This window comes from Erithacus rubecula, assembly GCF_903797595.1.
Source record: "Erithacus rubecula genome assembly, chromosome: 3".
Classification (NCBI taxonomy): domain Eukaryota; kingdom Metazoa; phylum Chordata; class Aves; order Passeriformes; family Muscicapidae; genus Erithacus; species Erithacus rubecula.
The window spans coordinates 54,121,337-54,253,052 of NC_136689.1; the positions used below are offsets into that span (position 1 = coordinate 54,121,337).

A 131,716-nucleotide genomic window follows, 5' to 3' on the forward strand; every position below is an offset into this window, starting at 1 on the left:
AAATGGTTTGGGACCTTTTAGGGATGTTGTGCCTGTGTAGTAACCACCTTGAACAGCTTTTCTCCCAGTAAGCACAAGCTGATTTCATATGCCTACAGACCATTCTGCAAATGAGCCTCTGTAGTGACCAGGGAACCTAAAATTGAAGCCATATGGAAACTTACTGTGCATATTAAATTGCATGCAGCAGTGTTAACAACATTTTGATTTGTGGCTGCAAGTAATAAATGAATTACATTAATTTTGTAGCTGCAAGCTAATTTATCCAGAATTACTTTTTAATAACCAGCATCATGTTCACTGGTAAGATTTAAATACATTTAGGAAAAAGTCTGAAAATCTTTTCTTAAAAAAATAAAAGCTGGATTTTAGTTTAAGACTGAGTTTATTTTATAATTCTCTAGATATTTGAAAGTAAATTGTCACAGAGCAATGAAGTGAACTGGAGACCAGATTATCTTTACATGATGCAGGAACTGGGGTAAATCACAGATGAAATGGACAAACCATGCAAAGAGTCTGTCTACTACTGCCTTCACACAAACTGACCAGCACAAGAGTAATGGCAGGTGTAACAGTGATTTAGGATATCTGAGCAGAGATATCCCTCCTTGTGTGCACTCCTTCCTTGCCAATAAATTATCCTTTCTGGAGAAGCAGTTTCTTCCCAGACAACTTGCTGGTGACTTTAAGAAGGCAGAAGATGTTTGTGAGTGTATGCTTGTAGTCTGGGACTGCCAGAAATGTGTGTGGCCCCATACAGAATATCTTCTCTTATACCTTAGTTGGTTAATAACATAATTAAATTATTAAAACTAATTCTCTAGTGTTATTTTTGCCCAGGAGAATGCTAAATTTGAAGGAAGGATGCATCCCAACACATGGATAGCAAAAAGAGTTAAGGACTTATGACCACAATATCAGTGAGATACTGCATGCAAGCAGTATGTGCTGTTAATCACTCATGGAGGCCACTAGGCATATCTTAAATGAAGAGCTTTTCCATAAGGCTGTGCCTGTGGTGGAGACCATTACTCATGGCAGAGTCACCATTCTGCAGAACGTGCTGACATCTGTGTGAGTACCTGAGGGTACAGGGAGCCTGTGACTGGGTATGATGTGGATGTATGGTACAGCAGCACAATCTCCTCTAGGGCATCTTTTGCAGGCTCAGCTGTTTGAAGGGGCTGTGAATCCAGCACAAAGGCTGAGGTTACTGTTATGGGGTAGGTGACCTGCTGTGTGAAGCAATCAGCTAATTCAAAATGGGGATGGACAGAGCTTATTTGGGACATACTGTCCAGGCAAAACAGACTGGCACCCCAGCCCACGTGTAATGTACCTGTCTCTGAGGAGGTAATCAGCTGAACATGATGTGACCACAAAGTTGCTTTTTCCTCACAGAATTTTCCTTCCCTGTGTTTCTGCTGAGTGTTGCAGTGCACCTTGTATTGAATTATTGTTCTATCCACTAGGAAAGATGTTGTCATACTTCTGGTGGTGTCTATTCACATCCTGCATCACTCCTTATGTTAGGGCTGTGTTTCTGTGGCTGCAATATTTGTCATTCTGATTTCTGGGCTTAGCTGTTTTAAGATTCTCCTTTAGTGAGAGTGTGAGATGAGGCACAGGGACAGGTATATCCTTTTAGCCAAGCTTCTATTATTAATTGAATAAAGGGAAACTGTTAGTGTAGTAAGAATAAGAATATATAAAATTTAGGAGTAGTGGGAACATGATGATTATGGCTAATTTGAATCCATAGGCTGAATATTTGTGTATCTGAACACCTGACAACTTGTGGCTGTATGTATTGAATGGCTGTTCACTCACCGTCTTACCACGTTAATAAATTTCCTGGCATTTTGGCATCAAAATAATTATAACTACATGCATTCAAATTATTTTCCCCACTTTCTGGTGGAAACCTGCAAAATCTGTCCCAATGGGTGTAGGTGTGCCTCTGTATATAAACTGATGGGTGTGAACTAAAACGATGATTATATCTATTGTGGGGAAAATATTTACTTTTCTGAAGTAATGCCTGTACCAAGATAAAGATGCTAAGCCCAAGAACAGCTCTCCTTGTAAATCCAGACGGAAAAGGCTTTCATCATGGCTGACATTAACTCTCCTTTAGAATTCAGGAATGTAATCTCAATTGCTTAACTATTGAAATTAGCAGGACTCCTGCTTCTGGTGCTCTCCCTGTCCAGACAATGCTTTTCTCTTCTACAGGCACTTCTCCTCATGAGGGGCAAATATTGACTAACATTCCTGTGGGTCTCTCCCTGGATTCTGAGGAGGATCCTGTCAGAGTCTCTTTGTTTGCAAGCTGTCTGCCCAACAGAAATGTCATTCCAGTTGCATCTAAGCATTATGCATCTGCTCATGTGTCTGTAAATAAATAACATCATGGATAAGGCTATGCTTATCTTCCCATGTGATTTAGACTCCAATCTGGTATCTACTGAATTCCAGCAGAACTAGAGTGGACCCAAGTCCTAATGTTCCTGATTTCAAGAGTACAAAATGCATTATATAATCTGTGATTTAACCTGAATTCTCTATCTGTACAAGGACCTCCAATTCAGCTCCAATTAGATTTTGCATTTGCAAACAGAATATCCAAGCACTTCAGAATTCATGACATTTTACATGTGGGCATACTTACAGAACAGGAAATGTAATCAGTTTCAAAAATACTATTCAAATACTAATCAGTTACAATTAAAATACTAAGGGGGGGAAAACCCTCAGACCTGCTTAGCACTGTTCTACAGAAATGCAAAAATCCTCCAGAGTATCAGAAAGTACAATGTTTACAAGACTGGGGAGAGATGAGAATATACTGAATATCCTATAGAAATGAACAATCATAAACATCATTTTTTTCCAGCAAATATTTTTTTAACCTCCTTAAGTAGTGCAGATTTTCAACTACAACCAGATACGTTCTACATATGTGGTGTAGAATTAAGCCATGCAAGAATAGAATTAAATAATGCAAGTAATGCAGTTACAGGGATAAATGTGTAAGTGTAAGGAGCAAGTGACAAGGAAACAGTCAAAAGAAAATGGTGTTTTGGGGAAGTAGGGGGAGGAAATCTCTTTACCATTCTGTAACAACCTTTGTGGCCGTTGCCGATTCAAAGCCAGCCGTGAGTCATAGGGACTCCATACTATAGGCATTTAAAAAAAAAAAAAAAAAAAAAAAAAAAAAAAAAAAAAAAAAAAAAAAAAGGAAAAAGAAAATAAATGAATCTTCTTCCCCCCTCAGAGCTCATTTGCTTGCAAATTTGCCTTTCCCTCTTCCATTCTTGCACATCCTCTAGGATGAGGGGGAAAGCTCTGCAGGAAAACATGGCATCCTTTTGGCATAGCACAGAAGATTTTTGTGAGATGACTTGCTCTGGTCTAATTGTGTGGTGGAGAAGGCTTGAGAGTGTGATTCTGCATGGCAGCCCTGTGTACTGTAGTTAGATTTGTATCAGTGAGATACGACAGGTCTGCCCTTGAGATTCTGCAGTGGCACAGTGCCAGCTGTTCACCATGCTGATCTGTGTCTCTCCAGAGCAAAATCAAAACCTGCTGCCATGGTTCAGCTCTGGGTCAGACCCACAGCCAGATTACTGAGGATTGGCTTTTTTGTTTGTGTCTTCTTAATTAAAAAATTGCAGGAATTTTGTAAGGGAGGCTGCTTTGCTGACAGTTCAGCTTAAAGCAGCACTGTTCCTGCTACTTATACATCAAAGGCTGAAGGATTTTGGAACTAGGATTAAACCTGCTTTGACCTTGTGACCACAAAATATAACCACAGTTAAGACAGATTCACAATCTGATAAGCAAAACCATGTAAAGACTTTTCAGTTTTGATTTTGCAAGGCATTTCACTTAATTGCTGCCATTTGAGAGCCCTATAGGCAGTGCAGAGAAAGAAGAATAAAAGTAGGGATAAAAATGGGAGAGGGAATTGCTAGTATGGAAAAAAAAATCCCATCGTGTTTGTGCTCGTGCAATCTTCATACATTTTAAAAAGCTTCCTAGAAATAGCTATGAAATGAAAAAATACAGACAGTCCCAAAGGGACCATAGTCAGGATGTGTCCTAAAACAAGGTTATGCCTACTGTAATTCAGAAAATGTTTGAGATCTCCACTAAGGTCTGGCAAAGCAGTGTCTGCCCCTCCCTCTCTCTTTGTGGTTTCACTGAGATTTGTAGGAGTGAGGCTTGGCCCACTGGTTTTAAATTGTACTCTGGAGTATGTTTTTCTTGGTATGGGCTTCAGAGGTACTGCCTAGTTCTGCCCATTGTGTCCTACTCAGTGATTACTGATGAGTCCAGTGCTGCAGAGGAGAGGTTGCTAACATCACAGTACTCTGTTATGCCTCCTGGCCCTTTTTCCAATTCAGGCACATCTCTGTCTTCAATGAGACAGGAATATTATGTTGAGTTTATTTTCCAGTACTTTATTAATGCAAAAAAAAAAATTATTTTCCTTGCCCTCTTCTGACACATTTGGAAAACTTTTTTATTCTCTCATATTAAAAATGGATATTAGATCAGATGGATGATTAATCTGAGCCAGTACAGCCATTCTTAAATAATTATTGTATTTCCAATACCATAAAAAAACACATTGCTTTTTTAAAAATCACACTAAAATGTTACTCTGGGAAATAATAAATGGCAAAGCATTCCACTGTGTAACAAAACCACATATGAAATAGCTCTTCTTCTGCCAGCTTTGGGGTTCTCATCTAAAACTGACAGAAGGTTTCAATATTTTTATGCTAAAGGACATGGAACAATAGAAATTTCTCACCTAATTTTTCTGAAGCAGTTGCTCTTTTACATAATTCTATCCTCAAGAAATTGAAGGCAGTGAAGGGGAGAACAAGACACACAGAACTGAACAGTTTTGTTTTGCTGTATGAAAGGGATTGAAAGGAGACAAACCTCAAAAAGTGAAGATAATGAGTAAGAAACCCATTGGTTTCTATTCCTGTGATTTTAAAGAACCAGACCTTTATTAGTACTCAAATCTTCTCCCTAAAATAGGGCACGTTCCAAGGCTTTTAAAAATCATGTCAGAACTTGGAGCATCTTTTTATTCTGTGACTGGTCAGCAAAGGAGCATAGAAATGTTTGTTGTGTGCATGAAAGAAGGTATGCAAGAGAGCCTGCTCTCAAGGGAGTTTCCTACCTCTATATCTCTAAATAATCCATACCCTCCTAGAAGGAGAATGTTGGAGGGTTTTTATGCCATCTCAATATTTTCCTATTACTTGTTCCATTATTTATTGTGGAGTGACTTTCCAACTTGCAATGCCCTGAGCAAGCGTGGTTCTCGCCTTGAGCTACCAGAGGGGGAATCTGGCTGCAAACTGCCTCCCCATCTGTCGTGGAGTGAAAGAGAAAGATCTGAACTGGCAGGGATTTTTTTCCCCCCTTTCCCTTTGTCTCTGCTGCCAGAAGGGGAAGTGGGAACTGGCCCATGAGTTATTAAGTTAATATAGGGCCACAGAGTTGGAGACCCCCAGATCTCAGAGCCTGAAGACTGAACACCCCTTGGATTCCTGCTGGATGTATTGTGGTGGGCATTTCTTTTCCTTGGTGCAGGACTTTACAGCTGCCTCCTCCTCACACCACTCTCAACTCATGCAAAGACCCTCCCTCCATGCAGTGAGGCAGATCTGAAGTATTGGTGAAGTTTCAGCCTCCTAGAAGAGGTTTCTCTTAGTAAAAGTAGTTAGCTAAGTTTGCTGTCAATGCTCAGTGGGGGGAGGGGTGGGGGTGTTTGTCCCCCCTCAAATGATCTGGTTTCTGGGCCTTCTTGTCTACAGCTTCTTGTTATATATTATTATTTCTAGTGTGCATGAATCTGTGCCCAAGCTTGTGTGCTTTCACCTCATTGACTGGTTTCTCCCCTCTTCTCTCTCCCGTCACCTTTCCATGCCTTGCCAAATATCAGCTAATGCTAACAGCAAATGCAATCTGTCTTAGAATCTTCTTCTCTCCCAAATTCCTCCTATATTCAGTGCAGAACACCTGGGGATGCTTTTGTGTTGACAGTCATCACCATCACCTTTCATCCAAGGTGGAAAACGACTGCCTGTACTCTCCATGCCTGACCTTGAGGAGATAGGGGATGATCCTGAGCCAAACTCCTGAAATTTGGCCCAAGACTCTGCTCCAAAAGACTCAATTTTGGTCAATATTTGTGCCTAGAGAGGATATTGGTAGAAAAAAGCCCCATACTTGCCCCTCTACCTCTGCAAACCTGAAAGCATTTAGACCCTGATACAAACTTTGGGACTTGTTACCCCTTTCCTTTGAGGGCAGCCTAGTCTTACTTAGAAGAGATAAACGTCAGGCTGTGGTTGTCCTGAGGGAGCTGCAATGCTTGGCAGGGCAGATTGTTTACAACAAGTATTACTTGTGGCATTAGGCAAATTATCAGGAGAAACTGGCCCATTCCCTCTTTTTCCAGCTGTGTACTCAAGTGAGGCTCTGAGACTGATGTGTCATTAACAAACTGTGACCCAGACTGTGATTCAGCCAGGAACTTCCAACTTGCATGTGAAATTTGCACTTTTTATGCAGCTTTTAAAAAAGTATTCCCTCCTCATTCAGAGCAGAGTACTTTTGCTTGTCAGACAGCTGCTGTTTATCCATCAAAATAAAGAGGTCTTGCTCATTCAGAGGTTTAAAGACTGCTGGCTTTTAGATCAGCAGTTCATTCATTTTATCACTCATGAGCTTATCATAAATAGCTCTAGCTGGTTAGAAAGCAACTGGGGTTCAGCTAAGCTCAACTCTTTTAAGGTGTGCAGGGCTGTGCAGACCTCTGCAGCTGATGAACTAGTGGGGATTGCACACACACGAAGTGTGTAGTTTACTGGTGCACTTTTTCAGCCAACACTAGGTTTAGCAATGTCCAGGAATTCTTTTTCTCTGAAGTTCTTATCATTCTCATGCTCCTTCCACTCCCACACTAGCCAGAGCTGGAGGAGCAGCTAGTGTCTTGTGTGTTAGCTCAGGGCCCTTCCCTATATGAAATTTGGCATTTTGTTGAGATATAAAGTTACTTTCTTCCCATAACCTGTGTTTCATTTAGCACACAGCTGTTTTGAATCTGCTGCATCACTAATACATCCTTCTGAAAAATAGCACGAGATTCATCCTGATAATTCTTGACTTCCAACCCCAGACTTGAGCATTATGATTTCCTGGGAAGAAAGGTGTGTAGGCAAGACCAAAGGGAGCTGTATACTGTGAAATAATAAGTATCAGACAAAATACAGTATCACAGCTAATAGATGTATTTTAAAAGTGGAAACATCTATCTTTAATTGCATTTTAAGTACGTAGTGAGAAACCACAGTTATACATTTTTATAACAAACCTTTACATCTGAAGCCATAATAATACAAATAAAAAGTGCTGATAATATATGGTCAAAATAACTGAGGCAAAATTTTGACAACATCTTCTAAATATGTTCATATGGCCCCTGTCAGCAACACTCTAAAGTCAGGCTGAATAATGTCAATGACAATTGCTGTTTTTCTTTAGTTTACCGAAAACCAACAACCCAAAACCAATTTTGTTTTATTGTTTGCCTTTTTTTTTTTTTTTTTTTTTTTTTTTTTGCATAGCTTTCAATATTGCTGCCCTCTCACCTCTGCATATTGCCAGCCCATCTCAGTTCTGGATAATTACTTTAAAGTTCTTAATATTTTAAATCCAGTTCTCCTTGAATACATAATATATATTTTCTACCAATTATAAATACATAATTTTTATTAATCTGATTTCAATAACATGCATTTGTATAATTACTATACAATCAAAATAGACATTGACTTTACACAGTGTGTACTCTTTTATTTCAGTAATATTGTTCAGACACACTGCTCAACAAATCAAACAAATAGGGAAATAAAAAGTTAAAAAGGAGGGAGAAAACCTCTGGGAGGAAACATATTCTCACAGTGATTACAGACAAAAAAAATACTTATAATAAAAAGGGTTTATTAATACATAGAAAATCCTCACAATAGTTGAAACACGCTTTAGGAACTAGTAAACATTTTAAATAGAATTGTGCCAATTACGCAGTGCCCAAGCATCTGCTTGCTCTTAATTAGATGGGGAGGTGAATGACCACTGTTTATTTTCATTTTCCTCATTAATTATGAAAAACTGCATTCAATTCATCTTGCATGGTGAGAGACTGGCTGCGCAGATGTAAGTCGTAAGGGAAGTGGCTCTCTGTAGGCAACCTGAACATCGAGCTCTGCCCAAGGGGACCCCTGGGTGGCACTGCACAGTAATGCATGCCGTAATTGTAATTTTTGCCATAGTCCAAGCTTTCCTCTTGCTTCAGGGAAAATATCCCATTATAGTTAATTGGGGGAGGACTTAAGGGACCTTCAAACTGTGGGCTGGCGCACTCGGGGGAAGTGCTTTCATAGAAGGACTCGTAAGCGCTGCAGTAATTGTATGGTTTCATGGACTTGGAGTTGTCAAGAGTCCCATGCCCTGGGGGGGTGCCAAGCTCAGGGCTGTGGTAGGGAGGATAGAAGGTGGAGTAGGGTGTGCGGGTATGATGGGCACCTTCAGCCGCCTGGCCCATTAGGAAACTTCTGGCATTCAGCTGCAGGCATCCTGCCACCAAGTTTGTAGTCGGCTGGGACAGACCCTTGCACAAGTTTTGGACAAAGGTGAGCAGGTCAGGTCTCTTCCCAATTCGCAGGATTTCAGAAAGAGCCCAAATATAGTTCTTGGCTAGTCTTAAAGTTTCTATTTTGGACAGTTTTTGTGTTTTAGAATAACAAGGGACGACTTTCCTTAAATTGTCCAGAGCATCGTTAAGGCCGTGCATACGGTTCCTCTCTCTAGCATTGGCTTCTTGACGCCTGAATTTAATCCTTTCCATCCTTATCTTGCTCGTCTTTTTTTTCCTAAGGCCCCTTCTCCTTGGCAAGCCATTTTCATCCTCCTCTTCTCTCTCTTCCTCCTCCTCTTCTTTTTCGGTGTCTTCTCCAGGAGATCTTTTAATATTCTTTCCTCGGAGGATGATCTGCTTTGAAAAGCTTTCTGGGTTCTTCATTTGCTTTTGGTCATCACTTTCTCTGGGAAACTTTCTACACATCTGGGATTCTGGCATTACAACAGACTCATCAAATGGTAGTGTTAACATGGTTCTATAATCTTAAGTTACCTGAAAGAATGCCAGCACAATGTTTAAATATTTCCATTTTTAAAGTTTTCCGACTCACACAGACAGCCTCATGCACCTTATTTGTGTCTGTGTGTAAGCTCTCTGTATGAGAGTGTGTGTGTGTGCATAAATGCTCAATCTATATTTTTTAATAAAATGGCAGTTATAAATGCCCACTTTTTAAAAAATAATAGCTGGTGAGAATTCTAAAACCACTTGAAACATTTGATTCTGCAACTAAAAAGCCACATTTCTCACATATAAATATGAGGTAAATTTTAATTTACAATTAAGTCCCTGTTCATTTATTTTATTTTTAAACAAAACCCTCAAGCTCTCTCCATCATTGAATTCAAAGAAATGCAAAACGTGACAAAGCAATACAGAAATTTCATTAATCCAAAATCCCCTGGGTGGAAAAATGGGGAGAGGGAGCGCAGTTTTAAAATTGAAAAAGTGCCATATCTCTGTTACCTGATGGTAAATATTTTAAAAACACTTTTTGACTTATGCTTCAAAATTGTGGGTTTTTCTCCTCCACATTTCTTCATTTACGTATCAAGATATTAAACTTTAGGAAGTTACAGTGGCTGAGAAGAAAAAAAAATGGAATATACCCCCCAAATCACTCAGCTAGTAAGATGATTCAAAACAAAGCATTTTTCCTACTTATTTGTATTAAAATCACATAAAACTTATTTCATATTAAGACAAAAATCAGAACTATTTAACCCTAAACGTATTCAGATTAGAGTTAGGAAATAAAATCCCCCTACCTTTATTTCCCCCCCCCCCTTTTCAAGCAAAAATTCTATTTGATATTATCTGCTTAGTTAGAATCAACTTATTTGCTTTTTTCCTTGTTCTTTTCTCCTTTTTTTTTTCTTTCCCATCAATGGGGAGGGGGGAGGGAGGTGAAAAATTCCCTGCACGCTATAGCAGTGTTTATGTTCTGCGAGGCTCAGATGTCTTCCTCCAGCTCTTAGCTGACAGGAGCGGTCTGTAGATTCTGACTGTAATCCTGCACGTGTGCTCAGAATCCAGCCTGGAAAGGAAAAATAATTTCCTTTTCCCAATTACTTTGCTTTTGTTTGCAGTTTGGGAGCAGCAAAAGCTTGTATCCCATGGACTTCTAAGAGACAAGCAAAGTAAATGCAGGGACTTTTAAACACAACAAAATTAAACAAAAACCCCATTTAAAGACTAACTCTATCAGTATTGTCTACACAGTGCAGTATTACATAAAAGCAATGAAAGTTTGTAATTGCATCAGAAGAATAAAATCTTAGGAGTTATTAGACAGCAAATAGCATACACAAAATACAAGACAATGATACTGTATCTTTAAACACTTGCATGCACACCCAACACCAATTGAAATATATCTTTATTTGTATTACCTTAGCTTTTTATTTCATTCAACAATCAGTTTTCATTTTTTGCCTTCCAAATCTTTTCAGTCTGAATGTCGCATCGTCTGCTGGAGTCTAGATCTCTGTATATCTGCACTATCTCATTGATCTCTAAAAAGTGACATTGATGCCAACTGCCAGAGCTGGTACCCATGCCATCTGCTAGTGACGTCACGGGGCAGAGAAAACCACGTGAGCCTTTCTCCTGGGACCTTCATTCTGCACTGATCATCTGGCATCCCTCTAAGTGGGTACCAGCATTCATGTATCAACACAGAAGGTTAGACCGATAGAGAAAAAAAAAAAAACAGAAAAGAAAAAAATTCTGCACCAGCATTTCATAGACAGTAGGTGCATTTCCACTGTAGTTGCTTCTTTTTAGCAGTCTAGCTGCATGGATAGACATGCCAGCATTTGGTGCTATCCCTGCCTACAGGTACAGCTGCCCTCTGGTTGTTAATATGGCATTGTTTATATGAGAAATGCTGTCTTGTGTTGATCTGAGTCCCTCCACTGCACCTGGTACCCAGGGACAAAAAAGAAAAGGCAAGGAAAGGAAGGCAGTAATGGGGAAGTAATGCTGCAATGCATAGCACGGACACAAAAAGTAGTTTTTGTGTGGTGCTGCTGGGTGTGATTTTTGGGGTGTGGGGGTTTTTTGAGCGCAGCTTCTTGCCCCAGAGCACAGAATAATAGGAGCAAACCTCATGCCATCTGTAAGAAATCCTTCCTTTGCATCCCTTCGTGGTTTTTGATGTGGCAAAATAAAAGAGGCATTTATAGAAAACTGGGCATACAGCATGAAGGTTTAACAAATGATGCCTTTTTTCCTGAAGCACGTGGGGAGGCTCGCTGACCTGCTCTGGCATGCTCCTATGTGACTGGAGTGCACCTGCTCAAAAGTGCAACTTACGATTCTCAAAGGGTTTGGCCCCTGACATATTTCCCTAGCCTGTCTGACCTTTTAGTGAATGTTTCCCCAATATCTCTTTAAAAACTGAGTTTTCCCTTTGGAAACCTCCTAAAAATCACCCCCTGCTCTTCTGTTTTCATACCTAGCTTCTCCTTTCCTCGTGCCCTTGTTTCTCCTGTCAGCTGCCTCTCCTGTGCTCCCTGCTCTTCCTCCTTTAACCCTTTTGTCTCTTTCTGCTGGCAAAACACTGTTAAATGAAGCTGACAAAGACTCTTAGCTCAGCCTTGCCATGGAGCTTATGACAAACTCCACCTTCATGTGTTTGGGGTTTGTGTTTTTTTTAATTTAAGGAGTGGCATGTCATGGATAGACGATATTAAGAGAGTTACAGGGGGAATGATGTGTCACCTCAGAAACACTCTTTTTTAAAATTTGGTTTCATTATTATTGTGTATCACTGATTTTTTGTAACTAAATAATCTCTATATTAAAATAATGAGTGACTGAGTATGCTTTTAGTATTAAAATAATCCCTGGCAGAGCTGCTATTGTTACGGGTCTGTGTCAGCGTTTCCATTATAAATCCTGGTTTTGAAGGAGTTATAATTCATCTGCTTTAATTCACATTGGTCCAAACCTTGGCATTAATGTTCTCAGCCCTCATCCAATTATTTTTTCTTTCACAAAGTTTCATTTAAATATGCTGGGGCATTTTTTTGGATTAGAGACAGGAACAAAAAATACAACTGCAGTACAGAACAACATGTGTGTGGGAAGATCATGTTTTATACATCTATATGTATGTGCTCAATGATTTTACAGCCCTTCATTAAAAAAACCTCACCCCAAACCTTGATGTTTCTTTTGGTTTTTGTTTTGTTTTAAAGAAGTAAGGCATACAGGTCACTCATTCTTGATAAAATGCAGGCATTTCTTTTAGTTTTTGTTTATTAAGGAAAATTTATCTGAAGTGATAAAGATGTTAAAACTTAAGCAGAAACTGTTCAAAAAGAGCAAGCGCTGTACTATTCATAGCATTCGGTTCATTTTTACTGCAAATATTGCAATCTGTGTAACAAAGGAGAGGCTAGAATCCCATTATCCTCAATAGCAATTTATGTATTAAGATTTATATTGTTAAAGGTTCTAGGGGTTGTCAACCTTTTCAAGGATTTTGTATTTTCAAAGTATTAAAAAATGCGTATTTATCTAAAAATGAAAAGTTCGAGAGTAACCAACACTGTTTCAATACATACTAAAAATACCATGAGATACTGAAGGAAAGGTTAACATTGTAATAGTTCTGCGTTTAGGGAAGGACCAACAAAAATTTCAGTTATATCTCACAGTTCCCAAAATACATGAAAATATTTTCTCCATAATTTTTATTATTGAAGTAGGTGGTTATTTTTTTTTTTTAATAACTCAAATGCATTTTTGAACGGCTTTTATACTGCTACCAAAACCAAAAGTGAATTTGATTGTGTTGAGTGATTCCCTCTATAGGAGTAATATTACAGTTTCACACATTCCTAATCCATCATCTGACCTTTTTAATATTTTCAAATAAATCGTGAAGAAACAAAATAGCTGAGATATCAAGGTTTAAAAAGCCTCTACTGTGCATGCATAATAACTTTTCATAAGGATTTTACTACGCATTTTGTATTATGGATCCATGATATGCAAATAGGTACTGCTGTTAATATGCATTCACAGCATACCCGATAACTGCTGCTTTGCTGTCTACTGTGAATGCATGTTAGGAATAATACACAAAATACAGTTAAATGCACTCTATAGAATGGTTGCACAGCACCAAATATGTTACAGAACATATTTCGCAATTTTTTTTTCCTGTACCTGGACTGTCTAGTCTTAAATTAAAAGTGAGTTTATTTCAAATGTAATACTATGATAATACATTAATATGTATAAATAATAACACAAAAACATTTATAGATGCATTTATATAATAATGAGTCATTAATAAATTAACTGAAGTAATACCTAGTTCCAAGGACTGAAGAACCTCCAGGGTACATGAGGGGGACTGACCCAAACTGTACTGCATTCGATGCGAGCCCTTCAAGTTTGTTCCGTATGCTAGCATTGGAGCCCTGGGGAATGGGAAATTACTCTTTTTATTTTTCTCTCTCTCCTTTTCATTTTTTTTTTAATTTTTTAATCATCCTCTCCAACCCTCTCCTAACTGGCCCATACATCCCCATTCTGATGAAACAGAAAAACCACATAAAATTGAGGAACTCAGAAACATTTTGAAGTGTGGTAGCCTTGGTCATTCACTGGGAACAGTGGGACCTTGTGGGCAGCAGGAAACTGTTCAGAAGGGGGAGATAACCAAATCTTTTACTTTTATTTGTCTCCTCATCTTTCTAATGTACACATAGACATCATTGCACCACAGACACGGTGACAATCATGTGATGCCAAACTCCCTTTCCCACACTCATGACCTGAGGTGAGCTCACCTTCCTGCCACAGCACCCACATGCCCAGCCCAAACACCAGAGTGATTGCTGCCTTGGGAGTGAGACTGGGGAAAGTGCATGTCTAGTGCATCCTAAATTGCAAAGTCAGGATTCAAGGGAGAAAGACATGGATAAGAGTGTAGAAAACAATGGCTCTGGTCTCCTGCTGGGTTCAATGCTAAGGAGGAGGTGGGAGCACCTGTTCAGCAGGAGTTTCATGTGTGTTTTTGGGGTTTTTGTTGGTTGTTTTGGGGTTTGTTTGCTCGTTTTCAGGTTTGGGTTTATTTACTTATTTTTTATTTAAATTATAGTGTTCTACAAAAATATTCAAAAGAGGATAGTATCTTGGGCAGGGACCTGGTCTGCCAGCCTTGGTGAGTTTCAGACTAGGCAGAAAATGACTTTCAGAATACTCAGATTTGGGGCTTTCTTGGTGAAGGTTGGACTGCGTCTCTGCAAAATGAGTTGCTGGGGAAAGAACCAGAGCAATGTGCCACATGCATGTTGCATGCCTGCTGCCTGTCCTGTATGCAGCTGACACACCATGGGACCAAAGTGTCTCTCTGCCTGTGAAGATCTGTCCCTCTTCTGCCTCTCCATGTCCCCATTGTGCTGCTGTAGGGTGTGGATTTTTTATGAGGGGAACTTGCCATTCCCATCAAGTTGACTGAGCTCCCTTCTGCCAGTGCTAAAACAATACATCCAATACAATACATTCAATACAATACAATCCCAGGAGAGATTAGAAGATACCAAGAAGGACCCCTGGCTTCAGAGAAATAAACTACATTAGCTCAAGAAGATTTGGTTCAGTCTGAAAATGCAATTTTTAACCTGTCTTCCAATGTAGCAAAATGTGTGTTTTGTATTAAGCCTCCTTTAATAAGGATTTACTTCTAGCTCTAATCAGACATCCTTAGTTTCATGTTTAGAATAGGCTGTTAAACACAAATAGGAAAGAGCTGTAAAGGGGTTAGTTACTCTATTTTAATGGGAGTTATTTGAGTAAAACACAAATGAAAATGAAAATGGTTGCTAACTATGGTTAACCAAAAATTAGTCTATGACCAGAAATTACTCTAAGATTCCTGAAACACATGGCTAAAATAGGTCTTATACATTAGGGATAATGTTACTAATTTTGAGTTATGCCTGGTTTACACAAATATAAAGGAGTGAGTTGAGGGGTGGTGGAACTAAATATTTTAAAAATGGAAAATGCTTTTGTTTTTTTTTAAATCACCTAGAAAAGTAGAGGCACGATATGGTCTGAAAATTTTAGTACTCTCTGCTTCCATCAATCCATGTTTTTTCATGGACTTTGCAACTAGTTCCTTTTAGTAGACATAGTGTTGCCTAAAATCAAATAAAACAAAAGTTGCAAGAGTGCTAAAACAGTGGGCTAAAAAGCAGTTATTTATTGAAATCTTCCAGGCACCCCCATTGTCATAGGCACATCCAGCACTGGATTTCTACAATTTTTATAAGTTTAACAAATCAGCTTATTTAAAAAATATTGCTCAATTAGAAGAGCAGTTGGTTAGGTAGTTTCCTCTGGGTTCTACCTCACTGGAATTATTCCAGGGTCCTCTTTGCCCCTTGTCTTTTTACGTCTTCTAAGTTCTAGTGGAAAACAAAATGCTAAGCTTCTTCCTCTTCTTCTTAATACAGAATTCCAAGTATGCATTAGATGGGCAAGCTTATTATTCTAAGATCTGAGAGAAAGGGTAGGAAAAATACCAGGAGCTATAAAGCTGTGTATTAACAGTCTGCAAAGTTGCAAATATATGAAAAATGTATAAAAAGCTAAAATCAATAGTGTGGGTGTGTGTGACCTCAGAAGGGACCTGAACTGCTTCCCCTTCCCCAAGGAGACCCCAGAGGTATGATGTGTGATTTTCCTCTACAGATTTGCTTGCTAATGGGCTGCTTTCTTCTCCCCACTGCAACTCTCCCTCAGCAAGAGGTGCCTGATGAGATATTCTCCCTAGATCACCTGCACAGATGTTCCCAAAACTTTTTTCTCCCTTTCTGCAGTCTTCCCCCTGTGACAGGGTTATCCATCCCACACAGAGTGTGGATGTGCTGCACTCTACATGGAGTAGTCAGGATGGGGAAAAGCCTGTCCAGGAATTGGTAGGAGCTCTGAGCACAAGGCTACAGCACTGGCACAGAAGAGCAGAGTGGTTTTACAGAAGGCACGTGCCATAAGAAGTACATTTTGCTCAGGACCTAAGGTCATGTATATGTGTGTGTATATGTGTATGTGTATGTATATGTATATGCATTTTTCATATGTGCATTCGATAAATTAAATGCAATATGCAATGTAAGAGACTTAAAGATCACAATTGCCTTAAACACTGTTAAGATCACCAAAGGGCTTTGCCCACTCCAGCAAACAGTATAAAAAAGCAACTGCTCATCTGCAACCACCCAAGCCCACCCCTCACCTGTCCTCCCAACCCATCTGCCCTACCTGTCCCCTCTACCTTTCCCACCTACCCCCAGTATGCCTCCTGGATCCCTGGAATTTGGACTGTGAGTTAAGCCACCTGATGGAAATTTCAGATAAGTTGTTACTATAGTCTAATTATCTCAGGTCTAAGGAGATGTGAACAAGGCTGTGGGAGAAGAAGGTATCCCCAAGGAAAGCCAAACCCAGCAGCTGCCCTGAAAATCAGCTCTGCCTGGCTGCAGCCATAGCCCACACTCATTTCTGAGGCTTTCCATCAGGGGACTGCACATGTATTGCAACAGATCCTCAAAGCTGAAAAAAAAAACCCAGTGTAAAACTCTCCCCTTCACATGTATTTGACTGTATATTAACCCACTGGACTTCTTTCGTAGCAGCCCCTTCACTGAGAAGACCAGAAGAAGGGCAATGGGACATGGTCTGGATCCACAATTTGGTGGCTACCCCTCTCACTCTCTTTCTCCCCTCCAACCCCTCTCCCTCTTTCCTATTTCTTTCTCTCTCTCTCTCTCATTTACTGTTAAATAAAATCCATACTATTGACATTGACATATGGTGTCATTTGCGCATTAATTCGGGTAGGGGCATCTCTCTAGAAATTGGATCTTAAAATGCAAGGAAATTATGAAGCTGAATTAACAATGACTTGACAGAAGTGTAAAATAGAACTTAAGTATAACATTATCTTCTGTTGGACAGCTCCCTCCCAGGAAATTATAGGGGCAACTTTGTCAATGTTCCTTGCAAACTTTATAAAAAAGTCTGACACTTCTATTATTTACAGCAGAAACTCAGAAGGGAAAAATTCCTCAGACTACAGAAGTGACTTCCTTAGCCCCATGAAACTTCACTAAGTCCAGGTGAGCTGTAAGCTCATAGGTAGGAATCATCATTTCCTTCTTCTTATAAGCATGAACACCTCAGAAAAATAAACAAATGAAAGTAAAAACTCCCAAATTTTAAGCCTATTTTGAATGTACACTATTAAGGGTGAGAAGGCAAGTAGATGACAAGTAAATGCCAGAGCTACAATTGCCTATGAAACCTGCTTTCTCTCTACACACAAGTATACAGGTAGTTTTCATAACAGCTCAGCAGACGTGCTTGTTTATAGGAAATAGTATTGTTTAGCAGGATGACTCAGGCTTACTGTAGTGGAAATATATGCTCCTTTTGGCTTGCCCTTTATTATCTGAATTTATAACCCTTTTAGGACAGACCTTTTCCTGAGATCAGTAGATCCTGATTAAGATTAGGGAATTTTTATTCAAAAAGCAGAAAAGCTGTGCAATCAGGCATCCCAAGCTCTTAATGACCCATTAGGTTTCTCAAATCTGTATTATACTTTTGACTGGTCCTAGCATCCATGATTGCCAAACAGCATTGCAACCTGTGATAATGCATGCACTTAAAAACCTTATTAGACATCTTTCCTTATTGAAAAGTAATTTTGGATTAAAAAAACAAAAAGCAAAATAAGCAAACCCAAGCTAGTGCCAGAATAAAATGTTTATAGGAATGAAGCAGGGAAATGCTACTTTCTAGGAGGAAAAGGGAGGCATAAGGATCATACAGCATTGGTCCTGAACTTTTTCCACTGATTTAAAATGCTTGATGCCAGTGCTAGGAGTAATGAAGAATCCAATGTCTATTTGATAGATTTGCCAGAAATTATTTTTCCAGAGAATTAAGTGATGTATACAGTTACTGAATCATCTAGCCTTCCTGCATTTTCTTGTTACACAGAACTATATGCATCTTTCACTGATTTGGAAGCAGTGGAAGGTAGACAGCTACATACTTTGAAGGAACTTGACTATCTCATTTTACCTTGAGACAAGCTGGAACGTTGAGGTCTTTTACACAAATCAATTTTCCCCCGAGAGTCCTGGAGATTTGGTGGTGGAATTCCACTGCAAATAGAACAGGAATTTATAAAACTGTTTTCTGGATTCTATCCTCAAGCTTCTGTGAAAGCGAAAGGCACAGCTAATTTCATCTAAGCTGTAAAATGGTGCTGAATTCAGAAAGGGCTCTAACGATATATTCCCAAAATAGTTTTGGAAAACCTGATGTTTAAAGAGCAATTTTTCCAGTGATGAATGAACAATATTTCTAGCTGCAGATCTACTTTCAGCGTAACTGATGTTTCTTACCTTTATAACAATCCATAGTAATTGTGTTTTTCACCAAGCATGCTGAACAAGCAGACACACTGGTGTTGTAAGATGTAAATTTCTTAGATTCTTAACCTAACAAATTCAATTTCCATGTATTCAATTATACAATTAGAGAAGTAGAGTCAAGAGGGGATTTTACTTACAGCTGCATAGAGGTTTTTTATAAAATACATGGACACCCTCTGAGAAACAGCATTGTCTAAATAGTCAATCAAGTTTTCCAAAATCAACATGACTTTGTGATCTGCTGTAGAAAGAAGTGGGGTTATCATGCACTTAAGTGCAAGATGAAGTAACCAATATTTTCTGTTATTAACATCCCTTATATCTGAGCGATCTCTAAGGAGTTGAGTAAATCCTACAGCTTGCCAGCTTCCTTGTCCACTTCCTTGTCAAGTCATCATGAAAATCAGTGTTTCATGCCACAGTTTGAGTACACAGTGTTGGTTTTGAAGGTAAGCACTCTGTCAAGTGATCTCACCTAACAGGATGCACAAAGGAAATTGCATATCTTTTGGCAGCTTGAAGTTTTCATTTCAGTCCTTTGGCTGGCTGAGAAGTTTGAATCTCCAAATAGTTAAAAAAAGACACGGTCAAAAGGCACCTGGAAGACTGGCAAAATCCCTCTTCTATTAAAGGAATGTGGCTTGCTGAGCCTGTGTTTGCTTGTGTTCCCCCTCAGTTGTGCTAGTTGCCATATTAGCTTTCTACCTGGCTCACGTGGCCTTACTATGAGCCTGCCTCTTTAAGCTGGGAAGTGCTTAAAGTGCTGGGAAAGTTAATACAAAGCACAGTTTGCAAGATGCTGAAACAGTCAGGGGTCAGCAAAAACAGTACTGAAGATGCACATATTTTTGCAAGTTAGAAATCCTTTTTTTCTTCCCATGGTATTGTTCCCAGTGTTAGCATGTATCTCATGTATCTACCTTTATTTTAGTTTCTTTCTGATCATCTTTAATTCAGTTGCTATATTTTGAGAAATATGTATAGCAGTTCAAGTCTTATTACTGCAGTGTGTCCAGGAGAGAAAAAAAATTGCACTTAACAAATTGTTCAAAGGCATGCATTCTGAAGAGTGTACCGTGGTATGATCAGAGTTTCATTCTTGTATTCAGGAATTTTATGTGTGACTTGGGTTGAAGTGCACTTTCTTCCTGGAGGGGCATGCTGGAGTCTGCTTTCTGCATTTGGACCTGGAAGACATCTTGCTATGTAAAGCCATATAGGTAAGATTTGTCTCAAAAGGGTGATGAATTTTGAAGACAGCTGATGTTAACAGATGGTGACTAGAATAGCCATCCCTCCCAGTATCTCAAAATCCTTAAACAGTGTGAATACAGGCAGTGCAGTAATGATTTGGTGAGGCAACATAGGAAAGATACTTGGCATTATGGTATGAGGCCAAATCCTGAGAGATTCATGGTTCCTGCACTGTGTCTTGAAAGCTGGATGCTGAAAGAATGGAATCTGTGATGCTCAGGTTGGTGGGGTTTGGAGTAAGTATTGTTTTCCAATCAATCAGTTATTAATTTGGTTCTTGTGGCACAAATTAACAATAAGATTTTTTTGCAGAGACTCTGTACAAATGCTCTTACTCCCCTAGAAACAGAAATCTTGATTATGAAGAAGATACTTGCAGTTTGACCTTGTAAAAAAAAAAAAAAATTTTCTTTCAGAAGAATGTGTTTATTTTTGGCAAAAATTTTGTATTTTAAGTGCACTGTAATGAAATTTCATTCTGAGAATAAGGTATTTAGGAATAGTAAAACCTTTAAATCACTTCAAAGGGACTTGAAAGGATGCTTGTTTTAAAAATTGCATATAATGCATAAAATCAAACCCAGAGAAATTATTTGAAAAAATTATTAATTTGAAAAAAAAATATTCACTGGAATTTTCTCATTGCAGAACATACTTTTTTCCTTTGCTTTTGTTTCATATCTGAAGGAAAGAAAATGTTTAAAAGGGATATTTGTTCAAACAAAGGAATGTCTCAGTTTGCCTAAGGTACTAAAATCCCTATGACACCTGGCTTAAATCATTATTTCATCAATGTATTTTGGATTTTCAGTTTTCACTTCTTAAATAAATTTCTTTATCCTTTACAATATTCTACAATTCAGACAGCCTATGCTTCCTGTTTAACTACCATATCTAAATGTTTCTACGTGCTCCCCAAATATTTTTTTTCCTTTAATCATCAGCAATTCTTGTAAGCAGAGGTTCAAGCTTCCTTATACCCTCAATTCCATTTTGCCAAACCCCACCAAAAAAAAAAAAAAAAAAAAAAAAAAAAAGATAGCCTTTGTTTAAAAGTTTAATGTTCTTAATTAGTAGAATTGTCAGGCTAATTGGAATACCAATTAGAATTGGCAGGGCTATCGTTATTTAGAAGTGCTGTGCTCTAGTGTTAGCTGCTATTAAACCTTATAGTTTGTGAAAGAGAAGGAGTAAGGAGATGTATTGCACACTCACAATCTCTGCTCTCTTCCATTTTAAATGACAGGGGTCAATAATAATCCGTGCTGTCAATATGGACTTAGAGACTGTTTAATCCATGAAGACACTGATGAAAAGTTAATGACTGTTTATGCATAAAAGTAGAACTATGAAATAAAAACTTATTAAAATGGCTAAATTACATCTGCGTCTGGAAAAAGTACTCAAAGCACCATGGATTTTCATTTGAGCTGTGCAAGAGAAATCTACTTTCTTTTACTTTCCATACTTGTGAAAGCTACCTTGAGCTTCTTACACCACATGGCAAATGGAGACCTTACAGCACTGTATGAACTGAAATTTAGCTTCGGTGCCTGCTGGTTCAGGGGGTGAGTCAAACGAACAATAGAAATACACTGAGAGCTCAGCAAATTTCACTCTGCACGTGCCCTTCCCATTGACCTAATTTTAAATTCTGAGATGATCATGGAAGGAAACAATTTTCTTCGGCCTCCAAGGAAAATACAAAGTCTGTGTTCTGACTATGTACTTAAAGCATATGTTCCTGACTGAAACCATAAGGGATTGCTTCCCAGAGGTGAATGATGTGAATATTGCTGCAAATTCCATGCACATTGCTACCACATGCATGTAATACAGTTTATATCTGCAAATGATTATATCAAGAAGTAATTAGGGAAAAAGGGTGCTCAGCCAGCTACAGAACCACTTCAGAGCCTGGTGTGTCCAAGCCCCAAGTATAAATGTAATACTTCCATTTTCTAAGCACAAATATATTTTCCATTTTAATGTTTTCTCCAGTTGGGCTGATTGCCTTCTCAAATATCTTACTAGTGATAGATTAAGGCAAGAGTGATCGTATTGATTATAATTTATTTGGGGCAATGGTAGTGTGAGCTAGAAGAGGTTAGACAGAGGGCAGAATAGAAAAATAAAAGGTCTGTAACACTGCTGCCTATGGAACACATGGAGGCAATGCAGCACGGCATAAACATTTTTCTGTTCCTCTCCAGCCCAATGTAGTTCAAGTATTTCTCAATTTATGCCACAGCCAGTTCACAGTCTGATAAAATAAATCTAAATCTAACTGCACTTCTTTTTCTATTCCAGAGAAATGGAATAGATCATTTTCATGTAAGTCAGATGTTTAAAATGTACATGTATGGTAAAAAACACTGTGCCTTGATCCAATCTTGTGCGCCAATGCTTTATTTAACCTTTGTTTATGTAAAGCTAGAGTAAAATATGATAAATGTGTCTTTTCTCTTACAGAAGAAAAGGTGTGAATTTACATGATTTATATAGGAAAAGTGATTTAAGAATCAGCTACAAACTGATAATCTTCATTGTTCCTATTGTGTTATTGCACAAAGATAAATTCGATTCTGGATGAGTAAAATGCTGAAAAAGAGAAATAATTAAGATACTTTAAGAGAAATTAACTGATGAATATATCTTTATTTAGACATTGTTTTCTTTCAGCTTTCCACTAAATAGGTATTTCTCTATGTGTCTGGCAATGATCTGTTCCTCTCTGTACATCAAAGCAGGAAAGGGTTAACTTCTGAAATTTAAACTCAGTTTTTCTGTTGAAAATACTGTGAGGGAGTATAGAAACAAAATATTTCAACATTTCCTCATGGCTGGGATTGAAAACAAACAGGGAACTTTTGTGATAACTCAGTGGAAGAATTCTCTAATTTCATTTTCCCTCACTATTTCAAGGTACTTTGCAGCCTCAACTTCATTTTAACCTGTTACATCACAGGTTTATTGTTTCTGCCTCAGTGTGGTAGAGTGAGGTATTGCCCAGCAAGTTGAGCAAATGACTTTGAAATACAATAAAAAAGAGGAAGCCAGACCTTTTTCTCTCCACTAGGGATGTGGTGGTGGTTTAGTTTCACTTTTCTGACCACACTAGTGACCTGCACACGTGTCTCTGAAGCATTGAATTGCTTCACACCTTGATTTGTGTTAGAGATGCTTCTTGTTGCTACCCTGGGCAGCTGTAAACCCCAGTGTCCCAGCCCTGGGCTACCCCTCTGCTTTATATCTTAATATGGCCCAGGTGTGGTTCCTTGTACAGATCCTTTGAACTGTGGTGATGCTCTTGCATCAATGTGGGAGCAGAGAGGAAAGCAGCACTCTAATCCTGTAAGAGAGGTGAACAGCAGTCTCAGTTTGCTTCTCTGGATATCTTACTGCTTGGGTGAAAAGGCATTCTTGTGTTTGGAGTCCCTGGAGGCAAAGAACTGAGGACATGGAGCTTCAGTATAGAAAAATTATTTTCCTGTTTTACTGTTATTTCCCCAATCATTATTTTTATTTTTTGCTTAGGTGGTTTGCATTTACCATACTTATTAATTCTATTGTTTGCCTTCAGGGCTTCTCTGTGCTTTTTCTCCACCATTAGTCTGTGCATTATTTTTTTCCCCCAATGATTTTATATGTGATCTTTATGTAAATTTAGCTGGATAGCTGTCCTCCTGTCCATTGTGGATGAAATTGTTTCTAAAGAGATAAACAATATTAATTAATTTGTTGGGTACAAAAGACCATATGTTTTATGTTATTTCTATTGCTTGATCACTGGAGTGATCAAGTTTTCTTCAACTTTTTTCATTCCTTTTGCATTCTAGCCTTATAAGGAATTAGACTAAATAAATTTCCAAGAGACATTCACTCCCGTAAGACAAAGTACCATGTAGACATAGAGTCCACAACTCAGAACATAGTCATTTTTGGTGTTTGTTTAGGCCTGTGATCACTTATCTCATATATAATTCTAGCATTAGTCTTCAATGAAGAGAGACCCCTAAAGTCTGAACATGAAGGTTAAAAAGAGATTACTCCTATTAAATCTCAACCTGTTCTCTAACAGTTGCAGAATTCTGAGAGCCCTGAAGCATGACCCAAAAAACATTGCTATAATTAATTATGCTAACTCTAATATGCATATCAATTCCTTTTTCCAAACATACATTTTTGAAATCCACTTTTTATGGTAGAGTGTTGTCTAGCCTAAGTACCTATTGAGCACAGTCCATTTAGGACACTTAATTTTGGGTTTTTTTTTTTTGTTTAAACCCCTGGTGTGTATGAGCAAAGCAGTCACATCCCGGGTTTAGAAAAACAGAGATGTTTTAGCCGTCCTTTTGCCTCCTCTTCTATCACTGAGTCTTTTATTCCTCAATTTAGAATGAACAGACTTGTTCAAAACCCATCAAAATCCTTGATGAATTTCTGGCAACCGTTGCTGTATTGCCATAAGGCTTCCTAGTTCTGTGCCCTTCCTGCAGACATTACTGAGTCAGTACACAACCAAGAAAAAGACTGCAAATAAGCTCAGAGGCATGGTACATATTCTGTGGTACTGAGGCCACCCCTCCTTCCCTCAGCAAGGGAGGGAGGGGGATCTTTACACTTAAAGAAAAATATATTGGAAACGAGTGCTCCAGCACTGTGCTTATGGAAATCATCCCTTGGAAGCAGCAGAGTGACTTTAGGCAGGTGAGGTCCTCCTTCAGAGCAGGGCAAAGGAGAGGAGCATCACATAGTTCTTGTGCATGCTTTGCTCACATTAAATTATTTTTGGATACAATACTAATAAATAATAAAAAGTATATAGCAAAATACAGCTATCAGAACTCAGTAGCATGCTGCTTTACTTGCCAACAAAAAACAAAAGTGAAAATGTTAACATGTGAATGATGCTCTCTGTATGAAGAGGTGCCATGTTCCAAGCATAAGTGCAAACTAAACCCACATTTGTGTGAATCGCTAATTACAAGGGTGAAAACACTGTCAATCTTAACACTCAACTGGGTTTCATCTTGGATACCAAATGGGTCTTGCTGTTCTATATGTTAAAAGTCTTGATTTCACAGTCCTGACAAGGGAATGAATATCAGCCAGAAGTAAGTGAAAGGGCATAAACATATCATGATAGAATTTTATTAGCAGCACTTTTCTTGGACTATATAGAAGTATTCTGAATACAATCAGAAAAAATAAAAAATAAAGAGAAAGAGAAGAAGAAAATGAAAAAGAAAAAAGAAAACGAAAAAGAAAAAAGAAAAAGAAAAAGAAAAAGAAAAAGAAAAAGAAAAAGAAAAAGAAAAAGAAAAAGAAAAAAGAAAAGAAAAAGAAAAAGAAAAAGAAAAAGAAAAAGAAAAAGAAAAAGAAAAAGAAAAAGAAAAAGAAAAAGAAAAAGAAAAAGGAAAAGAAGAATAAAAAGAAAAAGACCTACTGTAATTTGCAAAATATACATGTCCTGTTGCAACTTTCTAATAAAAGCAAACCCATCAAAAGATAGGTTTTATCAAATGTCTTAAGATAAATCTCATGTCCTAGTACAATTACACTTTAAATGTAACTCTTTAAAGCACACTACAGACAGTCAGAACACTATCACGTTGTTTCTATTCATTATTTAAGAGGCACCTATTGAGTTTTGTAAAATCTTTACATATTAATCTCTGAAGCTTTGTAGATTTTAAAAAGAGGCAGCTGCAAAACTCTCAGTAGGTGGGGATGCCTGCACTCTATAATAATTTGGATCCCATGTGATTCCAGGAACCTGCAAATCTAGAAAGAGCAAAGGTGGTTTGCTTTTAAATAAATATTCTAATTTCCATGATGTTGAATGGCATAGCCATTAGTGTATATTAGTATTTCAAACAAAACTGACAACTGTTTCAAAAATAAATTTTATCTTTGGCTGTTCCATAAACTCTTTCAATTTGAGCCATTTTAAGGCATTTTTAATTTTCCTTTGTTTCCTAGAGCCTAAATTACAAGACTTAAGGTTATCAGTTTAACAGTATTTTATTCCAGGGTTTGGATAGGAAAGTAAAATAAATAAAAAAGAAGCTATCCTAGGGTTTCAAACTACATGAAAAGTATGCAGCTCCACTTCTGGTTGAATATAGAATGACAAAGACCCTTGGAATTTAATTACCTGTAAATCTCATTTACATTTCAATTTAAAATATAAAGCAAAACATTTGCTAATGCTTTAGATTATTTTTATTTTATTTTTTTAATAATGGAATACTATGATATGTGAGTTGTCTGAATTTCTGGTAATAGAAAACCTGTGATGACTTTTACAAGATCTTTGACTATTTTCCAACCTACATCTATAAGGCAGGTTAATTTAAGATTAATTCAAACTTTCAAGAAAATGCTCTGTAGATATTTCACATTAATGGAAACAATAATACACAACTGTGGGAAAAAAAAAGTAAGCAAGTGGAAGATGAAAAAACCTGGGAACTGTGGAAGATTTCCAACTAGCCTGAACTTGTGTGTAAAAAGAGGGTTCACTTTGCTTAATGCCTTTCTAAACCTCTTAGGAGGGTCTTTGGCTCCAAGAACACCTATAATGAACGGTGCATTGCTGGTGGTTGGTGTAGCTTTGTTGGGTGAGAGGATTCTTTTTTCACAGCAAGGTGGTGTTGGGTTGGTTATACTATGAGGATGGGTTTTTTTCCCTGTCCTGAAAAAAGTAAAACATAGAACAAGCCCCACCTTCCACACTGACCTTCACACCTTGGCAGGCTTTGGTACCTAAGGTTCTATGAGCATGATGCCCTGTGTGCCATTGCTGGGGCATTGAATCAGTGTGGGGAACTCACTGCACCTTCCAGATATTGGTGTGGGGAAGGAAGACTACAGATGACCTCAGGCTGAGCAAAACACCTGTGGAGGGGCAGTGGAATGGCCCTCCCTATTCCCAGGGTGTAATGCAAGGTAAGGATTGCAAGGGAGAGGTGATGCCAGATGGGGAATTGATAGTTCCCCATTGAAATGGATCAGAGACAAAGCAAAATCCAAGACCAGTGAGGGGCTTGAAGAGCCTGTTCATTTTCCTTGAACAGGCCATTCAAACGTGATCTAATGAGGCTGCAGAAATAAAGAGTATATATAGCAGACCCAGGTTCCTGGGATTTAAGTGCAAGCCTTAACAGAACATTCAGGTAGAGCAAAGAGAGTTTTTCCCTTCAGAATATCTTTCATGGATGTATAAACAGCATTTGCTGCAAAATGTGTCAACTATGGAGCTCAGAGTCACAGCCTGCAGCACAGCAAACTGGCTTTTCCTGGAGCTCATAATGTGATAATTAAATTGCTAACAGGCACCTTAGTGGTGGCATTTGCTAGGGATGTGCAAGACTTCTTACAATCATACCTTTCTGTAGGGAACCTATCAGCAGAGTCAGATTCAGGGTTTTTTTAATATATTTTCTTCAATTAGTACATTAAATTTTTATGTGGAGTGAAATGGGACAGGACGTGTTTCCCTTCCACTGCACAATGATTTATTACCCCAAAAAGACTGCAGAACTAATTAGCAGAGTAATTAATTAATATAAATTTGCATATTTGCATTTGCAATTAGCGCAGTCGACTGATTAGTCTGAAAATGGGAAGTTTGTCTCATTAGATGTTAGTGTCTGCTGGACCGGAAAGCGGCTGCCAGATGAGGCGAAAAAGCATGGAATAAGCAAGAGTGTGTGTGTGCACACACCCAAGCTCATAATTGTCTTTTGTTAGAGGAATGGAGTGCAAATATGTGGTGTAAGATACCAGGACTGCTGGGGGGTTTTAATACTCTTTTTTTGCTTTTCATTCTTAATCACTTTTTCTGCCTGGTTTTCCCATTCATTTACTTCCTGCGGTGAGTCACTGCAACCATGAAACTCATTGATGGTTCTGTACAGTCAGATCTTTAAGGCAGGGCAGCTGCTGCAGATCTCCTGATTTTGGTGCTGAAGGGAACCTGTAAGAAGCCTTCTTTCCATGTGATGAATGGGCCAGGTCTATTTCCCATCTTACTAGTTACATCGTATTATTGATTCCTAATGCTGGGAAGTCAAACTCAGTGATGTCAAAAAAGCCCAAGATAAGCGAATAGCTTTCTATGTTGCTGTGCTGTTCTCTTTTCTTTGGACACACTTGAGGGTATGCCTCTTTGTCTACATCTAAACAGTCCTTCTGCTCTGTGTGCCTGAACTTGGTATGACTGGACAGCTATTGTCCCAGTTATTCTTTCAATAAAGTATAATTCTGTATTGTTCCAGGAACAAGCTTGAGCTAATGTACACTTTACAGATACAAAGTCTGTCCCCTCTAGTATGCCATCATTATTTTCTAAAATCTGAGTGCAAGCTGGGCCTAAGTTAACAGGAATATATTATAAATTTGAATCCAATTTTTTTTTTTGAGATTTGCAGATATCAATTACCTCTCAAGAGGCTCCTGTTCTATTAGATGTATATAACACAATTCAAAATGTAATCATCCCTATGAAATGAGGAAACACCTATTTTTTCTTTGTATAACTACACCAATGTAAGAAAATTTGTTATTATGATGTCTGTGCGGGATTACAAGCAAAATTATTCTTTTCCCCTTACCAATCAGTAAATTTTAATGCTCTGTTTACTATAAAAACTCCAATATATGCCATCAGTTTTTGAAAACAATTACAAAGTGAGAAAATAATATTTTCTAAGATATTATTTCTAAAGTATTATTATTTTCAATTATGAAATCCAATACTAGTAAGAAGGAATTTGTGAAGAAAAATTTGATGAAGAAAGAACTAATATGGGTAAAGAATGCTACTTAAAAGAATCTTGTTACCACTACAGATTAAGATATAAAATATGCAGCCATTCTTTAATAAGAATATATTTTTAAAATTCTCTCATATTCAATTGCATCAAAAACAATTAGGAGAAAATATGAACACAGTAAAATTCGTCCCATAGGAATGTCATCTCAGGCAAAATCAAAACATTTGTAGGATCAAATAATCAAACTTACTTCCACCAAATCCATTATTATGTTTGAAATATAACCAGATTTTCAAACAAATTCAGGGCCAATAGAGGCAAACAGTTTTTCATACCCACTCCCATGGAGTTCTCTATCTACACTCTTTGATAATCTTCAAAAATCTAGAGAGTAATTTTGGATATGGATGCATATATGTACATGTGGCAGCCCTGGTTTGGGACTCTAGCACTGTGTTATGTAGGACATGCCTGTTGGGATAGCTTATTGAAGGGATTCAGCCTCACATGCACATAGCTATCCTTCTGGTAGGTAAGAATTGCTTGGTACCCCATCAGCCTGAAGTGCAGGTAGATGTGGGCCCTACTGAGCTGGTCTTGGTTTTAATTTAGAGGCAGCTGTGGCTTTGCTCTTGAATATAGATTTGCAACTTTGTGTTCTGACACAATTCTGACCATCAAAACTGTGCTAAAATAAAATATTGCCCTGTCCATTTAGGGAGAACCTTTTCACCCTTACTTTCCTTTCCCTCCAAATGCTGACTCAACAGCTGAGAAGTTGTTCACCCTCTTCCTAAACTTCCCCATGCAAAATAATAAAACATTCTGTTTCCATGAGGCCCAAATGTTTCATCACACATTTGCTAAAACAATAAAGCAAAGAATAACTCTTTACCAAAAGAGTTGCATTTTGGTGAGGCTGTTTGAGTCCAACCACAAAGTAAATCATTTTGCAGAAGCATGACACATAAGCAGACAGAAAAGCACAGGGTGTACTGTGCAGTTCGTGCTTGCAGTTGGAGAGCACCCCCAAAGAGACTCCAGCAGCAGTGACACACCACTCTTCCTGGCTCCAGCACATGGCAAAGGGAAGGATAACAATGTGGCTAGCTTCCTCTGTCTAATTAGCTGCATAGGGCCAAAGGAGAGCCTCTGATATTCACTTTAGAATAAACAGCTGGGGAAAAAGAACTCTGTATTCATGAAACACAAGAAGGGCAAAAGACTGCTTCCATTTGGATTCCACTAATGAAATATGGAGCTCTTCAATCCCCGTTTCTGGAGAACTATGGATTGACTATAGATGCAAAGGGAAAGGTCAGAATCTCTCTCTGTGTTTGACATGCTGTCAAATCAGTCCTAACACAGAAAAATTGTGTTACTTCACAAAAATCTTTATACGTGGGGAATCCATTCCATAGCAGAGGCAAGTAGAATGATATTTTTCTAACATCTAGGAGCTTTTGTGTCCAGAAACATGGGCAAAACTGGAAACTGCAAAAATATGTCACCTCCCATGTTTCTGGTACTGACAACTAGGTATTTCAGCAGCTACTTCCATAAGTGAGATGCAAAGGAACTCAGTGTCCAAGAAAATTATGTGATTTAAAGTATTGAAACTTCTAAAGTGCATACAAGGATGAAAAAAAAGACAGTCTGGATACTTACTGTTCACTGTGAAAAAATAGTCTCCCTGTGCTATAGGTTGTAATTGATCAGGACCTTGCAGCATGTTCTGAATATTAACTGCCCATCCTGGGCAAGATAGGTGGGACTGGAAGAAGAGATGAGCAGCCACAACATTTGGTAGGAAACACCTGCTGGCCTGTTATCAGTGCACAAGATTTCCTGGGAAAAGGGGGCATGATGCATGATTGCTGACAGGAGGTGAAAACATACATGACAGTGTAGACATATGTCCGAGACAAGAGGGAATACCTCTGCTCATTCAAAATTCAGGAAGAATAAACTAAAGCTGGATTACAGAAGAATGTAAATTACTGCATAGCAAATTAAGGCCTTCAGGAACCACAAATGAAGTGAATGATGTAAAAAGATTCCCCCTAAAAAATGGAAAGCTATGGGTTGGGTTACTACCTACCAGTTAGTACTGGGTAACAAGAACAGCAGAAGTCACAGGATGTCCATAAACAACTGGGATGAAGCAGCAATCTGAAACATGAAGGATGCCGTTGGGAATGAAACAAAATACTTTATGGAAACAAGGGAAGTCCCACCAGAAGGAAGTGTTAAGCAGCACTTGAAACAGCTGTAGTGCAAGAAGCTCACAGTGAAAGGACTCAAATTATATATCTGTCAACACAGCAAAATTATATTCAGATGGAAAAAAATATATCACTCTTGTTTTCCTTGGATGTCAGGAGCTTAGTCACCACATGTAGCTGTGCTATTACCACTGAAGCAGATCACAGACCCCTAGGGTATATTAATGACAAATCCCTAGTATCCACATGGCCAAGACTTCTTCACTTCACTTTTAAACTGTGAAGGTGCGTCTTTAAAAGAGCAATACAAACCTGGAAGAACAATTTCTTCATTCATTCAGGAGATTTTTCTTGACTGCAGTTGTGCTGGGCAGCAGGTTGCAAAGGGGGAAGAAGATAAAAATGTTGTAGCAGCACTTACAATTAGTAGAAAGTGATGATCCAATCAGTCATTTGGAAGATGGAATATTATCAAGAGGGTCTATACAAGAGTGAGTTTCTTTTGCTTTGCAGAGAAAACAAAGTGAATTGTGCAAAGTGTAGCAGGTTAAGTTGAAAGAATCTGTGGCCAGAGCCAGAAAAAAGTACTCCCAGCAAACACCTTCATATAGTACTACATGATTTGGAGGCATCTCCTTCCAGTTAAATATTTCTCCATTGAGAGCTGCATCATAATACAAATTCCTAGATTTGCTCCACATGGCAGGGCTGTTGTTGTGGGAAACCTTTGAGTATGTGGGCTGGAGCTAGAAAAGTAATGCAGCAGCTGGTCTTCTCTGACACAGAGGAAAAACTGATGTTGAGTGATGATAACAGAAAGTTTTTGAGGCCACTTCAAAAAAAGGAAGGCTGTTAGATACAACATTACTACCAAAATAATCCCAGGAAGTAGAGAGAGTATGAAAATACTTTTTCTTGAGGTGGGTCTGATAGAGAAGAATTCATGGCATGGACCTGCACTTTCAACATCCTAAATCCAACTTTCTGTTGAGCAATACACCTGGTGCAGGCAGCAATTTGCAGAATGAGCTCTGGGTGAGAGCCTAGAGAGACAAGAAGCTGTGAGCTGCCAATCCTTTGCATAACAAAGGATGCAAAGACTACTGGCCAGGTGGGTGAATGAACACTGAGACACAGCAGGAGCCAAGGCTGGAGAAGAGCATGACTTGCCCACATGTGATTGTGAGGGGGCTCCTTTGTTGGGGGTTCTTGGATGCACCAACTCAAGCTGTTTATTCTATTACTGCGTCATGAATAAATTGTTTTATGGACATCTGAGTCCTGTGGTCAAACTGGTAAGGACACCTGGTCTGACTGCATGATTGGGGTGTGTAAAGCAATGTGTAAACCCATTGTCTCACTGCAGCCACCTCCTGTGAAGGTGTTTCAGTCCTAGTAGTGAAAGGGTCTGGCATTGGGAATGTGACGGCTAGAGTGTCTGCCAGTGGTCAGACTGGGATGTTTCCTTAACACTCTCAGGACCATGAGGAATATAGGAGGTGAATGCCCATTGATTTTCAAGAAGGGAGAGCCTTTACTAATAAGCCATGGTGTGTTTTTTCCCTCTCTAGGTAGTAAATGTTGCAAGAAGACCCCTCATATATTTTCAAAAATGTCTGAGGACTGTTATGGCCTAATTACTAGAAAGGGATAAGCAATCCAGGGTATTTACTGTTTGAAGCTGCCAGATCTGAGCAATCAGTTGAGAACAGAAGAAACTAGGCCTAAAGACATCTGAGCATGATGTTTTGCAATTAGCAGTAAAAGTTTAAAAAAGAGGTGTTTTTAGAAAACCTGAGATCTGCCAAATAGTGCTTGAGTCATTTTTTCAATCACACAGGTATTTCAGGAAGATTACTACTAGTGACAGTAGAGTCAGGTCCAAAGTTAGGTGAACACACTGAGACCCTTAATCAAAGAAACAATTGAGAAGAAGAGTTCCATGGAGCGTATAGTGAGGAAGAATAGTCAGAAATACCTGTTGGACTAGCAAATATAAAGTTGTCTAATTTATACTTTGAAAGTGAATATGTCAGGACATTCTGAGGGCTTTCTCTTAGTTTAGTGTCTTTGGTTAATGGTTTTTCCTTGATTTATCATTGTTCTTACCTTGTGTGTAAAAAGATTGGACATATTGCACTAGTGAATTTGCTACACCTGTTTGTGATGACAATGTACAGGATAGATGCAAAATCATTCTTGTAAGTATTAACTACTTATATGACTATGTTTGAATATGCAAAATATCTTTGTTGTATTGCTAAAGGTACAGTGAATAAGGCTTGACATTTCTGTGGATATTAATTATTTATTTAAAGGCATTACCAGGATGTGAGCCTTGGATTCACGAATATGCATATAGGCTCCAGAATTCAGAATGTCATAATAAAGTTAATTAAGGCAGAAAGAAGAAAGAAAGAAGAAATTTGAGTATTGTCTGGTTCTGGATAGTATCACAGCCTCCACTCTATTGAGACAAGGCAAATCTACTATAGCAGTAGCTCTCAGTCCAACCACATTTGTTTTGATTCCAGTTCTGTTCCAAAAAACTTATTTATGATACATATATAAAGAGTGTGTAGGAGAGCCATTCTTATAGCTACTAGAGACTCCATCTTTATGCATACTACTTGTGAAGTTGGAGCAAACCTTCTGGGTAGGCAGTGTAAGAATTCCACTCTCTCCTATGAAGGTGGGCTCATTTATTAATGCATTAGTGCAGCTTTGAGAGGTTTTCTGCTGTGGTATATGGACACCTTACATGCCTGACAAAGTCAATCATGTTCTGGAACAACACAGGGCTATGTGATGTCCTCCATACAACATGAACAGAATGTAAGAATCCAGGATCTGAATTGCTAATGGTGACTTCAAAATGTATTCACAACTATTGCCCATTTCATTTGGGGTCTTGCTTCTGAGCTAATGTAATAATTTAAGCCCTGAAACTGGACTTTCAGAGACAAACACCAAATATTGTGAAAATTCTTGAGAAAACGTGACATCTGGCATCACCATGTTTAAGCTGGCTCCACAGTTGTATATTGGTATACCTACAATGACTTTATACACCATTATTTAGAAAACCTTTCATCAAAAAGTATGTACTGACATGTTCTCTGTTTTCAACTTTCTTTTACTTCTTTTAGGTAGAGTGTCATAAATATTGTCTGAAGGCCAGAGTCTGAATTCTTGGTTCGTATTGAAGAACAGTTTCAGAATCACCACCAGTTGCAGAGAAGTCAGGCTTTAGCTGGAGAAGACTACTAAATCAACCCGAAGGAACAAAAATTAATTATCTATCACATTAATGTACTCCAGAACCTGAAGACCAGTTCATGTTGCCAAAACTGAGTGGTTTAATTTTTCAGTTTCTTTGCAGGAGTTTGGTGATTTCATGCATGCCCAAAGCATGACTCTGAGGCCTAAAGGATTTGAGAATATGATCCAATACCATCAATGCCAATGATACATGAATGGAGACTAAATTAGTAAGGAAATAAATCTGCTTGTATAGGCTTTTTCTAATGGTATTTCCTGTATTACCTGGATAATTTTATTCAAGTATCACAGTATGAAAAACAAAATCCGCCCTGGCAATTTAAACTTTTCATCAGAATATCATTCAATATGCCAAATTACAAGAAACTTGAAAAACGCAGATGGGAAAGTCCCAGACCAAAACACATACTTCAAGACTGAAACTGATTTTAATTCCAAGAACAAGTAGCTGAAAAAGACCATTTTCATAGATTAATATTTTTCACCTGGGTTTTACATATCTGGAAGAAATATGCATTGCATTGGTTGTGCATTGATCAAACTTTTATTGTGCCAGCTGTACTTCATAGACCTGAGAAAGCGATTCAAGCAAAACAAAAGAGAACATAAAAGCACAACTCTAATAGTTTTAAATCCCAAAGAGGCAATTACAAGTTTGATTCCAGTCATGCAGCTGGACTACATTGGAAACCTAAACACTTTACCCATATTAAATAGATGTGAAGGGTTGGACAAGGACTGTAAATAATAAATCCATCCTGCAATTTTATTTTCGAAGTACCATCCTTTTAATAAGTTGGGAAAATACAGCAATAAAATTCACACTAATTCATGTGTAAAATGTAGTTTAACAGAGCTGAAATGTGTTATAACATTTTTTTTTTTAAATGAGAAAAGTAAGTTGCACAATAACTAATCATTTAAATAAACCAACTGAAAAGTGAATTAAAGTAATGTTGCAACAGGAATAATTTATAATTCTTTAGCCTTTGTGAATTATAATTCTTTATAATTTGTGAATGAGATACAGTATATTATATACAATGTTATATATTTAGAATATTTTTTGGTCTATAAAGAAAAGCCTGGCAAATGCAGTACATATTTATCTTTGCTCTGGTGGTTAAGGAGAATGGTAAAGGGCAGGACATCAGAGGATGCAACAAACCATCCAAACTATGACATGAAGATGGACCAAGGTTTAAAACCTAGCAATGCAGATGACAAATGGCTGGTGAGGATAAAGGTGAAAGAGAAACACCTTTGTGTGCACGGTATCCCAAAAGCAGCTTTTTCATTCAGGGTAGGTGCACAGGGTCTTTACCCTCAGATAAATGTGACATGCTGAGTATAAGCTCATTCTGTGGGCTGCTTCAGCAGGTACCCACATTTCTGGAGGGCAATTTAACCCACAGAAATTACTTCAGGCTGAGCTGGATCATCACTGTCCACTGAGGATTGAGCCACCCTGTATGGGTGCTTCCATTGCACACCCTCATTTTCAATGCCTGAAGTTAGGTAACTGAGTCCTCTCCTTGACAGATGTAATAAAGCTGATCCAGCCTTCTTCTCTGCTTTTTCTCAAGTTCTGGGCTTAGAGATGGACAGAGAAGTTGGGGGAAATTTCTGGGCTCTTGGGAGCAGTTTTTGCATATGATGTGTAAGGCCTAGGCAAGCACAAGTATTTGGAGAGGAGAGGGATGGAAGGAGGCATCTAATTATATATCTGTTCCCCAACATTTTGGGTCTCAGAATTAATTTTTTTTTTTTTTTTTAACGAGTAGAAAATGAAAAGCAGAAATAGGCAGATCATGAGAAAAGGTAGTAGAACACAAAATAAGTCCTATATTATAATTTTAATTCTTTGCTTTCTCTTCTGGAAAATATAGGTACCTTGGGAAAAACAATAAAACCCCTTTGTAAGAAAGATCAGTTTTTATTATTCTGATCTAACTTGAAACAATTCTGGGGGAAAAGGCCTTCTTGAAATGTTCCCTTTTGATAATTTTGAGAAAAATACATTACTATTTTATAGTTCACTTATTTTATCACATTATTTTAGTTAATTTTTAGTTTTAAGTGTGAAAAATTAACAACGGAAAAAAAAGAGGTAATATTATTTACGTGAAATATTTTAACAATTTAATCTTAGGAATTTCTACTAATTTTTCTTCTTGAACAGTATTATTTTCCAGGTTTTCGGATGCTGAAACTTGTGGGACAGGAAAAAAAAAGTTTGTGATTTAGCTTAGTGCTTAACATCTAAAAAGGTCTGTGGCACAAATTACAGTCAATGCTGGACTTGGTCAGATTTTGGGTGTATTCTGTTGAAATGGATTTCCTCAGGACCCTGAGTTTGCTGCTTCTCTTTGGCAGAGGCAGGGCCAGAACAATGTTAAGTGCACCATGACATTTTTAAAGCCACATTTCCTGAGAAGTATGCTCCACACTGTTACTTGCTTCTCTTTGGCCTTCCCATTTGAGGACAGAGTTGTATGGTCAGGCAGAGATGTGTGTAGTGGCAGAGAGAAGAATTTCATGTTTGGCTTGTCTGAAGTTGCTTCTGCATGTGTTTAACGCTGGTGATTAACACGTCCACTGGCATCAAGGATGAAGCCAGGCTGGAAGCTAAGGTCGAGTCTGCAGAGATATTGCAGACACAGACATCAGCAGGGATATTGCAGACACAGACATCAGCAGGGATATTGCAGACACGGACTCAGGTGTTTTGAACATGACTGGTGCCACCTATGGGCACGTTCAAGAACAGGAACAGGCAGAGCTGGGGTGTGCTTTACTGACAGAGCACTGCAACATTTGCTGGATTTTGGCAGCAGGGGTGATTGGCTGTAATATTTGCATAGTTTATAAATGAGTGGTATTTCTTTTTCTATCTTTTTTTTTTTTTTTTTTTTTTTTTTTTTTTTTAAAGTTTGGACACACTATTGCTCTAGCCAGTGACTTGAAGCTGCAAAATTAAATCAATGAATGACTGAAAGGGAAATATTATAAAATAATGGTTTCCTTCAGAGCTAAAACTCCCAAGCATCTGTTTCACAGATTTATAGTGTAGCCAGGAGGTGGATTTGATGTCCCTTCTAACTCAGCACATTTTAAGTTCTACAATTCTATGATGAAGGAAGCTACAAACATCCTAAGATGAGGGTCATGTGTTAAAGTTTAGATATTACTTTGTATCAGGACCAAAATAGAGCTGAGAAGCTGAACTGCAGCTGACCAAGAAGGAAAAACAAAACTTGACTACTTGACAGACTAGGGACACAGTGAGTTTTAAGGAAAATTTTAGGGGCTCTTCTCTCTCTTCCTTTTGCAGTCATATAATGATTTTTATTGGTATTAAAAACGAAAAATATTTCAGGCCAAAAAAAAAAATAGTATGACACTTCTTTGAAATTAGGTAAGAATAATGCAAGGATCCTCACAGACTTGACTTCTATCCCTGGGCATTATTCCCACTTACAAACTTTATCATTTTCTGCAGATTTTAAATCACAGTGTCCTTTCCTCTTTTCTGTAAAAGACCTAGAGGGTCAAACAGCATAACAAGAAACTCAGATAATGATAAAACTTGGCAGAGATGTTTCTTGCTTCCACTTCATTGGACCCTATGAAGATTTGAGGCCAAACATGTTGGCAGGTGCCCCTGTTTTCCTACTCAGGAGAGATACAGAAATTATTGAATTCTGAGTGTTCCCAAACAACACTTACATGTGGACTTAAGCAAGCTCAGTGCCACTAAGATGAGAACAAAAGTGATGGCTGTTGTAAAACTAAATTGATTTTATGTGTGGGAAATTATTTCAACATTAAAAAAGGAAAGATGGTAATTTCAACTACATTTTTCAATTATATTTATTACAATAGTATTTGCTTAAAACTTTTGAGTGGAAATGTGAGTCTGAAGTTCACTTTTTCTATGTTGCTGCTGTTAGCAGCTTCCAACAGAGTTTCAAAAATGGTTTTGCAATGTTTTTTTCAGTATACCTCCACTGTGTTGTCATTTTTCTTTACTGCTTGCTTCTGTCTCTGTGAGAGGAATGCAATATGCCACCCATGAGATTTTGTGTTGTGTTGCTTTGCTCCCTAGTGCTTTTCCTTCATATGTGCCATGTTGCTAACCTTTGATCACTCTTACACTCCATGCTCCAATTCCATTTGTTGATATGTAACACATATGCCTCATAATACTAGGGTTAAAGATAAAAAGATTTTACTTTTCTAAAGGGCATCCTCCTTATCTGACACCTTCTTTGTGGTTGTTTTTTTTTTATTATCAGTTTAAAATGTATTATTGCTTGTGGGATAAGCTGAGAAGAAACCAGAAATGGCAATCCTTTTATGAAACTTCAAGCTTTCAGTCTCTTCTCTGTTCATCTCATCCCCACTCTTCAGCTGATGAAACTATGGACATAGTTTTCCTTTTTCTTTCTATGCTTTTTAAACCAAATTCAGGCTACTGTTTTGTTGGTGAGGATGTGTAGATGTCTTCTAGCTTGCCAAATAAGAAAGAGTGATCCTCATATCTGTGGTAAGCACAAGCAATACATTTAGTAGAGTTACTGTTAAATATCACTGTTTGTATTTAAATATTTGGACAAAGATTAGCTGCCAGTACAAAATAAATAGCATGAATGTTTAATCAATATCTATCATTCCTACTGGTCAGATACTGTCTTTGGTTAAATAGAGAGACCACTCCTGCCTAGTGCTATAACTCTCTTAAAATTTGAACAGTTTTAAGCACAATTCAATCCATGCCTTGGAGCATAATTAGCAATGAAAGATAAGAGTTGAATCTACACATCATAGGTAGATACATACTTTACAGACTCTTTAAAAATCATGCTGGGGTATGGCTTTCAAAAATACATTTAGTCACTAGAGGGAGACACGATATAACAGAAATTTTCACATTGGGGAGGCAGATACCAACCAGGTTGGAGTGCTACTGCCCAAGTGAAAGGCTGCTGATTTGGTAGGCATCTGGGGGCCATGGGGATTGGAGGCAGTGCAAGAACCCTTCACAGATTTGCCTGATCCTCCAGAATTGCATCAGCAATTCCTTTTCATAAACTCATCTGACCTGGGCTTCAATGAGATGACCACCTTCAACTTATGTGAGCAGAAAAGACTTTTACCTCATTTTCAGGCAATGCTGGTCTGTGCTATGTTGCTCATCTTTCTGGAGAAGCCTGCTGGGTATGGCTGAATTTCTCACCCAGAGTAACTTGACCGGGTGGAGAAGAGGAAGGGCAATGAAGAAAGTACCTCCTGTGTCTCCCTGGAAGTTTTTCTGCTGTCAGAAGTGGGCTGGACACTTTAATAGCTCCTAACCTATGCTGCCAGTGACCAGCGATTTCCCACAGCTGCATTTGGGCTGAACAGAGATGCTGCTTGGGAAAAAACAGTGAGGATGTACAGAGCAGGCTCCTGGACGATTTGTGGGCATGGCTGGGAGAAGACCTGTTTTTGTCTTGGTGGAAGACTCTGCAGGGGACAATTGGAACAACTGTTTGACTGGAGAAAGTGGTATGCAAGGCTAAATTCACAGGGTCTCACCTCAGTGATTTACTTTAAAATGAAAGCTAAGGTGCAAACATTAGAGGTGGATTTTGTGCTCACTGGAAAGTGCTTTGATCAAAGCACCAATCCCAGTGTGAAGCTTGCATAAGTGTTAACATTCATACAAAACCCAAACAGAGTAAACCAAAGGGCATGTCTACACTGTGATCAGGATTGGGCTAGCATTACCCATGTTGCTGCTGATAAAACCACAGGGAAACAGCTCTACATCTGGAGTTTCTGTTCAGTGTTTATCCATTCTGGGATGCTGTTTAATAATGTATTAAACTAGGGTATTGCAAAGGTGTGGTAAGCAACATGTTTTTACCATTACAATTAATAATTGGTGCCATTTATTCTTTATTTCCAGAAATATTTTATGGACCTGTTTATATTGCCTCCAAATAAATGTTTATGAACTCACTAATTCTAGTTTTATTTGCCATATTTCTCACAAAGATTCTGAGTCATGATTTCATGTCTGCTAGGATTTGTGGTCCTATTTTCTCTTTATTTTGTACATTATGTATGTCTGTGTAATTTGAAAAGACAATTGTAGAGTGTAAGATGGAGGCAAGTATTCTTTATTTTAATTAAAATGTTAACACCAGAAGTTATCCTATTTTGTTGTAATGTAGCTACTTGCTCTGCCATACAGTAGTAAAATGCTATTTGATGCTTCCTCAAGAATGCTTCCTATTCTCCAGGGCTTTACTGTAGCCAAGATCACCCTTCCTTTAGGAAACTTGGCACACAAAATCTCAGCTCAACTTCAGTGTGACTTGAAACTTAAAACAAAAATATTTTGCTTTCCTGTGTTCAAGTTGCTTTGAGACACTACACCTTGAGGTTCCTTGTATTGTTTCTTTGCAAAGTGATTAAAGACTTCAACATCATTCCAAGATTAAAAATGGAGTGCTGTTGGCATTAATTTTTAATGGAAATATCATTACTGCAGACAACAGAAAAAAACCCTCTGTATCAAACCCTCTATCTGGGTTCAAGAAGGACATAGATGCATCACTTCACAGAAAGAAAAAAGTTATTCTTTTGCTGGTAGTTTTTGCTTGTGTTGGCCATCCTAGATGGAAGACTTACCATTCATGGAGGAGCCATGACACAGGATTTCATGTCACTGACCCTTGTTGGAGACATTTGATCTGATCCAAGCATAAGCTGTTGTTTCTTCTATGAAGCCCAGTGAATGGTGAGTCTAAACTCTTCTTAACAAATCCCTCATCTCTGGTTATTTAGGTATAAATGGTTTCTGAAATGAGTCAAGTGTGTTACTGAGCAAGTTGCCTCTCCCCATCTCATTGACTACAGGAAATTGGTCATAATAATCTGATTGACCAGTTGGATTTGGGTAGACCTTTGATCTTTGAATAACAGCATATGTGTACACTTGGAAAAGGAAAGTCAAGTCCACTGCAACCTGAGGATACATAAAGGCTGAATCTAGCACAATTTGAACACCTGGGACCAAGAGGAATTTGTGTAGCAGGATTACAAATTTGGACAATACATATGCACCTATCTTTTTTTTTAAACTGAGTTGTGTGCCTGACACATAAAGCAATTTTTGCACCATGCTTTAGTAGTTTCATAAATTTAGTAATTTCATAAATTTAGTAGTTTCAAATGACTGGAAATTGTTTTTTAACAAATTTTTCTCCTGATCTTATTTATATTCACTCTTTGAAATGCCTTTGCATATAAAAATATTAAAGACGTTTAATAGATGGAAATTTCTCTGTCTGTAAGACACCTATAAAAAGGGTCATCTTAATAGAAATAAGGAAAAATTTTAGTTTTTTCAGTATAGGAGAAAAAGTTTGGGAGGTACTGACTGACACTTAAAAACAGGAAAATAAACTCTCATGTGGAAGAATTTAAAGTTGTTTACACCAGTCGAGAGCCATATGGAAATTCAGAAAGAGACAACAGGACTTAACACAATGGCATAGGATACTTTGGGTTGATAAATGCATGTCATTTAACTTGGAATAATGAAGGGGAATTTGAAATGGCCCATTCATTTTGGAGGTTACAAACTAAATTTTTCCTGCTTAGGAAAAGTACCACTGAATACAGGTCAGTCAGAACTTGTCAGTCTGTAAGAGCTTTAAAATATGGACGAAATGTTAGGGTCTGTAAAGTTTGCACTTTAAACTATGTCAGCCAGTTACAGATCAATGCAAGCCTGACAGTGTCACCGTATGCATCAGTGGTATGTTGTCCCCTGCAACATGGGATCAGATGGGCATATGCTGAGCTATTTTACTCTTTTCTTCTCTTTTGTTGGTTTGTTTGGTTTGGTTTGGTTTTGTTGGGGTTTTTTTTGGTTTTTTTTTTCTTTTCAGACAACACTTGTATTACATTTGTAAGAGACTAGTGCTTCTATGTTTCACAGCAGGGATTCAGAAACTGTTGGGGAACCTCCTGGTAAATCATCCCGTGGCTTGTGGTCATACAAGGTTGTAAAAATCCAGAAGAAAGCCTGAATTACCATCTTCTACCTTTCCATGGGTCACTTATTCCCTTGTGTTGTCTTTCTTGAGGCATCAAACTTACTCTCTTGTGCTGTATTGAGACATCAAACCTCCAGTGACTGGAATAAGGTCCCTTTTCGTGTCATGTCACTGATCCTACAGCAAGTAAAGCATGTTCTTGCTCTCTGCAGCAAAGCCCAGCTCTGAACACATCAGTGACTTTGAGGGTTTAGTAAGAACTTTCGTGGTAGCAGTGCTCAGTAGGAACCGAGCACGCAGATACTTGTGGCACTCCAGTCTGTTGCAGGAAGGGCCTGTCAAAGGAAAATGGAGTGCACTAGTGGGCAAAAGGTGTTCAGTGTTGACATGAAAGAAGAATGGCTGTTAGGAAATGAAACAATGGAGCCTGGCTCTGCTCACAGGAGTTGTGGAAATCACTGGTTGGAAACAGATGGAGTGATGTTTATGTGGAAGTGGTTGAAGAGGAACTGTTTTGCACTCTTTATGGAGCAGTCTTTTCTTATTTCTGAGAGCAGAATCAGTGAGCAAGGTGAGTTAATAGTACATAAGTAAAATTGAAGCCTACAGTAATTAAATTAAAAGCTAGAAAATTAGGAATGGTAAAACTGAATACATTTTAATTGAACATAATCAGCTGAAGACTACTACATTGCTAGAGTGGAACAGAAGCACAAAATAACATGGTAATCACTTCCTGAATTAAAATTTTAAACCAATAAACTGAAAAATTGCAGGTACCCCAGTGTATGACATGCAGAGTACTCATGATATGAGAACATGAATTATTTATATCTTCTTTAAGTGTAGAATGTAAATTTGTTTTGAATTAATTTCTACTGGGAAATCAGTAAATGTAACTGTCTCCTGTGGCAACGTTTTTTCCTTCTAATTATTGTTATTATTATTATTTTATCATTTTGTTGTTTGGAGAGGGAAAGAAAAAATGACAAATTTTATGGTAGTCATTTAAGTAAGTGTTATATTGAAAAGATGTAGTGCTTTTCTTTTTAGTGAAACACACTGTAAAGTAGACAGATGTTAAAATAACTTCAGACAGAAAGACTCCACTTTGTTAGGACAAATAGGTGTTAATATCTTAAAAATGACTTGATCTGAAAGGACCAATCAGGTTCTGAAGCAATGGATGTGTAGGTCTTTATGAACATCAAAACACACTCGTTTGTTGCCTTACTGAGCACAGTCTGAACTACTGAAATTTAGAGAAAAATACACAGGCTTAATAGACTCCAAATAAAGTAGCAGAACTTCTCTGTCTCCTTTGTGAACACTGACTTTTCACAGCATGACTTTCTACACAAATTTGATATTACTATTCTGTGACCAAGAAGTCAGTATCTACTTGTTTTCCCTACAGAGAGTAAATTAGTAGACTGGTAGGGAACATAAAAGGGTTTAGCTAGTGTGTGATTATTATTGTGGTCTGCAGGATGCAGAAGCAGGTGCCAAAGCTTATGATGGCCATAACATCATAGAAATTCGGGAAGAAGAAAAAACTTTTCAACACTATTCCTGTAAGTGTTAGAGAATCAGGCATTATTTTATTCTGGTCAGGATGTGCCATGGAAATAATTCCACCCAAGCATGCTTTTTTACCAGACTTTCCACATTTTTCTGCATTAAAAAAATGTGAAGAAATTCTCATTCATTGGTTTTACATTACACAATTTAGTACTTGATCTCTTATTGGTTATTGATTCCTTAGCCTTTAATGCTAATTTGGTCCTCATTCTTTGGTTCTCTTACCAATCTTTTCCCAGATCAGATGTTTCCAACTGCACATAGGGTTAATGTCTCTTAATGTCCAGGTATCTCCCCTGTGTCTCCTGGCTACCCCCAACATGTAGATGTTAAATTCTCAGAGTCCAGGAATCTTCTTCCTAGGATTGAATCTTATCAGGCCTCACCCACTGAAACTCAACCCCAGTCCCCACCCCCCGGCAAAGACAAACAAACCCATGACTAAAGTTACTGAAAAGTTAAAGAGCTATATCCTTACCAACAACAGAAATAATCTAAAAATGAAGGAAAATCTCTTGTGAGTTGGGAAAGTATTATTAAACGAATGACCCACTATTAGTGTCACTTCTGTTACTGAAGAATTAGGCCTTCCCAGCTTTGTTTTGTACTCCTAAGCTTATTAAAATTGAGGTAGAGAGCTTATTTTGAATTCTATGTCACCTTGTCCTTGGGGGTTACTGAAGTATCTGTCTAAGTCAGAATAACCAGCACTGAGGCTTTTGTTGATTGGCCTGACCTTTACAACCCTTTCCACTCAATTTGTGCACTTTACTTATCCATCTCCCACATCCTAGGGAATAATGATACCTTGTGGATAATGTTATATGGCAAACATTAAGTATGAGAGGCAAGTAAAATATGGAAAATATTAAATAGGTTTTTTTCATATAATGCAGTATTTTTTTCATTACTTGTATATTTGTCTTGTAGCCCACCTGAATCTCTGAGTCCTCATTAGCTGAAAACTATGTTCTCCCCATTCTTGATCCTCTGACAATGGGAAGGTGATGAGCTAAAAATGTAAAGATTTTTGTTCTTATGAATTTGGAACAACTGCTCTCCTGTTTTCTGCTGTTTTCTTTTCATGGACCATTAGCAGCTTCCAAAGGCAATATCCTTTCACTGTCACACTATGCCATGGGGTGCCATTTCAACAACTTCAGATGAGGGCATTAAGTACAATTCTGGATGAGAGTCAGAGCATAACCAAATAAAAATAATAAAGGAAACCTTGTAAGAGCAATTTGGAATGCTGTCCTGTGCTGAATTCATTTGCAACTTAGCAGAAAGCTACCAATCACTGGTGATTGGTACAATAGTCTTCAGCACCTTATTTAATCGTAAAGTATTTCATACCCTAAGAAACATCACTGCTCATTTGCTTTTCCTTTTTCGGTGATCATCTTAGCTGAATGCTGAGTGGTGAATCAGTAGGAGGGGAAGGAAATTCATGTTTCTAATTCAAGGAGAATAAAAATGGACTTCTTGTTGTTCCTCTCCCTTCCCCTTTTGCAATTAATTGGAGTTAAATATTTCTTAGGAGAATTTTAAAAAACAATCCTAGAAGGAGGGAAATAACCTTCATAATCCTTTAATAAATCTTTCAATGCATAGAGGTCAAATTGTGGCAAACATTACATACAGGTCCAAGACAAAACATACTCCCTGCCAGTGGTAGGACTGTGGGGTAGAAGCTCACCTCTCTTAGCTTACCTCCTAGGAAACAGGGCATGATTAGTCTACAGGTCCTCACAGTGCCACATGCTCTGGGAAGGACTCAGGCTACCTAAAGCCCCTGGGTTGGCACTGACCGATTTGGTACCAGCTTTTGCATTCAGTGCTTGAATAAATTGTTCATTCTTTATAGTGGGGAAAATTTGTAAGGTGCCCAATAAATGGACTGCTCAGAGCTAGAGCTGAGGCATTTCCTGACTCTGATGATGCATTCCCTTTCCACAACTCTTCCATGGTGACAGATATGCAACTTAGCAGGCACTGCATGGAAGTGTCATGCAGAGTTCCACATAGAGTTTGTCAGCGTTGTGGGTTGACACTGGCTGGATGCTAAGCACCCACAAAAGCCAATCACCCACTGCCCTCTACAGCTGGACAGAGGAGAAAAAATTTATTTCATAGGTTCAGAGGTTGAAATGAGGACGAGGAGAGATTATTGCTCATTAAATACCATCATGGGCAAAACAGGCTCAACTTGGAGATATGAAGTGAATTTATCACTAATAAAATCAAGAATGAGAGGAAGTAAGAATCGGACCCTCAGAAACACCTTCCTCCCACACCTCCCTCTTCCCAGTTCTACTGTCTACCCTAGTGGTGCAAGAAAAGAGGGAGTGGGGGTTATGGTAATTTCATCACCTGAGGCTTCTCCCGCTGCTCAGGGAGAGGAGTCGTTCCTCTGCTGCGTTGTAGGGTCCCTACCACAGGAGATAGTTCTCCATGAACTTCTCCAACATCGATCCATCTCATGAGCAACAGCTGCAATCCCACAGGCAGCAGTACCTCTCAAACTGCTGCAGCGTGGGTCACTCCTGCAAGGTTCAGTTTTTCAAGGACAGGCTTCTCCAGCATGGGAGCAGGGCCCCTCACTCCATGGCTCTCTTATGGGCTCATAGCCTCCTCTGAGGCATCCACTTGCCTTGGTGTGGGGCTCCTCCACGGCTGCAGGTGGATCTCTGCATCCCCTATGGACCTCCAAGGCTGCAGAGCACAGCTGCTTCACCATGGTCTGCACCACAGACTGAAGAGGAATATGGACCTTGGTGCCTGGAGTACCTCCTGCCCCTCCTTCTTCACTGACCTTGGTGTCTGCAGAGTTGTTTCACTCACATGTTCTCACTCTGTTCTTCTCTGGCCAGAATTAAATATTTTTGTTTTGATTTCTTCTTAACTCTGTTATCACAGAGATGTTACCACCATTTCTAATTGTCCCAACCTTGGCCAGTGGCATGTCTGTTTTTGGAGCTATAGTGGATTGGCTCTGCCAGACATTCAAGAAACTTCCAATAGATTCTCAAAGGAGACACCTTGTACCCCACTGTTACCAAAAAACAGGCCATGCAAAATCAATACAGTCAGCAGAAGGGCAGATCAGTCAAGAGGTTTAAGCATAGGACAGGGAGGTAGTTGGCACGGTTGTTGTCTTGGCTAAGCTGACAGATGACATTGGACTAGGTACTTAACATCTGTGTATTCCATTTTTTGGTCTCTAAAGGAGGGCTAATCTCTCTTCCTGTGAATGTTGGATTTTTTTCTGGCACTGACATTGTAATAATATCTTAATGCCAGTAGGGAAGGTGTTGCAAGACTGTGAAGGTTTATAAAGCACTATGCATTTGTGTTGGGCTAGGTGTTATATGTTACCAGTACCTTGCTACCAGAATGTTTACATTTGACTTGCACATTATGTAAAATACAGTTTTATACTATTACTCTTACTCTGCTCTGCTGAACAATATTGTTTTCTCTTGGGAAGGGCAAAGATACTGTGAGATTTTGGCTGAGGAGAGAGGGGCTGGGCTCAGCTCCTTGCTCTCTCTCGCTCTCCAGAGGGGAATGGTCAAGTTGCTGCTACCGCAGGAAGAATTCACTGCCACCAGGGAGTGCAGCCCATTTACTGCTTCTTCCTTATAGTGGGCGAGCCTTTGCTTCTAAGAGAGTGACCTTATTAACACACAATCACATTAGAAAGGACCCTCCCCATCTACTCAGGTGCCTCAGGGGAAAAACCTGGGACCTCAACTCTTTCCCCCTTCCTGGAGGACATTTTTCCAGCTGTATGCAGCAGCTGTTTGCAGGAACCTGCCCAGCTCTGTTGTTTTCTGCCACTGTCTTGGGCTTTTTCACTACACTTTAACCCAGTGGCCTGTGCCTGCTGGGACACACGCCCACACCCCACCCGCAGCTGCAGCTACATCTGCCAAGTTTCTGCTACATTTTGTTTGCCGGCCTCGTTGTGTCCACCTCTTCTGTTACAACTGCTGCTCTGAGGTTCCTGCTACAGCCCATGTCACCATCCAGAGGGGCACCAGGACCAGCTGCCCCCCATGGGTTTGTAAAGGAATCCCCTTTCCATCCCTTCCCCCAGCTGTGCCGTCATTGCCGTGTGGAGGGAGGGGCTGGGCCCGCGCCACAGCGCCCCCTGCAGGCGCGGGGGAATCATCACACCCACCCTGCCCGGCCGGGAGCCACCAGCGCCCCTGGCGGCTGTGACTGGAACTGCACCAGAGGGGAAAGCGCCCCACAGCCCAGAGAAGGCTGGCACTGCACCTGGGGGGGTTCTGATTGTTGTCAATGCTGCCGTTGTTTGCTTGCCTTGTTATACATATATATACTAGTAAGGAACTGTTATTCCTTTTTCCCATATTTTTTGCCTTAAAGCCCCATAATTTCAAAGTTATAATAATTTGAAATGAAGAGGTTCATATTTTCCATTCCAAGGGAGACTCACGACTTCATTTGCAGACACTTGTCTTTCAAACCGAGACAAGGATCCAGATGAGAACACATCTGGGGCAGAGAAAACAAGGAAATCTTGTCTAGTGTGCATACAGTGTATGTAGGGAGTAAAGCGGTGCACCCACTGGCTCACTGGAGCTGCTGCCTTCAAAGGGGGTTTGATCCCATAAGTGACAGTCTGAAGTGGTGGAAATGTGATTGCCAGGATATCCCCTGTATGGTCAGACAGAAAAGTTTCTTTATCAGCTGGCATGAGATTGGAAATGCCAGGGCTGTAAAGAGAAGGCTAAGGCAGTGATTCCATTATCTCAGCTCCATTAATATTGTATAGTTTGCTGATCCTGATATGGTTGTGTTTGAGCTGTTTTGGTTTTTTTTGGTTTCTTTATTTTTTTTTTTTATTTGTTTGGGTTTTTTTTTTTTTTTTGTTGGTTGATTGGTTTTTTGTTTATTTGTTTGTTTGGGTTTTTTTTGTTTGAATTTTTTTCAGTCTCATCCTGACTCATGCAGATTTTTAGCCTTTCTTTTGACAGAAATCTGCAATACAACCACATCCTCTGTGAAGAAGTGTTTCTTTCATTTAAATTTGAACTGGCTGTTGCTAGTTTTGCTTCAAATGCCTTGCTTCTTACTCCAGAAGATAGAAGATAGCTCATTTTATCTCAGTGGCACCCATGGTGTCATAGATTTATTTAGATACCCAGACAATCATCCTATGACAGGGTGAAACAGTCCTGGTCATTTGGTAATTTCTCTTGCATAAAAAGTGACATACAAAAGCTGATTCCTATTCTTGACCATCCTTGCCACAATTCCCTTTACTCATTCAGTTCCACTGCACTGTTTTAAAGGACGGGGTACTAGAGTTGCAAAATACCAGCACATTCTGGATATATAGAATGCTGTCCATGTATTCCTGGCTTGTTCTTTATGACAAGTCTGTCATTCATTAATTTCCATTGCAATTATTTCAGGTGTGGCAATAACGTTGTTACAGTGGCTGGGAATATATTATAGTCATGACTCTGAGTGATAGAACAAATCACTGCCTCTGCAAATCTGACAATGAGAGGAATGAGTCACCCACACCAAGAGAGTTTCCTCTTCATTTTGCCTTGTTTTCCTCTGCCTGCTTTATGATACCCCACCTTGGAGTGCTTTCAACTTATCGTACATTTGCTAGAAAATAAAAAACCTCTCTAAAACTGCTGGACTGAAAATGAAATATAGGATGGCTGCAGGCTATGTTTTTCTTTGCTGGGAAGAACTACCACAATAATTGTTTCTACTACTCTGGAGAAACTACTACTCTGGAAAAAAATTAAAAACAAAACAAAAAACAAAGAGACAAAACAAAAGCCAAGCTCCTGAACACCCTCTATTTGCTTGAACTCACCATAAAGTATTGCTAGTAATTATAAAAGCCAACTGCACAACATCTTCATTTGACTTAACTGGCATTTTTTTTTAAAGCTGAAAAGCAATAAAAATAGAAAATTAAGTCTGTGCAAGTTCTGGAGATGTTAAATTTCACTTCATGAGAAAGCTGTAAACTTCCATGCAATGTGTTGTCTTGTAATTCACTTCAGTTTGGTTATATATTATTTTTCCTTTCTCCTTTTTCTTTTTCTTTTCTTCTATTGTAATATGGAAGTGTAGAAATATATAGCAGTTTTGGAAAAAGGACTAAGCTTTGCTTTTGCTCTCAGTGCTGGATTCTGTCTGAGAGAAATGTTTCACAGTGAAATATTATCAAGAGGTAGAGAGATCATATGTTTAGCCTTATTTCTTAATGGCTGCAGGGTTGATGTTATTTTTTATTAGGATGTTTGCTTTTTTTAAAAGTGACTAACAATTCTAAATGACAATTATTTTGATCTTCTCAAACATTTAAGAAATCCTCCTCTACATTTAAGAAATGGTAGTCTGCTAAAGAGACAAATCCCTTTCAAGATACAAATTTATCCATTGTGGGTTTTAACTTTAAATAGATTAGTAGTCCCCTCTAAATCAATTGAGCTTTAGTGAGGCATTACAGAAAATTAAGCCATCTGGTACACAGTACCAGTGAAATGATTTAACTACACAATGTTCTGATATGGTAAGAGAAAAATTTATATTAAATTAATGTTTATTTATTTGAATGTGAGCTGAGGACTATCTGTTATAATACACATATATTATGCAAGTTGATGTGATGACAGAATTGTTTTATGCTGTAAACACCTAAAGGATCCAAATCTATGGATGCAGTTTAAATACCAAGTAAGCAAAATTAAGAGTCAAGACTTTATATTCTCCACCCACTTTACACATTTCCTATCCCATATGAAACACCTAGTCCCAGCTGCTTGAACTATGACTCTGGTCACAGAAATTCTTCAGAGGTCACCTAGGCCCCTATCTAAGAAAGTGATGCAAAGGGAGGGTACTTGGCAAGGGAAGGTCTGGGACACATTGCAACTAGTGGGGAAATTCTAAGGGACATTTTCCATCTGACACAGTTTACCAGAATTGCAGGTCAGTCAGGAAATCAGCTGTCTCATCCAAAGCACACAGTACTGAGATGAATTTACTCTCAACTTTGACATTAGTCCTCTGTAGGCATCAGAATTCCGACTTTGCACTTTGTCTAAAAGACTTCAAGCTCAAGAAAGATGAGGATGTGAAGCTGATTTTAAGCTAAATTTGAAACTCCTTAGTGCTAGAATTGGTGCACATTGGAAGCTATTTGAATTTCTTGGCTTCATTTGATCTAGCTCATTCAGTAGATACGATTCCTCTTTTGATACCTGTTATAGTGGCTCACAGGATCACAGGTTTCACAGCATAGCTTTGTAGCAATGACTGCTTCATTTGGTGGCTTAAACTGATTCAAAAGTTGTCAACAGCAGCAGAAGAATCATTTCAGGAAACAAGGAAGCTTATGCAGTGGAAAATGCGTATACATGCCATAGTATGTAGCCATTCCTGGAAAAGGAATTTAACTCCAGACCTGTATTTGGTGTGCTCTGTGCTTACATGAAAGAGCTGTGAGAAATGACACACACTTTTAAAATTTCAGAGGCTTATTAAACCTTAACAAAAATACAACAAAAGAATGAATAAAGAGGAAAAAAAAAAGCAGCACGGGGAGCACAGGACTAAACTACCATGTGCTCACCTACAAAATGGATGTTCTGACTTTTATGCCCCTAGGCCCTCCCAAACTCTTGTTGGTTAACTCCTTCTCTGCCTTCCATTGGTGGAGACTACTTCCTTACATCTTGGTTGGAGGTCAGGTGCAGGACCAAGCTAGCCTTCCCCAAATGGCCCGATAAGATAAGCATTTAAAACCTATGGACTTTGTCTTTTTATTTATGGCTATGTACTTTCAGTGAAATCACAGCATGTTTCACACTCTCCACACTGAGTAGAAGAGAAATGAGGAGAACATTTGAGACCTGAATCTGAAAGTATGAAACTACACTAGGAATTCCAAGTAGAAAAATGCAGGATCTGCCACACAATCGGTCTTTCCACAGTTAGTTTTAGCTCTGCCTCATTCCAAAGAGATTGCGAGCAACAGGAGCAGGACTGCACCTTTTTAATCATTAACTCTCCTCTATGACATATTTATTACCAGTCAATAAAGTGATTCATCTGATGTCTTCACTGAGCAGTGGAGAATCATGTAGCTGGATTCATAAGATAGGAGAACAGAATGGAGGATAGGTGCTGATAGTGCTGTTATCTTCTGAAATGTGATGAGGGAAGTATGCAAGAAATCAGAAAAATCCTAGCTTGAGAGCTGTGAATGGAGAAGGTTCTACTTTATGTATGCCCTCACAACATTCCCAAGGCAGATGTAGATGTTTTGATGAAATGTATCTCAAGGTAGCAGAGGATAGCATGACATAGAAAATGAAATAAAGAATCAGACATTTCAAGATCAAGAGGATACTCAATCACAGAAAACTCTGGACTATCCAAAGCCATTTACCACCATAAAATTGGGTCCTAATAACTATGATCACAATTTAGTGGCTTAAAAAGGCAAGAAAACAGTAATGTGGGAATTTCTTTGAGACAGTCCAAACTTGGACTTACTTTCATGCTAACACCATTTTAGCCAGAGTCTGTTCTTTTTGATTTCTTCTTAACTGGAAATACCCCAGATGGGGAAAAAAAAGAGAAGCACTAGTATTTACACTTCAGAGGAGGATATCAGTATGTGCACACAGGGGCATAGAGAATTAAAATAATTGTATTAATTTTTTCAGGTTTCATAGAAGGCTAAATATGGGTTTTTTAGTTTTATTTTCAAGTTTTTATGACCAGAGCTGGTTGATATCTTTAGCTAAGATAACTCAGTTGCCAAATAAATGAAACACAGAAAAACTGGATCTGGACATGACTTCAGTGTTAGTGAAGATTATTACATGCTCATTTCCATATCTTTCTCCCCCTCCTCCAATATACCTATGTCTGAATTATGTTTTTTTTTACCTTAGGTGGTTGCCCTAACTTAAATTTTTTTTTTCTACCTCTGCATTGACATAACCTCTGCCTAAGACAATTGCATAGAGACAATAATGATGGAGAGTAAAAGAAAGAAGGTTTTGGCTTTCTGTTTCCACTCCCCCTACATCCAAAACACTAAGGTTTCACTTTTTATTTCATTTTGCATTTCATGTAAGAGTTTCAAGCACGGGCTAGGAGAAAAGCATGACTTCATCCATAGCAAATATTGAGCCCAATTGATTTTTTTACCAGGTTTCATTTATACCCTCTCCAGAAAACTGGAGCAAGAGACTCACAACAGCAACTGGACTGTACTGAATCAGTGTTGTTTTGGCTTTCAGCCTATACTCTCTAAACTGTTTTGGCTTTTGGAGGAGGTGAGGATTCAATGTATTGCCAGTACTAAGTACTGATCTAAATTTTCTTGCACTTATGAAAAGATCATTCAATTTATTATGCACATTAAGTTTGTACAAAATTTTTTTACTTGACTTAAATCTCAGCATGATGTACTTAACCTAATACCATAAAAAGAACTGCTGAAAAAACTCACAAGTGGTGGATCATGCTCAAAGACCTCTAGAAAGTGAGCTGTAATTTATCCCATACTGTTGTACTATTCAGGCATTGTGAAGACCTCTATTTCCCAAAAAAGAAAAGCAAAAAACAAAAAAAACCCACCCAAACCAACCAAACAAAACAAAAAAAAAAAAGAAAACAAAAAAAGAAAAACAAAAAAAAAAGAAAAACAAAACAAAAAAAGAGAAAACAACAGCACAACAAAAAAACAAACAAAAAAACCAAAAAAAAAAACCACCACAAAACCAACCAAAAAGCAGAGAAGTAGTCCACTGATCAAAGCAGTATTTCCTCTTTATTTGAAATAGTTATGTGCCAGAGATGTGCCTACAATGAACAGAAATGCACTGTGGTGATTTTCTAGTCCTTATGTACCACACGTTTCATAACTGGATATTTTTATATTTCGTGTATTAATTCCCTTCCCTTCCGCCTTCCCTTCCCTTCCCTTCCCTCCTTCCCTTCCTTCCCTTCCCCTTCCCTTCACTTCCCTTCCCTTCTCCTTCCCCTTCCCTTCCCTCCTTCCCGTCCCTTCCCTTCCCTTCCCTCCCTTCCCTTTCCTCCTTCCCTTCCCTTCCCTTCCCTTCCCTTCCCTTCCCTTCCCTTCCCTTCCCTTCCCTTCCCTTCCCTTCCTTCCCTTCCATTCCCTTCCCTCCCTTCCCTTCCCTTCCCTTCCCTTCCCTTCCCTTCCCTTCCCTTCCCTTCCCTTCCCTTCCCTTTCCCTTCCCTTCCCTTCCCTTCCCTTCCCTTCCCTTCCCTTCCCCTTCCCTTCCCCTTCCCTTCCCTTCCCTTCCCTTCCCTTCCCTTTCCACCTTCCTTCCCTTCTCCCTTCCCTTCCCTTCCCTTCCCTTCCCTTTCCTTCCCCTTCCCTTCCTCCTTCCCCCTTCCCTTCCCTTCCCCTTCCTTCCTTCCCTTCTCTCTCAAACAACAGTTGAGAAACCTAATATTTTAAACTCGTCACCTAGAAAAAATTTTATTATCAACCTTCTTCTTCTCTTTTCACCCATGCAATAAACTCTTTCATAAACAGATTTCATATAAGATTTAAGACCAAGTAAGGATCTAATTTTTAATGATTGCTAGATTTTTAATGGAGTTATGTTGTTCTTTCATTTTCTTTGAGGTGTTTACTTCAAGTTGTTGTCTCGTAGTCAACAGATACTCTTATTGTGATGTTCATTTCATAGCAGAAGAAAACTCATTGCTTTTCACCTTCTAGGATGTCAAGAGAGTTTTCCAAAGGCTCTCTGGAGGAAGGGGAAAGGATTATCTAAATGTCAGAAGCCACAGTGAACTTGCAGGTGAAAGAAGAGTTTATCTTTCAAGTTTCAGGGGTAAGAGGATGAGTCTCCAAAGGGAAATCACCTATCAGTATTTCTATGGGAAACATAGGGTTTGTTTCTATGAGCATTATATGCATTAATATTTAAGCCAGTGAATAAAAACATTTTTTGGAAGTAAAACTTTGGTTGATGCTATTAATGCATGCATGATAGCAGTACTGAAAAGTAATGATCTGATGAGACAGGTGAGAGTATATGGTAGGTGGTTTCCTAGGCAGAGCAGGAATTCTGGAAGACCTTGATTTAATTCTTGTGTCTGTCATCTTCATGTGACCATAGGCAAGGTATTTCTTCTGATTATGATTTAGGTTTTTCAGTTCTGTAAATTTACTTTCATTGCATTTGGATTATGAACTCCTTAAAAAGCAAATGCCTTACTCTGTGCTGTATAATGGAAAAGAAACTTAAGAATAAATGTGATGAAACTAAATGTTATTTTTATGAAAGACTGATTTAGTCCAGTGACTAGCATGATGAACTGTGAAGGGCATTAATGATGATGCATATGGTCTGAAATCTTACGCAGCGATCAACTGAACTCTTGATATTTTAATGAAATTTTAGGTAGGAGGAATAATATGTGGTTGTGTAAAATGATAGCAGAGAGATATTTTGCCAATTTGCAAGTTCCTATACAACACTGTAAACAAAATTTTAAAAGCCCTTGCCTTGGAAGACTTAAAAAAAGACACAAATCACACAAAACCCCTTATATGTGAAATAGCCTAAAAAGAAGAGTTGCAATATTATCATAATAATTTCAAAGCAAAAGGATAAAGCTAGGAAGCCAAGTATTTCATAATGAATGCAGGCATATAGCTTTTAAACAGGGCTAACATATGGACCACTATGTGAATGTGAATGCAAATGAGATACTTTTGATTGCTTGAAATAAGTCAGCGAAATCCAAGCTTCAAAAAGCAAATTGTGTGGATTTAACTACCTGAGTGCCACAGAAAGATTATTGTTCATACAATATTTCCATATGAAAGAAGGTAATGAAGCTAATTTGGGTAATTCTAGGGCAAGCTGCCCTAGATTATTGAAAATAAACTGTACACTTTATCTGGCTTTTTTTTTTTTCCCTGTTTGGTTTCTTGATCTTGGTTTGTTTAACCTTTTACTTCTAGTCTCTGCTGAATTTATCACCCCAAAATTACCAATCATCTCACTTTTAGATGTGGTATAATTTTTCTACAAACATGCTGGTTTTGAGATAAAGTGACACAACTGGTGCTGGCTAGAATTAGCAGTCATAGGGAACTTCTTAACGTATAAAGCATGATTTAGCAGATAATGCTCAAGGGTTTCAAGTGTCTTCTGGCTCAGGCAAATAGAGGGAGAAGATCAGAGTTTGCCCTAAACCTTGGAAATGCTGGTGTAAACTTAGTTCAGCAGCACACATTTTGCACCCAGCTATCCTCTGCTGTGACTAGTGGAAAAACAGGAGAGCAGCATTTTCTCCATGAGCCAACCACCCTTCATGTAAAAGCAGTTAGTTTACTCTTGGCAAGAGGGAAAATGTAAGGGGGGTGCCTACTGAAGAACATTCAGCGTGGTTCACCCCATGTAGCAGTTATACTCTCACTGTGACCTGCAGTTTGCAGGTTGCAGGAGCTACTGCCAGGAGCTCTTGAGAGATGGGTGCCAAAGGAGCTACTTAGCTCAGAGCAACATCAGCCAAGTGGGAGCCTGGGTGTTCTGACATATCCACTCCTACTCCATTTCCTGCTTGCCCATCTTAGAGCAGAATCTTGGCTCTACCAGAAGAAGCAAGAGGTGACTTTTATCACTATACCTCTTGATCCATACCTTTTCCTGTCAGACCATTTTTCCCTCATCTGGGGTTTATCAACTATATTCCAAACTGCTGCCCTGTTGAAATGAAAGCAGCTCTTTAGCTTTCCTCACAGCCTGTGCACCCTCAGACATCTCAGCTGTTGACCACTCTAAACATGATACATCCACACCCATTTTACTGCTGATACAATCTGCAGCTGCTCAAAGTATCCCCTGATGCCTTCCTACCACATCTGGAGATCTTTTTTAGTGCATTAGCAGCCTATGCTGTTTTTTAGCATTCTTTCCATACTCATGGGCACATGGTTACATTCAAGCCAAACCCCTACGAGGACTCACACAGTTGCATTACATTCTTCCTCATTGCCATAATTTGAGGGAAGGGTGTACTAAAACTAAATTTTAACGAAAGAGGGAAAATGGCTAAATGAGCTCATTTACATGTTTGCCAATCACTTGCCAATTTGCAAATATGTGAATTAGCACATTCTGAAATTTGCATAAATTCACACATACAACTGTGGCAAGACTTGGCAGCTATGAAACAAAAAACAAAACAAAAAAACTCCCAAAAACAAAATAAAGCAAAACAAAACAACAACAACAACAAAAAAAAAAGAATAAAAGAAAAAATGTATTAATGGCTGAGCAAAAAGGAAAGGAAAACAGCTCCAGAATATAAATTTCTTTGTGTTTGTACAGATTCATTCTGGGAAATCAGAAAAATTCTGTTAGTATCAGTGGCATTTATGTAAGTCCTGAAATTGGGCTTCATGACTCAAAACATTGACTTGGGCCCTATTTCTTTCTTGGGAAAGCCATAAAAAACAGTTGCAAAGACTAGGAAGAGAATTGTTGCAAATAGAAAAATGCCATACCTATGCATTGGCTAGTGTCAGCAAAGTGTTTTGGAACACTTAGATTTTCTGTCTTGTATTCTGTGTGTTTCACACCAGCATTACTCACCCCTGGCTGTGCACTTGCATTCTGACAATTATAGTGATTAAAGCAAATGATGTTTTTAAATCATGGCTGTGATAAAATTTAAATTGAGCCTGAAGGACTTCTGGACCGCTGATGTTGCTCATGCTCATATGTGGGGCTTAGCTAGCAAGGTCACTGAGCTCAGGCTGCAGCCTGACTTGCCAATTTGTTCAGGGGAACCAAGGCAGCAAACAGGTGTGTGGTGTTTGCTAGCTTGATTACTTCAGCTAGCAATTGGTTGTTTGGAACCACATCTCCCTTTATCTTCAAAGCTGTGAAGCAGCTTGAATTGGCAGCAGCACCTTCTTTACAGGATGGTAACTCTGAAGTATAGGTTTACATCCTCACTTATTTGAGGGAAGACTGCTTGCTCTCGGACAGCCAATGCATAATTCTCATTGTCCGTTCCTTCCCAAGTGCTGCTGTCTCCAATTGTTTATCTGTCAGCAGAGAAAACTGGCTGACAATGTCAGTGAATATCAATTACTTGGTCAACACCAGTTATTTTATTAGGACGAGGTGTAGTGACCATGTATAGGCATGGCAAGGAGTGATGTGTGGCACCTGAGGGGAGATGATGGTATTTTATGCTAACAAAATTGTAATCATTGACAGTGTATTCTGCTTTACCTGCAAAGGTTGGATAATGACAACGAAAAAGTATGCTAGCACCCCCAAAACAATTAGAGCCACTTTGCTAGTCCCACATCCTGGTATTGCTACTCAAGCTGCCTCCCTTCATCAGTGGTTCTGAGCTGTTTTCATCAGATTTTTACAAGTTGAAAATTTAAGGGGCAGAGCTGTGTACAATGCAGTGATCTAATATATGTGTAAAGGCTGACAAGGCCTCTTCTTGTAAAGCCTTTTTATAAGCAGGGTTTTTTTTTGTTATTGCAGCAAAAAAAATGGTAGGTGTGGCTGGAATTTTTTGAAACTCTAAAAGCAAGACAGAAACTAAAGGTAGTCAAAGCAAAATTCCCTTGATTTGGCCAAACTATTATTTTACTGAGAACATTTTTTTGCATTATAGAAAATCAACTAATACTTTGGAAAATTTAGGAAGCAGAAGAGCTATTAAATATGCAGGTTCAGTTTCAAAATTCACTGAAGCATCTTCATTCTGAAATGATACATTGATACCACACATTCAGGAACTTTGCTGAAGTTTTTTGACTATTGCTTGCATTAGATAAAAAAAGCTGCAATGAGTTAGTCCCATGCTACTCCTGCTACAGAGGTGACTGGACTGCAACCAGACTTTCTGTCAGGAAGAATGTGATGGGATGACATAAACGGAAAACTGGTATTTCCAAATACCTTGAAAAATCTGCTGTCCTCAAGTCTTTCCTGTAGACCTCAGTAACTGATCTGGTAATGCTCCTATTCATGTGGATGACACAATTGTAAATCTGTCCAGGTAGATACAATTTGCCAAGCACAGAAACATAATCTTTCTGTCCCTAAAGCAACATATTAATTAGCTGCCATTCTTCTTACTTTTCTTCTTGTGAGAGTTGGCAACTATTTTAGTTTCTCTCATTTTTATAATTTCAAGTCACGGCTAGATAAAAGAATTCTGTTGTTACATCCCTTTCTTAATTCCAGGAAAACAGAGCTGGGTAGATTAGTTTTTTAAAGTTAATTTAATTTCCTTAATGGGTCACTTTGTTTTTTCAAATTTGTGAAGTCATAAGAGGAAGTTCAAATGGTTTTATTTGCATTGGAGAAAATACATCCACTTCATACTAAGCAAGTGATTTACATATGTAAACCAAAGAGTGCACTGCCTCATCTGCCACAGCAATGATGAGGGAGTTCCTGTACTGTCAGCAGCACCTGGTGACATTCACATGCACAATCTACTTTGTAGACAGAAAGGCCCCAAAGTTTTGGCAATTTCAAGTATTCTTAACCTGAAGCAGAGAGGAGCTGAAAGGGTGAAATATCCTACCAGAATAGGAATATGTTATGCAAAAACTATTCATGTAAATTTTGCATTTGGTGGGGTATGGCTCAGGGCAATTGCTCCTTGTATGTTTTATTTCTGGTTCTTGAAAACAGGCAGATGAGAGGGCCTGAGAAGGATGATGTGCAAAGTCTTGCCTTGCTCCAGACTTCTCAGGTGGTCTGAAAGCATGCAATTTATCTCCTCTGAGGACTTTGTTGACCATTTGTCTAAGAAAAAATATAGTCCATAAGGATAAATCTTTTAGGACTTGTGGAGACTTAGAAATGCTATCATGGACATGATGTATCTTAAACCAATTGCAGAAAAAGCACAGCTGGCCAAGGTTTATACATAATATCCATTCCTTCAAGAGATATGTTGACTTTGGATAAAGATTTTTTCATCCAATTTCTCTCTATCTCTGTATGCAAATTCTAAGACTTCACTGTCTCTCCAGGCTTTTGAAATTAAAACACAGGAGAGTTGCTTTACATTTGGACTAGGAAGTTTCCTGTCTGCTAGTGAGGCACATAGCAGGCATGGAGCTGCTGTGCAATCACTTTGTAATAAATGGATTGTGTGATGCTGGCTCTCACAAATGTTAAATGTGTGTTATTAGGTTGAAAGAAGTTTTGTTAAGATCTGGTGTTTTTCATCTGAGTTTTGTAATGTTGAAAGGTGATCTCTGACCATTAGGAAATCGAAGCACAAAGGACTGCACAGACTGTGAGAGGCAGGACAAAGGAGGACCTGGGTTGGAATAGTGACATCTGCATGGAGTGTGGGGAGGGTTGGGTTACCAGGGCCTGACTTGTCAATAGCATACATAAGATTGTTATGGGCATGGGCACTGTGCCTGCAGCTGCAGATAAGCTCCCAGCATTGTCCCTTTTTCCTTACTCCAGTCCCTTGGTCTGGATCAATAAACCTTTACAATTTTTTAAAAGGTGAGATGTTGTTTCTCAAAACTTTAAATAACAATTTTGAAAAATACAGCATCTTATCTGTGAGATAAAATAGATGTTGGGAGTTATGATTTTTCCTTATGTTTCTTTCCCTCATGGAATTTTGTCCCATATATTGCTAGGAACAATAGCTATCAATACTTAAGAAAACAAAGATGAGGCTGGGTGTCACAGCATTCCATTGAAATGGCTCTGACTGGGAGCAGGTTGCAAGTGACCACGGGAGAGAAAAGGGAGGGGGTTACTCCGGAGGTTTGTGGCTGGGTTTTCGGTTGGTCTGATTCCTGGGTTTGGGAAATGAAGGAACAGTTTGCCATTCTTCCCTGCCATCTGACCACTCAGAGCACAGAACCAGTGTGTGCGGTGCCAAAACATCGGGATCAGCTCCCGCCAGAGCCTCTGCCCGCAGATTGTTGCTGTGGCCACTCCTGTGTGTTGGACTCTGAGATCCCAGTCTGCTGTGATTTTCCTGCACTGCCAGTCTGCTTTATTGCTTTTCCTTTGTTTCCCAGACGTTTTGGGGGGATGGGGTGGAGGGTTGAACCCGTATTGGTCACCTCTGCACAGTAACCCGGCCCTGGCACCAGCTGCTGCTGCCGCCCGCGACTTCTGTCTGGGCCGAGCCGCCATCGCCGCGCCACAGCGCCCCCTGCAGGCGCGGAGGAATCATCGCACCCGCCCTGCCCGGCCGGGAGCCACCAGCGCCCCTGGCGGCTGTGACCGGAACTGCACTAGAGGGGAAAGCGCTCCAAGAGCAGGGAGAGTCCTGAGGGAAGGGAGTCATATTCTCCATTCCAAGGGAGGTTCCTTCCTTGGCACATACCTGTCTTTCAAACCATTCTGGTGAGACACAAAATTTCCTTGCATGAAGACATGGCCCTTTCTGAGTGTGGGCATATTGAAAAATCAAGCAGGAAACTAAGTGGATTTAGATTAGCATCTTCCTAACAAATGTCTGGGGACAGTTTTCAGGTATCTTCTGGGCTCATTCTCCCAGTGAAGGTGTTTTACAAAAGAAGAAAAAGTCCTGAGTAATCAACCAGTGATTTTTTTTTTTTTCCCAATAGCAGGAGCAAAAAGCTGGGGTCAAGAAGTGCAAGAGTCTCAAAGCCATGTGAGACCATGCCAGAGCATAGGAGCCAAACAGAAAAGTTGACCTGAGGCAGGCAGCCTGAGAGAACCCTTTCAGCAGGCACCTGTGCTTCCCTGAGAGTGAAAAGTCTGTAATGCCAGGAGCCTGTTCATCATTAGCATTTCTTAGAAAGCAAGGGACAGTGAGTCTGCTTTGTGTTTTTACCCACTGAATAATTTAGGTGTTGCAAGCAGGAGCTCCAGGCTGGGGTAATGGTCATGTTATCTCGCTTTTGTCTGCTGTGCTGCACACTGGACCACCAGGATCCAGGCCTGGCACTGGGGTCTGTTAAAACCCCTACCTGTAATGCTTCTGTAGTACCAGATGTGCAATATAGGACTCTAGACAACACTTAATTCTCTCTTTATTATTTCTGTTTCATCTTGTTGGAGAAATAAAAGGCTGCACATCAAACACATAAAGCACATCTTTAGAGAAGTTTTGCATATTTAGTTAGGAGTTTCAGAATGTCTGTCACCACAAGATCACTTTTAATAATGTTTTCTTCTTCTGTGTTTCAATGCTGGTACTTCCTGTCTTGATCAGAATTAGAAAAAAATAGGGTAAGAAATGTAAAAGATTATATTTGATTCTTTTCTACTTTCCCAAAATTATGTGGTCTGATTCGTTTCACGTTTAAATAAAAAATTATGTCATTTTGTATTTAACAGTATTGTTATTCCTTTTTTGAATCAATTAATCCTGCAGGCAGATTTGTCTTTAGCTCTATCTTGATTTTTTTTTAATCCACTTGTAGAATATAAATACTCTAGTGATGCACTGTTATTTTGAACTGTTGTCTGTAGGCTAGAGACCTACAGAGTTTATGCTCTTTGGTCTCTGGAATTAATGAATGTTCACACTTTGCCTGATCTCTCTGTACCCAAATTGGACTGAGCAAAGACAAAAGTTCTGATACAAAAGTGCATTCCCTTTGGTATTTAAATTACATGTGTAACCATGGAGTGAAGTGCTGAACTGTCATCAGGAATAGTTCACAGGCATCAAACTGTGGGAACTTCTTTTTATAAGAAGGGTGAGTGTAGTGTGTTTTCTTGACAGAAATGCTTGCACATGTGCTGTGAAGTAAGTGTACAGTAGTGGGAGGACTTCAGATACATTGCATGTATGCAGACAATCTTTGTGGTAAAAATCACAAGACTGTATGTGGTACGCATCTTGGAAGTGGCAGAATCAGTACATCTGGACTATGAGATTTATCTATACTTATTTACTACTCTTCAGCAGGCACATACTAGGACAAAAATATTTATTTCACCCAGTAAGAAAAGACAGGACACCAAAATCAGAATAGCTTTATATAAACAGTAGGTGTAGGTTTTTCACTTGCAGATAGTTTAGCCACTTATGAATGACACTTAAAATTGTTTACTGAGTGAAAGTACCTTTAAATATCTTTGATGAAGGCAACAAAATAACCATGTGAAAAAATTAAAAGAAATTTTGTGTTTCTGCACTCCATGTACCTAGAACAGTGAATCTGTGCATCATTCTAACTTTAGAGTCTTTTAAACACAGATGGAGCTAATTCCAAATGAAGAACTGCTGGCATCCTTACGTAAACATAGGATGCAGCAGAGATTTCTGTAAATCTTTTGTGTAAATGGTGGCACTGCTGATATCTCAAGAATCAGAGGTGGTTAAGAATGTACCCAGAGCGTTACAAAAAAGTAAATGTGGTTGTGAAACAGGGTCTTGACTTACCAGTGAATCAAAAACTAGGTCTCATAGCCTCAAAGCAGGGGGAAAGATTGTATTGCTTAGTTTGTTTAGGTCTAGGGCTTTACAGAGAGTTTGGGGGAAAAAATGCTACTGATGGTGGTCAAACCTCGAAGACATTTGGCAGAGAGAAGAAAAAAGTCGCAAAACCAACTCAGTAATTGTGCTGATATCGGTCCCAGCCATATAAAAGGTAATTCCAGCAGGGTGAGATTGTGACCTGACTGACTCAAGAAACCCACAGACTCAAGAGAATGATTGATCAAGCAGGGTAATAAGAATGAGAAGCAAGAGAATAAATTAACCTATAGAAGGAAGAAAGCTGATTAAAAAGGGAATTAGGTAACTTACAGCTGGCATAACATGATTTTTTATTTGCTAAACTGTATACATAAAGTTCTGAGAATCAATGTGCTATCTTTGTGGACTTACCATTGTCTTTCAGGTGCTTTGGATCCATCTCAAGCCTGTCTTTGCTGAGTGTGTTATTGTGCAGGACACCACCTGTCCACAGTCCTGTTTGCAACTGAATTTCTTTCCTGACCAACATATATTTGCCTTCTCAAAACACCAGACAGACCAGGTAGCATATTCAGCTTGTCTCTTTCAAGTGTGGGAGAGCCACACGTACACTGGATCTACAGTAAAAACACCATTATGCTATTATAATGTTACATAGCTACATAAATACAGTCAGACTCAATGGTCTTGAAGGTGTTTTCCAACCTAAATAATTCTACAATTCTGTATCTGTAGTTTAATATGTATAATCTGATCTCATAGTAGGTTTTGGGGTAGGAAGTCCACAAAGATATTAAGCGTGAAAGACAGGGACAATTGATTTCTCTGTTTAGGATGTATATTGCTATAAAAATGTGCTAGAACTGCAAATTAAGTATAAAATCATAGTCCTTATATTGCTAGCAATTATTTAAATTTATATAGAAATTATTTCTACACACTTAGAAGACAGTACGTGCTTATAGACAGTGTCTAGTGCAGTGGAATCCTCACCTCTGCTGGGGTATGGGAAAAATCATGTGATGTTACAGATGATAGGCACTGTAATAAAGTTAAACAGGACTGACTTTATACTGCATTTCATCAGCAGATAGCACAATACATCCATTTTGGAAAATTGTATTTTCAGGAAAGGGAAAAGCTAAATAGTAGAGTTTGGCCAGTGAGTACTTGTATTTTAATGGCAGTTTGACAATGTAGAGCGACATGTTTCTCTAAGTATCTTTTCACCCATAAGTTACGAAGACAACACAAAATAAGAGCTCATTGATAACCAACATACATGTGTTTCCCTGTGTATGATTATATGAGGAATCAACCATCCTCCCATGCATTCCCTTACCTGAATCATCATTACCCATTTCCCTTCATTTATATTTTTAGTTTTTCACAGTACAACAGTTGAATGCTTTCTTGTGTTCATGCTAGAGCTGTGCCTAAGAGATATTTCTTACATTTTAACGTTTTTTTTAAAATTCCAGATCATTTTCTAAATAACTCTTACCGTTGTTAAAGCTGAAAACCTAAAAGGACGTACCTTCCTCAAACTCAAGTGACACTATGTACTAGTTAATAATTTGATCTTCAGGCAAATTACATGCATGCACATCCTTGTGAACACAATTTTTTTGTCAGAGATACCCCTCAATGACAGCCATGCATCCAGGGATGTTATATGAGGGTGGGATTTGTCTTTCTGGGAAGGGAATCACAGCTGATACTGGTAGACATGAGAAAAAAGAAAACAGGTGGCTCACATTTGCTCACTGCATTTTTACTGAGACATATAGGAAGTTTTAGTGTTGCATAGGCAAGCTTTTTCCTAGAAAATAAAAATGTTCAGGAAAAAATATTTAAGCCAGCAAGGTCACATAAATTTACCAATCCCATATATACAAGAAATGTGAAAACAGAGGTTTTGTTGATATCCCACCCAAGATTGCTTTGATGATGAATACTGCAGAGACTGGGACTGTTTATAAGATATTCCCTTAGATAAAAAGACAGCCTTTTATGGACTCCTTAATTCATTCTAGAGTGAAAATGACCTCTGCTGGTGGAAATTTGCACATCTATTGAAATAATCACTATTCAAGTCCTTTCATAAACATTTTTGTCCAAATGCTGTTGCGCTACTTCCTCGGTATCTTTTGACAGTAATCTTCTAAGATGACCTGGAATATTTCAGAGTTGCTGTATGTTAGAAGACTATCACCTATCTTCAGTACCAGAAATATATATGCCCAAAGAATATTACTGAAGGTGTAACAAACGCTGAAAAACTAAAGAAAAGATGGAGTGATTCCAAAATACTTGTTCTTGTCTAAAGCATTTAGCTTGTGATATCCATTCTGGCTTCATCCTCTCCTTATAATGAGCAGATTCCTGTAAGGATAAAGTTAAATTTTTTAAGTGATACTAGAATCATCTGTACAGAAGATAGATTTGATTTGAAAGACAAAGGTCATTCTGCTCTTACTAATATATTTTCTAATCCTTCTATAGGATCAAAAAGGTTTATTTTTGAATTATGTTTATAAAATTTGTAATTTTCTATCTCCTCTTATGAATGGTACTTAGGGAATGATAACAGTTAACAAACTGTAAGGACCATGGTATTAATTTTTAGGTAAGCATGGAGAAATAGAAAATTGTGGTCTTGTAGAATTCCTAGATTATGTCTGTTTTGAAAACGTTATCTAAATTCTGGAATCACCTAAATTCCTAAAGTTACCATTTTCTAGTTCACTATTTGCTATGAAAATATGTGCACATTTTTGTTATTGATAAAGATCTGAAAGTAATGAAGAAAAAGTGGGGGGAGGGGGTTTACCCACTTCCTGTAGTTGCTGAGCAATGTTTGCCAGCTGTATCATAGTAGCAGAGTCGTAAAATGCAATGTGAAAATACTAGAATATTTATAAATGTGCTTGTTTAAGGACAATTTAAAAAAAAAACAAACACAAAATAACAGTTCGTGAAAGCTTCAGTCTCAGAAGATTCTCGATTTCATCATAACCCTGTTTTTTTCTGGGGAAAGTTCTTCAGAAACTTTCCAACCAGACAGATACCTCTAGGGAGAACGCTGTCACAGGACAGGGAAATTCCTGCCATTTATATGCTGTTTTCACAAATTGCTTTTAGTGCTCCAACTTGAAGTGTTCTTGTGACAAAAAAGGAAGCAGAAAAGGCATGGCAAGAGCACAGATTGATGTATTTGTGCCCTGGGTTGCAAGAGAACTTGTATTAGATTTTCTGCCATCCACATTTGTTCTTTATCATGTTTCTGGCTAAGCTCACAGAGAATGCTGGAAAAATATACTTTCAGCACTTTCTTCTAATTTAGTACACTCCCCATATGCACCCATAGAAAAGCAGACACATGCACACATGAAAATAGCTCCTTATTAATGGCTGTTCTGCTGAAAAATGTTCTCTCTTTTTGAGTAGCATTTTAGAAGTAGCTCTGAGAGGAAAAATTTCCCTTCAGTGTCAGAGGTCATCAACCAAACTTTTTATTTGTACAGAAGACATTTGTGGCTTTAAATCTCTGAGAAAGAAGCTGAGTTGATGTTGTTGTGTGGCTGTTTTAGGGTTTTTTAACTGGAGTTTGGGCAGACAAATTTAATATATTAACCAAAAAAAGTTGATAAAAAAATATATTGCTGAAGGGCTGAGTCCAGCTTTCTGAGAGCAGCTTTATAAGCTTTGATTATTTGTTTGTCAGGCTATTAGGTTTTTCAAGTCTGCCCAGAGAGGTTTTGTAGATTTTGGCTGTGTAATTTTCATCAGTTTTCCAGTGCGAAGTTTGTTTTTTTTTGTTGGCTCATCTAATTTTTTTTAAGCCTTGTTTATTATCGGGATTAATGTTTGAGATAACTTTGCTCTGTTTCCGTGAGTCATGAAGGCATCAGGAATTTTTCTGTTCTGATAAACTCTCTGATTTCTGCCACCCCTGGGCACCTGACTGACAATGGATAGGCTGGCTTCTCTCAGACATCTGGTCCTTCATACCTGCAGAAGATGGCATAAACTGGATAGACAATCCATTTTTGGATGTCATTAGGACCTTTTCCCAGCCTTACCCCGCAGGATTGCTTGGAGTGTTTTGCAATCACATACGTCTGTGTACAGTGGGGACAGCAGCTATGAGCAGGATGGCAGCATGCAAAATAGCTGTCAAGGGCCCTAAAATCTGTGCCACATGAACTTCTCACATCACACTGAAAAAACCCTCAACAATACTAAACTTCCTGTACATATCTGCCCTTGAACTTATGTGCCACAGATTAGACAAAGCATATTTAAAAAACGGACAGGTTTGGCATAAGTAGATGGGAATTATGAAAATATCAGACCCTGTTAGGCAAATGTTTGTCCTCTCTCCTTGAGAAACAGGAAACCTGTGAGAGATTTTCAGAGCTGTTAAGCTGAGACAGGAGAACTGCTTTACAGCAGACTGTCACTTGTCCCTGCTCTGGCTTCTGAAGAAGCATTAGGGCATGCTCTGCTGTACCTGTGCTGGCACTGGTAAGACTTGTTTACTTTCCCTTATTCTTTATTGAAGCTGCATATGTTTTGTAAGCCTACTCCACAGAAGCACTGCAGGAAGAAGGGTGATGCCAAGGGAAGTATCTTTGGAGGACAAAACTCCTTTTCTGCTGTGCCACCACGTTCAAATACATTTAATATAGAGGGAAGGTGTGTCTTACACAGCAGGACTGTGTCTCATACCATATTATTCCCAGTGCATGGGACAATGCCATTAGCAGTGGCTAAAGCTTGAAACTTTAGTCACTGACTAATTAAATACATACTATCTAAGATGGTAAGCTGTGTAGTTTTATTGGTTTGTATAAAGTCAGATTAAGTTATTGACTCATTGACTCCTTGTTTTTTCAGACATAAAGATAGAATTAGTAATTGCTTAAACAAAATATCTCATTGACTAAGTGACAAAAAGTCTGGCCTACAACATGAAAGATTACATGTGCTTACAGTGTCCCTCCTGCCCACTCCAGTATGCCAAATATGTTCTTATCAACACAGAAAAGCAAAATGCTTGCCCTCAGGATTTCCCGTGCCCGTTCACAGATGGGCAAAGTTAATGTTCATGAAGGCTAGCAGACTCTGATGTGAATGAAGCCTTAACCAAATTTTCAGTTGGTAACTTTCAATGTACTTTTGTAGCCTCAGAATTAGGCACAAAGTGACTGTCAGCTAAATCAGGAGTAATTTTGGACAAAACCTATCTACTAAAAAAAATCAGTTGAAACTTCGTACTGTAGGGAGAAAGGAGTGATTACCATTAAACGCTTGTCAGGCCAGTTCTGGTGAACCTATAGTATTTATAATCTCAGATTCAAGATCAACCTCATCTAGTTTCTTTCCTTATAAACTGACACACACCTAGAATGCTGACTTCTAACTGAATTCAGCCAGGCTGCCTGTGAATCAACCAAAAGCTATCTGAATTTGCTCCAAACACATAACAAAATTGTGTAGGAATAGCTGCAAGCAAGCTGAATCAGTACTTGCTTCTCTGTGTTAGATCATTATTGAGATATTAGTGAAATGCATACTCAACCTATAATGGCCTTTTTAACCATTATCTTCTAATAAGAAGTTTGAACTCATATGTAAGGATGAGGTGGGGAAGAAAAAGGTTGATGAGAACCAGATTCTACCTGAACTGTACTCCCATAGATAGCAACATATAAGAATAGTTCACACTGATTCTATACCTTGAAACAAGTCCTTACAGAACTCATTTTCCATTGCAAGGGCCAGTGCACTTAACTATTGCTGTAACCTTTATGACTTACAGAGACTAATTTCATCAAGGAGAAAAGAAAATGTTCTAATTCAGTTCTAGAAGTTAATATTTTCCATAAGAATGAGGACAGTTATTCCTGGCTCCGACAGTGCTAAAAAAAAACAACCAGGCCAATTTGCCTCTTCTGGAATATCTGTATGTAACTCTCTTGAAACCAGTGGAAATGGAAATAGCAGGATATCTGCCTTTTATAGAGTCACCATTACTATATAGATTTCACTGTCATGCTGATATGAGGAGACAGTGAATGTTGCTTTTGGCATTCCCCTTGAGGTTGTGCAGGCTTATTAAAATGAAAGTAGCAATATGTTTTTTAATAAAATTAACAGAAGACTGAACATATAGAGGGAATAAACCTGTTGATTGGAGAACAGAGCCTAAATATGTTTTCAGACATTAAAGACAGCACTTTTCATAGGTTATTCCTTGTAAATAATTTTGTCATCCAAGAGACTTACCATCCTGACTACCTCACTCATCTCTAGTGGCTGGTGCACTATTATTTAAAGAAATGCCAAGAAAACTGTTTCTGAAAAAAATTTGTATTAGAGAAAGGAAAAATCCCACAGGGCAGGAGGACGAGACTAACAGTAAACAAAATACTAAGTTCATTTTCAAGGAGGCTTACACAGTAAGGATTTGTAATTGCTTTGGCTTAACTGGACAGGTTGGTACTGGAATTTTCTGTGCTTTTCTGTTGGTGCTCTGAAGGGTATATGGAAGAGCATTAAGCATGGGCAACACAATCGCACTCTGCACTGGTGCAGGGGTAGGCTGAGGACTTGAAGCCCTGGAGAGCTGCTGTAGGCATGCAGGGATTGCTGATGGTTCAGCTGTTTGCTCCCATTTCAAGTCCCACCTTCATCCCTCTTCCTTCTTGACTTGCTTCATGGGCTAGTGCAGAAAGGGAAGAGGAAAGAGCAGAGCCAGTGCTTTGTTTAATTGCCAGGTGCTCTGAAAAGGTAGAAAAAGACTGAAGTATGTGTCCAACTGTGCTTACATAGGCAAAATGAGGCTAGGGCAGTATTTCTGTATTTTATACATGCTCCCTTCTCTGTCTCTTTCACCAGCAGCACAATGGCTGAAAGACCCGAAAAAATCTGTGCCATAAGTAGTTAATGTTAGGATTACTGGAAATGCCTGGAGTAATCCTCAGGGTATCTGAAGATCTTGGTCTGGTGATGTTGCTGCCCACTTCTAAAACTGGCATCAAGGGTTTATATGACTCCTAAAGGGTCTGAGTTCAAGGAACATGATGAGGTGGGACAGAGGAGCAAAGAGATATCTTAATCCATTTGTCAAGCTTCCTCTTCTTTGCTTCAAGTATTTGCTCAGGGAGAAGATGGCAATGGGCTTGATTTCCCCATGACAACAGTGATAGAATATGCATTCAAGGATAGGCATAGTGCCAAGCTGCTTGGTTTGGAAGAAAGGGAAAAGGCAAAGACATTTGGGGCTGATATTTCTCTCACTTGCAGACAGCAACAGGAAACAAATCCACTGATATAAGTGGGATTGTATTGGTGCAAATCTATTATTTATGGACCCTTGTGAGAGCAACTTAAGGGTTGGTGGTCCTAATTAGTTACCTGTACCCACAGAGAATGATGATCTGAGAACAGAGAGGTCTGATTTCACTCTTCTTGTCAAGGGGAGGGAGACAAGAAAAGTATCTTGGAACAATACAGCTGCCCTGGCCCCATCAGAGAAGTGCCTAGTCCAGTGCTAAGGGAGGAAAATATTTTTACCCAACAACTGATTGAGCTAACTATTCTGCCTAAGATCCTTTGGAAAGAAAACCCTTGATTCATTTATATGAACAAACTTTTTGGTATCCAGTTCTGTTTTTGCCAAACCAATGACACTTTGGCCAAGTCTCTCTATAGAAGCAGGGCCACATCATTTGTATTCCATGTCAGTTGAAATAAAAATAATGTGTGACTATACATCTGGCAGAGATTAAAGCATTAATTATAAAAAATACTAACAATCTAACAGCCAAACAATCATACATTATTTCTTTTTTATAAACAAGACAATTTCCCTCCTCCTTATTTGCTGTACTGCGCTGCTTCCAGCTAGGTCTCCTTAGAGAACTGCTCATTTAACTGGATCTTTTGTAGCAAAGTTAAGGTATTATGCAATACTTCTGCAGAATGAAGAGGACACTCGCTAGATAAAAACTGTTGTAAAAGAGCCCAACAATCCTAAGATCTGGCTGCTTCTCAAGCCGTTCCAGTGCTTGTGGAAATTACTTAGTCCGGGTTATCAGCGTATTCATTTAGCTTTAGTATCCCACAGGGAAAAGGACAGAAAGCTGGATTGTTGTCAAACCTATATGTTAGTTATTTCACTCTACATAGTACAAGAAATACCAATTGTTCTGCAGATGTGAGTGATTCTGCCTCTTCCTTCATCTGATATGCACCATCACTGACCTTTTTTCTCTTCATAGCAAATGCAGACCCAAAGCTGGTGATTGTTTTACTTGTTATCAGTCACAAGGAAGATCCTGGGACAGTCTTTTGCCAGAATACCATATTGTGTGTCCTTCACTTCTCCTGGTTGTTTGCAATGCAAATTGTAGGCTTTGTCTCCTGTAGTGCCATATCCATGGTAACTAAATGAAGGTAAGTTTGCATTACTTTCTCAGTAAAGTGTAATCCTTTCCCTGGTATATGTGCCAAGAATCATACAAACTTAAAGGGACAGTAATATATTTCATGGAAAGGGAAGCAACCAAAGCATCTTCTTCTTATTTTTTTCCTAATACTTTTCGCCCTGTGTCAGTTATCTCTGAACTCACTCCTTCACTTCCTCTTTCCTATCTTGTCTTTTTCTATAATTCCCACTGTTAAAGCTAGACTAGTTCTGATTTCTGCTTTCCCTTTGCCTAGAGGCTAAGCAAACAAGTCAAGCTGCCAACTTAAACACCACTTCTTGGCAAAAGCCCTTCTTTGACCTTCTTGATATCTTCAGAAAAACATAAACAATGGGAGTGGAAAGCCAAGCAAAGAATGCCAGTGTTTGTATTTCAGTTTTTCAGACCTTGGGTCTTTGGTACAGCAGAGGCAGAGGTGCATCAGCCTCCTGTTATTCCACTAAATGAATAAATGGGTCAAACCATACAGGTTAGAGTTATCATTTCTTTGTAATGACAAAATTTTTAGATATCCTTGAGAGTTTTCACATGGGGTGGATATTCCAGCGGTGCTTTGAATATCAAACTCAGTGCCCTTTGTTTCTGTCAAAGCAAATGGCAGGCACACTGAGAGACAAAATAAATTAAGATCATCCTACAGTATCTATGAGTTCAGTGTGCTTAACAATTGGGATGTTGATGGGCAGGAAAAGGGGACCTCAGCTTCATTTAGCTGCCCAAAGTCAGATACTAAAACTTAAGACTCAAAAGGTTTTTGTAATCTCATTTTCCTTCTGATTAAGACAGAGAGAAAACAGGAAGTCTTCAAGCAGTGATTTTTCCTAATAAAAACAGTGTTCTGGCAACTGAAAAGAAAGAATAATATGACTATTTTGTGCCTTGGGGCACCTGGATAGATGCATATTACTTCTTATTTACTGGAGCAGCCATTGGTAGACAGATACTGTGCTCCTTTTCCATGATGGAACTGCCATAAGAAATGTAGCTAAATCAGAATGCAGAACACAACTGTGTCACAAAATTGACTCCACAGTAGTAGTATGAAGGATATCTGCTACTTTCCTCCCATTTTTTTTTTAAGTGTTAACTAAAAGCAACAATCAATTCATAAATGATACAGAGTATAGACTCTATAGTTCATAGAGTTGGTAATAGAAGAATTTTCATCCTAGCTATGGGATCTGAAAAAAAGTGTATTTTTTTCCTATTCATTCTATGCTGGAAAAGCATACTTGTCACGCCAAAGCAGCCCAGCTACCAAAAATATACTCAAATACAGAGGATATTGAGGTGCTGGAGTGTATTCAAGGAAGGGCAACATCTCAGTTTTCAGATTATTTGAGAGAGGACACACTGTAATGAGTAGTCTCCTGTAAATGGTTTCAATAGTCCCCTTCCACCAATAGAAGGTGAATCCTAATAGTAAAAAGTGGGAAAAAAACATCCCTAAACCAAGAGTTTATTAACAACAGAATTCCCATAAGGCAATGAAGAAAAGTAAATGAATAGTAACCACCAAATTATCAGAACTCACCCCCCCCCCCCCCGCCCAACACACACATGCACAGAGGAACAAAGACCCCAAAATACCTGAAAATGGGACAGATGTAGGAGAAATAAACCTTCCTGGCATGTGGTGCAAGTTGCTGCCAGCTTACACTCTGAAGAAAGTGGAGCTTCCATGGGGGAGGTCCAGCAGAACGTGGTGGTTCTCTGGCACCAACCTCCTCTCCACAGCAGTCACAGCGGGTGAAGCAGCTGGGCTGGAGCCTCTTGGTGTGCTTTGCCTCCCTGGCTTGTGTCTCTGAGGCTTGGGAGTGGAGTGGGCCACTCCAGCCAATCCTGCTTCTTTCTCACAGCTCTTCAGTTGACTTCAAGGCAGTTGGTAGATTTCTACTGCTGTTCCCCCAAGACACGGAAGGAAAAACTTTTAGCCGGGGCCAGGAAAACCAAGACGGCCAAGCAAAACCTAACCACACTGTGCTACAGTATGCCTGGGCAGGGAGGCTTCTAAAATGCCCACCAAAGAGCCCAAAGCTCCCGTTCCCTGGTCTGGCACACATCCAGTCCTGGGCCTTAAAGATGCAGCAACCATTTTTCGGCATAAAGCAGATGATCATGGAATAAACTATCATCATAAATCACTCAAGACAGACAACAAAGCTGGTGAAGGGTCTAGAAAATATGCCCTATGAGAAGCATATGTTTAACCTGTGAGAGGCTAAACAACTGGGATTGTTTAACCTGGAAAAGAAGAAGCTTGGGGATACTTCATTCTCCCTAAAATGATCTGAAAGAAAGTTGTAGTGAGGTAGGGGCCAGTCTCCTCTGCCATGGCTCAAGTGAAAGGATGAGAGGAAATGGCTTAAGTTGCACTGGGGGGAGGGGTGGTCTCATTTGGTTTAGGAAAAAAAGTCACCGAAAGAATGATTAGCCATTGAAATAAGCTCCCCATGACATAGTCACCATCTCTGGAAGTGTTCTTGAGGGTATTGTTCAGGGATCATTATGGTGCTTCTACATTGATGGTTGCACTAATTGGTGTTGAAAGTCCCTTCCAACATTGTTATTCTGTGATTCTGTAACAGAAAAGCAATTTTTTTTCCACTCCTAATAGGTGTAGTGTCTTTGCAATCTATTTTGCCTCTGGTGTTACTCTGAGCTGCTGTGGATGACTATGGCAGGCCTAGACACTGCTGTTTTGTGTTTCACACCAGGAAAGTCATAAAATCACTTCTTTTAGATGCAGCTCACCTCATGGATGGAATTTCCTCAGGAGGTGGTGGCATTGTCCCAGGTGATGAAGATCAAGTGTCTCAGCAGAGTGAAGACATTTCTTCTGGGGCAGCTGAACTGTGCCTTGAACCAACATTCCCAAGGTCAGACAAGAAGCTTCCCAAATTCACTGAAAAATACAGCATTTTATGTATTCCCTTCAATACCATGTCCCTGCTCAAGCCATTTAAAAGCTGCTTTTACAGGGCTTAAATTTTTCTCTCTGAATGTCTTGAACACAGTCTGGTTTCTATCTTTTCTCCCTATTCCACTTGCCATCTCAGGAACCTGAGATTAAACCAATTAAAAATTGAATTGAAGGAACTGTGCTTTTGTGGTTTAATGGAGCAGTTTGCATGGTCTGAGGGCTAGCAGCTGGACAGCTATGTCAGTGCCATCACACTAAACTCACGTTTGGCTGCAAAAGCATCTGAATGTTTGGGAAAGGTTTCACTTCTGAAAGACCTGAGAACTGATAAAAAACAAGATGCCCCAGCGTCTGAAACAGCACTTGCTGTTTCAGAGGGCTTCAAAATTTCTGTTACAATGCTATTAAAAAGAAAAAACCAAGAGCACATAATTCCACTGATTAGAATACAAGGACAGAAATCTTACAATTTAAAAGGATATTATTGTCAAGACAAAGTATTATTATATTTGCGTCACACACAGGAAACTGATGGGCAACAGAAAGGGGAAACTTGTCCATTTGGAGCTCCTGTTTCCAGAGTACCAGCTGAAATATTCATTCTCAAAAAATATTTTCCCACAATATCATCAGCAATAGAGCTCTCTATTGACTGATGGGCACTAAAAACACTGGTGTTTTGCAATAAATAAATACAGGGAATTTTTGTTTAGTTTCCAGATTTGCTTTTTGACATGGCATCAGACCCAGGCCAATGTGTCGTGCTGGTAACAACCATTTGTGCTTTACTCTAAGTCATTAATTCCATTCTTGTTTTATTCTGTGTTGCTTTCTTGCTCACAGAGGTTCTGGTGGAATCTTTGCACCTGTTTTTATTTCCTATTTGTCGTGGTTTAACATAGCTTGGTCTTTAGTTAAGAAGAAATCCATCCCCTACCAGAGTGATTCTCTGTGAGGAGCTGCTAACACTTCCTCCAGACCAAACAGAATCAGTCAGCTGGTTAGTTTTGTATACTGACACCCTGTTAAACCACTTAAGAGAGCTGAATATGCCTCTGTGAAATCACATTTCAAAACTAGCAAACCCTGGGAAAAAGTCTCTTGCTTCCAGCTTTTGGAGAGGTAGCTGGGAGTCTGCGTGGCCTGTCAGGGCTGTGCCGGGCCCTGTCCCACTGCAGAAAGTTGTCCCGTACAGAAAGCAGCCCCATGGCTGGAATTGACCATGGCAGGGGTCAGAAAACAGCTGTGCAGCCAGAGCAGCCACTGCCTGGCAGAGATCACATAGTCATCCACAGGCCCAGGTGAGATGCTAACTCTGTCAGTGCACAGATGAGACTTGCAGACATCACTCCTCTTCTGAGTCAGAGGAAAGGGAAAAAAGTGAAGGCACAAGAAGAAAACAACATAGAGACACCAAAGTCAGTGAAGAAGGAAGAGCCAATGTCCAGAGGGAGGAGAAAGAGGAGATGCTTCAAAGTTAAGAGGTGAAATTTCTTTTGCAAGGCCATGGTGATGGACTAGGATACACTAGAATATACCTGTGATTCATTAAAAATGGGAGATGGAACATTCAAACTGTTGATGTGAGCAAATGCACCTGTGCTGAAGCAAGCAAATGTTGAAGTAGATGTGATTCCATGAGAAGCTTGAACACAGACCAATAAGAGTGATGAAGACCCTTTGGCCCAGGGAAAGAGGAAGACTTCTGTTCCCAGAGATTAAGGTGATCTTAGAGATAGATGATGAGAACCTTTGCTTTTGAACAGCTCATCCTTAAAAGTGTATCCCATTAGCCACAGATTGAGCCCTTGAAAACAGTTGTGGGGAAAGCTGTAAGTCGAGTAAGTACTTATATTGATACTCAGTGTCATAGCAGTGATTGTGGTTTGCCTTCTTTTTTCTTCATTGGACAGGGAAACATTGTCCAGTGTGGCAAAATCTGATCTTTCTTTCACCAAACTTCGCCAGTTGGTCTACAGTTTTCATTTCTGTCTGGTGAATGTGCCACTTGTCAGGAAATTCAATTCACAGCTCTGGGTTAGTCCTAGGCTAGGCTGCTTCTTCCATCAACAGAGAAAGACCTCATAATGTGGGTGAACTCTTTCCCTTGCCATAAAGAGAACTGAAAAGACTGGTTGGGAGAAAACATGCTGGCTTACTGGTAGAGTCTAATTTTCAGTGAATCAGTAATGAGCTTTCAGAGTTACAGCTAGGCAGACATTGACAGTCTTAAACAACTCTGTTTGTTCTGTAATTTAACATAAAAAATAGAGTAACTTTGTAAATTCATATTCCTACACGTCAAAATTAGGTGTCTAAAGACTTGAGTGTAAAGACTGTGACTGTTGCAATCTTTCCATGACTTTTCATTGTGCTAATGAGAGTTGCAGCATTGAATCCAGGAGGTAATAATGCAATGAAGCCACCTCCCACTTTTTATCTTATGTCTAACTCAGCCATGCTGCAGATCAGCCCTTCCCTCCCTCCATCATAACAGAAAGCAAGGTAGCTCCTTTAACTGATAGTCTCAGTGGCTTTGGTTGAACCTGCAGGGAAAGAACCCTGCCTTTGACATTATTAAGCAATGACTTGAATATCTGTGACCCATGCTTGTTTATCTCTGGGTTAAAAAGTGAACAGAAAGGTAGGATTGCTGGCACCCCTTTCTGCCTCTGCTGGAGGCTTCCTTTGTGCTCAGTAAAAAGTCAATAATCCTCCTTCTACACGAGTGGACAGTCTCTGCAATTCAAGTTACACCAAAATGCTTTTTTCACAATTACCTTGTTCTTGCTTATGACACAGTCCCTCATGAGAAATGTATCTCAATTCTCCATTTATTCAAGGCTATTCTTTGAAGGAATAGTGTGCCTCGATCTCTTTCTCATCAAATAATCTGCTTTGTCATGGGAATTCACAAGGCTGTGTGCCCCAGGGTAGATGTAGCACACTGTAAAACAATGATTTATAGCACAAATCATCATGTGGTTACACATACTATACCTACAATCCCATAAGCAAAGTACCACTATAGAGAAATATAGTTTAGGCCTTAGATTTACTTAGAATTAATTGCATTTTGATCACCAAAATTGAGATTTGTTTAGGCTTTTGTCCAACTTTGGAAATAAAAGGCCTGAATGGATGGCATTTCCCATGGATTCTTCAATATGACTTCATGCATTCACCACTTTTAAAGTGTAAAGAAAAAAAAAAAAAAGAACATATGCAGACTTAGGAGTGATATTGGAAGCGAGATGAGGAGCAAAAAAAATAGCAGTATTCTTATATTACAGTCATAGCAACATTTCTCAGTATTAGGGTACTACTGAAATATTGCCCTATTGGTAAGACCACATTCATAGTAGGGAGAGCTAACTATTATTGCAGGTGTTCATTACTAATTACCAAGTCACTAGGCAAACATGGAACAGTGGAGAGCTATCATATGGCTTCCTCTTAGGTGATACACTGAAAAGGCCTTTGTTTCCATTCTACTCAACTCCTGGCCCAGATAATCTGATTTAATTAGGTTCTTAGTTACATTTAAGTTCAGAAATGGCAGACTTTATGCATGCAGAATGCTAAAATTTCATGAGTTTTTGCCTTAGGCATAAACTCAAGATCTGAATCTCGATACTTAACAAGGAGTCAATGTATAGGGAGGGAAAAGTAGGTAATATATACAGGAAATATGGCCCCTATGGCTCTGTTTTTCCACAAGCCATCCCCATCCATGTCCTGAATGACCTGTGTTGTGCCTGCCCATTGAACTCCCCAACCTTGTTTCTCCTTAGGACAGACCAGATGTTCTTTTGGGGGATATAATTTTTTTTTTCTTTCTTTCTTCAGTGGTTTTTATCTTGTAATCTACCAACAAGGAGGAATAAGGTGTGAGGCCAGGAGCAGGAAGGTAAAACAGAGCGTCAGGACATCATTCATAATTTCTAATAAGGACTGCTTAATGATAAAATATCAAACACCACAGAGCTTGGTGTGGGCTGGGGGCAGCTATTGGGAGAATGCGATATCATGGATAAGGTGTATATATTTTTTTCTTTCATGAGGCCTTCAACTAAAAAGCCCCATGCTGACCTTCTTTACAGGCATGATTTCATTTTATTCTGCTGAAGGAGTAGAGATTTCTAGGATGAGTTTGCAATGTACTCTGGAAGTTATGGTATGAGATTAGTAGGTGACTGTAATTCTGTTTGACCTAAATGCAAAACTTCTCACTTGTTCTCACCTACTTTCCTGATCTGTTGAACACAGGGAATTCAGATAATTCTTTTTAATAGGAAAGGAACCAGAAGCTCCAGTCACTTCACAGCTCTTCATGTCCACGGGAGAATATTTTGAAGCCCAAAATATTATTTATCAGTCTTTCAACATTTACACTTTCTGTTTATTGGGTTCTCAGCAGAAGATGCACAATTTGTGATTTAACCTTGTCTACTGTTAGTAAGAGATCACTAAGGCTAAAATATCCTATCTTCCCTCAAGTATATGAGCCACATTTTGGTTAGCAAAATGTATACTTAGATGTTCAGTGAAGAGTCCCAATTAGCACCCCAGTTGGTTTAAAAAGCATTTTTTATATGTTTGTGTCCATTAGGTTTTATGACAGATTTCTAAAGGGCATTATTTCCCCCAAAGTATCTTCCAGTTTGGTCGTGAGTTTCAGTCATTTTGGGAACAAAATACTTACACAGACCAGGAAACATAAATACCCTGCCCTCCCTGTTACTACTTCTGTGCTGTCTTGAATATGGAGAAAACAAACTCTAATAAATGTCAACCTCTCTAAGGAGAAAGTTGTCATGAGTTTTTCTCATTAGAAAAAAAGCTGGAGCCTAACCATGAGTGAAATGACCTGCTCTGCACTACCCAGAGGTGTAAACTTTGTCCAAGTCATGAGGTGGACACGGGGTCCTGAGAAGTTTATTACAGGTGTCACAGCCTGTGTTTGCCTGATTTTAGAGTACAACCACACCAGCTACTGCCTCACCCAATCTATCATGTTCTGCCCATTTGATTTTTTTTGGTGACTTAGTACTGCCTGTATCGCCTTTAAACACAGCATCATTAAAATTATCATTAAGTTCTTTACTTAACACCCTAGCCAGTGTTTCACAGTGCTAGCTTTTTATTTTGCACCATTTGTGTTCATTGAGTCCTGGCAATGTGAGATATTGAGGAAATCACATCAGTAGCCAGTTTGTGGTATAATGTTCTCTTACAGAAAGGAGTACATATGTGCTTCTAGGGGAAAAATTGCATTAATTCTCACTTTCCAATCTTATGTTTTACATTTTCAAGGATTTTATAGTGAATCTATAACTTCTGTTGGCACACGAGTAGGAAATAGTATACAACTAGCAGTTGATTCTAATTAAAAATATGTTCAGTTTGCTGCTAGAAAGTCTGTTTTATGTTACTACACAAATTACAGGATGTCAGTAACCTTTATGTTCTCAATTTGGATGGCTATCCCTTTAGTGAATAAGCCAGAGGAAACTCTTGTTAGAATTCACCAGCAGAAGAATAATCCTCTGAAAGGATGTTTTCTGTTTCTTTACAGAGACAATTTTGTTAGTAGAAGACAAATCTTCAAAAGTTTTCTTCTCTATTTATTTTTATAGATAAAAAAGCCCCTAGTGTTTATCTTACAGAATTCAGGTATATTCTGCTCCTCGTAGGCAAACATTACCCTATCTGTCAGAAGATCAGCAAGTGTGTTATTTCAGTATTAGAATAGAAAGTTACAACTATGAGAACTGTATATATTTTCATCTAATTTATTCCTATCTCATCCTCATGAATGATCATGAAATGACCTTACAGCTCACAGGTATAGCACTCTTGGAGTCCACTAAACAGTGTTATAAGTTCTTGACATATATTTCCTCCTCCAGAAACTCTTGCAAGTATTCAGCATCTGTCACTACTCTCAAACATATATAATGTATGATGCTAAGCCCAGAGAAATCAATATTCACAAATATTCACAAAATTTTGAATATACTTGGCAAACTATTATGTACCAAAAAATCATACCTGTATATATGGAATGGAGCTATAAAGCAATATATGACAATTTTGTATTTTAAAAATCCCCTTTTTTTAATTAGAAAAAACAGGGATTGAAGTTTATTTTAATAAAATTTGTTCTCTATATATCTTCAATGGTTCTGCAGCACATGGTAGAACCCAATTCATAGTGCCTACTTTTAAATACAGGGGCTTAGAGTACTGCTGTTGATTCCTGAAATGTAAAGGTACTTATTTTCCCTTTCTTATTGACATGTATTGCATTATTCAATGACTAAACTACACTTTGAACTTTCCACAGTGATATTGTTTGGCAACTTTTTCACTCAGGCTAAAATTTTTCCTTATTTCGTTAAATCAATCTTTTGGTCTTTTCTCTAATTTGACAGGTTTCTGTTTTGAGGGGGAAAATGTAAGAAAAATAAGTTATTTTTAGTTCTTCTTTGCAGTTTCCTCGTCTCAAACTTATATCAACAATGTTATATCCCTCTATATCCCTGCATATCTCTCTAGGCCTGTTTAATATATGAGCTGACAGATAACATGTAATAGTAAAAAAATTATCAATGCAATGCTTCCATTCTATATGAACACTTGCAACATAAAGTTCATTTTGGCATAATAAAACATGTTAACAAAGACTCCTGTAGTGTGGGATATTCCTTTTACAGAGTGAGGGCTTTGAAAAGCAGTTATTTCTGTACAGATTAGCAAATACAGACACAATAAAGTGAAGAACAGAATCATTCTCAGATGCCACTCCTGTTGCTGCTACTCATTGTGTCTTGTGTCTCCAAAACTTTGTTATGAGCAATTATATCTTTTGAAGTAGGTGGCTAGAGAAACCATACTCCCTAAAGGTTCCCCAAAGAGTCACCATCTGTCAAAAGTGAGCCACTCTGCCACCTTTATAATTAACTGGTATCTTACACCTACATTCTCACACCTACTGTAACATACTGTTCTTGAGAATAAGCTTATTGCCTCACTCATATCAGCTCCTCTTCTAAGGAATTGCAATTATGTATCATAATAAACCAAGACAAAATGCAAATATTTACTCTAGAAAAAAATAATAATGACATCCTAGAGGGGTACGTAAGCAAAAACATTTTATTGTTGCTTTTTTACCAACTAGGTCTCTGCTAGAGTTTCCAGAAAGGCCAGTTATGTCAAGCTGCAAGGATCTCAGCTTTTCCCACATGCACACTGGTCCACCACAAAGGTTAGTTACATCCATATATTACCAGCAAGGAATACAAGTTATTAGCCTGTCAACACATCAAAAAATGTGAGTACAATTTTAAATAAGCAGTCAAGGTCCTAAAGTTTTAAAAGCCATGTACTGGTTTATTTGGACAAGATCAAAATAATCTTCCCAATAATAGTTATCTGATCTCATGCAAAGCTGTAAATGCTACAGCAGGCTTTGGATCCTCTGGAAGGTAAAAGGCTGAGAGATTTTATGTCAGCTGCAGCATGTCTTGTCTGTGTTGTGTCTAGAGAAAAAGGAGCCTGCAGACCTTTATTAATGTCCTACTTGCTAAGCTATCTAGATGTAGTATCAGCAGATTATTCTGGGGAGAGGAACATATAGTAATCTTTTAGCAATATGACCCAAAATGCAAAGTGACTACTTCCACTTCAGAAATTGTCCCCACAAGAGGAGAAAAGAAGGGAAGATAATTATTGAAAACAAGACCATATGATAGCTACTGCAAGATAAAAGCGGTACGGAGACAGTGATGTAAATAATCTTAATGCTTCCACCACAGCATGACTGAATGGCTGGTGTTCTGGGAAAAGGATCCAGTGGAGATTCTGCTTAATTTGGGGTTTGGTACAGAAGAACCTGATGCCCTTACAAAAATCCCTCCTCGATTCCTCAGTGGTGTTTCTGTAGCAAAAGGATTTGACATCCAAGCCTTTTTGGAAGCTCAGAAGAAGCAGATGGACATTGAGACACCAAACCTATGTGGTAAGGAGAAACATTCTGGCAAAAGGACAAGTTTAAGCCATAAATATTGTAGGAATTGAGAGGGTAGAGAAGAAGAGGCTCATGAAAGAAAATTAATGAGAAAGACACATTTTTAGGAGACATTGAGGAACTTCATGTAGCCCTTTGTGGCAATGATAATTCCTGATATGACTGTTTAGCTCCACTCAGCTATGGACTCTGATTTATGTGCTGAAGCTACCAGCTTGTGATATTTTAAACGAAACTGCATGTCCTCTGTATGACCTACCCCACAACCAGAGATAGTCCTTGGTGCTACAGAGGCTGCAGAATTAAATGTGTCCATTGGCTCAGCCCCTTCACCAGCAGAACATTAATATGTGCCGACCACCACTTGTGACATAAGTCAATAGAGAAGGTATGGAATTCAGCCAGGACAGACGTGGGCCTACATTCCCTTTTACCCTTGGTGGATTCCTCACACAGGACAATGTTCAGAGCAGATAAGATATTAACTTCCCAAGACTAGAGGTGCCAGAGCTTGTGCAGAAGAGCCTAACTAGAACCTAACAGGTTTGTGGTTCAAATATGCACTAAGGCTAGATGAGGATCATATTTTAAGTACAACATGTTCCTTGGTTCAAATATGCACTAAGGCTAGATGAGGATCATATTTTAAGTACAACATGTTCCTTATTCAAATTGCATTATTTAAAGCACACAGTCTTGATTTTTATTTATTTAGATGCTTTTAGTTCTTGTTTTGTGTATTTTGCTATTGAGAAATGAATACATGGTCTTCATCCTGAAGGTATTTCTGTATTAAAACAGCATTGTTAATCCGCTGGTATATCATGCATCTGAAAAGTCCCTTTTTGACATCATATTCCTAAAAGTTGTGGCATGGGATAGCCAGATGGCTCTTGAAATCTTCTGTTTACTGAAGATGCTCAGTGAAGCAGGAACTCTCACACAGCCATGTCATGTAGAATGCACCAAGCAAGAAGTAAGGATGGAATGAGAATTGAAAGTGAAATGTCAAAGCATTGTGGAAAGTGTGTTTCCCCCTCCTCCTACCCAAGCTCCTCTCCTTTTATAGCAAGGCCCATGCACACATTTCAATATTTACAGAAAACTGATACATCAAACAGGTTTCTCAGTTGTCACTTTATTTCTCTCCTTAGAGAGATGGAAGAGAAGGGTCTAAGCTCATGGGAGTGAGTGCATTGAGATATATTCAATGAGACCATTCTTAAATGGATAAGAAATTGGTTGGATGGATGCATCCAGAGGGTAGTAGTCAATGGCTCACTGTCCCCATGGACTCTGGGATCCAGTGCACCTTCAGCAAATTTGCAGATGACACCAAGCTGAGTGGTGCAGTTGACATACCTGAAAACAGAATGCTGAAAATCTGTGATTCAGTGAGAGGCTTGAACAGAGAGAGAGAGAGAGAGAAAGGACCCTTGCTTTCATAAATAAAGGAAGAGGACCCTTGCTTTTATACTAGAACAGCTCATCCTTAAAAACTGAAGCCCATAAGCTAAACGGCCCATGAAAAGCAGTTGTGGGAATACTGCAAGCCATGGGAGGGACTTCATGCTGCAAGCAGGTTCCAGGTGGACAGTTAGCCGTGAAAATTAAAACCATATTAGAAAAATTCACAGAGAACTGTTTCCAGTAGGAAAGACCCCATGGCATAGCAAAAGAGACTCCTCTCCCTAAGTGACCTGAAGAAAGATTTTAGAAGTGACAAACTGACTAAAAATCCCATGTTTTGTCTCCCTGTGCTGCTGGTGGGAAGGAAAGAAGGGCTGGGGGAGAAAGGTGTTCTAACAGTTTATTTACTTTTAGTTCTCATCATCCTCTTTTAATACTGTTAAAATTTTTTTCTTTATACCTTTTGAAGTTTTAAGCCTTCAAGTTTTGTCCTTAAAGTGTTTTTTTCTTAATCTTTATCTCACCCCATGAATTTTCTTTCCTCCTCCACGGCTTAACTATAGCAGAGGAAAATGAATAAATTATTTTCGTGGGTGCACTGGCACTTGGCCAGCATCAACCCATCACAAAGGTTCAGGTCTGGAGATGTTCCACAGCATTTACCTCTCCATGAACAATTTAGGAAATTCTAGACTCTCTACTCTTGGAGAATACCAGAATAAGTACCAGAATAAGACCATATGCCACTTTTGGGCATGTAACACTGTATTGAAGCACTGATTCCAGAGATAGTGGTGTTGGATTAATTCACTTGTTGTTAACCTATTTTGTTTTACTATCACTGAGCCATTTCAATGCTAAAGCACTCTAAATCCCTCTTATTTGCCTCTAGGAAGAAAAGGGAAAAATTGCTTAATATGAGTTAGAGAATACTTGAGGGGTTTTCTCACTGTCAGTTTATTTCTTCATATTCTCTGAGTCAGCAGAAAAAGTTAATTGATTTAGTATCTGGAAAGGGAAGAGATAAGCAGAAAGGTTATAGGTAAAATATGGAAGACATGAAAAGTGGAGGAAAAAGGAAGAAGGAGGTGAGTGAGACTAAGGACTTCCACAGTAAAGTGATACCTCTCCATTTTCATATTTCATTCATTTCCATTGAAGTTCTTTTCTGTTTCTGCGTGGCTCTTCCAGGAATATAGTTTTCTAGACCTCCTTCACTACTGATTAGATCTTTTAAAATAAACATGGATACTTATAGAGTTACCCACACTCAGTGCTATTTCCTCAGCATTGTCAGAGTTTTCAAGAGTTTTCAAGAGTTGACCAGTTAAAAAAAAAAAGTATTTCCAGAAACATCAGTAACCTTTATAATTTCTTAGCCAGATCCAAAAGAAAAGCTTATCCCCATCATTTGACATTGGTAAATAATTTACTGACCTCATTAGAAGTGATATTAGTGACTTCCTAACCGAAGAAATAGTCGTTTAACAGTCAGAAATTGAAATGGGTGAAAAAGAAAATGAAATGGGATTATATTTCTGAATATATTGATCCCCAAATTCTTTGAAAACTTCAAGTTTCTGAACATCTCAGTTCATAAATGTTGAAATGTTTCAGTCTGATGCTTAATAATATCAAAAACCCCAACCCACTACATTTCAGTATCACCTTTTTATAATGCCCTATCTACATTTACTTGAGGTGTTGTGTCTTGTTTCTCTTGATTTTTCACACTCATTTTTGTCTGTGTTGGCCACTGCAAGCCCCTCTCTGAAACAGTTCAAGCCCAACTATTCTCTGTGAGATGAGTATATTAAGTATTGTTCCCCATGATACATCACTGTCTGTAAATACCACAGGTTAGTTAGAACAGAGGAAAAACATCACCCACTCCTAAAAGAGGGAAGAAATGTAAATTACTAAATGCAGTCTCTGAAGCACAGCTTTGATTCAAGCAAAGGCAGTATTGCCAAGACTTGAATTGAAAAAAACTAGAGAAACCAATATATTTCAATATAAGAAAAAGTAACAATGGTGAAATTTCATTTTTACTTCTCCTAAGAAAACCCAAGCAATTTCAGATGTCTTGATTTTCCCACTGAAAAGTTAGATTTTTTTTTTTTTTAATTCTGCCATTTGCTGTTGATTGAAAATTTTTTGCTGGCTCTGGAAATGTTCTGTGCTTCTTCAATTCACTGTGGGCCTACTGAAGACTTTCCAAATCTTTCACAAAGATAATTACATCAGCCTGTGCAATAACAGATCTAAGGAAGGAGAAACAAAACTAAGTTTCCTCTCCTAAATTATAAAATCATTGATCACAAAGTCATTAGAAACCATATAAAAGATACAGATGCTGTTGAAGATTGATTGATACTATTTACAGCATGACCATTTGCCTTTTTTTGGCTGAAGCTTCTAGTGAAAACGAACCTATGTTTATGTAATTTTATATGTTGCCTGTGTTACCATTTTAGACTATTTTGCAGGGATTAAAGAGACCTTTTTAGCCTATTGCTCATTTCAAGTGCAATGCTTGGAGAACATACATAGAAAGAAAGGAACTGTCTGCTTGGAGAGAAATAGTCCATGAAACAAGGCTATCCTGACATAATTTCTTTATGGTCTGAGTATTTATTATATTGCACATGAGCGAGGTGGTTATTTTTATGTTGTTTATTTATCATGTTCAGTTTGCTATATAGGGGTCTCAAGCTTTTTGAAATAATTAGCAAAATTTAAGCAGTGGGTAAAAAAATTCAAATCACAGCAAGTTTTGCTCTGGTTCAAATTAAAGAATGACTGGACTGCTGTGCCACTGCCAGTCAAAGGATATTAGCACTTGGCATATTTATGGTGTAATGTAGTGGGATCCAGATGAAATGCTGAGAATAAAATATAATTTATATTATTAAAATATTATTTATATTATATGAAAATATTATTTATATGGTTGTCCTCAGTGGACCAACCCACATCCATGTTGAATATTCCCTCATTGACTAATTGTCAGTGAAGAAGCTTCAATAGCCTATATGTCAACTGCATAGAGAAAATGTGGCTGCTCTCTGAGTGAAACAACAGCCAGGAAAGTTAGCATTTTGCCTTCTACTGTTCTCAATGAATCTCTCAAGGAAGGAGGAGCTCTGGTGACATATTTTTTGCCTCAGGAGATAGGAGCTGACACAACATGCAAGAAAATATGTTGTGTTCTATTGTATAAATAGATTCTTAATACTGTAGTGAGGGAGATCTCCATGATATCTTAGATAAGACATTATTGGCTTATCTATATATATACCTAGTATCACAGAATAAATGTCCCAGAAATTACAGGAGTTTAGTACAATGAAAAAAATTTGGGAACTTCTATACATCAGCTATGAGTTTCCAGGGCATAAGTGTTTTGCTTTGTACTCCTATGAAAATGAGAACATAGCTTTTGTCATCAATTTTCATCAGTTTATGACTATATACATTTACAGCTATCATGGACAGCTGGAAGCTGTAAATTTTTGAGGTCATACTTAGATAACTTTCTCCATACGATTTTTAATATGTCCTGAAATATGGTATCTGAGTCTTGTCAAGCCAACTGGAGAATTTCAGGCTGGATTCTGTAACCTTTTTTCACAGAGAGCAGTACTTAGCTGGACTTGACCCAATGAATTCAACATTGCATGATTTTCTAATATAAAGACCTACACATCAATGTCTCTATGTAATCTGAACTGGTCCTTTGGAAGCAAGTGGAAAAGTGTAGCCATTTTTGAATGAAGTAATTAGTATGTGTCTTGGTAATGACAAGTTTGAATAATCATTGTACCTGATTATTTAAAATTATGAGTTTTAATAACCATGTTGCCTCCCATTCTGCCAAACTTAAGAACATTTTCAACAGATAGAAGTACTTGACAATGTGGTCAGTGCCCTCTCATCTTTGCTGAGCCATGTCAGTACCCAATAGACCAAAGCACAGGACACTGGCAGGGGTGACAGTAGTCTGCTGGATGCTGCAAAACTCAGATCTGTGATCACACAATTGAAGTGGAAACAAGAAGTCAGCTCCTGCCGAGGGCTTCTCAGCAGCCAATGCTACTCAGTCCAGACACACGTTTAGCATGTATTAAATTGGGCTGACACACCAAGTTCCTGGAAACAAAAGTGCTTTAGCACATCCTACATCCCAGTGCCCTCCAATGCCATTGAAGAGTGGCATTCATTGCACCTAGCTGAAGAACAGCTTCAAGGTCCTCCTGCATGCAAGGTGCCTGCCATAAACAGGACAAGAAGGAATCTCCGTTTCTGGTGGCCTACATGCTCTAAAAAGTGGCTGACCTAACCTGCGAACTGCCCGATTCATTTGAAATCTAGGAGGTAATATGGATTTTGTACTTTATCTCCCTTTTATTTACAGTAGAAGTTTGGATTCCTTTTTCAGGATGGAAGCTAGAGTACTTATTTTCAACAAACACCATGCAGCAACATTATGGGGAAAATGAGTAGAATTCACACTACTGATTGAGGGTTTGATAATTTAAAATTGTCTTTGTGTTAGGATGTTGTCAAAGAAGTTACCATTGAAGTTACTGAAGATTCATTCAACCAGTGCTATAGTATAAGATGCCAATGTTTTTATGCAGTGCTAGGTGTTGGATTTTTATTTATGGAAGGAAATTGTAGGGATACTGATACATATGGTAAAGAATATTTTTGCAGATCCAGTCATTAACCAAGGTTGATCTTTTTTTCCTATTTTTTTTCTTTCAAGCTAATTTCCTAGTGTTCTATTTCAGAAGGTTGCATGGCAAAATTAGCTTTACTTTATAGCAGTGTTTGAAATAACCTATCACTCTGTAAACTGAGCATACTATAACTAAAAGAACATTGGGAAAGCTTAGGCTGAAGTGGTAGCATTCTTCTTGAGGAAAAGATATCTATCTTTTCAAGTCCTTCAAGTCCTTGCTGGAGTCTGTAAACCTAAAAGTGTATTTTTCTGTGATTAGATGGGTGCAGCTTTTCTCTCAGTAGAGCTGATTCAAGAGTTGGAGGATGGACCTAATTAGCAGTTTCAGTGGGAAGTAAGAGTGTCTTTTACAGATCTGCAGCACTGCAGATTTATATTGCTGGAGCAACATCTATGTCTTTCTAAAGCACTTAGCATGCTGAACTTGCAGCTCTGTGGCTAGAAGTCCACACAAAAGTGAAGGCACTGACAGAGCACTGAACACAGGTGATCATAAACTCCCCATTTTGATGTCTAAGACATTTTGGTAAATGCTGTATTCTCAAATTAGATAGGGTATATATTGTTTAATGTCTGGGTATTCTCTAACAAATCATTTAATTAAGATCATGAACTGTTTGAAACCTAAATTTTTAGCCTGGCAGTGGGTACTAGCAAACGTGGGGAACAGGCACATATAGAATGATCCCTCTCTCTTATTCTAATCTTTGAAAATGAGAATTAGAGACCCCTTAAGCTACAGACTGCACTGACAACACACCCAACATCAATGTTAATGTATTACTTGTATCTAATAGATCCCCTCATCTCTGAAAGTATTTTTCTAAAGGAATTTATGCAGCACCATGATGTGATATACTCATTGATATTATGAAAAATTGAAATGTGTCTAGATTACAAAAAATTCTCATCTCACATACACTTTTTGGCAAGAATATTTTATCAAATTTCTTCTGCAAAGTAATTTATTTTTCTTAGAGACATTTCTCTGAGGTTGTTCAAACAAGATCATCAGTGTATTATAGTCTTTATTAATTGATTACTTTGACCAAGGCTTGGAAAGGTTCTGGGACTATTTTAAAAAGAAGAATACAAAAAGAGAGCTGCCTGAAAGATGTTATGTTTTCACCTTGAAACATCCAGAATTTTTTTTTTTTTTGTTTTTCACCTTTGCTCTTAACTTTCCCAATATTAAAAATCATTATCAACAGTAAGAATTCTTCCTCCTTTTTTTTCAGATTCAGATTTTGAAGATCAAACTCTATGTGGAAATGCTCCTGACACCTCTTCAGCTGAGTGTTAAGAAATAGTTTGTCTCTTTTAATTTTTAAAAATAAAAACATCTTCCCATCTAGTTGCTTTTAAAGTTTAGCTGAACAACATATTTTCCCTCTCTGGTCCCATCATCTCTGGCATTTGAATGCATCATTCTAGATGGACATGATAGTCTGCTAAATCATAGGGCTATAAAACATACTCAGCTTGCCAAAGAGACTCAAGGAAGGAGTGCACATGAAAAGGATATATATATACATATATATATATATATATATATATATATATATATGCACAGCTTTGAGCGTGTAGGGTCCCTCTCTGAGGGGAGAGGAGGTCTTTAAGCAGACCTCTCTACTCTTCCAAGCAACACTAAAGCTGTGCTTCTGCTTGGTGAATAATTTGTCAGGCTCAGATGATGCTTTATACACCAACACTCAGATCCTTGTAAGTATAGGAGACTGAAGACAATAGGTCTACAGCTGTTCTGTACTCAAACAGGACCATTCAACCAGAACTCTCTGGTGGCAGCATGGACTCTACCCCATGATCTGTGTCTACTGTACCACAGAGACTATCACCACATGAGCTGACATAGTAGTGAATCATAAGTTAGAAATCATGAGTTAGAAAACACATTATTTGAGGAAGCTATGAAAGGATGAAAGGCAATGCTGTTGGACCAGATGTCACACTATCATTTGGAATAATCTGAGTTCAGATCCTGAGAATAATTTGCTGTCAGGAATGGTGGTATTGGGGAAATGGCTGTTCAGTCTCCAAAGCAGGTAAGTAATTTCTTTCTAGAGACCATCGCTATTCAGTGTTTAGAGAAGGACTGGTAGATCTCAGGTTTTTTTTTTTTTTAAATGGGATATAAATTTAATGTGAAAGAGCTAGTAACTAGCAAGGGGCAAAGGTGGGCTACATTATATTACTTTTGTGAAGCCCACACAAATAATATAGCAGTCCAAGTTTCAACACTGATATCCGTCCCAGTTTAAAAGACAGGTGTCTGCCAAGGAAGGTGCGAGCCTTCTTGGAATGGAAAAGATGATCCCCTTCCTCCAAATTATTATAACTTTGAAATTATGGGGCTTTCAGGCAAAGATATGAGAAAAGGAGTTTTTTATAGCTCTTTACTAGAGTATATACAAACACACACCCTCATCCACACACATATATATGAAAAACAAGACAGACAAACAACAACAACAGCAACCACAACAACAACAAAGAAAACAAAAGCCTGGAAAATCCCAGTAACAGCCTTTTACTACCTGTCAAGCAATCCCATCTGTGGTATAATTGCAACCACAACCATCTCCCCTCCAAGCCGGGCAAAGACTGATCCAGTCCCAGCTAAGAAACTGCCAAAACCACACTGCTTCCCCCCTCAGAAAGCCAGTGTCCAACCCATGCTCTCCCTCCCTGGAAGCTTTTCAGTGGAATGCAAGGGTCATTGGACTGTTCTTCTGTATTTTAATTGCCCATCATGCATTCCTCATGCCTCACCCCGCTTCAGCTTCAACTACCCTTTCTTTGCAAATGCCTCTTTTTCAACAAATGGGAGAAAATTCACTGGGAAAACCAAATCCACAAGAGTATCTAAAAAAAATTCAGGTACCCACTGGTGCTGGGCATTCAGAGGTGCTGTTGGCTAGAGTGGCAGCTGTGTTTGCAGGAGTGAAATCATGAGCCTGTTGAAGTCAGTGTCCTACTGACTTCAGCAGGGCCAATGTTTTTATCAAAATGTGTGCAGTTGTCTTGATTAGTGCTAGGACTCAAGAAAGGCGATGGAATAGAATAATTAATTGTTCCAATCTGAAGTGTTTATTTGTGTTTTCAAATTATCTGTAAACATATTTGCTGTTTTCCTGAGGAGTTGGTGGTGGTGTCATGCTTATCTGTATACAGGATTGCATACTTCTGGTATTCAATTGCTCTTGCCACACCTTTTGTCTTTTTGCATGTGTCCAGTTTGTGGTTTCAGCAATCTTCAGGGCTCAATGTTCCTGTTCAGATTTGTCACTTAAGTTATATGAGTTTACTTTAGTTTTGTTTTCTGATAAATGTCTTGATGTTCATGGACAGCGATGTGAATTCAGTAGTCTTGCTCATAGAAGTAACGGCAGAAATAATAGCAATTGCCCAGGACTGGTGAAATGAAAAGCACCATTTGGATAAACCTTCAGTGATGAATTAAAAAATGAGAATGTAGACATAGCCCAAAGGGGGAAAAAAAATCAAAATGTAACAATACACACACAAATTTTTTTTCATTCTTTGTCTATCTCTAAAAGATGACTGTGCTATTTAATTAAAGGATTTAACAGGCAATATAAGTATAGTAATCACAGGATAAGGGACAAAAAAACCCAAAACAGTATATCCTGAATACTCTCTCAAAAAGTATGAATAAGCACATGTTTAGTAGTGATTTCATTACAGAAAACAGAGACTGCAATTATTTATTTTCAATTCAGGTAAGACGGTCATCCAGTTACGTGATCAACCAAAATTATGTAAGTAAACTGAACTTACATAAGATTTATGCCTTTGTAGAACCATATTACTATTTAGACTTCTTTTTAAACACCATAATTTTTCTCTCTCTTTTCTCTGTATTTTAGAGTCTTTGATGTTTTGCCTAAATTGGAAGTGGAGATTTCCAGCTTTTTTTAGACAGGTTTTTTTCATATTCTTTGTCTTTTTCTCACTGCTCCTAAATAGTATATCCCTCCGTACTCAAAGAAACCTTTCTGCAACTTCAATTTGCTGTGTGTCATGGAAATAACCTAAAAAGTCTCAGTTGAGAATGTAATATTAATAGTGAATAATGCCTAGCTTTTAAGACTGTTCCTATTAAATTCAGCAGAATGTGGCTCAGGCCCATAAGAGGGGTCCTCAGAATAGGAGCAAGTGGAAAATAGTCTGTAAGGAGCCTACACAAAGAAAATCTCAGCTCCCACAAGCGCATGCCTGCATTTATATTTGGCCTCCAAATCCCCTAGGGCACAGGCTGCCTAATTTTCAAGTCTCTTATGGTATCAGTGCCTGATACCATAAGGGTCCACTCTCATTTGACTGTGGGCTGTCTTGGAAAGGGTGTGAGTAATGATAAAGATGTGAGAGCCTGACACGACCCTGCTGAAATGAGAGCTTACTTGAGTGAGAGTGTGAAGTGACCAACATGAGAAGAAATAGAGATAGACAGGAACAGACTGTTTTGCCTAGATGAAGCACATTAGAAAAGACTCTTAGAAGTACTTGTCCCAGTGGTATTATTCCTTGGCTTCGTAGCCTGGCCTCAATTTTAGTCCAATTGCTTAATTTTCTACATTCCCCACGAAAGCCAATTCCCTAACTGCACTGTGTCTTCTTTATATTTCTCCATAATGTAGAGTCTGGCTGTTTAACTGCAGTAGACTTTATGATAAGGCTCTTTCCCCCTCTTTCTTGGCAGAATACCGAGACTTAATTTTAAAAGACACTCAAACCTTCAAACACCCCTGAATGACTTACAGGAAAAGCAGAGTGTTTACTAGCTCTGTTTTTAAAAATATGCCGATTTTTGTTTTATTAGGCAATTTTATCATTGTTATAAATAAGTAATTGTACTGGGGAGAAGGGATAATCCTTATTTAATTAAATTCATCTATACTCCCAGGTTGGCAGCAACCACACATATGTGAGACTAATACCCACAGCCTGCCAGTATGCATGTGCAATTAAAAATTCACTCTACAGTAGCACTGGCAGTTTAGTGTTGCTTTTGGCATTTACAAATTCTTTTATTTTGTGACTTTTTTTTTACCATACACATATGCTGGAGCAGATGTTGCTTATTTGTTGTTTATTCAAATCTGTAGGCTCTGGCAGCTCACTCCATTGTTCTGTAATGAAGCTTTATTCACTGTCCTGTATTAGGACCCAGCAAATGCATGATGGGCAGAGTTAGCTCTCAGCAGGAGCTGCAGTTATTGTCCTTACTTATTGGCTGTTTATACGCCAAAACTCACAGTTAAAAAAGCTGGCTGGGCTGGGTATGGGCTAGATGCTGTATGCAGGGAAGAAATACTTGACTCCATGCACTGTATCTTTGCCCTGATGAGGTGTGGGCTTGCGTGTAAACTCAACTGTTGCAGAGGTTTTGCATTCAGCACCTGAAAAATAGAGCTGCTCTCCCCCTCTACATCCTCTCTCCTTGTTCTCCCCCTTTCACCCCTGCTGCTCCTTCCTTTTTTCAATTACTGTCTGTAAAGTACTGAGTATAACTAAAGGATGTTTGAATGTTGCTCACCCCATTAACTCAGTGTGTGCCTGAAAATTCATTAACAGCAGCTCCTATCAGGGACGCATGGGAAGGCAGTGTTATTTGTGTGTGTGTGTGTGTGTGTGTTGTAGCCATCCACTCCTTCTTGCTCCTTGCTTACTTGCCTCTCAATCTGCTGGGCAGCCATGCACTGGAAAGGCAGCAATTCCTGTACAGTGCTGACCCAAGGGGACACATTGTTCCCAGGCACTCCAGTGCCAATAGAAACTCATTAGCTTGCTAGAAGAGCCCTTGGTAGCCCAAGAGGTAATCAATCAAGCAAGTAACCGCCTCTATTTGGCTCACTGTGACATGGTATCTTGTGATATATCTTGTCCCAACTAGTGGTGCTGGGGATCACATACATATGGTTTTTGCAGCAGCTGGGAATGTCCCAGCTTCCCCACACACTGAGCTAGCACGTTAGCTCCTGTGACTTATCAAGCAGCAATTTTTTCAATTATCACACCTTCACTCTTCCTACTTGCCAGCTCCTCTGATGGTTTGGCACCATTGCAATACTCACAGAATTCAATTGGTATTTCTCTTAATTGACTGAGTATAAAGAATGTGAATTCTATTTATTATCCATTATCCATTGTAAATCCTGCCTGTAATTGAAGGAGAAACATCTTCAAAAGTACGAGAAGAAAAGGTATGTATATTTCCTATGCTTTAAAGAGTACAGGATTTTCCATGTCCTTTTCTCCAGTTTCAATATTAAGAAGTGAACAGCTGTTTCACATTTCATATTTTAGTAGTGCCAACATAACACTGGCTTTCTTCATGTATAACACAGTGACTTTTAGTGTTAAGTATATATTAAAGAAAGGAAAGGCAAATGGGAAGACTTGCTAAATCTACAGTCAAAATTTGGGAGCCTTAACTTGAAAATGTTTTACAACTGTTCTTGTGTTGATACCACCTGACATTTATGTTAAAATTTGTCATTAGTTAATAAAACAGTCTTCAAATTCTCCCTTCATAAAACATGATGAATAGTAGATTCATAATAGATAAATCCCTCTTTGCAGCACTTGTATCTCCTGCAGGTGACCTGGCACAAAGGAGACATGCACCTTCTTTAGCTGCTTTTGTTGCCTTCACTTGTTTTATGATGCCACAGACTGTATTTTCCCCCTTTTATTCAAATGAAGCATTAAGACCTTCTTCTTCTTTCATGTTTCTCACGTAAGGGATCTGGAAATGGGATTAAGAGGAAGTTGCTGTATTTTAATGGATTTTATGTGCCAAATAAGTCTGGAAGGGAAGTCCTGTGATCCCAGAAAGAGGCAGAGAGAAAAGGGCAAAGTTGTGAAATGATGAATATTCAAATTTTCCCATATTATTTTCCCCTCTGAAAACATCTTTTGTTGCCTGTTTTCCCCACAGAAGTCCTGCTGGAAAAGCAATTAACTTTTGCAGCTGATAGTAATATCTTGTCTGCTTCGCTTCACCATGGTCCTTCTTGATGTGTCCTCACATGTCTTGTATATGTGAAAGTCCAGCAATGGATATAAAATGGAAACTTAGGATGTGGTGATGTCCCCTTCACAGTACAGAAACTAGATGGGCAGCAAAGAAAGGTAGTAGCTTTCTGAAATTGTTCCTGTAAGGTTACGCAACCCAGCAGAGGTGCAAGGATACCCTGTCTCCAGTCCTTGAGCCTAGCAGCATCCCAAGGTCTTTAGAAGGCTGTACAAATTTTAGTGAGAAAATTCCTAAAAGTCATTGCACATTTATGTAATTTTGTTGCATATGTGTGTCATATTTAAGGCTCTACTTCAGCAGGCTGATTCATCCGAGTGGAAAAGGATGTGCACACACTGCATACTTAAGGCAGATGGCCCAGTGAAGCTTATAGAACCTGCTGTTGTTTAAATCATAGGGGGAAAAAAAATCTTAGGTATCCAGGAGGGCAAGCAAAAAGGAGAGATTGGTTTAGATCAAGTGATAGCCTTTAACACAAAAAAACTTCTGAAATGAAGTCTAGTTGTTTTGAAATTGTACTGCACCCTTTAAAGGCCTTTTCTATGATTTCTGTCTCTGCCTTTTCTTCCCATACCCTCAACAGCACAGGAGTACCAGATACTGTAGAGTCACAGGCTTCTATGTTGCTATACTAATTGTTCCGTAGACATCGGATCTTTTGAACCTTGCTGCAAAATTCAAAATCCAAACTTCATATCCAGCTCAGGCTTTCAGGCAGCTTTTTGAGAACATACATTCTTTTTCTGATGGCACCATATTGCTTTGAGAGAAATGGTTCACCTCACTGTTGGTGACAGCTCTGAGAAGAGGACCTCATTATCCTGAATGTATTTTTATGCTCTGGGAAACTCTACATGATTCCTCTTCTAGAGGTCTTCTACATACTTGTAGTCTTCAACTACTTGTAAAACCTTAGCATTTTCCCTTGGGAAAATATCACTGGCAATAGAGTAGCGATGTTAATAAGCTGGACAATCTTAGACTCCCTGAACAGAGTTTAATGGCTATCATCATTGAAATACAGCTATTGTAATTGATTTTTGATCTCTAGAAAGTATCACCCAAAAATCAGTATCTGTTCTGGCCTTTCAATTGCTTTGGGCACTGCTGACCAGAAGTAGCAGGATCTGGCAAAAATATACAGATTTGTTCTGGTTCTGGCCAAGACAGGGTTAAATTTTTCAGCAGAACCTTGGGTTATTTGGCTACCACCTCAAGACATAGGCAGAGGTCATGGAGAGGACTATGAGTTTTCCAGTATTGTTAGAGTGTGCAGAGTGTGCAGTTGGATAGCACCAAGATCCACAGTTCTGCATGGTGGGCAGTCGCATGTGAATCTTTTGCCCATCTTTTTGTATATTCTGTGTGCTGGTTTGAAGGTAAACAAGGGGGAGGAGCTAACACCAGACAAATGCCTTGTGAAAGATTTCAAGATTGAATTATAATTTACTAGGAAAGTCACAAGGAAGGCAACAGTACAGAAACACTGTCTCAAACAAAGAAAGTCAGAGTCAGCCTCTTAGTCAGGGTGGTGGTAGAAGTCCAATTAAATGATGGCTTCAGTTCCGTTGATGTGATGGATGTGGTCTTGCCAAAAAATCATAATCCTGTGTAGAGGCTTGGTCCTTCTCTGGAGGTCCAGTGTTGGTGGTGGAGAATTCTTGTCCTGTGGGTGTCCAGTGGTGGTCGTGGTGTCCCAAGCTCCAGATTATATAGAGGCAGGAATTTCTGGTGCCTCCCACAGGGCAGGAAATTTCACAATGGATGATGTAATTCTACGAGTCATTCTGGGGAGTCCTTGAAAGTCCATTAGCAGAGATGACCCCCTCCCCCCAGGGTGGATGGTGCTGCTACTTCCCCTGAGAGAATTATCACAGTTAAGTCATGGTAAAGAAACAGTGGAGCACTGTTCTTAACAGTTCATCAGAAGGTACTGTAGATGGTGGTAGAATACATACTTTGGTTACACCCCATATTGTAACTCAGGACACTCTACTATTAGTGTTGCTGTTGTTACTGATTCAGTATTTCATTTCTGTTTCTAGTAAATTCATTTCTGAATTTCATTTAATTTCTGTTTCTAGTAAATTGTTTTTTATCTCAACCCACATTACCTCTCTGTGCCTCAAATTCACCTTTCCATCCAGCTACAAGAGGTCTGGGGGTGAATGAGTGAGCAGCATGTGGTCTGGTGTGTTTCAGTGGGAGCACTGAACTGGGAAATATTATTCCTAAACCATGACAAGATATTTCATTGATTTTGTCAAATGAGTAAAGGTTGCTGGAAGTGATCCTTCCTTTTTTGAGGTGGTTTCAGTAGCAGAAAGACCTATGAGGCTCCCTGTGATCACTTATTTTTTATTTGTTATCTCTGTGCAGGTGCTACTAGAAGCAGTTGTGATGTAAAGTGATCGGCAGTGTAAGATGATGACATTCAGCTCTACCTCTCATTTTCATCAGAAGTGGATACAACCATCACACAACTCCCAAATGCAGTGGTACAAATCTGTATTAAACACTGTTGACTGAAGCTCAGCAGAAATAAGATGGAATGATACTGACTGTCAAGGCAAAGCTGGAGGACGACCTGGGAAAATTTGAAGCTGTTTCATTAGCTGAGAGAAGGTAAAAGACTACTATCAAAAAGACTGCAGTTTGAGGTTTTGACTAGATTCCTCACTACTTCCAGCCTCCCAGACTGCTGAAACGTGATTTATCACAGAGAACTGACTACAGCGCTCTCTCTTTTCCTGTCAAATTCAGATCACAAATTGCTCATTATCTTGGTTTGAAAGACAGGTGCTTGCCAAGGAAGGAGGTAACCTCTCTTGGAATGGAAAATAAGACCCCCTACCCTCAAAATTAATATAACTTTGAAATTATGGGGCTTTTGGGCAAAGATATGGGAAAATGAATAACTGTTCCTTACTACTATATATATATATATATATATATATATATATATATATATATATATATATATAAAACAAGACAACCAAACAGTGACTGTAGCATTGACAACAAGCAGAACCCCCCAGGTGCAGTGCCAGCCTTCTCTGGGCTGTGGGGCGCTTTCCCCTCTGGTGCAGTTCCGGTCACAGCCGCCAGGGGCGCTGGTGGCTCCCGGCCGGGCAGGGCGGGTGCGATGATTCCCCCGCGCCTGCAGGGGGCGCTGTGGCGCAGGCCCAGCCCCTCTCTCCACACGGCAATGGCAGCACAGCAGGGGGAAGGGATGGAAATGGAATTCCTTTACAAACCCATGGGGAGATCCTGGTGTCCCTACAGATGGCAAAATGGACTGTAACAGGAATCTTGGAGCAGCAGACTGGCACAGTGGAGGCAGGCACACACAGGGTGGCAACTTACACGTAACAAAAACTCCAAAGCTGTGCCAGGAGCCCTGGAGCATCATGGTGGACTCCCGGGCGCTGGGTTAAAGTCTAGCAAAAAGCCCGAGGCAGCAACAGAAAACAGGGGGCTGGGCAGTGCCAGCTGGGCTCCTGCAAGCATCCAGGAGACGCTCCCCCCAAAGCTGGGAGAGGGTCAATGTCCCGGTTTTTCCCCTGTGGCACCCGAGCAGATGGTGAAGGTCCTTTCCAGTGAGATTGGCTGTTGGAAAGGTCCAGTTCCATGGCTGCTGTTAGGAGCAGAGGCTCACCCATAGTAAGGAGAAGCTGTGCAGGACAGAACTCCACAGTGGCAGTGGATTCTCCCTGCAGCAGCAGCCTGGCACCAAGAGCACGACCTGCTCCCCTCTGATCCCGAGAGCAAGAGAGCGAGTCAGGGCTAAGCCCAGCCCCTCACCCACCAGCCAAAGTCTCCTGGTATCTCCGCACTTCCCAAGAGAATGCTGCCCAGTTAAGAGACAGTAGCAAATTGCACCCTTCCCCCTCCTCCTCCTCCCATCCACATCTTTTCTCTCGTAAATGTCATGGGAGAAAATTCCCTGAGAGAAAGAAAAAAACCAGGAAAAATCCTAACCTCCAACATTCATTTATACTAATATCATTTCTAAGTGTTTTCCGGTATAGGACAGGCAGGATATCATGGGAAGCTCTGATTTGCAGAATAGGCAGAATAGGCTCCTGGGCCCAGTAGTTTGCAGCTTCAGTTGGGGGGTGGGGTGCAGTGTGTTAGTCTGTATTACCAAATCTTACATAACCTCCTTCTATAACTCCAGCCAACCTGTTTTTAAATTTTTCAGTTTTGGACCAAATTGGAGCAGGAGTACACTTGAAAGAGGCAAAGGACTGACCTTCTGTATGGTGAACCTCTTCCACCAATGCACACAGACAGCAGATTTTATCCTCTCTAGAGAGGCCCAGGAGGGTTCACTAGGGGTGGAAATCACATCCTTTTGGATGATGTACATGGTAGAGAACATGCTTCCCTTCCCCATATTAATCTGTGATTTCAGTAGGGAGGAAGGGAAACAAACATTTATATTTTTTTCATTTTTTCTTTATTGAATAGCTTTACAGCTTGTTATCAGCTAGTTCAGTTCTTCTCTAAGTCTTCCTTCTACACACTAGCTAAGGAAAACCTTCAATTCAAAAGGGTAAAGAAAGAGCAAACCAATCCACCCATCAATCCTAAGCACTTCATGGAGAGGTATATTTATACCTGTTGTTGAGACACTGACTGGAGTGTGCAGCTAGTTTTTAATCTGTAAATACATGCACCAGCTTTGAATATGCCAGCATGGAATGCAGGTACCAATGACAGTGTAGCCACTGCACTGGGAAGCTCTTATGCTGCTTTGCACACACAGGTTTTGCAGCCTGGGAAGCACTCCACACTTCTGTGCTCTGGCTGCTGGCTGTGCTGTGGCATGAGCATGTTAGACATTCATAATATACTTAATCTTAAGCTTAAAGCTTGCCTGAAATTTGTTGCAAAACTTGTTCAGGAGGAAGACTCAAGCTGAATTCTCTAGTGCTACATAGTTCTGTCCTAACAGCATACGCTGAGCCAAATTTTGTTCTTAAATGCTGCATGACCTGGTTCTCTTATGTGCTTATGTCTAATATCTGGAGACCATCTAGGTAACTGTCCTTGGGGAACATGGGCACCCAGAGCTCTGCAGGCAGACAGACTCTGGATGAAGACACTGAGGTCACGCAGGAGGACATGAAGCACGGTCTGTGCAGTGCTGGTGCCCCTGGAAGTATGTGTCTCCTGCTAATGGTGACTGTGACAGGCAGACCCCAGTGATAACCATGTAAGAAAGTTCAGGCTGAACAAGCAGATGAAGCCAAATATCAGTAGTTGTCACATGACATATGTGTCTTCTGGTCCTTTCTCAAATCTTTGGTATGTGGCATACATCCCCTTGTGTCCCACCTGGGGTGGTTGTGTCATGGGAACTGCAGGGCTTTCCCCTCTTTTCACAATGAGTCTGGCATCACTGTCACAAAAAGAAATGTATATTTGAAGTCCTCCACATGTCTTTCCAAAATGATGGAATGAAGAACATTGCAGACTATGTGAGAACTGCATTTTTGACAAACAGAAGAAAATACTTCAGAGGAACCAGATTTTGTTCACCTTGTAAACTTGTATTCTGGGCATGAACCATTCTTTTGTTGAATCCATAGTGTATCCACCAGCACAGTGGGTCACATTTAATAATAGAAATTGCATTTCATAGAGATTTTTGGAATATATTTTCACCTAGTCACACTGTGTAAGATGACTGACGTGAAAATCCTGTTCAATTCAAAAGGAACAGGGGACTGACAAATATCATAGCTCACCTGAATAAGAGTAGGAGCTTTTGCTACATCTGGTGCATTTTGGAGTGCATTATTTCCTTTCAAATATATAACTACTCTAATAAGATTATTTATTTACCTATTGTCTGCTAAAACATCATGGAAAAATGAATTTTTTTTTTGCAGAAGGACATAGTTAATATCTCGACTGTGCCAGCCTTCGGAAATAGTTAGTGGTTTGTGTGCTGCTGCCATCTGATGGTTATTCTCTTGAAACGCTGCACAGTGCTAAGACACAGCTACAAAGGGTTAGTGCTGCTGTGCTAGGGACAAGAGGGTCTGGACTGGGCTCTCCTGAGAGCAAGTTTGTGGGAAATGTGTATTGCATTTGGCTAGAAAACAAGCATAAGTGAGATCTATCTCACTTTGGTTTTCTTGTTCCTTGCCATTTCTACAATGTACAAAGTGAATTGGTGTTACAGGAGTTTACAGGTGTATTTAAAAAAAGAATTTCCTTTGAAATTTCAATGGTACTAGTTGAAATGTTTACCTTTATAGTCAATGATCAGTGGGAAGTTATGTCTTAGAGAAAGGAAAGACAATTTAGTATGCTGGAAACAAAAATATGGAACATTTATATAGGATCAAGTTTTTTCACACATATGGGAGCACATATTCACATATAAATAACAAAATTTATTTTCCTCAAGTGTTGAAAGTTGTACAAAACAATTACTTCTGGAGTATCAAGGCTGAGTGAGCTTCAGACTTGTTCTGGGTAACATCAGTTTAAAAAAAAGGTGTTTTGTGTCCTATGCAAAATGCATACTTCAGTGAGGTTTTGCTAGCTCTTAAACATTGAATTGTAGGATGGCTTGAGCTGGAAGAAACTTTAAAGACCATCTAGCTCCAATCCCCCTTCCATGGAGAGGGACACTTTTCAATACAGTAAGTTGTTCAGAGCAGTGTCCATCCTGGTCCAAAGCACTTCCAAGGATGGGGTATCCACAACTTCCCTAGGCAACCTTTTCCAGTGCCTCACCAACTTCACAGTAAAGAATGTTTTCCTAGTATCTAATCTAACCCTACTCTCTTTCAGCTTGAAGCCATTGTCCCTTATCCTGTCACTACATGCTCCTAGAAAAAAAAATACTTCTCCATCTTTCTTGTAGGGTTGCTTCAGGTACTCAAAGGCCTCAATTAGCTCACTCTGAAGCCATCTCTTCTTCAGACTGAACAAACCAAAATCTCTCAGCTTTTCGTCTCACAAGAAGTGCTCCATCCCTCTAATGATCTTAGTGTCTCTGGACTTAGTCCAACAGGTTGATGTTCTTCCTGTGCTGAGGAGCCCAGAGCTGGATGCAGCACTGCAGGTGGGGGGAACACCAGACCAGAGCAGAGGGGCAGAACTACCTCTCTCAGTTTGTTGGCCACATTTCATTTGGTGTAGCCTAGGACACATTTGGCTTTCTCAGCTTCAAGCACACTTTGCTGGGTCATGTCCAGTCTCTCATCAACCAGCAGTCCCTTCTTGGCAGGGCTGCTCTCATTCTGTTCATCTCCCAGCCTGCATCGATACCAGGGTTTGCCTCAATCCAGATGGGACCTTGCACTTGACCTTGTTAAACCTCATGAGATACCTATGGGCCAAATTCTTGAGCTTGCCCAGGTCCCTCTGGATGACATCCTATCCTTCAGGTATGGAAGACACACAACTCATCTTGTCATCATCTGCAAATTTGCTGAGGATGCTCTTGATCCCTTTGTCCATGTCACTAATAAAGATAGCAAATAACACAGGTCCCAATATCCACTAAGGACATCACTTGTTACTGATATCCATTGGGACTCTGACCTCTACTCTCTGGATGCAACCATCCACCATATAATAGTCCATTCATCAAACCATCTTTCTCCAGTTCAGAGAGAAGGATGTTGTGGCAGTGTCAAAGGCTTTATAGAAGTCTAGATAGATGACATATGTAACCCCTCCCTCCTTTACTGATGTAGCTATTCCATCAAAGGACGCTAAGTTGGTGAGGCAACTTTTCCTTGGTGAAGCCATCCTGTTTGTCTCAAATCACCTCCCTGTCCTCCATGTGCATTAGCATGGCCATTACAAGAATCTGTTCCACGATCTTCCCAGGTACAGAGGTGAGGCTGACAGGTCAGTAGTTATCAGTTATCCTTTCTACCCTTTTTAAAGATGGGTATGTTTCCCCTTTTCTAACCTGGAATTTCACCTAACTGACATGACTTTTCAAATAACATGTAAAGTACCTTGGCAATTACATCAGCCAATTCTCTTAGACCTCTGGGATGCATGTCTTAGTGAAGGAGTGTTTCAAATCTCTTAAAGAGTTGCTGGCAAAACTATCAGTAAAAACAGTTTTAATACAAAAGTGACAGCATGACAAAGTTCATAGCAAGGTTCACTGTACTACCCACTAGATGGTTAAGGCGTACCAAAAAAAAGCAAACAAAAATCAAAAATAATCAAGAATAAACCAAAATAATGCTAAAATTATCTATGTGGAGGTGGGGGGGGGGGGGGAGGAGGGGGGAAAGAAGACAAAACAATAGAAAGGGTAAGAATAAAAAGCAGTACAGCCTGAATGTGCCGCAGCACTTAAGCTTTACTTAAACGTAACAACTTTTAAATTAAGCTTAAGAGCACTTAAGAAGTATTTAACTTAACTCACAACTTCAGTTAAACTGTTAAGCAAATAATTCATTTAGGGTTTATTATATCACAACAGTAACTTACTTAAGGCCTGACTTATAAACCTAAAGTACTTAAGAATCTTGGAAAGCAGCATTTCTCCCACATTTGATGTAGCATATGTGCACTTGCATGCACACAGACATAAAGAATTTCTACAAGGTACCTGTTAAAAATTTTTCATTTAAGATAGTGAAATACTCACTACAGATGTATTTGCATCTTTTCAACAGGCAAAGTGTTGACTCTCAAGGACTGGGAGTATCAGCCCAGGATCAGTTATTCTTTGGCAATCCTCTGAGCACAGCAAACTTGGGAGTTTGCTGGCTCTGAGAGGCTTTCAGAGGAACTTTGCTGGTCACAGATATTGCAGTCCAGGAGAGCTCAAAGGGTCTAATAAATAGGGCTGCAAGAGAGTGGGCTTTAGTCATAACAATGTTTTATCCTATCCACACTTCAGGTCAGAAATTTTCTTTGAAAGATTGGAAACAAAAATTTTATTCCACTTAGGTTGTAATTCAGGCAAAAATGTTTCCAAGGATGTTGATTTAAAAAAAGCCAGGAGCTCATTAGACAGCACAAGTTTCTGAGAGCAGATAGTGCTTCTGATAAGCTCAAGAAGAATACAACCCAGGTACTGTTCAAAGCCTAGCAAGAATTTTTCCAGTTCTAGAGAGGCCTGGGGGAAACAGATACACCACCACAGTCCCATAGACTTATGTACATTCAAGTTCTTCAGATGGTCATGAAGCTGATCTTTATTTACAGTGATGGGGACTTTGCTCCCCCAATCCCCATCCTACTGTCCATCCACTTGGGAGGTGTGAGAATAGAGTATCTCAGCATTCTCATCCATGGTTACCAGTTTTCCAGCACTGATATGTGGGAGGGGTGGGGAGGGGAGAAGGGATTAGGGTGTACACCTTCATTGTTCTTCCTATTCTGGTTAACATTCCTGTAGAAACCCTTCCTGTTGTTCTTTGCCTCCCTTGCCCGATTCAGTTGCACTTTATCCTTGTGCTTCAATTGTGCTTCATCTCTATACTCTTCCCAGGTCACATGTTCTAGCCTCAATTTTCTGTATTTGCTTTTTTCCCTTCAGCTCAGACTCCAGATGAGCAGTCCAAATTTTAATTTGTGAATTTAAAGTTCAGATTTGTTCTTGCATTCATAATGTTTGTTCCTGTTCTTCCTCATGTACTTAAATTATGTAGAAAACAAATATTGATATTGATATTCATTCATTTGTGTTATTGTGATTCAAGAGACATGCAAAAAATATGTGAATATTTAGAAGCAATGTAGCAGCTCTCAGGACATCTGTAGTTTGCAAGTATTTTCCAGACTGAAGATGGGAAAGAGTTTGTGTTGTTTGCATCCAGCTCCACAGAAAACCATCTGTGGAGTCTTCAGGAGAAAGCAGAACTTAACTTCAACACTTATTACTAATTAGGAAATATTCTTTCATTAAGGGTGAACCTAGAAGCCCTATAATTTCAGAAAGTTACTGTAGGTTTCTGAAAATAGGAGCAACTGTAACTGCATGTGAATATGGAGAGAGAAAAAGTTTCTTAATTAATTTGGATTGATCAAGTAAAGGGCTAGAAATTTGGGGCATCTTTGATTTGGAAGGCATGTACTTACCCATATGATCTGAAGCAGAAACCCTCTTAGTAATTTCCTTCAACCTATTTTTATTTAAAATTCAGGCAGAAAATAAATGGGATGTAGGAGCTAAGTTATCCCAGTTCAATTAGCACTGAAAGTGAAGAGCCAAGGTTTACCTCACCATGATCTTCAGGGGCAATTCTCAGGTTTCCTCTTTCCAATATAGCCATATGTATTCTCTGAACAAGACCCAGAATTATAGTTTTTAATTCATAGTTGAATATTGGACTGCGTATCTACTTATTCTCCAAACATACCTTGTATTTCCTTAGTGTGATTCTCTGCATGTATTTGAAGAAGCTCTACAGATTTGGGTGTCTCCACACGTTAGGAGAACTCAGGAGAACTACATGAAAAATTGATGTTTTGATTTGGTGGCTGAACCAAATGATCAGGGGAAAAGTATGGTTTGGGCAGACTCAACATCAAAACACATTTTTCTTAATGTTGTCGATTGAACCCTCTCCCTTGTCTTTTTCATACTGTTGCCAAAACAATTTTTGCTTTCACATTTCCTTCATAATATTCATAGTTCTGTAGACTATAGTTGTATAGTTCTATAGTTCCTAGCTAGCTCCAGTACTTTTCCTACCCTGATAGGCAAAAAGACAAAACACATCCAAAAGGCTCCAAGCCCCGGGGGTCCAATGCCCCTATTCTATCTTGGTTCTTCATTGGAGCCAAGGTTGAAACCAGCTCTTCAAGACACATTTTCATAAGCAAAGTTTAGTTTCTATCTAAAGGTGGGCTACAGAGGAGATGGAATTAAAAGGGGGGAATTACTTCACCACCTGTGCTCCTGATTGGGGATTCTTGTCAATCATGCTAATTTGTTAAACTTATAAAACTATATTCACTCTATGTGGGTTGGGTGTTTTTCTATATCTGCCCCTGGAGGTCTCCAATAAAGACCAGCCTTTTTATTACCTCCTGTACTAATCTTGTGTTAAAAGTGTGTTGTTTCATTTCTAGGTCTTTAGTGTATCAAAACCTTTAGTCTTCAAATTTAAAAAATAGTGGTTTTGAGGAAAAAAAAAAGGTTAGAGAACCTTATTGGAAATAGAAAGATGAGATAATTTAAAAAATGTTTAAATACACTGATTTGGCTGACCTTCCTCTCCCTATCTTACATCCCTTCTAAAGACAGTATTCCAGTCACTAGAAGGTTTAAATTCACTTAAATGTAATTGTTGCTGTGAATAAGTGGTGTTCCTAAAGGTGGCCTTGGCCACTGCTGAAAGGGCTTGAGATGCTAGCTCATTCAGGGAAAAAGCACTACAAACACTCAGTTCATTTCAGAAACCCATGAGACCTAGCAAAAGACCTCTTTGTGCCCCTAAAGAGTGAATCTCCTAGCAGAAACCTGGGTTATGGGTATCCTTACTGGTTATTAGAAACTGCCAAGAAAAACTCTACTATTACCATTGGTGAGCTATTAACATTAGTGAAAATTCCATTATTTTAGTGGAGGGAAACTCTATTCACTATTTAGAGGAGAGAAGCCCAATTCTTATTCAGAACAGCATCAAGTATAGTCTAATTGAGAGTCTCATTTAATTGCAATTTGAGACAATAAGAGGAAATGAAGTGATAGTTTGGTCTGCTGCTCAGCTAAACAACAGTTTCCAGGTATGCAAATGTTGATGGCCATTATGAAAACTTTACTTGGCTCTGGTATAGAGACATTAAACCAAACTGCATTTACATATGTTTAAATTTAACTGCCTCAAGTTGAGAAAGCTGTCATGTAGTTTCATCACAGCCCCAGCCTACCTTCACAATGCAGCCCTCAATCTTGTTTTACCTGGAAGCCTGTCATTAATTTTGAGGTCCTTGTGAGACCACTAAAGATACCTCTTCACAACTTTTTACCTCACCTTAATTTGGAGGCAGATATTAATTTGACTATCTATTTTTTAAAATTCAGGCTTCATTGAAATCAAGGCAATACTGCCTGGCTTTGAACAAAATGTTACGGTCAGGCAAATATATAATCATTTAAAGACACCTTACTTTCACAGAATCACAGAATGTGTGAGATTGGAAGGCAGCAGCAGTGCAGTCGTTGGGTGCAACCTCCCTGAACCGTGCAGGGTCATCCTGGAGCACATTGACAGAATTGCATCCAGACTGTTCTTGAGTATCTCCAGAGAGGGAGACTCCATATGCTCTCTTGTCAATCTGTTCCAGTGTATGGTCATCTGCACAGTAAAAAAGTTCTTCCTCGTATTCAGGTGGAACTTCTCGTGCATCAGTTTTTGACTGTTGCCTCCTGTCTTATTGCTTGGCACCACTGAGAGGAGCCTGGCTCCCTCCTCTTGACAATACTTCCAATACTTCCAATACTTCACATTTTGTAAGTGATTGGCACTGAAGCACAGCTTTTTCTGGCACTCCAACTGCCAGTGCTGTACACTCAAAGGGAAAGTCCCTTCCACACGTCATGCCCACTTATGCTACATCGACTAACTGGATCACACTGATCACACAGGGAGCTTCGACAGGGAACGCCAGTTCTTCAGGGATATTGGAATTCATCATGAACTGGCCTGAAGGTATGCTGCATTCAAGCAGGCCAAATGGTGGTATGGTAGATGATGGTTGATACGTGAACATGGGGAGGCCTGGCAGACTGATTACATTACACTCCTGCAAACTCACAAAGAAAATGCTATGTACTTAAAATGATGGAAGCAACAAATGGCTGGCTGGAGATGTGTTCTCTTCCTCATGCCACTGCTCAGACCATCTTTGGCCTTGAAAAGCAAGTCTTGTGGCAAAATGACATCCCAGAAAGAATTGAGTTGGACAATAGGACTAATTTCAAAACTCAACTCATGGAGAGACACCTGGGCCCTGCTGTCTCAGCTTGCTGTTTCTGAGTGTCCTGCTGAAGCACCTGGACCGACACTGCCCAGGGTTTGTGAATCAAAGCCTCTCTTTTCCATTCCTTCTCGTCTGGGCCCAGCCACCATTACCGTGTGCTTTCTGAGTCTGCACCACAGCGTCCCCTGCAGGCGTGGGGGAATCATCACACCTGCCCTGCCCGGCCAGGAGCCACCAGCGCCCCTGGCGGCTGTGACCGGAACTGCACCAGAGGGGAAAGTGCCTCTGGATGAGAGGACTGGAATTGGGTTCCTGTTCCGTTTGTTGTTAATATCATAGTGTTGTCTTGTTTTCCTTGTTGTATATATTAGTAAAGAACTGTTATTCCTATCCCCATATCTTTGCCTGAGAGCCCCTTAATTTTAAAATTACACTAATTCTGAGAGAAGAGGTTACTTTCTCCATTTCAAGAGAGGGCCCTGCGGTCTCTTTGAAGGAAAAGGCTGCTTTGAAGACATATGAGCTGCCTTTTCCTTTCCTCTCCAGCAGTGCTTGCTTCCTTAGTGATACATATCATTGGAAAATAACTGAAAAAATGGATAGGGAAAGAAGGATTCCCTTCTGGGAAAAAAAAGCAAACATATCTGTGTACCTTCCATATTGTTAGGCTGCTTCTTTTGGTAACTTATATATATCAGTTCAGTGTTAAAATGATTAATTGTCAGCTGGGAGGTAAAATTTACAGTCAAATGAAGAGCTGAGAAATGAGAATTAGTTTCAGTGAATCAGCTGACTTAATAAGTAACTTACTGATTTGCAGAAAATGAGATGTTACATGATTGAGTGTAGTTCTTTGAATAAAATAAAACTCATCTAGGTTATACTACTTAGTGCTTAGTGCTTATAAGACTAACTGAACATTCAGATATATACCATAAGCCAAACTGCTATAAATCAGAATGAACTGTGACTTCTCAGAACTTGAAGCTATTTTACTGTGGTAGAATAAGAAGCTTCCATGAAATCTAAAGTCCCAGTAATATGAATTATTCCAATAAAAATACTGATTGTAAAAGTCATCAGTTATTTTATTTCTTCGTTCAGAAATGTTAAGTATTCTCCACCACTGTGAAAGACTCAGGTTGTGATAGGGAAGAAAGCAAGGAAGGGAGTCGGGAGTGACTTTTTATTCTGAAAAGAGTGGAAGGAGCAGCATAACCACCTGCTAGTTTTCAGACATTTGCATTTTTCCTCTTCTATTTTGTCTTCTTAAGAAAATTTGAACTGTTGTAGAAATTGGGGAAGAAAATTATTAGATAAAAATTCCAGAAAGTGAAACTGGTGAATTTTAAGCTGCTATGTCATTGAATACATAAATCTGAAATGTCTTTTCTTTGAAGAGTATATTATAAAATATACTTTTTGTTGACTATTTTGTAATTTCCAGAAGATGGCGGAGTCAGTCCTTAAGCAGGACTAAGAAGCCCTTTCTCATTTATCCATACCATTTTATCCCCTTTCTAATGGGGGATAATGGGATATTTCTTCTCTAGTCTGTGGACAGGAAATGTGGAGGAACAGATTTGCACTGTACCATTATCCATATCTGTTCTTAGGAATATAGCTTCACACCCAGGTCACTATGCAATAAGTGTGTGAATTTACTGAATATTAGTCACTCTACAGAGGTTACACCCATGCCTACTTCGTATTGCAGGTAATGCAGTATGTATAACTTTTACTGGGGGATGTTTTTCACGTTATGTCCCATTTACCAAGGGCATGCATGGAGCATGTAACCACCATGAAGCAACTGCTAGACAGCAGATTTGTCCTGTTTATCATTGTCCTGGTTTGGAGGACAGGTGTCTGCCAGTTAAGGCAGGAGCTTCTCTTTGAAATGGAGAATGTAAACCCCGTCCCTCCAAATTATTATAATTTTGAAATTAAGAAGCTCTCAAGCAAAGATATGGGAATTAGAAATAACAGTTTTTTACTAGGAAAATTAAAATAGAAATACAGTATTATGAAGAACAAGCCCAAAACACTGACAGAGTCAGAATACAACCTGACACCCTGTCATTCATGGTGTTGGTAGTAGTCTAATTAAATGGTGGCTACAGTCCTCCTGGAGTGACAGATATGGTTCTGTTGAAGCAGTTCTCCTGTATAAAGGTGCAGTTTTTCTCTGAAGGTCCAGGGATGATGTGGAAAGGTCCAGTCTTCCTCTGGAATCCAGTGGAAAAGGCTGCCTTGGTGTTCCAAACCTCAGTTTTTATCTAGGTAGGAAAGGCTTGGCTCTTCCATCTGGCTGGAGCATCTCCCAATGGGATGATGTAATTTTATCAGACATACAGTGGGACTTAATGGCCCAGCAGCAGATGATATCTTCCTGGAGGGAGGACGGGTTATGAAAAAGATAAAGGTGACTGCCCCACCCGGCTTCAAAAGATGGTGATAGAATACACATTTCTGGTCACATCCTGTATTGCAACCCAAGACAATCATCACCTTAGTTCAAACAAGGTCTTGGGTGAGAGTTAGTCCCTGTCTCCATTCCTTGCTGGGCATGACCACTGTATTAATCTGTGTGAATCTGGGCTATGTGATGTGCTCAAAGAGCCAGTGCCAGGGAAGCTGGCTGTACCTCAGCTGTAAGGATGGGTACAACTTTTTTACCAAACTGCCCACACAGTGCCATTTGCATGGTGCCTTCCAGACTTACATTAGCCTTGAGGAACCACGTAGAAACTTGTCTGTGGCCCATTGACTTCTTCCTAGTGATCTGAACGACAGAAGCTCTTCAAACTCATTTGGGGACATTTTTTGATGGCTGCATGTCCTCAAAGTGCTCAGTTTTAGCAATAGGTAAAAATCATTTTAGTAGGTGAGTACTGTTTACTTGCAGCCAACACACTTCCATCTAAGAACAAGAAAGCTGTCTGAGGATCAAGATTTAAAATTTGTTATGAGTGACAAATGAGAAATTAGTCTGAGTGTTGACTCACTGTCCCTAATGATATTTAAAAGTTATGTAGATATGGCACTTAGGGACATTATTTTGCAGTGGAACTGTCAGTGCTAAGTTAATGGTTGGACTTGATGCTCTTAAAGGTCTTTTGCAAACTAAACAATTTTATAATTCTATGATTCTATGATTCTATGATTCTATGATTCTATGATTCTATGATTCTATGATTCTATGATTCTATGATTCTATGATTCTATGATTCTATGATTCTATGATTAAGAGCACCAGTTGTGCTGCACATGGAAAACACACTTAGGAGACCTCACCTCCATTGCAGTGAGAAGGCCCTATCAGACTACTGCTGGTCTCTAATTAGCCTTTTCTGGTCCAATCTCATGACTTTTGGGGCTAGGTTTTTAAATTGACTGCTATGGGATGGTTTATCCCAGGGTCACACACATCAGGATTGTGCCTGGTATAGCAGTTGCATTGAAATGGAGATTAAAAATGAGAATTCTCAAATGCATGGGTAGCATTTTTTGCCCTCTAGCTGAAACTGATCTCCTAGTAGGGAGGGCTTCATCATATTTCAAGCCTTGTTGGATCTGAGGGATACATTCAAACACATAAACATGAAGAGTTAATAAAAAAACGTGATTTTAACTGTCTAGTCTCTGTTCCAGATAAGCCTCTCTAGACATCAATGGGAATCCAAAGAGACTGGGCATTTCTATACTTTGCAAACATGGCTATTTTTTTCTATCAGTTAGAGTGGTCAGGAGTGAAGTGTATGTTTCTGTACTGTCTTTCCATGGCTTTCAAGAGACTAAAATGTGCTATGATGGTAATATGTCAAACACCTTCTTGCACTCAGAGCAGTTTCAGCTTAATAAGGAGCATGCTTTCAGAAAGAAGATGGTACTGTCTCCAAAACAACTTGTGTGATACTCTTTGTATTACTACCCTGAATGAGCTGTGAAAAGTCAAGGATAAGACTTTAGAAAAAAAGTCTTTAACGTTTCTAGGAGTTCAGACACTGCTGGACACCAGTTAAAGGATTTATTTCAATGTCACTAGAGGGCTGCCATTGTATTAGTCCTGTGTTACAAAGTAGTGAATAGAAAATTTGTCTATACTTTTTCCTCTCCATTCCCAATCATTCATGTCCCCTTGTTCAAGAAATTCCTGGGGTAGTAGATGACAAATTATATTAGATACCTTCTTACAATGAAGAGTAAATGTGACATTTATGGCATGGATCTTCTGACCTATTAGAGATGTCTACTCCTTGATCAGAGAACTGCTGTGTTGCAATACTTCTATGTATATCTGCTGTGGTAAATGTCTGCTCTTGGCTAGATAAATCCAATTCTAGGCTTCTAACTGGTGATAGATGATAAATTATCAATGCAACATTTAGCAGAACTCATCATGAAAGCTGCTTTTCCTCTTCATAGTCCTTATTCGTCTTTCCTCTCTTTCCTCTTTCCCTTTTTCTCATTTTAGAAACAGTTTTCAACTTCCAGTGGACAGAAATTAAACCTATCTTTAATCTGTAGCAACTCATCCTGCTCTAGTATGTCTGACAATAGTGCAGTTACATCTTACTGTGAACTTATTGTCAGATCTTTGATCAAAGCCTTTTTCCCCTTCAAGGGCAAAAATGACATCCTCATTGGCCCAAATAGTGCCAGGACTTAAATCTACATGCTTTAGAGTGACTGGGATGTGAGTGATGCACCCAGAGCAAAATCCTTTGAGGTGCCATCTAAATTTTCACAGCAGCTGCTCAGAGAGATCTTGTGAGGTTAAGAGGACACATTCCATTCAGGCTGTCAGCTTTAAATGCACTCAGCATGGGAGTGCTCAAACTAGCATGGTAAAGTGGAATGTCTTTTTGGTTTTCTGTGTAGTGTATCCTTCATGAAATAGAAGTGATGAAGAGCTCCTGCCAGCACTTCCAGGAGAAGCTGAATGAGATTGAACAGTGCCTGATAACAGCAGGCACTGTTTTCTGGTGCTATGTCAGAGAAAGAAAGGTAATGACAGCCAAACATACTTATCTAAATCCAGAGATATCACTGTGTTACTGCTTGACTTTTGGTCAGTGAGATACAGCTGGATGTCCCATACATGGAGGAGAAATGTATTGTGATTTGGTATTTGCTCAGAGGAAACTCCAGATTCTCTCCACATTGTTCAAGGTGCTTAAAGATGAACATTTTGAAGGGGAAGACTGCTACATACATTTGGGCTAGGTATTTAGAACAGAAATACTATGTTCTAATAGTATTAAGAATGAAGTAACACTTATCTGTCAGCTGGGGCTTGGTGTCCCAGACCAATGCTGGGTTCAGGCCATGTAATTAGTGCACATGATTAATGCAGTGACAAGGCAGGAAAATTTAAAGTAGCTCTTCATGGATTCAGCACAAATTCACAGTGATTATCGAGAAGCCTCAGGTTCAATAAAATGTTGTTAGGGGTTTCCAGCCTGGACTTGCCTAAAAGTAGGGCATTTATGCAGTCTTCATGCTTGTGATAAATCAGAAGTGATGAACCTGTCCATGACAGAATCACAGAATGAACTATGTTGAAAAAACCTTTGAGATCACCACGTCCAACCTGTGACCTAATACCTCCTTATCAACCAAATCACAGCACTGAGTGCCACGCCCATTCTTTTTTTCAAACATGCCCAGGGACAGTGACTCCACCACCACCTTGGAAATTCAGTGCCCAATCATTCTTCCAGTGAAGAATTTTTTCTTGATGTCTAACCTAAACTTCCTGTGGCACAGCTTAACACTGTGTCTTCTCGTTTTGTCAGTGGTTGCCTGGGAGAAGAGACCAACTCCCACCTGACTACAACCACCTTTGAGAAAGTGGTAGAGTGATAAGGACTCCCGTGAGTCTCCTTTTATCTAGGCTAAACAACTCCAGCTCCCTCAGCCATTCCTCACAGGACTTGCGTTCCAAGCCCCTCACCAGCCTTGTTGCCTCCTCTGGAATCATCTCAACATCCTTCCTAAACTGAGAGCCCAGAACTGGACACAGCACTCAAGGTGTGGCCTCACCAGTGCTGAGTACAGGGGAAGAATGACCTCCCTGCTCCTGCTGACCACACTGTTCCTGATCCAGGCCAGGGGTCATTTGCCTTCCTGGCTCCCTGGGCACACTGCTGGCTCATGCTCATTTTGCCATCAGTCAGCACCCCCAGGTCTCTTTCTGCCTGGGCACTGTCCAGCCACTCTCTCCCCAGCCCGTAGTGCTGCAGGGGGTTGTTGTGGCCAAAGTGCAAGACTCAGCACTTGGGCTTGTTAAACTTCATGTTATTGGACTTGGCCCATCCATCCAGCCTGTCCAGGTGCCTTTGCAGAGTCCTCCTCCAACAGATCAACACAGCTTGGTCTCATCTGCAAATTTACTGATTGTGAACTCAATCCCTTCATCCAGATCATCAATGAAGACATTAAGCAGAACAGGCTCCAGCACAGAGCCCTGATGAACACCATTGGTGACTGATCCCCAGCTGGATGCAGCACTGTCACCACATCTCTCTGGGCCCAACCATCCAGCCAGCTCTTAACTCAGCACAGAGAGCACCTGTCCAAGTTGTGGGCTGCCAGCTTTTCCAGGATTATCCTGTGGGAGACAGTGTCAAAGGCCTTGCTGAAGTCCAAATAGGCAATAACCACAGTCTTTCCCTCATCCACCAGCTGGATCACCTGGTCATTAAAGAAGACCAGGCTGGTCAAGCACGACCTGCTGCTTCTAATTCATGCTGGCTGGGTCTGATTCCCCAGCCATCCTGTAAGTACTGGGTGATGGCACTCAGGATGATCTTCTCCATAACCTTGCCAGGCACCAAGGTCAAGCTGATAGGCCTGTAGTTTCCCTGATCCTCCTTTAGGCCCTTCTTATGGACAGGTGTGACATTGGCCAATTTCCATTCATCTGGGACCTCCCCACTGAGCCATGATTCATGGTAAATGATGGAGAGAGGCTTTGCAAGCTTATCTGTCAGCTCCCTTATCACCCTGGGATGGATCCCATCTGGTCCTATAGATTTATGAGTATCTAAGTGTCTCAGCAGGCTCTGGCTGCCTCCTCCTGGATAACAGGGGCTGTTCTGCTCCCTGATACCACCAACCACCCCAGGACACCAGCTGTCCTGAAGGCAACTTGTCTTTCTGTCAAAAATTGAAGCAAGGAAGGTGTTGAGTACCTCTGCCTTTTCCTCATCTTTATTTACTAAATTCCCTCCTGCATCTTAGAGAGAATGGAGGTTGTCCTTGCCTTTCCTTTTGCCATTAATGTATTTATAAAAATAATTTTTATTTTCCTTCACAGAAGAGGCCAGATTGAGTTGTAACTGGGCTTTTACCTCTCTAAGTTTTTTCCTACATGACCTAGCAAATCCCAAAGCATTTCCTGAGGTACCTCACCCTCCTTCCAAAGGTGAAACACCTTTGGTTTTTTCCTTAGGTCGTTCAAGAGCTCTTTGTCCATCCAGGCTGGTCATTTTCCACATTGGCTCATCTTTTGGCACACAGGGAGAATCTGTTCCTGTGCCTTCAAGATTTCTGTTTGAAGCATGACCATCCTTCCTGCACTCCTTTGTTTTTAAGGGCTACTTCACAAGCAGTTCTCTGGCTAAGTCTCTTGAGCAGGCCAAAGTCTGCCCTCTGGAAGTCCAGTGTGGAAGTTTTATTAATGCCCCTCCCTTTTCCACCAAATATTGAAGAGTCTATAATTTCATGATCACTGTGCCCCCAACTAGCTCCAGCCACCACGTCTCCCACTATCTCATCTCTGTTTGCAAACAGCAGGTCTAGCATACTCAAAATGGCTCTGCAACTACATTTTGAATTTTGCAGCTGGGATAATCAAATAAATGAGAATCAAGCAGACAAAGACTCTTATTCATTATTTTGTAAGGTTTCCTGTCATCATTATTAAAAACAAGACTGCAGCAGGGGAAGATACAGGCATTTTGCTGGGGCTGAGAAAAAGGAAGGTATTCGCTGTTCACTCTCATGTGCTTCCACTGCTGTTCCTACAGGAAGGAAAGCAGGTATCTGTAGTTCTTACAGCAAGCCATTTGCCAGGAAGTTGCACAGCTGTAATTTCAGCAGAACGATTCAGTGTGTCAGGTCAGAGAGAGTATCCTTATGGTACGTTGCACAACCACTGCTTTGGATGATGTGGGAAAAACTGAAAGTTCTGTTATTAAGTGTTCAAAATGCTAACTCTGGAGGTACATCTGAAAACCTTTTCAGAGCCAAGAGGAGGACTTTCAAATACAAGACTTACAGTTTACATATTTGACCTTCTTTCTCCTTGGCTATGCTAATTGAACTCAACTACCCAGGAAAAGTGACAATATTTATAAAAAGATCTGTATCCTACCTGGTTCTTGATTTCCAGAAAAAAGGTGCCACAGGTGTCAGCCTACATAATTATTGGGAGATGATTACTAGCCTGGTTCTTTTGTGGATCACCTCTCAATTTGATAAGGAAAAGTAAAGAAATTATGATTAAGGGACTTTTGATTCTTACCTGACAAGCTTGGGTTAGAGGGTCTCAGAATTGCAGAATAGCTAGTTTCCTCATATTGCAGTAGGATTCCTTGTGTTTTAATCTATGGCCTTTCCTCTTTGTCCTGTTGCTGAGCTCCACTGGAAAGAATCTGTCACCATCCTTTTGACATGACACCCTCCTATGAGATATTTGTATATATTGATTAGGTCCCCTCTCAGTCTTCTCTAAGCTTAACAGTTCAAATTCCCACAGTCTCTCAATTGTAAGGTATTCCAGACAAGATTGTGTTGGCTTCAGATTGAAGTCTGTTTGCAAGTGATCCCTTAGGCAATTAGATCTGTTGAAATAAAATGTCCTTTAGGACTTTTGCCTCCTTTTTGTGACAGCTTCTCAGTGGCCAAATATTGCATGTCTTTTTCACATTAAGCAAAAGCAGGCATGTTTCATATACTCTTGTGTATCTTACTCGATTCTTTTTATTATATTTTTATTTTTGCAATATGCTTTTCCTTCTATTTTCTTTGCAGCAGCTGGACCAATTACTAGCAGAACAATCCCATCTGTTTTCTGAGCTCAAACTCTCTGACTGAAAGGAAGAAAGAAAAGCCCAGAATAAACACGTTTCCAGATGCTGTTGACACTGTGCGTTCTTGAAGTGGGCACAAAAGAACTCCTAGTAAAAAACATGACAGCAACAGGTTTTCTCTCTGCCCCACAGCAAGTGACATCCTCAATGCAGTTTCCTACCAGGACAGTACTTGATCCAAATTCAGCTGAGCCTGCCATACAACAGCTCTTCACCAGTCATAAGGAAATGAAAGAACATCTACAAGCAAAAATGAAGTTTAAGACATCCATATACAATGTAAGAAGTTTCAGTCTCAGCCTCAGGGTTTTAAGGGGAAGACATTGCTGACCTGCAGTGCAATTTTGCTATTCTCTGTGTTAATTGCCACAGTCTAGCTCATTTCCTTCTAAGCTATGCATTTATCTGAAGGGATTAAGTCAGTGTTTCAGTGCATTTTCGGTCTGCATAGACAACACAGGCAGAACTGAGACTAGATCAGCCTTGATATTTCTCAGTAAGCTCTGGCAATGATCTAGATGCTCCAGAGAGAAGAACATATAAATACATGGAATGTATTTGGCTTGCTTGAACTTTGAAGGCAACTGTTTGACTTATTAGTATATTCAACCCTCTCTCTCCTAGTGAAATTTGTAATTTATGCTTCAAATTTTAGACCAAATTTACCAGTTTTACAAGGGCAGTAAAGTCAGTGACTAGGAAAGTTTGTTGTTTTTCTGAAGAAATTGCAAATAAGCATATATCTCACAATGTAACCATAAACGATTTTACCTGATTTAAAAATATAATAAAAACCTAGAAAATTTTATAAATAGCTGCATTATGAATTAGTGGTGCCTTCCATCTAAACAAGTGTCCCAATTTTTAAAGGGTTTATCATCTCCTAAATGAAAAATGAGGGTTAAATTATGCCCTTCATTGTAGTCTCATACTACTATACTGATTTATGTTGATATTAACACTGATGGTATCAAGAAGAATCAAGTTCCTCAGCCACAAACAGTGAGGAATGAGGAACTGAAATATTTGTGATGTTTTGTTATAATTTTCACCCATTTATTTTTAAGTCTAGTCTTGATCATTCTTTCAGCATACGAAGAAAATAGCATATTTTTCCCTTTCTTTTCTTTTCCAGCTGAAGAAATCTTTCCAAAATTTTTAGGTAATGATTTAGCAGAAGGAAAAGACTGATGGATGTCAGACTAATGGATTTTGTTTTTAATAGTTGTGGCATTTTTCTTGTAAAGTATGGTATATGACAGAAGAAAATGATGAAACTTTGCATTGTAGCAAGTTCTGATCACAGCAGTTTTGTTTGCCACAAGATGAGTGAGCAGAAAAGCAGGCATTCTTAAAGGATGTTTTGAAGAGAGGTGCTATATATATTGCTATTATGTGATTACTAAACATTATGCTCCTATCAGCAATTACATGGGATAGGGCTGTCTTTTGCAAAAATATTTAAAAAGAAGAGGGAAAGGCTTATTTTTTCTGAGCAAACTTAAGAACTTGCAGACAAGGCAGGAAATAGTGCTAAAAGATATTATTCTTATAGTCAGTTATTTTAATAGTTTTTCAACCAATAATACTGATTTCAGGTGCAAAGTACCTTGTGTAGTCCTAGCCACATTTCAAATTTTAACTTACTACTAACTGCCTATGACTATTTGTTACTGTTTGTATCAAATTAGAAGCTCACTGACAGTGAATAGAAAGTTAAACTGTCAAACTATTATTGTGCAAAGTCACATGGCTGTACTCTTCCTTTTCATGTTTGCTTAATATAAATGCAACTAGCACCAAAATGAGATAAGAAAGACACGATTTTCTACATTATAAGCCTGGAATCAGAATCCTGGTTCAGTTTTCTGGGATGCACACAGAGCCTGGATTTATGCATAAAAGCCTCTCAAGTTTGGATCACAGCAAAGAAATGCAATTGGTTCATTTTCAAAGCAGTGCAGTTTTCAATTTAGGGCTTCCCAGACTGTGAGATGTCCTACTGTCTTGTTTGTTTCATGTTCTAAAGGGATCTAAGGTATCATTTGGGCTTTGGTGTTGCAAATCACAGCTCTGCTAAGGTGCAAATAGAAGAAGCATTTGCACGTTTAAGGAGAAAATGCAGTCAGACATGCTGAGCAGCCTTGAGGCTCCTTGCACCTCCATGTTTCCACAGATGTTCAGGGTAATAAAATGACTAGAAGAAGAGGTACATAACATAGGAACTAACAAGATCCTCCACAGTCTGCTGGGCTATGAATTTTACAGGTTGAAATTTGCCCCTTCCTTGAGACCCCACATGGGATTTGTACACCACTTCCATACTATAAAGTTTTTAAGAGTTTATATGTCAAGGTTTGTGATTCTGAGTGTATCTTTAGGCAATGTGAAAACAAGACCAGAATATCTCCATGGATTTTTTTTTTTTTTTTGTGAAATAAGCAATAAATATGGCATAGTGTTTTCTCTCACCACTGGCTCAGAAACTGCACTTGCAAATGTTGCCTCTCAGATTGAGGACGAAAGCAAGAGCATGGCAAAGGACAAAAACCAATGCCAGTGCTGAAGATCTCCTGGAAGAAAAGATGGCTAAGAAGCTTCCTTGCCTCAGTGATACCAGTGATTCCTCCCACGAAACATGATGATTTTTGCAGTAGTCACAGCAACCCAATGAATAAAAGCACTGTAGGGATGTGATGGAATTACTGTTGGCCTGTCTTATGCCTATGTGTGGAGAAGATGGTATTGGCAGGTGGCAGCTGTTCTTGATTAAAAAGATCATGCAGGATCTCTTGTGCCATTTGAATTCTACCATTTATATTGATGAAGGCTGAATTTGACCCTAGCTAACAAAGCTTTCCTGTTTGACTGATCTTTAGATTGGTATGTGCAGTCCAGTTCTTCCTTTCAATTAAATTATAAAATAATTTCATGCAACATATGAATGGTATAGGGTTCCCCTGTATGAACACTTAGACACAAATATTGTTAATGTGAATGTATTTGCATGTAGAGCTAGAAAACTTTTCAAACTCTCAACACTTTTTAATTGTTAAGCCACAATCATATAGAAATTAAAAAACATGCTAAGCAATGGGAAAGCATTTATTTCTGAATAATCCTAGAACACAAGTGGTGTTTCACTTCATAACTGCTCCAAGCATGTTACAAGGATGACTGGACTGCGTCTCATAATGCTGTTGTTGAAGATTGGAGAAAAAAGAATACAAGCAGTAATTTTGGGATTAGGAAAGTCTGGGGGTAGCATTGGTGAATGTGACAGCCAGCTGTGTACCTATTCAAACTCACAGTGTTACCAACATTCTAAAATCTATCATTTATTTCCCTCTGGTGAAGTCATATGCAAATATGGTGACAATCTTAATGACAACTCAAAAGAATTGATTAAATAATAATATATCTGATTGAGCATCACAATTGCTCTAGCTAGCTAAAATACAAATTAGCTTGCAGGTTCATATCTTGGAGGAGTGGGGAAGCTACATTACTTGTGAAAAGCATTAGCATTAAGCAGTTTGGAAATTTGAAATCTGAAGAGAACTGACACTGTACGACCTCTGACCAAAAAAAAAAAAAATTAAAAAAAATTTTAAAAGGAAAGAAATAGATGTATTTCAATAAAATTATACTTTCTTCCCCATTTTACCTCTCCAAAAGTAGGTAGAACCACTGGCTCTTTCTACAGGACTGATGAGGCTTCACAAAGGTCCATACAGTATATATCAGACCAGGTATGGAAAAGGATAAGACACATAGGGTTACAGCAGTGTTCTTCTCCTTGCCCTCTGGTGCTCTTTCAGTGCTCTTTTGCCTCTATATCTCCTGAAACCAGCACCTTAAATCCTTTAACTTTCTATTGAAGAGAGAGTTTGGCATTTTCTTTGTTCTGATTACACTATCTAGAGTGCAAGGGAAACATGCGGCCTCAACAAAGGAGAGAGGAAAGGAAGGAAACAGGAAGAATGAGCTAAATTCAAAAATTATTCCTAACAAACACAGAAAATCAAAACCTAATGATTGCCTTTACCTACTCTAGCTCAGTCGCAACTTGTGTAACTTGGATTTTGGTTCTTTTGTCATGGTCTTTTGCCTTCACTGGTTTCCCCTATGCCCCCCCTAAATCTTTAAACCCTGATGTTTGTGCACCAGTTTCACTACTGATTTTGCTAAAGAGTATAAAATCTAGTCAGATAATAAGGAAATTAATCTAAGGTTCCCTGCCAAGAGCTCCCATTAGTTGTCATATCAGGCATCAATTCAATCAACCCTCGAGAGCATCACATGAATAAACATTGAAACCTCTCTGGCATGTTAATGCATCAGTTGCCTTATTGTCAATGCTGCCATGACATTCCAATAAAAGTATTATCTTGGGAATTCAGCCCTTTCCAACTTCAAGTCCAAACATGATTTGACACAAGCTTAGAAGAAGGCAGTGTTCAGGAGAGGGGACATGATAGCCAAAAAAATGTGGGTACAGCTGCTTTAAACATAGCTTTGACATCCTGCTAGATGCACAGTCCAGTCCTACCAATCTGGACTTACTGCCTCCCTCTTGCCTCCCTTTTGCATCCCAGTGCATGGTGATGAGGTGCCCCAAGTCAGGTCCAGGGCTTCCCCTGTGCTGGAATCTGTATTTGAAAAAAACCCAAAAAGTCTCAAATCTTGGACTCAAGCAATACAAATAAACTGGGTCTGGGTTTCTAGATATGAATGGCTTCCTGCTCTAGGGCTATCAGGGAGCCTGGTGTGGCTGGACATCCTCCCCCTCTCTCTACCACAGATGGCTGGTGCTGATGGAACAGATAACCCAGGCCAGGTCAATGTCCAGCAAGGCAGGGGGTCATCTCCTGGCACCAAAAAGTCTCTGACCAACATCTTTGTATGGAAAGCAAATGTGGAAAGAGATAAAAGAAAAAGAAATATCATTGATGAAAGAAACTGTTCTTTATGACTACTAAAGCCACACAAATCAGCACAGAGGTAGAAGCCTCTTATACACTCCCTGGAAATGTGTGAGGCAGCTTCTGCCCAAAGCATGGACAAGTCTTCATGATTACTTTTCTGGAAATTGAGAGCAATGGATTTTGATGTGTGCCCCATCAGCAATTGGATGATAAGATACCTTGAATCGTAATCTATACTATTTTTTCACTAGCTGTAATATAGGATCCTTAATTGTGCAGTGTATGTCATCTACTGGTAGTTTTTGCTTTATTCCTGTGTAGTAAGTCGTCTGTTTAAAGTCTTATGTCTGTTAATCTTGTGCCTATTAAGTAAATAATTTATTTTGTAATAGATCTAATTTGCTGTAATTAAAGAACTTGTGGGTAAGAGTGGGTTTTGGGGTGCTGGTCACTCCAGTAAAGCTACTCCCTACTGCTGGAGGCCTGGGCAAAATGCAGGGACTTATCTAAGCTCCCATCTCCATTTGTATCACCTGGTGACAAGAATCCCTCATCTTGGCTGTACCATACGTTATTTCTGTGATCAGGGTCTTTTTCTTTGCCCTGGGGGAACTCTTATCCCTGGCACAGCTTCCTTCTGTCTTATCTAACAAGGTTTTAAATTCATTGCAGTGAAGTTTTTGTCTCCTAATATGTTCATAGAGTGCCTGGCACAATAGGGACCTAGTATCAGTTGGGATCTTTACTTTCTGCTGTGGTAATAATATTATGAGCAGGCTTTCATTAAGATCCATTGCTACTTAAGAAACAGCTGCACTGTCACTTTATAAGGCTGTTGACTGTTTTAACTCTCTGCTCCAGAGACAAGGCTTTAGTCTTCCCTGTAGAAATGGGTATGGGTAAAAGAGGCTGAAGCATGAACTAAGGCAATTTTGCCATTAAATGGGAAAATTCAGAATCACATCTGAGGCTGCCAGGAATTAAAGCACTGTTAGACAACACTGATCTCACCTCTCTAGAGAGGTGTATTTGAATTCATCCATCTTCATTTCATTGTTTTTCACTGTCTTTCAGTGGACCAAGTACTCTCTCTCAACTAGCCCAGATCACAGCTAGTAAGAGGGACACAGGTGTAAACCATTGGGGCTATTTAACATTGACAGGGGAAACATTTATTACCCTGGCAAGTAACAAAACACAGGCAGCCTTTTCCTGATCTCTTTCTTCCCGCCCCACCCCACCCTTAAAAAACAAAAGTCTGTAAGGACAGTCAGAAATAATGAGAAGGCAAGATCAAAAGTTAGAAGCTAAGCTGTCTGATCCATCCCCGCCACCCCTTATCCTGAGGGAGTGTGAGGGTTCTCTGGTACCTCACCTGAAGGTTTGCCACAGATTTCCCTTTCATGTCACTGTAAATCTCTGGCCTTGTCACCTACAAAAGGCTTATACAAATACAGAGAGGTAAAACGTTCCACTTCCTCTGAACTCTCTGATAAGGCAGCTGCCTCCAGGAATATCTGCAGTTAGTATTGATCAGAGGAATTTTAGATAATGCAAGAATCTGTAAGGGTGACAGGCTGCTAGAAGTTGTGAAAAGGAGCAGAACAATAATACTAGGTGGTGAAGAAAACTGTGGTGCTCACCCCAATATTAATGGTACACTACTACTTTCATTACCCTGTACACATTTTTGGGAAGTTACTCTAGGTGAGTTCCCAGTCTGTGAAGGTACAGTAATGTGCACCTTCCAAATAAACAGTTTATTTTACAACAGACAAGCTATTATAAATTATGGTGAAACAAGGGGTGATGGGAGGAGGGGAGTGTAAAAGTCTGTAGTCAAGTATTGTCTTGCTGGTAAATTAGCCTTTGAAACGTTGTCTGGACTTTACAGAGCTTTTTCTAAGCTATTGGCAGAGAAAGAAATTATGGAGTGTAGTAAATAGTTATAACCACTTGGGAGGAAAAAAAAAAAAGAAAAACCTAATTACTTGAAAGCCAGAGTCAATTATATTGGTGACACCTTAGTAATGTCCTGCATAAGGGCTTCACTGTCCTCAATTTTTCATATACAAGCAATAGCAATAATGATCTTGTTACCTCAGGAGAGTTGTTCCAGATCTAGGGTTTCTCTAACCAGAACAAAGCATGTTAGAAGCACAGGAGCCTGGATTCCTCACATCCTTGTCCCATTTAAGAAACAGAGAAGTGGAAGCAAGGGCAACTGAGTCATCCCAAACCAGGCCGGTCAAATGTGACAATCACCCTTCCCAGAACTGGGTTTCCTCCTGAGCTAATCCACAGAGGAGTGAATGTGTGGGGGTGTGTGTAGCAGAGAGTGGGGGTTAGGGGGAGTGAGATGTCCAGGGAAACCTGGAGCAGCTAGTGCCAAAGAAATCTCATCCTGGGAGCTGATAGCCTTTGATGTCATGAGCTGGTATCCAGTGCTGGCTGGTGAGCCCATCCTGGCACTGGCTGGCAATTGCTGCCAAAGCATGCAGCAGCCGGGCTGACTACCATCCAGATGGGAGGGGAAGAAAGGACTTGTGAGCAGCTCAGAGGAAAATCTGTAGCTGTGGATGGGACAGAGAACTCTGAAAACAAGGGGCAGATATGGGAAGAAAAGCAGAAAGATAGCAAAGATAGAGTTGAGCAGGTGAAACAGACATAAGAGGCCTGAAACTCAACAAAAGTTCTTCTATGTGTAGATTCATCAGATTAAAGGTAGCCTGAAAGTAACCCATTGAGTTCCTTCAATGAAATGTAACCTGATGTAGACCTTGCTTGGAAATCCAGGCAAACAAATCACTTGTTCATCTTTCAAAGGACATTTATGAGCATGTCAGGATCACAAATCCTGCAAAAGGGTTAAGGACCACAGTCAGATGTGCCTCACCTGGGCTGAGTAGAGGATCAGGATCACCTCCTGCACCTGCTGGCAATGCTCTTCCCAATGCACCTGAGGAGACCATTGGCTGCCTTGGCCACAAGGGCTCACTGCTGGCTCATGGACAGCTTGTTGTCCACCAGGACCCACAGGTCCTTCTTTGCAGAGCTGCTTTCCAGCAGTTTGGCCCCCAGCCTGTGCTGGTGCAGGACTCTGCATTTGTCTTTACTGAACTTCAGACAGTCCTGTGCCCTTCTCTCCAACCTGTTAAGATCTCTCTGAACACCAGCACAAAACTCTTGGGCATTGGCAACTCCTCCCAGCTTTGTGTCACCAGTGAACTCGTTGAGGAGGCATCTGCCTCTCCCCCCAAGTCACCGATGAACAGGTTAAACAATGCTGGACCAATATTGACCCTTGGCAGACACCTCTAGTCACAAACCTCCAGCTGGACCTTCTTCTACTGATCACATCCCTCTATCATGTGCCATTCAGCCAGTTCTCCATCCACCTTGCTGTCCACTTATCCAGTCCACACTTCCTGAGTTTGCCTTTGAGGACATTGTGAGAGGCAGTGTCCAAAGCCTTGTTGAAGTTGAGGCAGACAGTTCACACTGCTCTTCCCTCATCCTTCCAGGCAGTTGTCCCATCATGGAAGGACATCAGGTTGGTCAAGCATGATTTGCCTTTAGTGAATCCATGCTGATTACTCCTGATCCCCTTCTTGCTCTCCATGTGGATAGAGATGGCCTCCAGAATAAGTCACTCCATCACCTTTCCAGAGATTGAGTTAGGTTGACTGGCTGGTATTTCCCTGGGTCCTCCTCACCCCTTTTGAAGACTGGGGTGACATTTACTCTTCCAGTGCTCAGACACCTCTCCTGATCTCCACAACATTTCAAAGATGATCATTAAAGGCCCTGCTCTGGTCCACATGAGGACCCATGGACCTGCAGACATTAAATCTGCCTAGGTGTTCTCTAACCAAATCACCCTTGAGAGAGGGAAAGTTTCCTTTCCAGTGATCTTTGACCCTGGTCCCCTGGGTCAAAGATTCCCCAGGGTTGGCCATGTCAGTGAAAACTGATACAATGAAAGCATTCAGTTACTCTGCCTTCTCTGCATCTTTTTTTTTTTTAACAGGATCCCCTCTCCATCTAGCCACGCTCCCATATTTTCCTTGTTTTTCATTTTGTTATTGATGTATTTGAAGAAACCTTTCTTGTTGTCTGTGACATCTTTGTACATATTTAGTTGCAAATGGGCCTTGACCTTTTCTTGTCTCATTTCTAGTTACTCTGACAACCTCTTTATATTCATTCCATGTGGCCTGTTCCTGCTCCCACCTGCTGTGTATTTCTTCTTTATGCTTGATTAATGACAGTAGTTCTATATTCATCCACACAGACCTCTTGCTTCCTTTGCTGGTATATCAGGATTCTTGAACCTGGAGGACACGATCCTTGAATATCAATCCATATGCTCTGCAGAGCCTGTTCCCATGGGATTCTTCCCAGGAGACCCCTGAAGAGTTTCAAGCTAGCTAGACCATGTTCATAATCTTGCTTGCTGCCCTGTTTCTTCCTTGCCTGTACTGAACTCCACAGTCTCATGGTCACTAAAGCCAAGGCTGCCCCCAGCCTTCACATCTGATAGAATCAAGTAGGTTGGAGAAGACCTCTGATCGGCAAGTCCAACCTATGACTAAACACCACGATGTCAACTAGATCATGTCTTTCCTTAAACCCCTCCCTGGGCAGCTCACAAAAATATTTCATCACCCTTTCTGTGAAAAAAAGGTCTTCCTAATGTTCAAACTAACCCCCCTCTTGCTCAGCTTAAAATACGTTCTCTTGTCCTATTGCTAGTTGTCTGGGAGAAGAAGCCAACCCCCACATGCCTGCAACTTCCAACAAAGCTTTCCCTGTTTGTTAATATAAGGACAAGCAGCATACTGTTCCTTCTGGGGCTCTTCACTGCTTCTGTCAGGAAGTTGTCATCAGTGATGACTGATGGAACAGGAACATCCTAGACTGTTTGTGCCTCTCTGTGTGTCTTCTCCAGCAGATGTCAGGGTAGTTGAAGTCCCCTGCAAAGATCATTAAATGGGAAAAAAAGGATGTATGTCCGGTATTTTTAAAATTTCCTTATGTTTTTGATCCTTGTTCAAGATTTTTCTAATAAGCAGAAAGTCTAGGAATTTAATTGTGCCACTCTGTATCTTATGAAGAATATAAGTAGAATACAGGTTTATATGTTCTTGGGCACAAGGCCCATCAAAGATGAGTCTCTCTCTCCTTGTTATACCTTAAGAAATACCTGTTTGCAGTCCTCTGAAGCTGTTTCTTCCCAGCATTCATTAACAGAATATCAGTTTTCAGAGAAAGAAAAGGTTTTTCTGCAATCTCCTATGAAATGTTCTCGATGTCTTACTTGTTTCTGTGCATCTGCCTGTACTGTTCAAAAGAAGGTTATGCATCTATTTAAATTAATATTTAAAATTATATAAACTTGATATCTGATTAATTTTATGTGGGCTCTTAATAATACCATTCCAAAAGAAATATTTCAAGGATAAATATTAACTGCTTTCAATGTTACTTCATATTTGATATGCTGCAGATACTGCTTGTTTTAAGTAAGTGGAAACAGGTGTGCAACAATTGATTTAATTAAATTAAACAAGCAAGTAGGGAATGAAATACACATGGCTATTTTCAAGGAGAGATACTGTAAACACCAATTAAGCAGCTGGAATTCAATAACTAACAAAACTATTCCCTCTTCCTAATTTTATGAGATGAAAGAAGTCCTGATGTTCTCAATCATGGCATTGTTATTTATATTTTGCTGAGGTATAAAGAAGTGCCTATAACCAGGGCAACCATGACATAGATACAGCGTGCTGAATTTTCATATCTGGGCCCTTATGAATCCTGTAGAGATCTGAGAAGAATGATGTAGCATTGCTTTCACACTGCCCGTTAAGCCCTAAAGAGTCAGTGATTGTCTAAATGAATGATTTTCAGAACTAATTAGCAAAAATAATCCTCCATTCCCCTTCTGGCTAAAATTAATTCATTTCACGTAAAATAAGGAATGGCTAGTATCTTTCCAGTGCTGATTCACCATGTAAGACTACTGTAAATTTAGTGTGTAATGAAGAGAAAATACTTAGAAATGGATTTGCACATTTTTACAAATGTCTGAGTATTTATTTCCTGTCTTACAGAGTCCTCAATAGCATTTATCTTAATACATATGCTCCCTGCAGAAGTACAGACAAGCTCAGCTTTTAAAACTAAAATAATTTTGATGGCTTTTTCTACTATTGCTGGCACAAGTCAACCCAGCTAAGCTAGAGCAAGAAACTACTTTCCAGTGTGCAGGTCATAGAAACTACTCATATCTTATCCCACAAGTGGATATAAATGACTCAAGTCAGATGCACAGTCAAATTCACAGAAGATAACTTACCTCATGGGGTTGATTTCCCAGATCTCCCCATGCTGATTAAGGAAAGGGATTCCAAAAGTACCAAATGGAGCAATGCCTGTGCTAGCTGAGGAGGGGAACAAGTCTTGGCTGCTCAGAAAATGGTGGTAAGCCCTGCTTAGCATTTGTGTTCACAAAGCCTGGCTCTGAGATAGGTTGTAGATTGTTAAAAATAATCAAAAAAACAACAACAACAAAAAACTTGTGTGAAATGGGGAGAGACATTCTTCTTTTATTTGCTTCTAGGGGCCCCAGGAAATAGAGTTGCATCTTAATTCTATCATACCATCTCCAGCAAATCCCAAACCAAGTCTGGGTATATTTTACAGACAGGATTGTGGAGTGTCACGGGGTCTGGATGAATGCAAGCTGTCTAAATGGATGGAGCTGCTTTGCTTTACATAAATAATTGAGTATTAAATGGAACACAGACTGGCATATGTTCACCCTTTACCCCCCTGCATCTTTCTAACACCACCATCTCTTCCCACTGCTCTAATGGGGAAGTCATAAAAGCAGTATTCCAGAGGAGGGCAGCAGAGGGAGCAGGGAAGAGATAAACTCTTCTTCCTCCTGGCTATACAGAAATGCACCTGCAGCATTTATTTGGGATTTTTAAGTGCATCCAAATGTTTACCTGAATGGCTGGATTTACTTTCACTGGAGCACCTTCATCAGGGACCCACACTGCTGATTTCACGATATCTTTGGTCCTCCTTCCACATACAGAAGAGCATTTGTGACAGTGGCTGTAGAAAGTGGGCATTTGCTATTGCTCTTCTGCAAGATCCTCACTGAGGTTTACTTGTGGCTGGAAATTCATGGTACTTAGCTTTAACAGACATTGTATTTCTGATGAATAAGACTTTATGTAGTGAAAAGAGGGTTCAGTTCAACTTGTTACCAGATGATAAATGGTCTATACCTGGTGAGCTAACACAATGCTTGTTCTCCAAAGCTGGCTTATGGTAACTGCACAATGCCCATTGTGTAAGAAAAACTGGAAGTTCACCAACCTCAGTGTCCTGCCAACTCAGCCAGCTGACCTGGAACACTGGGGGTCTACACCAAGGACCACCAGGGAGACCCTCAGAACAGAAGAATGCCTGCATAAAAGGGAGGGGAAATATCTTAATGATTTCAGGGAAATGATTATCATATCTATGTTTAATCTGGGACAATCAATGAATATTTATGCAAAATACAGTACACAGAAAGAGAAGCCTTCCCGTACTCAATATGGGTGGGCTTTTGGGAGGAGATGTCCCCTGTGCATCTGGCTGAATAAAGAATGCCTGCTTCCTAATGCTACATTGGTGTTAAATGGTTTTTTATTTTACTCAATTTTTTGTAACAAGCTTGCTTTCAAAACCAACTTGTTGAATGATCTATCTGCCTTTTCTTTCATGTTGTGTATTAATAATTTCCTGGTGTTGGCAAAGAAAAATAATTCCGTTGTGGTCTCACTGGACTATTAAAAATGAGAGACAGCTCTCATCTGTCTCTTCAAAATTTCCTGATATCAGCAGATACTGTTCTGCTGTTTCATCACTGGTTAGGTATTCAAATAACCTAACCAAAGAACAAGCATTTAATTAAACAACAGGCAAAGAGGTACTTTTTGGTTGGGCACTGCTTGAATTGAAGCAGTCTTTATTAATGTAACTGAAATAGAGACCAACAGCTGCACACCAGCTTCACAGACGTTCCTCTCTATGACATCACTCTGGCACTGTTCTCTCCACATAGCCCAAATGGTCACTTTTCACTATGATACTGCTTCAGAAAAGGCATTTCCTCAATGTCTTGTGGGTCGGAATAGCACTGCTGGAGTTGAAAATGTATGTGGCTGCCTTTAGAGAAGGAAAAGTTATCCAGTTTATCCTGGTGATGTTCAAACTCTATGTGCACAACAGAGAAAGGATCACATTAGCTGATTAATCAAGCATTTTTCCGTGTATCATGGCAATGTTTCTTATTCTAACAACCATGTCATTAGGAACACCTTTCTGGTAAGGCACAAAATTTGCCTTTCTGAGCCAACTGAGAGTTTAATTTCCTGAGGTTCAGACTCCACTGAAGTCACTGTTCTGAGGCAGTTTTCAGATTTTATGTTGTCTTAGGGTATTAAATTTGTGACATCTTGGCCCTATTAAATGAGTAGAAGTTTTGTCTTAAACTTCAGTAGATTTAGCATGTTATGCAGTCTGTAATAATTGAAATGGAAACTCTAAGAGCACAATTTTCTGTCTTCCATTTTAATGAACTTAACAGCTTCCTAGAAGCAAGCTTCTGCAGATGGGGAA

At 39.4% G+C, this 131,716-nt stretch overlaps 2 protein-coding genes across 3 annotated transcripts; one reads left to right on the forward strand and one right to left on the reverse strand.

Annotated features, from left to right (window-relative positions):
* Positions 1–7,331: 7,331 nt before the first annotated feature.
* NEUROD6 (neuronal differentiation 6) lies at positions 7,332–10,808 on the reverse strand. Of its 2 annotated transcripts, none has more exons than XM_079302876.1 (2): positions 10,630–10,808; positions 7,332–9,229 (listed from the first exon to the last, which is right to left on the reverse strand). In XM_079302876.1, exon 2 carries the CDS (start codon positions 9,206–9,208, stop codon positions 8,195–8,197), a length of 1,014 nt encoding a protein of 337 aa, XP_079159002.1. In that variant the 5' UTR covers positions 9,209–9,229; positions 10,630–10,808; the 3' UTR covers positions 7,332–8,194. The 2 variants fall into 2 exon arrangements, with proteins under 2 accessions (XP_079159002.1, XP_079159001.1); XM_079302875.1 differs by having other exon boundaries at positions 7,332–10,274.
* A 22,280-nt stretch (positions 10,809–33,088) lies between these two features.
* Positions 33,089–98,496, forward strand: LOC306799535 (protein ITPRID1-like). The gene is made up of 7 exons (XM_079300697.1): positions 33,089–33,171; positions 34,353–34,461; positions 54,662–54,743; positions 71,667–71,841; positions 81,983–82,069; positions 82,620–82,822; positions 98,449–98,496. The coding sequence occupies exons 5-7, from the start codon at positions 82,014–82,016 to the stop codon at positions 98,478–98,480; spliced, it is 291 nt and encodes a 96-aa protein (XP_079156823.1). The 5' UTR covers positions 33,089–33,171; positions 34,353–34,461; positions 54,662–54,743; positions 71,667–71,841; positions 81,983–82,013; the 3' UTR covers positions 98,481–98,496.
* The last annotated feature ends 33,220 nt before the right edge of the window (positions 98,497–131,716 follow it).

Coding starts and splice junctions, on each gene's coding strand:
- LOC306799535 (XM_079300697.1), top strand. CDS start 82,014: ATGTCAAGCTGCAAGGATCTCAGCTTTTCCCACATGCACACTGGTCCA. Junction 82,070..82,619: donor CACACTGGTCCACCACAAAG/GTTAGTTACATC, acceptor CTTCCACCACAG/CATGACTGAATGGCTGGTGT. Junction 82,823..98,448: donor TGAGACACCAAACCTATGTG/GTAAGGAGAAAC, acceptor ATCTCTGTGCAG/GTGCTACTAGAAGCAGTTGT.
- NEUROD6 (XM_079302876.1), bottom strand. CDS start 9,208: ATGTTAACACTACCATTTGATGAGTCTGTTGTAATGCCAGAATCCCAG.